We start from the raw sequence: 144,179 nt of genomic DNA, 5'->3' as shown, positions 1-144,179 counted from the left end.
ATCAAGCAAGAAAATGTGTTTTTTCTAAAGGACCTCAACCTCTGAATGTAGGGAAATATATCTAAGGAGCAGGAGCACTGAAAAGGAAGTTGAAAAAAAGAAAATGCATCAGTTTGAAATACTTAGGTGTTTAAGTCAAACTTATGGCTAGGAGTTTAGATTATAACCTGTAAATCCTAAAGCTTCAACTACAGAGCATTCTAACAAATATAATTGGAACGGGACTTTTTTTTTATGCTGGGTATTTAATGCAGTTTATGTACTCTAATCATTCTACAAACATGGAAGAGGGAATCCTCAAAATTAATGCATTAAAATTGGGTGTTTTTTCCAGTACAAGGTCTAACATCACCCAAAACAAAATTAATATGCTAGCAATATCTTTGAGCTCCAGTTATTGGCAAAATTGCCAACAAATTGTGCCTGTGTTTTAAATGTTTTAGTGAAGAAGAACACTTATAAAAACATTGGGCATTTCCCTGTTGCATTAAGGATTCCAACATATCTCAGCTGTCATTTTCTTTCCAGCAGCCCACAATGTCCCTGCTATAATATCGATGAGCTCCATAGGTCTCATATTCCTTTTCACAAGGACACAAGGGCACTGAGGCTACTTTCATTCAGTAAGTGTTTCATTTAACCCTTACTATGTTATTGGAAACCCAAACTCCCCCCCACTCCCTCCCCCACCCACCTTCAAAGGAAGGAAACACCTCTGTAAAAGTTAACAATAATTTTTTTTTCCATAGGGTTGTTTGTTTCAGTTGTACACAGCAAGCTTTCTTGATTCTGCCACCCCAGATCAGAAAGGGCAACATGTTTTGCTTTTCAGTGTGAATGAAAGGGATTTCAAATACTATTAGACATTGAAGCAGTAGAGCCTGATGTAGCCCCAGGAATGTAAGCGTATGCACAAGAAGGATGATGGAATCAATTCAAGTTTTTCCACTCCACTATGTTATTGATCACCTGCTGTAGTGGAAACTGTAGCAGAATATTTTCAGATTCAAATGACTGCTTTATTTTATTACTACTAATTTGACTCTTGATTCATTACATTACATTAAATTCATTAAATTACACATACTGAATTTCATAGGATAGTTTTCTGAAAAGCTCTTTAAGGACACCACCTTCTCTACTTAAAAGTATCTTAGTAATAAAAAGCATTCAGTTTTTCCAAAAATATATATTATACCCTGCATGTTTACGATGTATTCAAATTTCTTAATATTATTCACAGCATCTTTGAATTTATGTGTTTATGACTACTTTGCCCTGTGATCAAGCTTTTGCTGTATTGTAGCCAGATCTCAACATTATTTGCATGAGAAGGGATCTTTACCAATCATCTAGTCCAGGCAATCTGTCATGGGCAGGGACATCTTTCACTAAGTCAGGATGGTCAGCAAACACAATAAAACCAAGAAATCAAGGACCAAATGTAGCCTCCTTAAGCGGATTTTTGACAAGCTATGCTTCATAGGACACAGAATATCCTTTCAGAGGGGAATGTCAGAACAAGTTTTGGCATTAGGTCTGAAAGTTCATCAGACAGTACAATTACATTGCTTGTGGCATCCTACAATGCAGAAAACTAGGTGTCAGCAATGCCTCAGAGCAGACCAAATGCCCTCCCTACCCCAGCAAATGTCCTGCTCCAAAGAGTACCATTTGAAGGTACAATGCTGTTCCAGAAAGCTGGCCAGCTTCATAAAACCCCCTTTTCGGAGGCAGCAGTTGACTAGTTGAAACTAGTCTCTGTTTAAATACAATGGAAGGTTTATCACAGGCAACTTGCAAAACAGGTACTCAATCAAATGCTCTTGTGCTCTTCCCCGTGCTTATGGGTTCCAAAGTGCCAAGTAGCTCTGAAAGCTCTGCTCTTCTGTATCTGGCCCTTTTAAGCACACTTCCCAACCTCCATCAGCATTAGAACACAGTTAGGAAACTTATCACTGCCTGCTCTACAATTCTAAAAAGGTCATTGCTCTTCAGCACCACCAGTCTTTAAAATCCTCTAAGATGCAGCTGCAGAATATTCCCCATCACATTAGGAAAATTTAAGAAAAAGCATGTAATGGAAGCTTTAAAAAAACCCCAAAAAACAAACCCCACAACAATAGAAGAACCACCCCCCAACCAACCAGCTAAAAATTCTTGTATTTAGTAGAGCTGGAAAGAACATAAAGGCAACGTAGCTGTTGCCAGTGGCCTCCTGAGCAGCAGCTTTTAGAGAAAGGGTGGGATGAAATAGGATGAAAGATGGGCCAGGCTTGCATCCACCCCAAAAATTGATCATATGACTTGGCAAGTAAGAGGAAGCATGACACAAACTTTGCAAACAATTTAATGCTTTAATGCAGGAACTACATAGAAGAATTTTGGCTCCTAGGGGCTCCCATTTCCTTGTGATCCTATCATCATTCCTTCCAATACATGAGAACATAGTCCTGCTTCTAATGATATTAAAATTACAACAACAAAGAGATTACCCTAGTATTTTATCTCATTTTCTACATCTCAGGCATTCAGAGAAGATTTTCAAATATTAAAGGTATTGCAATTATCTATTTTTTCTTGGATAATATTATAAAACTTACTATTCCTATTATTTAAATACCTCCACTCTGACATACTGAACTCCTGATGCTACAAACAGAGCTTTTCCAATAAATTTTATTTTTCCTCTTTCCTCTTCAAAATATAAAGGATTATTGAATTCTTTTACACCTTGTTGAGTTTTTTTTCCCAAATATAAAAATCTGTTGGTACCACATTTCATGGATAATGCTACAACAATGGAAAATGCTGGAAAATAAGATATTTAAGAAGGTGCTTCACTACCCTATCATTATGGAGGTTCCAAAAATTCACACTGAAGAATTTAACAATATTAAAGTGTCTTCTGGAAGAGGAATTCAAGATAAATAACTCTATTGCTTAGGAAAAATGAACCTTTTCTACCTCCTGGGTTTCTGCATTAATTCTTTTCTTTCAAAACCAGGCTGCATGAGTACATGCTCTCTAAGATAGTTCTCAGTGGCAAAAGACATGAAATGGCATGAGTTCTGTTCTCTGCCTCATGGAATATAAACCTGCATTAAAAGATCATTTAGTCTGTTCACTCAAAATATAAGGTCTATGACAAAGGATTCAGCTGTCTATCTGGTAAGTGTATTAGATGGTCTCAAATAGGCTCAAAAAGGCCTATTTACCAATGAAGCTGGTTATGAATCTTAGAGTGATAAAATACAGATTCAATCCAAGTTTTAATATCATATTTATTTATTAATTAATAATATATGGCACTGAAAACCTCAAGAATCTTGAACCAAAATTTTAACTTCAGTTTTTCTTTAGTGAAAAAGTATGTGAACTACTTCATATATCCTCAACCTGTTCCCAGATCAAGCTGAAACTATGATCTACAGTTCCATTCTTAATATAATTTTGCTTATTCTTTCCTCTGAAAAAATTATATGATTGAATTTTTAGTCACCTGTACATTTCACTATTGTGAAAGAATAAAGTACACCTTTAGTTTAACCAACACACAAGACAAATCAGAACAGTAATACGGAAAATAAGATTTTTCTTATGCCTAACAGATCTCAACTAATAAGTTCAAAAAACTACAAACACAAATGCTAATAAATGAGTTTTTGCAGATTTTCATACATTACCATGAATGTATACTGAATCCGACCCAAGATGCACCCAAGCCCACTATTTTCCCCAATATTTTAGCAAAAAGGATCGTTTCATTAATCAGTAGTAGTTTGTAACATTTAAGGATTCCAAAGCATGTTGTAATAAATTAATTCGGATTCACAGCTCTCTAGGGAACACACAACATATCACCAATTTTTGATGGGTTAAGAAAATAACAAACCAACAGACATTAAATAGTGTGTTACAACACACAACTAGTTCCTACAACAGCAGAAAATGCACACTTAACCTGTATTTAAAACTTGATTTTCAGAACATAATTCAGACACTTTCAGAAAAGGGTTAGTGGCTGCCACCAGTGCTTATGTAAGCCTTTGTTCAGCAGCTCTGCTGGTCACCAAAAAGGCTTGCCACACAAAGTTGTTTTTTGCCATGTGTCCACAGCTATGGAAGACCAAAGTCCCACATCAAGAAAGAGCTGTCTGTATAAAATGTCTCTGAACAATCACAGTTAATAAATTGCCTCAAACCAATAAGGGCACAGCATGAACGAAAAATGTACAGGTGTGGAACAGATCCTAGCACAGGAGGAGAATCAAACAAGTGGTGAGTGGAATTTTCTCTACATTTGGCAGAATGTTTATAGAGAAAACAGCATGGAAAGCGAGGAAAAAGTCAGAATACTGAATGTATTTTCCAAGTACCTGTGCCAAGAGTAGTAAAAATTTTGATTATTTACTTTATAATGCTTGTCATCTGTATAAGACCGATGGCAGGCCCAAGGAAATCATTATTATGCTGCAAGCATGAAACATTACTCTTTCCTGTTTACTTCAGTCTAATAAAGTAATCTTATCAATATAATAAATGATACTATTTATCATTAAACTATTAATAAAATCATTATATCTATTAGTGGACCTATAAATAATGAATGCATCAATAAATCCCTACATTTAATTATAAATTATGGACATATACACTTGAAATATTTCTTTAATGAATAAGTATAAAGATTTTTTTAACCTGAAAACTAAAAACAAAAGCCAAATATGAATGAATATTTTTGGCTTTACACTTGATCTCATTTGTAAGAGGTGTTGGAAGGGAAGATAGGATGCTGGAGCAATGTCTACACAAGGTAAAACCTTGTGGCTGGACTATGTTTGAAAGTGTTCTATAAAGATAAGATCTACCTCAGCCCTTTAACTAGCAATAAAGAAAAAACCCTGGTTTTCCTTAACTGAAGGAAATTAAATAAAAAATGAAAATAAGCACAAATTATGGGTTATGAGACCTGTCTATTTGCATTGTCTTTAGTCAATAGCTGCCATATGAATAAGAGAGACAGGCCTGGTGATAAAGCCAGAAGAGAAAAATGACTATTTGCCAAAAGACTGGATGTCTATTAGCAAAAGTGATGTGACGTGTGAGATTCTGTAGGAAAATGAGCCCAATACAGTAAAAACTAAATAAAATTCTGCCTGTATCAAGTGACTGACTCTGACTGGCTGATAGAAGACAGTTTTTCATATCTGTATTGCCTACAATTCATTTCTGTAATTCTGCAGATGATGGATTATCAATAGCAAGAGCTATGAAGTAGTGTTGAACCCAGAGATGAACATTAGGTGAGGGAACACCATTTGAGGGAGACAGGGAAGCACAGTTTGCTAGCAGATATCTTGAGTCTCCCAGATGTCTGAAAAGAAAGAATACATCATCAGTCAAAACAAAAGCCAGTTCATGAACTGTTAAACCAGAAACTGAATGTTTTTGACTTCATGCCAGAGAGGATGCAGTTCATCACAGTTCCACATACTTAATCTCTATCATTGCACTCCATACTGTGAAACCTTAGAACAACCCTTCTGCCCCAAGGACTTGATCATTAAAATTAACAAAAAGCAAGTCAGGTAGACAATGAAGTTCAAAAATAACACACCATATTTTATGACATAGATGTATTTAAAAAATTGTAATTTGATATTCAAACTAAGCACTAAATTATCAGGGATCTCAAATCTGCAAAAATGAAGAAGTCTGTGAACTATTAAGATTCTAAATATTCTGTGATGTAGAAATGTGCCAGCAGGCATCTCCAAGGGAGTGATACATGCAATTGCCATTGATTTCAGCTATGCAAGGATAACTCACAGCTGCTTTCAAGATATCCATCCTGTTTCGCTTTTCTAGCTGTGCAAGAAGCCATGATCTTAGTGTACACAGACCTTCTAGAAGCAAGATTCTGTACTTCCCATTTAGAGTGTTACCACTGAAAACTTCACTAGGCCATCCAGTAAGGAGAGAAATTATGTATTATGGCATACTCCCTAAGAGGCAGCCATCCTAAAAATTTCAATGAACAGAAACTGGAACGTACTCTGTGCTATAAATAAGCCCACATTTTCTTGTTCCTTCATCACCTCTTGCTACAAACCCACTGCAGATATACACATTTTAGATGGTTGCTCTTTACAACTCAGACTAGATGACGACACAAGATAGTTTCACAGATGTCAGACCACCAGCTATGAAAGGAAAAATATGGTGGCAATGGTGGGGAAAAAAATATACCTGTAGGCCCTACTTTCCTGACACTAGATTACTTCAACAAGAATTCTAATGCTATTCAGAAATTTTCCTTGAGTGTAAACCATTCGTAACTGCATTCACCCAGCTGCATGCCAGTAAGTTCATAATTTTAAGATGTTTGTAAAAACACACTGCAGCTGGGAACCTTAAAGTATTTATAATGCAGCTGAGAGATGAGAAGTTATGAACAGTTATTTGTAAAGGTGCAGCCTAAGCAGAGCGATGCCAGGCAAATATCCCTCAGTGAGTCCATACTAGCCCAGTGGCAAAAGGAACAATTGTAATGTTCGACATCTGGAAGATAAAAGAGATTATTCTTCTCTTTTGAAAAGACTCATAACTAAAAATTGCTCTGCAGTGATGTCTGGAAGCTTGAAAACATTTAAGGCAACTGTTTTTTAAATTAATTTTTGTTCATGATTTTATTCAAACAAACCTCAAAAAAAAATAATAAAAACGTTGGGGTTTTTTAAAACTTCATTGACTCATACTAGGCCTGAGTTTGGCCAGCAGACTTCAGCAGAGTAGTAAAACAAACATTACAATTGCCTTCACAAGCAACTTCCTGCCATGCGCTGCCTTGCTGGTTCCTAATATAAAATTGTATTGCTTGGAATTGAATTGTGAATGGGACACACTTATGCCCAACAGATACATATTGAATCCCTGGTACTCCAGCAAATCATTTCATATGAGAAGTTACTAAAAAAGGGCACTGAATTACATGGAATCCTAACCACAGTACATCTTAATACTTATTTCTAATAGCCTACCTGTGTGATATGTAATTTCTGACATAAATTACTATAAGCTTTTTCTTCCAATCTTTAGAAAATGGCCCAAAAGCCTGAGCTAGAAAGACAAAAAATGATATCCTGGAAATGGAGAAATCCACAGCAGGTAAAAATACAAGATGATCAGGTTTGACAGGGACTGCCCAACAATACGACATGCTCTGGTAACTCTCCTCCCACACACATCCCCAGTGATTCAGCTCAGCAAGTCCTTTCATTTTTCACTTCCAAGTGCCAAACTACTACAGAATAAATACTACACAGATTTTCAATTTGGCATTTTTTTGTGAAAGAGAGAAAGGTCTATTATGCAGCACATAAATGCCAGAACCTCAAAATAAAATCTCTGAATATTGCCGACATAAAATCAGCGCCTATCAAAACATGAGGCACCCAAAATTCATCAGTTACTCTCAAAAACTTTTCCCACACATGTTCATCAATTGTAAGATGAATCATAACTTATCAACAGAACTGATAAGTAAAAAAACACCAAAACACATTAGACAGTAGCATATTGCAGTGCTAAAATGCGTTTCCTCTTGTTGAACAGTTTGGGACTCTGAATTTATCTGCAGTGGTAACCAAGATACAGACAAGTGTACCACATTTCCTTGTGCCTGCAATTATCAGCTATCAATATATGAAATGACTTCCCAGATGGGCTAATAGTGTCTGGCTGGTATGGTAAATTGTCTTAGACAAATGCAGCTTATTTTTTTGATGAAAACTGCTGTGGACTTTCTATTGAGTAAAATCTCTGGTAGGATAGATATACAGATGCTTGTGGCCCACCTTTTTCTTTTTGTCTTCATTTATGGTATTATGGTAAAAGTAGCAGAGGTGGCTTGTCCAGCATTATTCTTCCCTCAGAATATCTAGGGTTTATCTTTCAATTGTATTTTATTTTTAATAGATATTGAGCTCTCCTCCTTTTACTAAAATCGCTCTTCACAGGACAGAGTTGTCACTTTTCTGATATTCACTAAAAATCTCAGTGCCTGCCAGCTGCAGGACTCCCATGTTGGCTCTACTCCAGATCTGACTGGTCATAGCCCAGAGTTTCTCTCACCAAAAAAGAGGTTTTGGAAGGGATGATGGGAGACAGACTTTGGGGCGACGTCTACACAAGGTCAAACCCAATAGGCTGGGTTATATTTGAGTGTCCTATAAAGATGAGATGTACCTCTGCAAACTGGCATTAAACAAGAAATATACTAAAGAATCTTCAGATACTACATCACAGCAACCTATTAATATGTATTGGTATAGAAAAAATGATCTTTTATGATTATGTTAGCTCTATCAGCTTACCATAACACAATTCAAACATCCTATTAAAAGGCAGGTTACTCAGCGTGGCAGTCGAAACAGTTTTAAATTGTCAGTCTACATTTAACCACACATTTTGATACTGTTAAATTTTATTAGAACAAAGAACTGAAAGAGAAATATTACTTCCAGAAGTAATGTGTCTAAATGCTTGTCCTTAGAGAAGGTGCTTAGAGTGGTACTCTTATAGAAGTTCAGCTAAATTCTTCAGATCATACCAGTGTAACTACCCTAGGTTAATATTTTCATTACAAAATACAAGTATCTGGACATTATCTGAAACATTTTTTAATAAAGCGACATGAATTAGAAAAAAAATAAGAATACATTTAAGGGAGAATAAAAGTATGTGAAAAGAGGCTGTAACATTTAATTGTACTGAAATAAATAAACTGAAAATTTACATGTTGTCTTAGACTGCCGGCCTCTGCTCTCAGTAGGAGTGCTCATACCCTGCAAAAAAATTCTTTCAATCTGTCCCAGTCAGTGGGGTTAGCTGAAGATCTTAATGTAATATATTTCATTACAGTCTTTTACATGGGATTTGTTCTTATGAGTAGTATTAGCTGTGCAAACAAAAGGAATGTAGAAATGGTCATGATTTCTCCCCCACTGCAGTATGAACAGCCATTGTGCAATGAACTTCAGTTGTCTTCCTTAACTCAGTGAGTACTGAATGTTACAGTATTAGTCCACCACTCACTAAGTCCAGCTCAGACAAAACTAAAAACCAGTATTTTTTACTATTCAGTAGAAAAAAGGATACTACCTAAAGCCTACAATGGGCCAGATCATTAACCAATACAGCTGTAGCCTACCTGTGTTTGTTGCATTAGGGTTTTTTTTTTCTAACAGGTGAAAACCTCTTACTGCATCTTTAATATATGATTTAATACACTGCATTTGTGGAGGAGACTTAAGTTCCTGTTAAGCCTAATTAATCTGCACAGCATCTGCACAGCACAACTCTTTGTGACAATGTGCATTTTACTATCAATATTGAAAGCATAGAATGTTCAATGCTTATTAGGTCCTCGTTTGCAACATTTTCATGGACACTCCTCTACTTCATATCAGCCTGGACATCCTCCAGTCACCTCACACTGGTTTGTGTCCCAGCAGGACAGCGACAGGCAGCAGGACAGGCTTTCTGAAGCCCCCTCAGAATTCTCAAACCTGTTTTAAAACAGCTGCAAACTGCCAGAGCCCTCTCATCAAGGCTGCTCATAAAGCAAACAGAGGAAATGCTGCAGGAGTACCCTAAAGGCTCATTACATTATGGCACCCGGATACAAAGGAAATAATTTGGAAATTAAAAATAAAAACAAACCCTCTCAATCTGCCAATACCAGGAGGAAGACAAAAGTCACAAACAGAATTGAGGAGAGACACTTTTTATTGTAGACTTGAAACAAATAACCACAAATGCTACCCACCAGTCCCACCCATGCCCAATGGGTATAATCCACCAGAAGAGAATCCATAATGATCCAGCATTTAACAAACCTATGCTGAATTACAGGGGGAAAAAAACAAACAAAATGTACATTTAGGGATCTCTTAGAACATGGAAAGCAAACACAGGTGGCATAAAAATGCATAGGATTCCTCTGGTGTGAGTAAGAGGAATTAGCCACTCTGGTTCTCACTTTGCTCAGGAATTGGCTCAAAAAATACCATAAAATTATGAAAAAGTGCAGAGACCATTTCTGAAGATCACCAACAGGCAGGCTGGCTTCATCAAAAACTTAGCAAAGCAAATCAGCTTCCTCAAAACCCCACCCAGACTACAGCACTTAGGGCACTAAATCTCTGCTCAGCACCCAAACTAAGCTGCTGCTCTCCTTCACTTCCAATGCAAACCAGCACCCACCTTCCCAGCCCCCAAACTACACAGCCTTCCAGCATGGAGGTTACCTGGGACTGCAAACACAAAAAGTTTAATGAGTTTCAGCTTGTACACGAAGAAACTGTTTGCTCCTGACTTTTTGTTAACTTGTTTTCAAAATGCAATTTCATTATATTTACACATTTAATAGTTAAATATTCTTCAGTTTCGGATTTGAAAAATATTTTGCAAGTATTTAATGCTTAATAAAATTTCAATATTAAAATTGTATATACTTCACTATCTTAATATGTGCAAAAATATTCTTTGAAATATTATAGAATTAATAAGGAGCATATTATGAGTTTAATAAAAAGAGCATTTAATATTGCATAACTATATCCCTGCAGGCAGGTAGAAATATGCAGCACTGACTGCATGGTCCCTCCATTCTGCTTGAGGGATTCTCATGTTACATACAGCATTCCAAAAGCCTTGGCCCTCTTGCCTCTTAACCACTGCTGAATACCTCTTTGTTTTCCATAGCCAGGGAAAGGAGTTTCTTTTTAAAGTAACTAAGCTCTCTAAATTAGGGGATGGGTCTTCATGAGTACAAAGTGTAAGAATGTTTGCATTGCTGTTTTAAAAAGAAACATGCAAATTTTTCAGATATACATTTTTCAAGATAAATAACATTTTCACATATCCACATGTGGAGAGATTTGTAAAGAGCTCCTGTATCCACACGGGCACTCCAGCAAAGCAGCAGGGTTTAAAACAGTAACAGCAGTGCTCCTCACTGCTACTGCATCTCTTCTGCAAAGCACCTCCCTATTATACAGCTTTTCCCTTCATCTGTTACAGATGCTGTTTGGAAACAGAATTTTTTTTCTGCTTCACCTTCTAGTTACATTACAAAGAGCGGCAACCTAGCACAAAGTCTTTAATTTTTGATTAATTATTATGATTCAAGTAGTATGATATCTTAGGATGCCTTACCTATTGTCACAGAAATAATTTCAGATAAGATCCTTATAAATGCTAAACTTAGCAAAACTTAACTATCAATCTTCAATATACTCCGGGAAAGTTAATCGATTAACTCTGTGTGTCATGTTAAAACAAGCACAAAAGGAAACATTCTAATTAAAGAACTTGAATATTTGAATTCGTCATAGATCTTGCAGAAAAGGGGGAAAAACCCCAGCAAAGTTACTGTTCTTGGTTAAGACCCCAAGGACATAAAATAAACAATATTTAACAGAGCTCAATTTTCATTTATCTTTGAAATAATGAATACTAGAATCATAATTAAATGTCATAAAGATTCTATGGTAGCTAGTAAAAGCAATATAATGAATTGCCTAGTAAATTTTGATTCCTTAACTGTAGATATGTTGAATTAAAATAACTATGGTACAGGTCTCATTTTTCTGCTTGCATATCCACCATACTTGTTTGCCATGGTGTTCTGACTAATGGGCCAGAAATTCCGGCCCAAGGATCTGCTGCAGCTCTGCTACCTCAAAATCCTTAGACATTGCCTTAAACTGTGCAGTTTTACTCCATTCTGCAGGTCAGGCCAGTCAATAGATAGATTACTGTGACTCAACAGTGTCAGGATTCCACTTCTTATTTAGACCTACATATTATTGTTTCCTGACACACAATAACAAAATGTAATGAAAGCAGTTGCTTGCTGTTATTGGGCAGAGGGTTGGGAGGCAGACTCCAAACTACAAATTCCTTTCCATACTGGTCTATGCCACTAACAGCAGAAGAAACAGAAATTTAATTAATATTAAATACTTAATATTTCTTTTCTTTGAAGCATCAGTTATTTTACAAATGGCAATTTCAGAACAGATGATATTACATATTCCCTATTAATAAAGATTTACAGCACAAGAGGAGCTGACAAGCCTGCTTGCTGACTTACAAAGCATTCAGGGCAGCACACAAACAGGCAGCAGTCAAACAGAATGAAAGACCTGAGGCCATTCTCATGAAGGAACACTCAAGAAATCAGTGAAAAGACCACTAAGTTTCCATGAGGATTTTCAAGTACATTAGTGAAATGGCATTGTATTTCTGTAGCTTTATTCTCCTTAGATCTCTATCATGAACAATTCTTTGTTCTAAGAAAACTTACAATAGGTGTTATGGTTTAACCCCAGCCAAGCACCACACAGCCTCTTACTCACTGCCCCACCAATGAGATCAGCAGGAGAATCAGAAGGGTAAAAACTAGAAAATGCATGGGTTCAGATAAAGACAGTTTATTAGGGAGAGCAAAAGCTGTGCACACAAACAAAGTAAAACAAGGAATTTATTCACTACTTCCCATAGGCAGGCAGGTGCTCAGCCATTTTCAGGAGAGCAGGGCCCCATTATGAGCAATAGATACTTGGGAAGACAAATGCCATCACCCCAAACATCCCCCCACCCCTTCCTCCTTCTTCCCCCGCTCATACCCTGAGCCTGATGCCATGTGGTCTGGAATGTCCCTTTGGCCATTTTGGGTCACCTGTCCTGCTGTGTCCTCCCACCCCCTCAGGCACCCCCAACTCCCTCACCAGCGTGGCCAAATGAAAAGCAAAGAAGGCCTTGGCTCAGGGCAAGCCTCACTCAGCAGTTACAGAAACACCTCCATGTTGTCAGCCCTGTATTCAGCACTAATCCAAAACACATCCTCATACCAGCCACTGTGAAGAAAATTAACTACCTAAATCCAAAAGAGCACAATAGGATGTCAAAACCTGTGTCGGTGTGGTTACATACGATGTGAGCCTTGTTCCCATTTTATTTGTGTAGAATTTAAGGTGTTTTTTTTTTCTCTCTAAACCGATAGTTATTGCAGGAAAATAAAAACAAAATATGCTGTTGCTGACACTAACCACCTACGGATCTTACAGCAAGAAAATGTTTCAGGTTCTTTTTACCTAAGAACCCTGTGTTTATCAAGAAATGCATCTAGTGGTATTAAATTCTGCCACAAGTTTAAAACAGTAGTAAAAGTAGGAAGAGCTCCCTTTTATGAGGTCACATCTTTTTCAGTTGTTATAACACACAAATGGTCAGAAAGCAAATTTTAAAATATAAAACAAATATTAACATGTGTCAATCCTAAAATTCTAAACAGATATTAGATTTGTGTCCCAAACAGTTCCACTCCCCCAAAGGCGTGAAATAGAATTAAACCTAGTCTCTTCTTTTATTCATTAGATCTATATCCTTCTCCAGTCATCTCGTACACTATAAAGTATTATTACTTAATGGAAAATACACAACTTTGTTTTCAAATTATGAAATAGAATTTTAAATAAGGGAAATAACTGACCTAAATGCAATAATGTACTTTTTAGGATAAATCTCAGCTGATTGAGGAAAATGGAATAAAAGTTACTGTTCAGATGTTACCCGTATGAAATGACTACATCTAATTCTCTAAGCCTATCTTCTGCATCTTTGCAAAGGAATAATGGGAAAGAAGCAACTCCATTCCTTTCCAGTGTTTTTCATTTAATCATAATGCAAATTCCCAGATGGATGAAGAAGCTGTGCATTGCTGGCCTCCTCACTACTGTGTCGTGGCTGTCTCTCTTGGCTCAGAAACCGACAATCCCAATATAACAGAAACAATCCTATTGTCCTCAAGCCATTGTCTTGAACAGATTTATTGCTCTTGGAAGTCAAATAGTGCCAACAGGTTTGTACTAGTGGGATATTCTCAAAAGAGGAAGCACCCTCTTGCCCCCAAAACGCAAAGAAACAAAGCCCTAATGGAATGAAACTGTTCACTAACTGTTTTGGAAGTCAATCAGTGAAGGTATTTTGAAAAATATCCGTACAGAAATAAAAACTGATGTAACAGTAAAATGCCATCTCAGAAAACCTATCTAAAATGATCACATCTTCTATTTCAAGCAGCTCAATTCTAAATGAGTGTAACTTATCATAGCTCTGTGGGAATTCTATTAGATGAAAATTCAGTTATTGAACCATAGAAATTCCTATTTGAGCAGAAGAGACAGACTCAAATTCTATATATGCCTGAGAACACCCGCATACTGGGTAGTAACAGTACTGGTTTTTAATGCTGCCTTTCATCAGTAAAACTATGGAAAAAAAATAAAAAAAAAAAAAAGAATGCTCCATGAAAAATTAGGAGAGAAGTATTTTATAAACCTTTGTTAGTTTAGCTGTTATTAGACTATTGCCTAACTACCCCATACTAATTTTATTGGCTCATAGCAGATATAATTTGAAAGTATTATGTTACCTACATAAACCATGCATATGGCTCAGAATGTCAGCTTAATCTGTCTGTGGGAAGTATAATGTATGGTTCCAGAACAGAGATGGTGTATATAAATTATGCAAGGTATTTTCTAATCCCCACAATATTTCAGTGAATGGGACAGTCATTATGTAACAAATGTCTCCTACACCTTCCTGACAGATGGACGTGAACATTATTGCTTTTCCCTGTTCCTTCAGGGCAGGTCACTCTCTGACTTCACTACAGTAATGTTGCCACTAATTCTAAAGGCTTCATCATTCATTCAGATTTCAGCATTTCATTGTGGAGGAAAAGCTACCATTTTCCATTTTTTTCATATGAAGTTAATTACCTCTTACCACAGGAGTGCCAAAGGAATAAGAAAGTCACCAAGATGAAGTATACAACAGTGCATGTGATGATCAATTTTGTTGGTTATATAAAATGTCTACTTGTTTTTTGTTAAGAATTGCTTTTGAACCACTGTAAAACATTCCAAACATCTTAGTCTCCTATTTAAACGATTTGCAATCAGACCCAGAAGTATAAATACCTGCATCAAGAGTACAACTGCTACAAACTCCCTGTATCACTCTACACAATTTGATTTCCCTGTGCTTCACTCAGCAGCCTGACACCAACATTATTTACTTTCTTTAGAACTCAGTTAAAAGATACAGTTTTTGGATAATAGCTCTTGTGTGTGTGTAACATTTAAATCAAGAATTTCACAATCCAAAACCATGTTTTGGCAGTAAAAACACTGCTTAAAAAAATTGGTATGTCCAGAAGTACAGGCAGGACTATAGACTGAGGTTTTGTAAAGTGTATTAAAAATAATAAAAATAGCATGGCAATTCATATAACACAAAATTCCTATTTTTACCATTACACATCATCATCTCTCTTCTCTCACTCAACCAGTTGCTTTAGTTGGACCAAACCATTTTAGTCATGCTGTATGCATGTGACAGGCTCAGAAGGGAAGACTAAAAGAATCAACGTTTCCAACCTTTGCAGTGACAATTCACACTACAAAATATGAAGCTAAATACAAAGAAAAATCAAAACCTAAGGTCTCTTCTAATATTGTTGGGAAAAAGTCCCTTCCAGACCTTGACCAGTAGCTGAACATTCTACCTCATGTACATGTGCAATGTTCTCTAAACACTGAAGTCACAAACTTCAACATAAATAGCAAAATGCCACTGTGTCTGAAGTTTTGTAGAGACAAGGCTGCATCAGGTGTTACGATTGCATGTCACAGCTGCCAAGATGATGAAAAACCTTTGCATTTTAAGCTCTGTATTTTAGGTTTATTTGGATATGCCTTTATGAAGGCTGAAGGAAAAAAACTTCATCCCATACACGGGTTATTTTTCTGTAATTATAAGACAGGGGAAAATTACTTTACCTTTCATGTTTCTTTTTATCTATTGTTTGTAATTGCGGTTGGAAGGAAATTTAAAAATTAACATAAGAGCAAATTAACATTTGTGAGCACAGCAAGCCATTCTCACTAGCTTCTGAGAACCCAAATACTTTTCAAAATGTCTCTTTTGCTAATACATACACTGTTTTAAAATATGATTTCTGATACAATTAATCCATTTCTTTCTACATGGGATGCAGTTTGGCATTTTTCCTCACCTCCTATATCTTCTAAAAGGAGTAAGAATTCGTCAACTTGTAGTCATCATACTCAGTGATGGAGAAATAATATGCTGTCATTTACTTCCAATTTATACTGCAAAAGTCAGGCTATACTTCTATAAATCATTGTCTTGATTTGATATTGCTTATAATTTGTTGAGTCTTCTGAAATAGCAATAACCATGATAATGCAGTTATGGCATGTGATACAGCTTTGCAAAGTAGATGTAAAAAGGACTGAACACAGTTCATGGTAAAAGGCATTCGCAATCCATGAGTTCAAAGAGTTTAGATCAGCGTATCAGTTAAATTGCAGTGAAACAAAAACACATGCAAGTGTTTAGAGCTCGTGCACACATACCCAGAGAAGAGTGCCAGTTCACTGAAGCATTACAAATCAAAATGCAATCACTTTCTTGTGCTTAAAGTGCTCTACGAGGAACTGAAAGGTTAATGAGCAAGGCTTTAATTGCTTTTTTCTAAATACCTGGCCCATAAAATAAACATACCTGCCTTTAAAAGCTCCATATTCCAAAATTTCTATAGTAAACATTCTCTGTTGGAATTTTCTATTCATGGAATTGGACTATAAATAGGGATATAGTATCTTTAACACATAGCAGACACCATACTCTTTTCAAATACACTGAGTTTGCTAGAGGCTATAATGACAACAGTGAAATATCTTAGATACCACTGGGAGCAATTTGTCAGTGCCATGCACAGGGTCCAGTATTTTCCTATAGGAATTAGCAGCAAGTTCATGCTCACCATTACCTGAAAGTTACTGTAGTAATTCCAGATTCAACCAGATGTCCAGTGACTAGTGGAGAGTGCACGTACACGCGTTTGGATAATGCACCTTCTTAACTTGATCCTCTTAGTCCTTTGCAATTTACTTCATGTTTCCAAAAGTCTTGAACTGGCAGTGTCAGCAACACATTTTTGGCATTACTGAACACAGAAAAGAATTATTTAAGTAATTTTTCCCCATCTCAGATTGAAAAGAAATAAAAATTGTCATATGTAGAAAGCCATAGGACAAAGATAAAATCTTAGAGGGCTTGACATAGATGAGAGGAGGGTGAAGATGAGAATTTTATGTTACTACAATTAACATCATAGGAATCCTTCCTCAGTCACTTGAACAATTTTTTTTTCCACATAATATATTCCTTTCATAGAAATGTATGGTCCTACATATTTGTATGGTCTCCAGAAAATAAGTCCAGTGTTTCTTCTAGGCAGGGATATTGTCCACTACACCTCAGACCAAGATTCATGCCCTACCCAGCTCAATTACAGCCACAGCCACAAATTCAATTACATTCAAAAGACAGCAGTATTAAGTGTGATCCAGATAAAACCTTTCATAGGTTTATTGAACAATGATCACATCAAAACGTTACAGCTGCAGTTTTGCTATTATGAGCCACGGGCTCCACGCTACACTCTTGTGTTCTACACTCTGCTCATTCCTCACAGACGTGTGAAACAGCATGCCAAATTTTGCAGAGAAGTGCACACACCAGCATTTTCTTTTTTCATCCTCATTTTTTCTCTACAAAGCCATACATTTGGTCCTACTAGCCAAAAAACTTTTGGTTGAAATAAAAAAGCACATTTTAGGAACTCAATAAGTCTCTGCAAATAATTGCAAGTAAGCAATGAAAACCATAAAAGGTGTTGATAAATTATTCCATTAACTTGGCAATCTTATTATAGAAAACAGAATCTTTTTTTTAACTGTTTCAAGTTTTCATTTCCTGCTACTGGATCTTATTTGTGCTTTTTGGGTTAAATGATAGTTTGATGTTCTGTTTGCAGGTGGAGGGGATTGTCTCCTTACTGAATTTTTACTAACTTAAAAATAGGGGAAAGTTCTTGGCTGCTTCAGCAGTACTAAGAAATTCCTTCAATTACATTCTAGAAATTATTTTCTGCATTATGGTCATCCTACTGTTCCCTTGATGCATATTATCTTTGAAGTGAAACAGGATTTTGTACACATTTATGAAGAATAAAAGGGAAGGTGTTTTTGCTGCATTAGGGAGAAAGCAAACCTCTTCAAAAAAAGCAAAACACTGGCAAATTGGAGGCGAATTCAGTGCTCAAACTAATTTGAAGCAAATAAGCGATGGGTCAGATTATTTCACTGCTATAATTAAAAAATGCCATCATCTCACTCAAAAGTGTGTAGATCTAGACATTAGTTAAATTATGACATTAGCTTGCGTATCACTCCCAATGCCTGAACATCCCTGCATAGCTGAGAAGACCCTTAGTTTCTTATGTATACTTTATATTTTTGCCCTAAAACCAAAGCTTGAACAATGCAAATTATAAAATACCTGAAGTCAGCGACTTTCACCTCAACATTAAGAATGATGAGTCTGTGAGAGACAACAGTACACAATTTTTTGCCAATAGCACAATGATTTAAAAGCCTTTTCTCCAGGGTATGGCATCTTTTCCCAGGTGAAAGGGCAAGCTTAGGCTATTGCAATGTTAAGCAGCTGATGAATGACCTTGTTGTCACACTCGTTTTAGGGATTGATCATGCACAATTAATTCCTAGAAGAAATCAATCGTTCTTACCTAGCTCATTTACATTAATAAGAAAATATTAATGACTCCCCTGCCTATAAGTATTGGAAAGAGAGGCTGCATTCACATCAGTCTAGTGGTCTTTAAAGAGGATTCATTATCTCCTCCTGTGAGAAAAAAGCGAATACAAATTTTTTTCCCCAGTTATTCAGCATTAAAACCAAGTATTTATCTAGGTGTTTAACTGATAATTTAATCATATAGCAAATAGTCTTGCATTGTTGGATCATTTTTATGGGTGTAATATTTATTATGCATGATAGAAAGCACATGATAATTTTCTTCCATTGCTAACTTTATTTTGAGTGAAGAACTATGCACAAGTACTCAAGACCACAATTATGATTTCCTGTTCTGAGTCCAACACACCATACGAGGAACAATGATACAAATGTGCAGGTAAAAGCAGTACATATTTCATTACTGGAAATTATCCTTAGGAAAACATTCAAACAATCTTTGCGGTGGGATTTAGAACTCATGACAATTGCCAAAAATCTAAATAGCACTTTATCAAATGCTGGGATTAGTGTGTTTGAGAGCTACACACTATGAATAGCCCATGTCTGAGCAATCATTCTGAACGCTCCTCCCGAAGGAAGAAATATAACAGGAAGGTGCAGTTTGAGATAAGATTCAGAATTTGATTGCTACATTTTCTGTTCAGTGCATACTGCTATGATTTCTGGTAAAATGTACTAGTTAAGTGTTACAGTAAATTGATCACATAATGCTATGGAATTTATCATGTAATAGAAAAGGAATTTAAGAGCTGCATACCTAATATTATTAATAAAATGGGCTTGTGGATAGAGACAGAGGATATGGTTTATATTATTACCTGGTTCTAGACTACATTAAAGAGCCAGTAAAATTAGAATTGCAATGACAAAATAAACCTTCAATAGGACTTTTCAATTGAAAACTTCTGACTGGCTAATTTCTGACAACAGTGGGTGTTTACTCCCTGCATCTCTTCTGTTTCTAGAAATGACTCTTGATCTTGGATCCTCCCATTGGATCAGAAGTCCAAGCATATATGTGTAGAGAGGCTCTGCTGCCACCCTCTGTGGTATCTGAGATGAATCAAAATACTAACTGTAAATAAAACACCAACCACTCTAAAGATCTAGGGACACAGACATCTAATTGTGAAAGAACTGACACAATGGAAAATTATTGGCATATAATAAAGTATTAAAAATAATATCAGTAACTCTAAGGTACTGGCACACAAGGAATTAAAGGATAAATTAAATTATCTTTGTAGGCTATCTCTGAGAAATTATCAAAGAGAATGCACCTTAACTATGTGTTTATCTCTCTAGTTCATTGATACAGTCATTTTTTATCCTGGGACTTTTTAGAAAGAAGTACATAGGGGAGAACAAACATGCAATTTTTTCCAGGTTGTCTAGCATCTCTTAATCTGAAATTCAGTAAGGTGCATAATAGATTAATGAAGAAGGATGTGTTTGATTAATTCCTCATGAGACAGGTACAATACTGAGAGCACAAACTGCCTATGAGAAGGATTTATATTAATTATTACCTGATAAAAGGCTAGTTTTCCAGATCATACTTGTGATTATTCAAATCTATTTTATACCAGGGCAGATATAATGCTGTTCCTTTGGCATCACCTCTGTGAGACGAGCCCCTACTTAAATAAACAGTTTCCTACCCTGCACAACATTTCTCATTTACTACCTTAATATTATTGCCAGCTACACCACTGATCAATGTGGTCATTTGGGCACACAGAGGATGAGTGCTTTAGAAGAATAGCCAACATCAAATCAAAACTCTTCTGATTTTTTATCACAAAATTACCAACCTAATGCTGTCTCCAGCAGCAGCAAAGCCATTCAGCTCTGGTGAAGGGGAAATCTACCCTTTCTCAATGGGTCTTCAAAAGCGAGCAGCTTTCCACATTTTCTCCTCACCCTTTCCACTTGCATTTTATTTATTTTTCTGCAATTCTGCCCAACAAATAAATAAGCTGCTCAAGTGCAGGGTGCCTATACTGTTGTATTCTGAATGACGATGATGCAGGACCTTTGCCAGCACTCTGCAATGGGTCATTCATCCAAACTGTTCACAAGGAATAGAATTTAGCTTTAAACCTTCCGTTTTTCAGAAACAGCAGAACTAAAATTAGTCATACAACTTTAACTTTCTAGTTAAACAGTATCTGAAAATGTTACTTCCATGTGATTAAAATATTAGTCTGCCTTCATGACCTAATAAGTATTCTCTAACACATGAAAAGAAAAAAAACAACCATCCTTCATGCTCACTGAAAAGAAGATTAGACCCTTTTTCACATATTTGGGAAAGGGCTTTCCCCACCTACTGGGGAAAGAAACCTTGTGTGCAAAAAAAAAAAAAAATCATGCTAATGCATTGTGACAATCAGGCTTGCATATTCACCTGAATAGTACCAATTTGCTAAAGGTGTTTTCATAAATGTAAAATTTATTCTACATAATTTATCTTTAATCTAGTATCTGCATACATTCTGCAAAGTACTGGAATATATAATTTGCTTTCTTCTAGATTTTACTTAGTACAAGTGAACAGACACTTCACAATAAGAAAAAAGGCAACTTTGTATCTAGACATCTCATAGTATGTTACCTGTGGAGTTACAGTTCTGTTTGTCAAGGGGTAAATTGTTTTTTCTTTCTTGTGAAAAAAAAAATCAAGCATCAACAACAGGAAAATGTCTTAGCTGTTAATTGGGCAAGTAAAATTGTCTTGATGCATTTCACAATCCTTACCAATCTTCTAAAACACAAGCATAGCAGTTTCTTCAATCATCATTTAATAAATAGCAGAGATCTGCTTCTCCTTATTAAGGGAAAAAAAAGGAGGAAGGTGATTGTGGAAGAGGCCTTCGCCTGTCTTGCTTCTTGTGATAGTTGAGATTGTCAAGAGTTTACACACATGAGCTGCAAATATTTAAAAAGAGGAGGTTCCTTTCCTGTTTATACTTTCATTAAAAACGGAATTCCAGAAAAAATTCATCATTCGCACAGCTACCTGGAGAACTCGACAAGCACACTGAAATAATAGGGAATGTGGACCAGTGTATTTGTTCAATGAATGCCATATGGATTTTGGAATTTGGTAATCAGAGATCTGGCCTCTCTTTATAATGTATTTGGGACAGATTGGAGCATTTCTGTGTAATTGCAATAACCAGGTGCTTTTGTCTCACTGAGGTTAAACTACCTGTTGCTATCCCTGTTTCTATAAGGAAGACAAAATTGGAAATCAGTATATATAAGGTTTATACTGGCCTTTCTCTTGCCTGTCCATGCCCATGATTATTTCTTTACTTTCTTAATAAATCCCTGATGGGCATATTACTTCCTAGCTATGCCAGTAAAAGATTCTGTAGTTGCACTCAGGTATTAAAAGGTGTAATAAGCATTACTTGAAAGAAAGACATATGTCTTCATGAACTGAATTTTATAACACAAAGCTTATCAAAAGGAAGATGTGAAATACTGCAAGAAGAAACTCCCTAAAAGGATCTGATTTATTCTAGAAATAGTTAAAACTTAATTTATCGTGAACATTGAGAGAAATTATGAAACATATTTAACCTGACAATGCAAAACTAAGACTCAACCCTCACTGAAATTTGTCCCAGAGACTCAAATACCTGGGAACAGCAGGTTTTAATAGTTGAAGTTTGATTTGATACTACAACATTTCCAAGGTTATTGCAACATTTGTTAATCACCCTTAAAGTATATCTGGGGAGAAGCAAGTAACTTTGTCTAGCATCTTTGCATGTATTATTCAACAGGAATCTCTGATAGCTGAAAGTATTCTAACAGGCAAAAAAAAATTCTTATGCCTGTTAAAAGCGTTAAGAGCAAACTCAAGTGCAGAGTTTCCACACCAAATGCCAAAACTACATAACACAGGGAACTGTGGCTAGACAACATAAATTCAAACTTCATGCTTTACACTTCTAAGCAGTTTTAAACACTGACAGATTTCAGACCGATTTTTAGACAGATTTTTTTTTTTTTGATACCACAGAAATACTGACTCAGTCAGGAGGTCCACTGACATTGGTGTCTTTTAAGACTGACTGCAAGTTCCAGAAGGGGAAACAACTCCATTTAAGACAGAGCAAGAGAATTGCCACAGCTCTAGTTTTAGAATATGTTCATCCACAGATCTCCATAACTTGCCTCACTGATGTAACATAGCAAGGAATGCAAAGAAAAGTTGTATTTTTGATAATTAGTAGCATGTCCTTCTAACTATATAAAGGCTGCTACCCCCAAGTATCTCTTCTGTTTTAGAACAGGTGAAAAAAAAGAACTTATTTACGTCTGTAATTACTTCCATACAAGTTCAAATAAGCATCATTTCTTTCCCCAGATAAACAATATTCAATCCTTGTACTAATTGCTTCCATTTGAAAAACAACAAGATTCTTCCCACTTTAGTTCTGCCATTCAGAAATATCTGCCATAGTTACATACACTATTTCTTGTCATAAGACAGACTACTACTCTAATTAGCTTCAATACAGTTTATACATTTAATAGCTGGTTTGCTTTCTTTAAGCTTATAAGCATAAGTAAACAATCCTCTAACCTCTCCTACAAGACTTTTGCAACAAAAGAAGGAGATGTCTCAATTGATCTTGAAACTGTAGGAATATGGTCTACAGGAACTCTGACACATCCTCCACACAAAAGATTAATGAGTAATTCTTTTGGCAGTAGTTCCATACATTTGCCTCATCTTCCTTGACTATTCTTTTTTTACAGTGCTCACTTTTGGTAATACTAGTTTACAGAGCTGAATATACACACTACTTCTGCATTACAGTACTCATTTTAATGAAAGTGGAAAGGTTGAAACTACCCTGTTCAAGTTTTCCTAACAGAAACAGAAAAGATGTGAAATAACAAAGGGGGTTAAATATTATATATACATTATATATATAATATATATACATATAAAATATATATATCACATATTTTATACATATACAATTATATAATATTTTGTATAAATATACAAAGTTTTATATATATTATACATATTATATATACACGTAGCAAAAAAGTTTGCTGATCACTCACTTTTCTGCTTCAAAAAGCAATTAATAGTGTAATAAATTATGGAAATGGGAAGAAAACCACACAGAACATCCTACATTTTATCTCACTTTTCTTAGGAAATACCTGGATATTATCAAGTAATACAGCAACTAATAAAGACCTTTATTTTAGAACTTTTCATGAAGATTTCCAGTTGGCTTCCTCTCACTTTCTTCACTGACCCTGGGGCTAAGTCAAGTGCAAGAGCTCTAGAAGCATCAACATTGACATGGCCACCAGAGCAGACAGCCCAACGAAGACAATCACTACAAAAGGAACCCTGAATTTGTGTTTTCACATCTGAAACTCCACCCTCCCTTTGAACTTTTGCTCAGCCTCCAACATTTAGAAAAATTACTACCATGACCATATCAGAACTGTCATATTTTCTAAACAGAAAACTACTCCATATTTGAAGCAGAATGGATTTTCTTTATTAGATAATTAATCAGCAAGTACTGAAAAGGAAGAAATTTTCTGTGTTGACCAGAAATGACAGCACAATCACAAGCAAACACCAGGCCTCCCTGAAAGATTTCAGAACCAGATGCAGTCAGAATCATGATCAGCAGTCACAACATTTGATTTTCAACGAAGAGAGGAGTAGTCGTCTTGCCTTTCACACCAAATAAAGTTAACCAGATTTACTTGATTTTGTAAGTTTTCATGTTGCTTTTGTGTTCATGCATTGGTACTTCCATCAGTAAGTCAGTCCACACACTTAGGCCACGCACTTCGAAGTCTCCATCTTGTGTCCTCAGCACTTCCAGAGCAGCTTGGGTCTGTTCTTTAAGCAGTGCAGATCCCTGACAGAGGCAGCTGAAGCGCTCCCTTAATTCCTCCCATGACAATTTAGCTTTGTCAAGGCAACTTTTAACCCACCGTCCCTGCAAGGGGTCATAAACCAAGTGGCTTCCCCAGCCGGTCAAGAGGTCCAAGTAAGATCTGCTTAACTGGGAATAGTGACCAGCTAGGAAAGCAAGATGGGAACATGGGAGGCAAAGGCAGAAGGCAGCAAACCGCTCCTGGTTGCCCAGCAGCCAGGAGAGCAGGAGCCCGGCGGAGCACCCGTCTCCCGCAGCGCTCTCCCGGTACCCGCCTCGCCTGCCGCTCCCATGCCGATCCCTGTCTCCGGCCTGCTCAGCGCCATGCCCCTGCTTGAGCAGAGCCAGCGCCGCCGCCACGACGCCGAAGGCGCGGGGCTGGGGCAGCTGCTCCAGAACACCGCACAGCCAACGCCGCTGCCCCGCGGCCTCCCCGACCTCCTGCGCCTCCGCCCGCAGCCGGCTCAGCAGCAGCTGCGCCTCTGCCTGCAGCTGCGGCTCCGGCCCGGGGGCACGCCGCGGCGGACGGCGGGGCAAGGCCAGCAGGCAGGCAGCGGCCTTGCGGCGGGCGAGCAGCTCCAGGCCGCGGGGATCGCAGCCGGTCCCCGCGCCGGGAGGCTGCAGGAGGCTGCGGAGCAGGCGGCGGCAGGCGGCGGGCGGCAAAGCGCGGTTCTCCAGTAGCGCCAGCCCCAAGAGCTGCGGGCAGCGGCCCAGCGCGGGGAAGCCGAGCAGAGGGTACGGCTGAGACCGGCGCAGCCGCCGCCCGAGGGCCTCCCGGAGCTGGGGACGGGCACGGAACCGGTCATAGAGGTGCTGGAAATAGCGGGCCCACTCTAGAGCCCTATCCAGGGTGAGGGAGTCCCAGTCCCGCACCAGCGCGGAGCGGGACACGGCCAGGAGCGCCGGCAGCTGCTCCACCTGCCCCAGTACAACCTCCATGGGCCAGGCTTGGGGCGGCAGGTTTGAGCGCGGTCCCGCCGGGCCCGGGGCCGGGCCGAGCCCGGAGGATGGCGTTTGTAACTCATTGGCTGAGCGGGACGTCAATCCGTGCGGAGCGAGCTTTCGGTAAAGGAGTCGTCACTCGACTTCCGGCCCATCACCCAACCAGGAGCGGGAAATTGAACCGAATTACAATGATTGAAACCGACCGCGACTTTTTTTTTTTTTTCTTTGTTTTTTCTCTTTTCTTCTTTTTTTCTTCTTTTTCTTCACCATCTTCGTTGCCCTCCTTTGGACGCTCTGCAGTAGCTTTATTTCTTTATTGTATCGTGTCCCCCAAAACCACACCCAGTGTGCGAGGTGAAGCCACACCAGAGCAGAGCAGGATAATCACCTCCCGCCGCCGGCCGGTCTGCTTATGCTAAGAGGCATAGAACGATATGGAGCACAGTATTCCTAACCATCCCCTAAAAAAGAAACCTCCTCAGGAGCAAAGCTCCCCCTGCCCCACCTTTGGGGGTGCTTCCCAATTTCAGCGATAGCTCAGGCTCTGGAAGGAGCCATGCCAAGCTCAGCTGGGAGCAGGGCTGCCCACCGCTACCCAGGGCTGTGTTCTGCCAGGGGCTGGGCTCACCCTTCTGCCCCACTAATTAATGGCTTCATAGCTCATTAGCGATTCCCCACTAACGACTCCTGTACTTCCACCTCTCTGCTACATGGCAAGAAAGTTAGGCATGACTTGATACAGCCTATGTGTTGGAGTGACTGTTCTCAGATGCTTGCCTGTTTTAAAGGAAAATGAAGAATAGGCAATTTTAATAAAAAAATTAAAATAAAAAATTTATTTCGCGACCGTAATACAGTCCCGACAGCCACCAATCAATCGGACAGCGTAACACCCCCGGGAGGTGAGCTGGGTGGACATCAATCTGGCCTCTATCGCACCAAATCCCCCTCGTCCACACCGCCTGTTCCGAGGTCGTGGGTTTTATACGTTTTAATTTGCCCGTGGCAGAGTCCCTTTGTCTCCTTTTTGAGGTCTTCATATTCATGTTGGGTCTTTTCTTCGCTCCAGGCTGCACAAAGCCTTCATCCGGGAATTGATCAATGCGTTTCTCCGATTCCTGATTCCCGGAATCTGGCATTCAGCCGGCAGGTGTTGATGGCTCCGGTTATCTCAGATGTGTATCTCATCCAGGCCGTCATCTCCTGGGTGTCACTGGACACGTGCCTTCGTGAATGCTCTGCTCCTGTGCAGCCGAAGTTCCCTTCGAATGCAAATGTTGTGGTGCCTCCTTGCCCATCTGCCGCGGTTTCGCCATCCTGGGGATTAAATTCCTCCCCCCCTTTTCTTTCCCTGTGGACAAGCAGTTTGTTTTATATATATATATTTTATACATCTTTTATCTCCACAAATTACTAACCATATTTCTAACATTGCCTAATGTCTGCTGCCTCAAGGGCTTCCACTCAGGTGGGTTACAGGTTCTTTCCCTCCATCCTCATCTCCTTGGCAGAGCTACGTTCAGTGTTCCCTCAGTGTGGAAGGGAGCAGGTGGTCTGGGTTCTGGCAGCTTCCACAGATGCACCCTGTGCCCCTGCTCCTTCCTCAGGGTTGCAGCAGTGGCATCCGGGTGCTGGAGCTGGGAGGTTTGGTAGCTGCTGGATATTTCTTTGGAAGTTTGCCAGCCCTTGTCACCCAGCCTGCCAGGACTTGGCCCTGTGTCCAGTCCTGAGGACAACACTGCCAACCTGTCCAAGCAAATCCTTTAGCTTTCTGAAAGGCACTAGCAATACCTGGCACAGTAAGTGAGGTTTGACGGGAATTTACTGTGGGAATCAGCAATAGAAGCCAAACTCTAACACTGTGAGCTACAATACTGTAAACCATAATGCTCTCTGAAAGAGCACTATGCATCCTCATGCAGAATGTATGTTCTCTTCTCTACATCCTAGTGCTGCGAATAGTTTCCTCCAACTTTGTTATTAAACAAATTGCATTTTTGGGTGATGAAGTGTGTAAGGACCCTTGGTAGCTTAGATAGTAAGAGACACAACATTTGTAGCTCTGACTTCAAACTAACATGGGTGAAATACGAGAAAGAGGACAACAACTTGCTTCTACTGCTCTCTTTTCCACTAAGGAAAATTGAAATGTGTGGACAGAGCCACTGAACCCATTAGAATTCTGTGTCTCACTAGGAAGATGCTGAGACTTTGTCGCATGTCCACAGGTCCTTGCCCTAAAAGTAATGTCAAAGCTGTGGGTGACAAGCTCCTCTAATTCACATCAGGCTTTGAAAATAAAGCAAAAGACAGATTAATAAAATTGTAACTAAGGGTTTAGATACTAGGCTACCCTCTCTAGACCCTCTTGTAGACTCCTCTGGATGGTTTGGTAAATGTTTTCTTAAGTACACTCACTAAAACAGATCTCTCATCTGAGTTACTATCCTATTTTCTTATTTCAGTCCTATTTTCTTATTTGCTGTTTTTCTTATTTCTTACTTAGAAAAACATGAAGTTGTAGGCTTGGTGCTCTAGGTCACCTGTAGGTTAAGGGCCTAAAACAGGCATTGGAGTGAAATTCTATGGCCCTTGTTTGTGAGTGAAGGAGTTCATAAAAACCCCTCAATGTCTATGAATATAATGTATCTTAAAGTATCATTCTAAAATACATGTTTTTCCCCTGAAAAATCTCTTTTAATCTCTTTTTAATCTCTTTTTTAATCTCTTTTCTCTATTAGAGAAAAATCTCTCTGTTAGCTATTAAACATAAAATTGGCTACAATATCTCTCACCTAGCAGTTTATTGCATTGTTAACAATAGAATTGCTATTGTAATTAATAACTTCATATTTACCTATCATTTGCCTTACCTGTATATTCCAGTGCATATTATAAAATAATATACAATGAAGAGAAGAAGGAGCGTGCAAACTTTGAAATTACATACAGTTGAGTGTAGCACTTTGGGACGTTACTTTGTGTTTTTCTTAAATGAAAAAGTGACAGAAACTTAGAGTGGTTGGAATATAATTCAACATTATCTATATAGTATGTAATATGTAATATATATACACATGTGTATATATAGGCCTCTCTGGTTTAATATGGCACATCTTGAATGAAGGGTTGTGGCACATAGGAAGAAAACTGTTTCAGTAAATTCATGTTTTATTTTGGTAGATATGTTTTGGAGGTGCATATGCTCCATGTCATAAAGAAGATATTTCCCTTTACATCAGACAACTTTTCACAACAAGTCTTTCACATTAGTGTTCTTTTTCTTTACTGGATAAAACGAATGGGTTTATATTGTGGGAATGTCTCTGTATGTCTCATTTGAAAGAAATCAAATAACCACATTTGCAGCACCAGGAAACTAACAAAAACAGGTTGTGAAAATCTAAGTAGTCTGGGAAAAAACACTGTTATCAGAAATACTCTTACATGTGAAAAGAGATGGTCTGTATGTTCTAGTGAGTCTCTGTAGAGCTGATTGAAAAATTAAATTTCCATTTTACAAAAACTCTGAATATTTCAGCATTTTTTTTAACTTAGGGTGAAAGTTCTAAATATTACCACTTTTCATCAAAAGGGCACAGGTTGGCATCTCTAATAAAATGGTTCATGCAAAAAGATGTTTCTGGATTTCTAGGTATTGCAGCTGCATTTGGAGTCTCCTGTCATGATTGGGATGCATATAATGAAAAATAGAACCTAACGTGAAGAAGCAGCAGAGTTTTGTATTAGACTTTTAGAATGCATTGGAAAATTATTTCAATGAATGAAAAAAGAAGCAAGGTGTCAGTGAGATGGTTATGATTCTGTTGCACTACAATAGCCCATAAAACCCATAATTCTTTCTCTACACTCACCATTAAAGGAACTCCTTTTCTTCTCTGAAGTTTGTGTTATTATTTGAGACCCTGACCATTCTCAGAATGCATTTTAGGATCTTCCATTGCAAGAGTGGGATCTATTTATCAGTTGATTGATCTGCTGGTGGTGGTACCACATAGCAATCAAATTAAATTGAAAAATGTGATCTTTTTCCTTATAGGTGAACTATTTGCATATGAATTTGAGAGCTAGTACTCTCTTTACTATGACCAGTCTTACATCTAGCTAAGTAATATCTTGCATAGCCATTACTTCCTTAGTAATCAGCATTATTACTAATTTGTACTTACTGTCTATCAACTGATACTAAGATTGTTGCTATCTAAGAGTATTGCTGAGTTGTATAGGTATGGTTTAAAAGTACCTGTACAGTGCTGAGTTGGTTTTCTTTCTGAGGAACACCTTCAAACAGTTGGGAAAAACTTGGGAAGTAAGTACTGAGAGACTGAGGAGGTGAGGTAGAGGGTTAGTATTGGGGAGGGGGATAGGAAAGGGAAAGTTCATGTTAGGCTGTCAGGAGATCCAGTGAGAACACAGAGATGGGGCAGATAGAATGGTGAGTGGATTTTCAGATAGCACTGTGTGCAATGTGCTTTCCTGCTTGATTAATTTTCAAAAAAGGACCCAAACGTTTATTTCTAGGCTTCACATAGGTCTTTGGTTGTTTGATATCAACCTGCTTCCTCTACTGATGATGCTTGTAGTACTCTCTCATACTGTTTTATGGTGTGTTTGGATGTGTATTTCATGTTATGTAAACTATAGAGTCTGCCTATATTTACCTAATAAGAAGTGAAACTCACAAGATACCTTAAAATCATACAGGAAAATTATCACTTCATTACACAGTCTGAAAAAATAACCTTTGTTATGACTTATTTAAAAGCAAAGAAGAAAATAGAAGAGAGAACAGCCTATCTTAAATTATAGGCTAGTGCACAGATTTACAGTCACAACATATTGGATTGTTCAGATGTCTGCTGTATACTTCTAAGTAGATGTGATAATATGAACAGGGGTGGCCAGTGTTTCTTGTGTTGTAGGTTTTGTTTCTGTTTTGTTGTTCTGTTTGGTTTTCCTCAATAAAGTCTATTTTGTAATTTTAAAAATTTAATCTCTACAATAAGCATTACAGTAAGTGTTTTGAGGGTATTCGTCTATGGTTGTGTTAAGCTATGTAAATGTTCCTCCATTACAGCTTTTGACTGATAACATACATGGCAAAGAAAGTTGATGAGGAAGTAAGAGAAGTGTCTGTTAGATACAAAAAATCTGGGAAGTCATTTTCACAGCTCCCTGAAAACAAGCCCACTTTTCAGTGAAGCACTGCAAAGCAGTTTCACAAACCTTGTATTTAATATGAATTACTGTGCTGTTTTATCTAAGCTGAGAAGTCAAGTAAAAGATTCATATGAAGTTTTATGGAACTAGTGAGTTTCTTCACTCTGGTTACGGAGCCAGTAAAATTCACCCTGGCAGGAAATATCAGTTTTGAAGCAAAATTGGTCAAGGTAGCCAGAAGTCTGGATTTCATTGCTGTATTTTCCTTCCTCTCAGAAGTCATGCTGGCTATAAAATGGTTATACTATTTCTCCTGAACAGAAATGTAGGACATTGTTTATTCATTCCAGCTGGCATTATAAAACTCCAAAATGGTCTTTCCTTCGATAAGGGGGTGCTATTGTAAATTATAAAAATTAATACATTGAGAGAGAGGTATATAATCATCTTCTACATTTCTGGCACTAATATTCACTTGCTAACTGTAAGGAGATTTGTTTTTCTGCCTCAAATTTTGTATTAGACACAAGTTTGCCATAGTTATTATCTTCCATGTAGTGAAGACTTTAAACTTGTGAATGATTCTTGTAGAATTTCTCTCTATTTCTGCAACAAACTCTGTGGAAAACTGAGGTTATTAGTCAAGCCACTGCCTGGCAGACTATATCACCCCTTCCATATCTTCTGTTGAGGTAATAAAGATTTTTGTGTGTGTGTGTGTCAATGTAATCTCTCAGTATCTCAAAAAGGGGCAAGGCTGTTTTGTGCTTTTGGTATGAGAACAGATCAAATTGCATAATAAAGGTGTTGAACCTACTAATTTGTAGATCAGCATGAGCCTCAGATTGTACAAAAGGCATATCTGTCATCAGGGGGATTTCCCCTGAAACCTCTAAATCCTGCTTGTAGTGTATCATTATATTAGTAGCAATGCCCATTTGTAATGAGTTAGGCTATGAATGTAGTAACTGGTGTCAATGGCCAAGCCTCAGTTTTGAAGTGCACTAGAGTGAAAATTGATTGAAACTCAGCATGTTGAAAGAATGCTATGCATGTCACTGAGATAACCTAAATCTCACTCTAATTTACCTATGTCTGGCTATGCCAAAACTGATTTTTTTTTTGTATAAAAAGACAGATTTTGCTGTCTAGCTCTGTCTCTCATTTTGATACTATGAGTCAGAACCATACTAGCAAAACTGCTAGGCTAGGGCTATAGCTCTTCAGTATCATAGAGATAAACAGAAGTGTAATTGGTTGGCAAATGAAGTCACCTGTTTCTATGTGAATAATCAATTAGAAGTGAAGTTAGTACAGACAAAGTTCCCTTGCACCACGCGAGGCTTGTTAAATGATCATGTATGCACTCCAAAAAACCATTTGCAGTTGTTATGTGTGTATTAGCTATAAGTAGTTTTGCCTGAGGTTGTTTGAGTTAATGCATTTTTAACTTGTATTTGCTATGGGATAAGAGCATGCATTAATGTTGCTCAGCTGATGAATGGTAAAGTATTGAGTTGTGTGCTTTGGTCATTTGCCTTTGTGATGCCCTTTAGGGAGATTTAATTTGCTGCCTGTTGTGGTGGTGGGCTTGGTAGGTCACAGCATGTACTGGTTAGTTTGCCTACATGCCTTCTTTTCCTTTAAGCTAAGAACACTCTTATCTACTTATCTTAAGTACTTTTCTTATAGGATCAGGTGCACAAATTCATCCATTCTTGAACCCAACTCTTCTTTTTTGGGTACCTGTTAAGAACTGTCTTAAAGATCTATCTGTTTTAGAGATCATCTTACCAGAATCCTCTGAAAATAATATTCCATAAAACTTGAGTCATAAAGGCTGGCTATGGCTAAAGGTTTGGAATTTTGCTATGTAACACTTCAGTACTTGTATAAAGTGAAGCATACTTGGACCAAGCTTAGTCTAGCATCACAGGTTTAGATTATGCATTGGAAATATGCACAGATTGTGCATATTTCCAAGGCACTTAAATTGCTGTCATGCACAAGAGTTCAGGGAGATCTCATAACACATTTTCATGTCATATTTGGTTATATTTTTCATTTACATAAAAAGATATATAAAACTCAATGCAAGACAACTATATATAGAGTTATTTATATGTATGTCCATGTTCTAATAACAGAAGTCATTCAGATTATTCACTTTCATTGCCTTAATATCCTGAAAACATCTCAAAATTGTCATATCCCACTCCTTTGCTGCTCTATACATTGTCTTTACAAATAATATGTCTGTGTATTCAGAGGGAGCTACACTGAAACACTTGTATGCACATGCTGGGTAGACATTTATTTTTTTTGAGCATTAAGGCTTTTACGTATCTGTTGTTTCCATTTTCATGTCTCCAAAGCTTTTATGTGAATTTTTCCAGCACATTTCTCATTATTCTCTCAACTTTTACTCTACTGAATGGCTGCGGCTTCCAGACATATAACCTGAAAAGTCCTGGGAGAATTTACATAAAGACAATAAAACCAAGGAAATGGAAACCACAGAATGTATACGTAGGTTTTTTTCAGTCTTTGCTAAGAAGCTCATTGGTTAATATTTACAAACTAATTTGATTTTCCATTTTAACATCCTTTTCACTGTGAAGCAAATGTGGGAGAGTGGGATGGTAAGAAGCATTCTTGAAGTGAGGAGGAGCTTATATGTGAATCTCATTAAGGCTAAAAGATTTTACTTTTCTCCATCCTAGCATATCAAGAACATTCAATTGAAAAAATAATATAAATGTGTGAGCCAAGCAAATGTTAATGCAAAGCTTTGAAGGGATTTTTCTTCCTGTTTAAGAAAATTGTAAGGAGTTTTTTCATTTGTTGGTTTATTTATGTAAACACATACAAAGGAATATTGGATTCTGTTATCCACACTCATATTGTCCTCTAAAAGCAGATCATTAAAACTCATACAGCCACTTCTAGGATCAATAATTCAGTAAAACAGTTTTGATTTCTATTGAGAGCTGCTTGCTAATAGCAAGTTGTGTACCTGTCTCAAAAACACCTCTAGCAGTTAAAGTTTTTTCCTAACTCCAGAGTTTTTAACTTAATGGTGTTCTTTAAGAAGTTTTTCCCCCACTTTTTTACTGAAAACAAAGGTACTTAATTAGTAAAAAGGCCCAGAACCCAAAATGTTTTGGTGTTGTGGTTTCTATAGCAGCTAGGTTGCTGTATTTCATGTCAACTGCATATTATTTTGACTTACTTGATTCCTAGTCCAGTGCACTTAAGGGTACGTGTAATGGCAAAGATTGGAGCTTTCATGTATATCCAAAAAGCACGACAGTGTAGGTAACATGTAGCATTATATGTTAGTTCATAGCTGGTCTTGAAATGCTGCTATTAGCTTTCCCAATCAACAGTGCTCCCTTGTACTTGCAGAAGAGAATAACAATGGGCTAAAAAAAGGCAGCAGAGATGAGACCCAGCACAAAGGATATTTGCATAAAACTAAAAGCCAGCAAAAGAAAATTCTTGTTGGTACCTGTGGATGGGGTGATGGGTGAAGATGAATTCCTAGAACTGAAGGAAAAGTCTAAAAGAAAGGTCTGATTTAGTAAAGGGGTTTTTTTGTTGATTTTTTTTTTTGGAGGGGGGTGGGGGTTGTGTTTTTTGGGGGTCTTTTGGTAAAAAAAAAAGTAGCAGTAGTCCAGTATTAAACCTGGAAATAATAAAATTCGTATTAATTCCATTTGTTATAACAAAAAGAGAAAAAACACTACTCTTAGTAGAAACTACTGTTGAAAATGTCATCATATTTCTTGGTATTACAATAACTTTTTGCATTTTGAGAGAAGTATATTGGTAACTTCATCAAGGAGTAATTACTCTCTCAAAGATGTACTTGAGTTTTATATTCTGTGTGGAGAAAATGACATAAAACAATGAAAAAATATTGTGTCTGATTTTCTCTCCGTAAAATGATGATGCTCATCAGCATTTGAAAGAGCGTGAAGTTCTGTTAACTGACAACTTACAACCCTTGGGGGCTGGAATTGGTTCCCTTGCTTTTTGTAGAAAGAGTTGGATCTAATAGTTCTTAGAAAATGGACAATATGGATCAAATCTTCCAGACAAAACTTGCCGATGATTAACTGCTCCAAACCACCTAAGGGAGTTAGGCACCTTGCCACAAGAGCAAGTCAATGGGAACCAGATGCCTAAGGGTCTTGAGAGCTCTTGAAAATTTCTGTATTAAGAGAGACGATTTTGTCCAAGTTAGGGATCCTCATTAATGTAGTGGAAGCATCCTGTGCATCTGGCAGCAGTCAGGATTTATTTGGGAAACTCCACAGTTTGTAATCTGGGTGTAACTTGCCTAAATACTGCAGTGGATAGATGCTATGAACTATAGTACACAAATGATTTATCCAAGGAAATAGTCCAGAGCATTTCCATGGAAGTAATCTGAGAAATTTTTTAATCTCAGAATACAGTTTGGTTCTATTTTCTTTGGTCTTTGCTATCAAAACAGTGATTTCATTACAAATGAGAGGTTAAAATTTTCTACTACATGAAATTAAAAATTACTTTTAATAATTTACATAAAATCAGTATGGTTTATCTATTATATTCAAAGCTCTTGGGAAAGAAAAAAGGGTCATGTCAGTCCCTGTTTGTCCTGTTGACAAAATTGAGAAACATGTCCTGGTTCAAAACAACCATTTCTCTTGCTGCTGTGCAAAGAACCAGAGAAGACATGGAACTGGAAATGTAGAGACTGCCTGCTAGGATGCAGTGGTTCCTCAGAGAGTAGGCTTAGAGTGGGCTGATATTCAGAATAGAAAATGTTTGTTTCTCCTTTTGCTTACCATATATTCAGGGTGTTCTGTTTATTTTTCTGAATTTTTAATAGCATTTTGTTCTTCCTAGTTTCCAAGTCTTTGCTTTTACAGTTTTTGAAATCACTCCCATGGGAAAACTTTACAATGTGTATATTTAGGCTTCATAGCAAGTACGTAAGGTTCAAATTATACAAAAATTATTGTTTCTAGGTAATTTGTGCTGTGAATAGATGCCTTTTGCCTGACTTGCTACTATAGCCAATGTGTCAGTGTCTAAGGTAACTTGAATTAACCAGTACTTGGGAAGTACTGACAAAGATATTGGTGCAAAATAACAATATGGATCTTACTTAATTTTTATTTTTTTATTTTAAGTGTGGTTTACATTACTAAATTGCAAATAGTAACTTCAGTCCTGTTCCAAGCATGTCTCAGTTATTATATTAATAGACATAAACACAAATTTAATCCACAAGGTTGGGTTATGGATTTCCCACTAATTTTGTCTCCAAAGTGATTCAGCAGCCCAGTTCTTAACACTTCACTGAACATACCCAGTGATTTGTAACTGGTCTGCCACTTTCAGCAAAATTAGTGGAATTGTACCATATCCCAGGGGAGAGTTATGTTCCATTTTGGAAAACTGGGAGACTGTAGCTTTTTATTTAATTTTTAAAATATTTTTTCAAGAAAAGCTATTCCCGACTCTCTTTCTCGAAAATGGACGTGTTGTGGGCCTGGCATTCTTTGTACTTGCTAAGGAGTGCAATTCTTTGTACCTTCACAGAAGTGTAACCTCTTGGTTTCATTCACATTCTTTAATTGGTTATGACCTGCCCCAGAAGACAAGGGTAGCCCAGGTTCTTGTTAATATATCCCTTGTGGTGGATTAGAGCGAAACAACCCTGAATGATCAGGTTTATATATGTGTGTGTGTGTGTGTAGGGTTTATTTTAGAACAATTTGAAAGGAGGTATATAGCTGTTTTGGTTATTATTGTCTGTTGTAATATAGCAATATAAAGATAACACTTCAAAACATATATATAACGTATATAACGTATAACATATAAAGGAAATATATATATATAACATATAACATATAAAGGAAAAAAACCTGAAAGTATAAGAGAAGAAAGATACACAGTCACCACCCGTGGATCAAGCAAGGAGACTTGATTGCTGCAATTTCATCCTCCCTTGATCTAAGTGATCCTCACATTCCTGATCCATTAGGGGTGGGGAGAGCCCATGAAACAAAAGTTCAGTTGGTGAATAGAGGCTCAGATGCAGGCGGGAGATTTACACTGCATGCTGTAACACTGTGGAGCACAGGCACTCTGTGCTAGCTCATGACACCTTCTGGGACATGACAGCTGCCACTCTTATCAGTGTAGTTGAGCCAGTTATGTCCCATCGGGGGATAAATACATGTGAATGTAGCAGTACTTCTTTCAGAGGGCAGTTTTCACAGCTGAACCAATTACGTAAGAGACTGATATGATAAAAAGACTGGCATGATAAAAAGCACTATCCCACCTTGAAGGACCTGCTTCCTATCAGCCTCTTCTCTTCTTTGGCACAAAACCCAGCTTGTAGCTCCCAGCTTGTGCACCTCCTTTGCACCTGGGCAGTTACTTTCTGCATCTCTGCAGAAGCACCTGTTGCTTTTGCAAATGGCTGTTTTTTTGAGTCATTAACTATTACCATTTCAGTCTCACAGCATTTCTTCTGATTTGCCTTTTATAGTATCTCATGGAGGAGTAGACAGTGAACTTAGCCTATTCATAGCATATAAAATATCATTATATATTCTACTAAGGCAACCTATTTATTATTAGGTTAACAATCTAGTTTTTAGTATTAGAGTAATAAAAATTAAAGTAAGCCTAAGAACATTATAATTTTTATCTATGTCCAGGAAGACTTCAGGTATGTTACAACAGATGTGTGTCACCAGTTGTGCCATGGTAGAACACTGCATCATTTTGTTTACCATACGTTTTTTCTACAGGTGAATATTTCGCATCCATAGCTGTGAGGGTGAAAATAGAGGTCCTTATGATGGATTTTGACCCTAGCACCTGTGTATATCGACTGCTTTATTACTGTTTTTAGTAATCAAGATTCAGATTACTCTTTTTCCTGTTGTTGTTGTTGTATGAAGCCTGAGGGCCACAAATCCACAGTACCATATTTGGTAGCAAATTCCATATGGAATTACTAGCATCTCAGAATGTCATATCATTCAGATAACCATTCTAAATATTTAGTCTTAGTTGTTTGGTCTATTTGGTTCCTATTTCTTTTCACTTGTCAGACCTACAATATTTTGTACAAGTAGGTTTTTACATTCGTTGAATTATTAATTTAATTATTTTGTGGGCTCTTTGCATGGAATTGGGCGAGGTGAAGAGATAGAAATGTCCTAAATTTAAAGATCACACAGAATAAGTTTTAATACTGGAATTATGACTCATCTCATTTGTAAGCATGGCTATAATGTTCACAAAGTTAAAAAGCTAGCTTTCTCTCTCTTTCTCTCATCATTGTTGGTTTGGGGCATTTGATTTTGAAGTTCTTCTGCAATTTGATCTCACTAAAAGTTTCTCAATGCATTTCAGCAACATATGTGATTAATGTGGGGAGCTGGGTAACCAGTCCCATCATTGCTTGTAATTCAGCCTATGACAGGCAGCAGGAAAGCAGAACAGTTTCAGCCAACCTCAGTTAGAAAAACATGCCCAAGGCATTTGGCTATAGCATGAAAAGAAATGCATCAGGCTCTCCCAAGAGGAAAACTAAATATGTACACTGTTGAACAAAACCAACTCGTTATTTTGACACTGATATTGTTAACAGAATAAAGAATCATTCCCAGTGAAGGAAAGGATAAACTGGAAAAGGATGATCTGTGGATTGCAGGTGCTGAAGTAACACCCTAACAATATAAACACTAGTCTTTTGGCAGCAACTAGCTATTCCCTTATCATCTTTCAGATTGTAACACCGTGAACTGGGAATTCTCTCCTGAAGGAAAAGTGTCCTTACATGAAGTATAAAGTCATAGAGATGATTCTGCGATTGATCAAAGTCTTCACAACGTGACTGCTTGTAAAAGAGGGAATACACTAAAAAAGAAATATTTTTAATTTGTTGGTGACATCAAAATCTTTAATATTGCCTCACAACCCTCATGAGATATACTTAATAATGTTATGGATTATAACTCTGAAGCGTCTGGAAGATTAAATAATTTTCCCTTAATAACTTAAATACTTTGAGATCACACACAGATTTATTGTTTTGGTATGACAGCAAGTGATAACCAGAGCCAGGATTATTCCCAAACCTCCTTATTTCCCTTCTCTATTAGCATTTTACCAGATATGTGGCTTGCAGGATAAGGAAGAAGAAAAGACAGAGAAGAGAAATAAGTGCAGTGTGGTTCTATAAATCAACTTAATAAATCAAGGCTATCTCTATACAATTTTTGGTGTCCACTGGCATGAACTACTTTATGAGATTATGTTTTATGACTGTCTATTTTACAGATGGGAAAATGAAAATAAAAAGTGGTTTAGCAAAACTGATAGAACAGATACATTTGCAGAGGTGGGAAAAGGAACTGAATCTCCCAACCCCACAAGACAGGAATAACTTATTAAATGAGCTGGCATTCGCCTTGTTTCACTTGGCAGAATAGTATGGTGCAGAGGGAATGGTGTTCTTTCCATTAGGAATGCTTTGATGATGACACTGTAATAGAAGAATGAAAAGGAATGCTGGACCTGAAGCATTCCTTAAGGTATAAGGTGGCCTGCTTGAACTATGAGTTGGAAAAAAGGTCCTGGAAAAAAATAGCAATAGAGGTAGTATCTCAACAATAGCTTCTGAGGAAACTTAATTTGGAATGTTGATGGAGAAAGTGTAGGGTTAAGGGATAAATGCTGAACAGCTGTGTCAGAAGCACCAGGAAAAAGACTGGGAGAACTGTGAAGGCAGCGTGGGAAGAAACTCGGACTGGCAGAAACTTAAGCATGCACCTAATTTTCACCTGTAAGGACCATCCTGTTTCTCTTCCTTTCCATTGCTAGCTAGGCAATGAATTTTTAATTTCCTTGTTACAAAGGCAGGTTTATTAGAAATTGCACATTTTGTGACTGTGCATCATTTTGAGTAGGGTAGAATTTTTTGCTTCATAGACGAAGCAATGTGAGAAAAATAGAACTGAACTTGTGAGATAGCCAAAGTATCTTCTGATTTATGGGGCATTGAAATGGAAACAGGATCCTAAATTGGACTGCAAAATTTGTTCCAGTGACTAGGGTAGTGGAGTTTGATGAAATTGTTTTCACTAGGTAGTCAGTAGGGAAGAAAGACATGTTTGTCTCACATAAAATACCTCTGTATGCCACCTATTTCCTTTGGGATTGACCTTAGCATTTTCATCTAGAGGTATCAGATCAGTACCTCTCCTACTGAAATACATTTTTCCCCATTCAGTAAAATATTACAATTATGTCTCTGACAAGTGTAGACTGAAGTGGTCTGGGAAAATATCAGTGTGGTTATGATGAAGCTAGGAAGACTTTGAATTGAGTCCATATGCTTCTCTGTAAGAAGAGATTTAAAACTATGTCTATAGTTATCTGCAGGTTTGGAATAACTGCTGATAATTTTGTTCTTAGGAACTAGGCTCAAAAAACAATCCTCACCTGATTTTATTAATGGGAGTTTCACTGTAAGGGATAGAATTGGGACCTGGTTAACTATAAACAAAACTCAACAAAATATTTTCATATAAAGCCCAATAACAAAGGGAATAAGTTAAAGGGAAGGAAAATTGAAGCAATGAATCTTAATGATTAAAGGGAAATGTAGATCTGTGTCAAGAGAAGGAAGACATCCAAAACGAAAAGGAAGGAAGGCAGGAATTTGACCAGCCTGGGTGGGGGAAGTGGGAGGGCAGGCATTATTACTCTGTTAAAACATTTTCTATTTAAAATAATTGTTGAGTTCTTGAAAAACTGATTGGTCTTCTGCTATTCTTGGTCTGGAAATTTTGCAAGTTTCAAGAAACTGCAATATGTGCATCAGAACTCTTTGTAAATTGCCTCCCAAGCACAGCATTTATCTGTTAATTCCCATGAAAATTAGTTTATGCATTTTGATTCAGCTACCATAAAAGAAGAAGCTGATAAAATTATTCCAAAACACTTGCAAGAAGACAATGTGGCAGGGATAGTTTAGATCGTCTTTTTCTCACTGCTCTTCTTGTGTTTTCAGCAGTTAAAATCCAGTGTTTCTATGTGACCTCAGATAGCACCCTATTTTAATGATTTGTCCATTCCAAGTAGAGACCAAGCACAAAATCTAGATCTCATGTAAAATATAAGGAACAGGAAGAGAGATCATCATTTAATTTACCTTTGGGCTAGTTCTGACAGATATCTCTGGTTAAGTTGCTGTATGTCTTAATCACTTTCCATTGCTACATTGTCTTGTGAGGAAGATAGTGTAGTATGAGCTGTAGTTAGAAAAGTTAAGATTCTCTATGTGAGGCTATCACTGATTTCACTCCCAGAAGGAAGGAAGGTGTTATGAGGCCTATCCAATATACATAGGGAATTAAATCACCTTTATCAATGTAGTAACTGAGGGTTTAAGAAAAAATTAATAATACCTGTCTGCTTCATTTATGTTTAAGGCACTGTTTGTTTAGGGACAGATTATTGTGCTTTGTCAGACAGAACGTATTTGGCCTGGTAATTATTGTGTAGTTGTGCATGTCAACTGCATGCTCTGCATCCATGGAGAAGTGACACAGACAAATGATACCATTCTATGCAAATCAGAATCACGAGCACTTACTCTATAATATTTGTGCCAGTGATGCACATACTACAGACCTGGATCTTCTGAGCAGTCTGTGTGTGCTGGTGCACAGTACATCAATCCAAGCATCACAGAAATCTTATTTATTGCGTCAAATTTCATCCAGGCGTTTTCTGTGACACTAATGAAGATTCCTCCAAAGGTTAGAAGTAGATATGTTTTAGTAAATATAATGCAGAGGGAACAGTTAACTTGTATTTGGACTTGCAATGATGAAAATTGGCTTCTCTTCGATTACAGCATTCAGTTTCATATTTAAGATTAAAACCGAAGTTTCATTTAAATGGTAATTATTTTTAGTTATATATAATTATATAGATAGAACGTACAATTCCTGCATAGTAAGTTTACAAGATGGAAGGACAAAACACACTACTTTTATGGTAAAATAGCAGTTTGAAGTTTCTTCATAGAGCTTTAACATGAGTGTTTCACTGCAGGTGGATAAAAGTTCAGTTGACTGTGAAGTCACTGTGTGTGTTGAATGGAATTATAAAAGGATGGAATTAACTTACAGCATGTCTTATTTTCATGGTAATGAAAATAGTAAATGATGCATAACTGAAACAATTTTAAATTCTACCCATTTCATTTTTTCCTCTATTCTTAAAATTGCCATACAAAGGACACATTTTAACTGAGATTTTTACATTATATTCCAACTGTTTTAGAAAAAAAATTAAAATAAGGTGTATCTGACACCAGTTAGTGCAATGTATTTCAGCAAGTTCCATAAGGTTGTATTTACTGATCTCAGGCCTGCAAAGCTATTGACCACTTTCCCTTTATTAAAAGTCAAGGAAGACATGGAAATTTGTGGCAAAGTAAGTACTATAATATTGCACAATACTGGATGATTTATGAAACACCTTCTGCACTCATTGTTGCTGCTCATATTCTAACAAACTGACTCAGAATCAGCAATTTTCAGTCACCTCTGAACTCTATTTTTTGAATTTTAACTTCTGTGGCAGGTACTGAAAGAAAGAACAAAGCAATCTATTTCTGCATTGCAAACTTACTTAATTTTCAGTTAAATAATTTAATTATATGGTCCCTTTGATGGCAAAAAAAAGCAAGAAAATGAGCAGGTATGATATTCTCAATTCAATATACATTTTTTGCAGCATTTCTGCAACACAACTCAGTTGTTGTCTCCCATCCCTCTTCTCTTAGTTGACCTAGGTATGTCCTGTTTAATGTATATGCTTTAGGAGGTGATACAGAACTGGGCTTCCAGAGATCAATTTCAATGTATCTGTTATATTTGACTGATTTTTTTCTGGTCAGTTGTGACACTAATTACATGTGGAAGGAGGAGTGTTTGGGAAATTTGGAAAAATATCAGGAAAGTGGGATCAACAGATATGACAATACAGATGCCTGTATCTCTGCCTGCTGAGAACTTCATCCTCCACTCTACACTGTCTTCTCTTGGTCTCTTTTCCTCCTCCCATTCAGTGACTGCTGTGTCAGCCTCCTGGGCATTGAGAAACCTTTGATCTAGGTAATTTTTCTCTCCCATTTGTAAATGACCTGCAAGGTACCTTCATAAGAAAATCCTGATAATGTCACAGCACTCACAGGTCATCAGAGGTGGTGGTTTTAAGAGAGTTTTTAGGAAAGGGCTGACAAATTACACAGATAAAATGGGCCATTGTGGTCATCCTTGCTGACTTCATGCTCCAGAATTTAGTCTCCAAATATCTATGCATCAAGGTTTAGACCTGCTACCAAGTAAATCTTACAGAATCTTTAATCCTGAATTTTTGTCCTAAATCATAAAAAGCTTATGATGTCTTCAGATAGAATTTGTTGCATCTCAGCCACGTATACACATTTATTCTGAGAATTAATTTTAACAGTAGGAAAGGAATATTATCCAGATGACAAGATATAGAACCATTTTGCAGTGGTATTATATTAATATTATTCAGCAATACATGCACATATGACTTCCAAATATGCTTTATCTTTCTCCCTCTCCTTTCCTATGGCTGTCTTCAAATCATTGTTTATTCTCATACCCATTCATCCTCTTATTTGTTTGGAAGTAGACTCTCAAAAGTATTATCAAAACATGTGGACACAGGAGGTTGAAAGTGTGAGGACCTAAGATTAACTGTGTGGAGGACTAATGAAAACGACAGCATTTGACTGGGAAAGCTTTGTGTATTTCCTCTGCAAAGGTAAGCAATGCTGTTATTGAACCTTATGCAGAAAATGTGTTTCTGTTGGGGCTCCAAAGTTACTGCGTCAAATTTGAAAGCCGAATTCTAATGTTAAAGATGGAAGAATTGTGAATCTCAGTTCATTCATAATTGTCATGGTGCTACTGAAACTTCCACAGCATTCACATAATGGACATTTCAGATGCATGCTTGGCACTGTGTTTCCATCCCTTTGGCTAGAGTAAGATTTGCTCTAACCCTCAGGTTTTTGTTTTTCTTAACTTTTGTACTGGATGTTACATATCAATCCTCAATACAAAAAGATACATAAAGTATCTACGAAAGCTCTCATGCTCTTAGATTATCCTTTGGTACAAACTGATATATAAAGGTGCACACAACCAACTTCAGCTTCAAAATCTTACAACTGCTTTTCTAGTCCTTCCTACTGGTACCTATGCAAATGCTCACACAAGATTTACTGCATGGGATCTGGAAAAGCCTCAGCTTAACTCCCTGCGCAGAACTGCTCCCAAACTTAGTAGGAATCTTGTAACTTCAAGAGAATGTGAACCATGAGAAGCTTCTGGTCAAGATGTAACTGTTGCTTAGGAGAATGTTTTTCAACTTCTCTAGACATTAGCAGGATTTTAAGTACAAGGGACATTTTAACAACATTTGTCTTCCCATCTCAAGGTGGTTTTTATATTGAGTTGACATAAATTGGATTTGAATTGCTGCTCCTTATTAAGTAACAAAATCTTTCTCAAGGTCAGGTAAGAAATTGTAAGATAATCAAGTGGATGCAGGAATCTGCTTATCGGCTCACCATCGGTTCCAACCCAGTATTTTTAGGATATATTATTATGGCTTTTTTTCTCCTTTTTGTTTTTCTGAGCAAAAAAAATGGATGAGCCAATGAAAACTGTCATGCCTAGGGGCATTAAAATTTTGCTAACTGGATCAAAACTAGGAGGTAATTTAATTCTGTGCTGTTACTCACATAGTAGATGGCTAGAGCTCACCATAGTTAACTATATCAGCATGCTGATGAATTGCTCTCATTTAAGTAGCACTCATCACAGCAGTTAATAGTCCACCAGAAAAGTATAATAATAGTATAGGAATACAATAAATAACAAGAGTGCATTTGATTGGCCAGGAATGAATATCTGCTATTCAGGGAATAGGAATTTGCTTATACTGCAATTATTGAGAAATAGCCCAGCATTAATTACAAAAATCAAGTTTTCCCAGCAGATCAGTGTACAAAGAAATGAATGTAAATAAAAAATAAGGGTCAGTTTGATGAGTGTTTCAGCAATCAATTTAAAACAATTCTTTCAGTATAATTATACATGTGTTTTAGCTAGAAAAATTTAATTAAATGACCCTACCCTGAAAGAGAAAAATAAGTGCACTGTTCATCTGGAACACTCTTATTGAAAGTGATAGCATGACACCATTAGGAAACTCAACAAGACCATCTACAGTCATGCATTAAGAGAAGAAGTCTGAACATCTGTTTCCCGCTATTGAATTCACAAAAGGAGCTTCGCTGGGCAGGGAATAAGTGAACAAACAATAGTTGGAGAAGGCTATCTCTGACATTTAACAAAATGTTGAAGTATCACAAAAATGACGTAACGTGAGAATGAAATGTCTGAAATAATGGTGTGCTAAAAGTTACCTTGGCAAATGAAGCACACATAACAAGAACAAGCCAAACCTCTACCCATCACTCTTTAAAATGTGTACAATGAATGATCAGTTTATGAACAGCATACTTTTTTATTCAAGGTGGCATGAAATGGTTTTGGAGAAATAAGCAATAAAGAAAGTTCCACCAAATATTTCTCTAGCCATTAAAAAAAAAAAAAAAAAGTGACAAATATAAGGTGTGTCTATAAGTGTTAAAAAATTCCAGACATAATAGTCAAACTAAAGAAAAAACAGAATTTTATCTTGGATGTGACATTTTCTTTTCTTCTTGTCTTTCCACTTCCCCAGCCACGAGTCTTGGAAAGGGAGCAATAATAAAAGATAAATAGAACCAAGAATCAAGTCGCTGCCAAGGGCTGTAATACAACACCTCAGCATTTCAAGGGTAAATCAGTGTGAACTGCGTTTGCCGTCCCTCTGAAAAAACTAAGTATTAAACTTCCGTTCAGTCAATGCGGACTGCTCAAGGGTAGGAAATCGGTGTCAGAGAGGAAAAAAAAAAAAAAAAAAAAAAAAAGGAAGAAAGAAAGAAAGGGGGGGAAAAGGAGGGGGGAGGGGGGAAGTGTAAAAAAAACCCGAAACCCAAACAACAAACCAAAAACAACACCGATCACAAAAAAAAAAAAAAAAAAAAACAAAAAACCCAAAAAAAAAACCCAAAAAAAAACCCCCCAAAAACCAAAAACCAACCAACCAAAACAATAACAACAACAAAACAACAGACAAAACCCCAAACCATCCAAACAAAACCAAAGCCGGGTTTCCCAAAGAGAGCATCGAGCTGAGCGGACAGAAGTATGAGGAGAGGCAGCGCGGCTGCTCCCAGCCCGCCCAGCTGTGCCCGGGGCACGGCGGCGGTGCCGGAGGCGAGAGGGCAGCGAGGGCAGCGCCCGGAGCCCTGCCTGTTCCCCCGGCCGAGGTGGGAGCCCTGCCTGTTCCCCCCAGCCGAGGTGGGAGCCCTGCCTGCCCGCCCGGCCGAGGTGGGAGCCCTGCCTGTTCCCCCCAGCCGAGGTGGGAGCCCTGCCTGTTTCCCCCCAGCCGAGGTGGGAGCCCTGCCTTGCTGCCCGCCCCAGCCAAAGTGGGAGCCCTGCCTGCCTGCTCCCCCCTCCCTGCCAAGGTGGGAACTCTGCCTGCCTTCCTGCCCGCCCTGGCCAAGGTGGGAGCCGTGCCTGCCTCTGCAGCGGGGCTCGCCACGCGGGCTCCTTTAAATTGAGGGCGTTTCGTGTGTCTCGCCGGCTGCTCTCGAGTTTAAAGAGAAAGGGGCCCGAGCGGAGCGGGAAGGTGATCTTTGCCCGGCGGCTCTTCGGTGGGGAGTAGGTGCTTTTGTTTCCTTGCTTCCCTAGTCCTGGGGAGGCCGCGGGGGTACGTCGGGGGAGCAGCAGGGCTCGGCGCGGTTGGGCTCGGCGGCGGGCACCGCGGGGGTGGCTGCTGCCGCTGTCTGGTAGTGGGGGTTCGCGGGGTTTTGGTGTGGATTTTTTTCCTCCCGCTCTCTGACCGTGGGAGTTTGAAAGCATGGCGGAGGCGGAATGAGAATGTGCGTGGGTCTGTGGCGGAGGTCCACGCGTGGTTCTCCCGGGGCTCGCCGCGGTGCGGATGCGGGTTGCTGGCGGGCTGCCCTGGGCATCCCGCGGAGGGTCGGGGGCTGCGGCGGGTTTTCTTGGTCCTGCCCCCGAGGGGCAGACCTGGGAGCAGCGCTTCCAGCACTCATGGCAAAGCCATTAGCTCACTGTGGAGGGGCCCCGAGGAGGACAAACGCATCGGACTCCGCGGCGGGTGAGAGCGGGGCGGGCAAGAAGGGATGGGGGGTGGCTCTTACTCACTGTGCACTCACCCCTGGCCCCAACCTCTGGTTTATCTTTATGGCTTCTCTAGGCAGCCCTGGGGTGCTGGTAGTGCGAGAGGAGGAGGGCGGGTTTGTACGTCCGCAGCGCCCGCGGGAAATGCGATCGGTCCGGCGGCGGGGCTGCGGCAGCGGCGGGCGGGAGGCGGCCGGGCTCCGCTGCAGCCCGGCGCTCCCAGCTCGCCCCTCCGCCGCCCCCCGAGGCAAGAGAACCAGACCCTTCTTGTGCCAAAAGCCGCCCTTGGTTAGCCCAGGACTCTTGGTTTCCTCTTCAGGCTCTAAATTCAAATCTCCGAGGAGGGAGTTTCGCTTTTAAGAAGGCTCTGTTTCTTCACTAACGTTCTACGTGTAAGGAATGAAGGTTGCTGTCCCTGTCTAGGGTTGCTGTGTGCATCCTGGGGCAGTGGTGTCATCTGAGCCTGCTGTCTCTGCACGCTCCTAGGGGAGCTCAGCTCCTGGAACACAGGACGGATGCATTGCAGGCTCCCCGGTGCAGTTTCAACATACTTCTGACATTACTTTGCAATGAAAAATGAACGAATTACTATTGGTTTTCCATGTGCATTATGTGTTTTTTGTTTCATTGCAAATTAGATGCTGTGCCAAGTGTAACAGTTTTGTGAAGGTTTTGTGACATGGATTGTGATTTAATAGGACATTTCTAAATAGGACATTCCTGAATTCATGCTGTACGGTGCCATAAGCCATCTATCAGGATTATACTGCCCTTGTTGGAAGCATGGTCAAAATTATATGAAGGTGGTGAAGTGCTGAAAAGTCAATACTATCCTCAAGTTCTAGCTGCCACTTAATTTATCCTGCTAACTTATTTGGTCACTTTATTTATTCTACCTACAGTCTTATTTAAATTGGCACAATTACTATGCACAGTACCTCTTCAACTCTACTTTACACCTTTCAGTTGAACTTAACACTAATTTCAGGACAGGATTTAGAAATGGAACATCATAATTAAAAGCAAAGCTGATGATACAAAGCTTGTAGTACTGTCTGCATAGTGTCCTTACAGCAAGAGACACTCCTACTCTTTGTGAGATGTGTTATGTCCGTTTAAATATATATTTTATTTGCTAACTTGTGGAGGTTGAAGCTTCTTTTGTACTAATTTTTAATGGCCATTTTGCTTAGACAATCAGAAAAACATACAGTAAGAGCCATGCAAAGAAGAATCAGCTTCAAAGGTTTTGGACAGTGTTGGGAATCAGGCTCAGTTTTCAGAAGGTACAGTTTCATGAGCAAGTAGATATTGAATGTTCCTAAGCAAATCTTTGCTTTAGGAGCATTCAATCTGTCTGTGTGTGAAAGACTTTCTGCTTGCCTTTTGGTAAGGGAGACATTATCAAGGCAATAAAATTGTTTCTACTAGGCATAGTCCTGAAAATGTCTAGGCTTCCGATAATTAGAACAGATTTTTAAGTGCAGTTAACTTTGTTTTGGTCTGGCCTCAGACCAGGGGCCTTACAGGTATGAGGTATCAATAAGCTGTTGTGCCAGGTTCTCCATCAGACCCTCGAAGTACTGCACACACTTGTAATGTGCATAAATAATGTAAAGGACAAAGGCTTCTTGTGATTAAAATGTACTCTATCAGTGTAGATCACATTTTGATGCAAGCCATGAAAAAGTCTAATTGATTAATGAGTTTCAGATGGTGGTTCCCCTTCAGTGCCCCTCCCCCTGCTCCTAATGTACAGTATGTTCCAAGTTAATCTGGGAAAACTCAGAAACTTTGGGCTAAATTGGTTGTGGTATAGTTTATAAGGATAGTAAAATATCTAGAAAAATTAAATTTCCTTATAAAGATATGCTGCTGCATTTGTCAGCTTATGTTTTATCTGCTTGTTTATAGTAGTGAGCAAAGTTAAGATTACATGTAAGTTACCTGTATGATAAAGCACACAAGAATGACCTGTTGTTTCTTATAGAAGGGAAAGCTCTGCAAATAGCTCTTGAAGAAGAAATATACAAGGTAGTAGCAGAATGACTTTAAAAATGATTGTGTTTGTTTTTATGTATGTAAAAGGGCAAAAGGAGAGTGATTACTCTTCTGTAGTAAACAGGAAAATGGAGGTGGTAAAGATTGACTAAGTAACATCTAACAGTGAGTGGCAAGTCTGAGTTTTTTCTTACTGCTTCTTTTAGTCCATTTTTAGCATTTCAAGAAAGGGAGCTTTCACAGTCTCATTTGGGAAAGTCATTCCACTGTCTAGCAGATCTCACCATGGGGAACAGTTTCCTGACATTAAAAAATGAAAAGTTTTTAGTTCTTTTTGTGGCTCTCAAAGGAAGGCATTCATATTTTCCCTCTTTCTGCTTGTATGTGTGTATATTCACCTATGTATATACATGTGGAAAAACAAGAGCAACCTTTAGTCTGTGAACTGATGTTATACTCTCCAAATCTGAAAAATATGTCAACACTGAGACAGGAAAACTGAAGTAAGTTTTAAAATGTGAGTGTATTTATCCTTGGTTCTGCCATGTCTATAAAACTGGCACTTGATGATGTGAAGGTGGTGATTGCAATATGGGTCCCAAATTGTGGGCAGCTTCATTTCTACTTGCACAATTATGCATTTTGTTCTGCAAATTAATCTGTTTACGAACACTGAATCTTAAGCCTTTTTTGCATTCAGCTTGCTGTTACAGTTAGTGAATGGTGCACGCAGTCCACTTAAACTCTAGTAAAATTTCCAAAGTTCTGTTCTTTTCCATCTGCTTGAGGTGATTAGAATTAGCAGGGAGATCCAGCAGAGACCCTTGCCAGATACACTCATGAGCTCCGTTCTGGCGTTTGATCCTCTGTCTCCTCTCCTTCCAGGCTGGCTGCTTTCCAGTAGCATTACCTTCTCTCTAAGACAGCAGGAGATTGTCTGTATTTATAGCTGATACCCCTCTGTCAAAGCCAATGTACAGTCTACTGCTCAAGTTCCAGTTCCTTCAGAGAAAAACTTGCTGATCTTGTCTAAGTTGCTGTCTGTTTCCTCTATCACTGACAGTAAAGCAGTTGCACAGTTGTGTGTATGATGTTTAGTTTCTTCTGCAACTGGTGGCTAATATGCTTCCTCAGTCATGTTACAACAGATTTCATTGCACAAGCTTAAAGCCTGCATATTTAATCCTGATAAGATTTATGAAAGAGAGTCTTTGAACCCAGGGTCCAAGGCAGTGTTATAACATCTTCTGTTCCAGCTTTGTAGAGCAGCTAGGCCACTGAACTGGCATGTGTGCAGATCTTCAGTCCTGGGTAGCTCTGGTTTGGCTGCCAACTGCACAGAGCCAGTCAGTGAACTTGGCCTGGGTGGGCCAAGCATGATGTCTGTGCGCAGTGTCCCTGTCAGATGTTATGATGCAAAGGGCCCATCGTGTAGGACCCTTGCATCAGAGGTGATTTGACTGGTCACTATAGGGAATTCTGCATTTGCTTTGTGATGCTTTTTTCCCCTCCACGGACACTTTTAACTTGTTTTCGTTCTTTTCTAACTGAATGCAAAGAAAAAGGCTTGTTTCACTGGATACTTAACTTCCATGCTAATTCTTAAGTCAAGTCTTGAAGAGCAAGTGACTCAGCAAGACTTCTTCATTCCTGACCTGGAAGGATTGTATGTGGGAGCAAGCTGAAAGAAATGGTTCAAGCCCCTTTTTATTTGAGAATTAATGCACATTTAATTGGGAACCAGGTTGAAGTGACAATGAAACTCATGTGGTACAGAGGGCACTGCACAGCTAGCAGCTACTCACTGTAAGCTGTTATGCATATATGCTGGAACTTGATGGGTAATTTGGAGTAAAAACATGTTGGTTTATATGATTATCTAGCAGGCTGGAGCACATGTATTTTCTTTGTATGTATATCTATGCATACGTGCAAGCTTTTATAGATACTTTTTTTTTCCTCCCTTTTTGTACTTGGTTGAAGAAAATAATCACAATTTTACAGGTAAGGAGGGTGGTTGGAATAGGAAAGGGAATTGAATCTGGGGATCTGCAACTGTAAATGCTTCATTGTGCATCCAGTTTTACTTTCTAGATTAAACAGTCTTTGCCTCCTGTGTGTTTTGAATACAGTGTATCATTCTTGAATCTTTTTCCTACCCATTAACCCCAACAAAAGCCAGTAGAAACAGAAGATCACTTGTTTGATTCTCATTGCTTTCACCTGATGATCACTGATAACAATCATCAGATAGTGTAAGGTTATGCTGCTGGCATAATACAAGCAATGAACTGCAATAAACAGATAACTAAATGCACTACTGTAAAGCAAAATAAGAACTCCACTGTTCAGTAGGAGCAAGCAGAGAGAAATAGGACCTTTTAGTGAAATGAATCTGATACACATTTCTGGGTGTACTGTAAACCATCCCACACTGAATTCTTCATCTAGACAATAAGGCTAAGAATTTGAGACATCATTCTCTTATTGAGAGAGGCTGAAAAAAGGGTCGTGCTACATAAATATGAACTGTAACAAAACAGGATGAAAAGTAGTCAAAGACTGTTCCTCATCTACATTCTGAATAGTAGGGAAGCAGTTGCTTTAAAGCATTTAGAGGTGAGTTTTGAAAATGCTTCTGCATATCACGTCAGCCTCAACAGTTTACAGAGAAGTGTAACATTCTATAAAATATTTGACATGTTTGTGTTGGCTGGTTTTAAACAGCTGTATATATGGTGATTTGATGTTGCTGTTAGAAAGTAGTGAGATTAGGAAACCCAATATTTTTTGGCTACTTCGTTCGTACTTTGTCTGCCAAAAGGAAAGGATGAAATAGTTGTTGGGGCCAGTGACTTGCCTCAGCTGTGGTGATATATCCTTGAAAGCTGCTGTCTACCTCTGCTGCAAGTTAGTCCATTCCTCTGACCACATTCCTCACTGATAAATTGTCAACAAACTTTTCAGTTCACTGAAAAATAAATATATTAAGACATTTTAAGGAAGAGAATTGAAGGTATCTGGGTGATGCAGCAAGGGCCTGGCCTTTACCCCAGGAAGAATCTTCAAACAGAACTTGAAGGAGCTCAATACTCTGTTGCTGTCACCGTCACAGAACTATCACATTTTGGCTTCTTCGTGGATCCCAGCTGCTGTGTGATGAAGTTCTAATAAGTATCTGCTAGTACAACTGGTGAAGTAGATGACTTTTTATTGAAACTTGGGTACTTCAGTACTGAAGTATTGGGAAAGCTTATGTTGAATTTAGCAAGTTCAGTAGTGATCAGTGTTTGCATGAAGGATATTGAAAGTTTCGGATGCTTGCAGTTTGATAACTGACCTCCAGTGTAACTTGTAGAGTTTGTGGCATGAGATACCCTGCTCCTTAAAAGCTGAGTTTTAATCTTTTAAGAATTAATTTTAAAAGTTCAAGGTAGGAATTTTGTGGATTTTACTGAAGTGTAGGGCAGTTTTTCAGAAAAGTAGTGGAGAAGTGAAAAATTTTGGGGTTTTTTTGGGAATGAAATCAAAGAAAATTTACACAGAGGTAAGGTTGGTTTGTATGTGATTTATCTGTGATTTTTCAGGCTCTTCATCAGTATTAACTCTCATTCCTCAGTCCTCACTTTGCATGCCCACTTCATAAATTAGTGCATACATTATTTTCATTCAGAGCTACTATTTCAAGCAGACCTAGTCCCAGTATAGAGATGCATTAATCATTTTCACCTTCTAGAGACTTGTCACCTGTCTGTCTGGTTTTTGTTATCTTTCCAGTTTCTCATTCTGAGGATGTGTCTTATGAAAACTGCCTTAAACTCAGAATACCCTTCTTGTCCCTCTTTTTGCTTCTTACTACCAGAGTTACTAAGAGACTGAAGCACCCTTGCATCCTCCAAAATCTTTGTTCTCCCGCTTTTCTTCTCTGAATGAGTCTCAAAAGTTTCTGGGGACTCAACAGCCTGATTGCTGAGTTGGGTCAGTATGAAATATACTTCAAGACAATGCTGTGTTTTAGAGACAAACTGAAATAACATCCCTATTCCCCCAATTCTCTACTCTGTATTTCCACAGAAACAGGCCTGAAGTGTAAATAGGCTGCAGTGCTTCTTCCACAGACTCTTGTGGAAGCCCAGACTGCTTCCATGTAGCTGTTTAAGAAGCCTTCCTTCTGTTTTGTCTTGTCTTAAAGAAATGTAGCTTCGAGACCATAGAATTCCTTCAGCCCTAGCAGTGTCAGCAGCCTGTATTGTGTTGGATGACTGTCAGCCATATCATAATATTGGTGATTAATTAGCCCACAGAGCACTTCATATACATGGTCTTGGAAGTGATGAAGTAGGGTGACAGAAAAGGGTCTTGCCTGTTGTTTCCTTCTTGACACAACCCAGATCAGGGTGTGTGCACCAATTTTTACCCTTCTAGCAGGCCAGACCCTGCCTAGAGTTTGATGATTAATATAGCTCTGAGCATCCAGGAAATGTAAAATAACAATACATTGAGGTTAGAAGGCACCTCCAAGTGTCATCCAGTCTTCCTCCCTCCACAATGCACGCATGAAATGTGAAATTCTTCCCAGTGAAGAGGTGCAGGGTCTAACTGGTTCCTTTAGTGAAATAGTTCTGCTTTTTCTGTTGTATTTTTCCAATTTGTATGTAAAGAGAAACAAATTGCAGGATTTCAGGATTTTCCCAAATACTTAGATACATACACTCAGGAATAAGAATTTTTTATTTATTTTACCACTATCATTGCAGAGGTAATTCAAGAGAAAAAAAAAAAAAAACAAACTTATTTCACTTCTGGCTCTCACTGTATCAGTGGAGGTTATAGACCCCAGAAAGTGGTCAAAATTATTTCAAGGCTCTTTCTGGAAAGCAAGTATGTGATGGATACTTGATCTTTCCCATATAATCTTTGATGACAGCTGTGTCAGTTATCTGTCTTGCCTCTGTTTCAACCCAAAATGAAGCAGTGATTTGAAAGAGTAATTTATGTGGTTCTGAGTAACTTAGAAAAACTTTAAATATACTGTCATTGAAATTCCTTAGCTGTTGGTAGGTTCTAGTCTGAATCAATCTGTTTTGAGAATGACAGTCCAGATTGATTTTTGCAGAGCTAACAGTCCAAGTCTTCTCCCTCCCCTCCCTTGCAGCCTGCCCTAAATGAGTAGGTATGATTTGGATTTAATTAACCAGGAAGCCATAAATCCAAGCTGATGTTTTTACAAAGTCAGTTTCACAACAGAGCTGTGCATAAGTTAAGTACTTTAGTCTGCTTTAAAAAGAAACTGCCTTCAAAGAAATTTTGATACATAAGGATTTTTTTTTTGTTAGAAAAATGTGAAATCTACTCATAATTCAGAAATATGTGTTTATACAAGAGAATAAATCTTTTTTATGTATGTTTTTGCTTCTCCCCAACTGAAAAAATTTGTCTAATTTCAGTAAGAAGTATATTTGTAGTGAAAGTTGTGCCTTATCTCAAGGGCAAGCTAAACTTCAGGACTTGGGGTGAGGTACTGTCAAAAAGAGCTTATGCAGACCTTTTTGCAAACCTGGAGTTTAGTTACACAGAGTAGGGTAAAAAATGCTGGAGTATTTTAATGCAAGTATTAAGATATCCCAAATACCATTGCATACATTTGGAAAAGTCAGTTACAGCACAATTTTATGGAAAGGATTTTTTTTCTTTTTTACATTTAATAAATATTGTCTTTTTTGACAAAGAAATTTGTTTCAGTGTTTTTGTTTTTCAGGCCATAATGGATAGCATAATAAATTGTTCATTTTTTTTCTGCTGTTGTTTTTAAGGTCACAAATATCTCTTACCTGGTGTGAAAGATATGCAAAGGACAGAGGGAGAGTATTTTCAGATTGCTAAATTGAAGGCAGTTGACATGTTTTACTACAATTGGTGTGGGACAGGCAGTTGAGAATAGACAGAGGACTCTTCCTTAAGGGTCTCACATTCACTGAATGTCTGTATAGTGCCACCAGACCTTGTGTCTGCTGGTTGGTGTGGGCTGCAGCCTACCAGGCAAGGAAGGATTTCAACTCATCGCTACAACTGCTGCAAGATTCTTTCAGAGAGGGAAAAATAACCTTGCACGTTTCTGCCACAGGTGGAGAACTAGCCCTTCAGACACAGAGACAGGTCCAGTGGTTCTGACAGCAGTGGTTCCTGTGACTGACAGCACTTAATACATCATGTGTGCTAAAGATTAGTTGTCTTACCTGAAAAGTTTCAGTAAGTCATCACTGAAGCAGAGGAGAATTTGGGAAGTGGCAAGTGTGAGTGACCAACACTAGCTGTTCTGCTGCTTTGTGAAGCAATAATGCTACTGAGTCAATATATTCAGTGTAGTCTTTTCTTTAATAATTTTGAAGCTGTAGAATACACTGTTTCCATTTGGTTACAGCATTTATTAATTGTTCATAAGTTTGCTGTAGGAGTGTAATTTGATTGTTGCCATGTTTTTCCTGAGCACGATCCAAAAATCTCTGGAGCTCTCCAGTTAGTCTGAATTGCTATTGGGTATGGGGCCATAGTGAGTTGTTAGCTTCGTGCAAAATGTTTATTTTCATTTGATTTTAATAATTCCTTGCAGAACATTTTGTTGTATTGGCAACATGTAGGTTGGTGAGTGCAAATGAAGTTAACATTTATTTGTATGATTTAATCACATAAAAAAATCCATTAACAAAACAAAGTTTTGGTCACTAGTGTGTGCAGCCATGTGTTAGATCCACCTCTGTTTGTCTGATATCTGATTTCTTAGGCACATAATTACTTTGTCATTATTGAATCACAAAATGGTTCAGGTTGGAAAGAACCTTAAAGACATCTCATTCCAGCCCCTTCCTCTACCATGGCAGAGACACCTTCCACTGGAGCAGGGTGCTCAAAGACCTGTCTAACCTGGCCTTGAACACTTCCAGAGATGGGGATTATATTCTGGCTGGGATTATCTTCTACAATTCTGAAAATGGAGCATGTGAGACTTTAATTGGTATAATGAATAACTTTTTTTCTTTTTTTTTTTTTTTTCTTTTTACATAATTTTGTCAACAGGGGACGACAAGATAAGCCATGTGCACTGCCCTGAGCCCGAAGGCACGTGGGCCTGGCCTCTCTGACATGCATCAGTACAGTCAGTGGCTTGCAAGTAGACACGAGGCCAACTTGCTGCCAATGAAGGAGGATTTGGCCCTCTGGCTCACAAACTTACTGGGTAAGGTACAATAAGATGGAATGCAGATACTGGGTAGTGTGAGAACTCTTTACACTGTTAGCTGGGAGTTCAGATTTCTTTGTGTTTCAAAAATAAAGTTATGATTACGTAGCAGCCATCATAAAACACAAATATTAGCAAGGTCAGAAAAGCTAACGAGTAATTTGCCTCCATTATGTTTCTGTGAGTAGCATAACTGAACATTATATATTCTGTGTTTAGTTTTCTTTCAAATTTCCTCGATGTATTTTCTGTACCTATACCACTAAGATGAGTGATACTAATTGCTGCCTTCACCTATGTCTTCCATTTTTATTGAGAGGCCTCCTGAAGAGTATGGTGTAGTAACTGTCTTGATCAGAAGGAACCATTTAATAGCTCTTCTCTGACCAAGCAGTTGGTAATTGATAATTGCTGCCCGAGGCAATGCATGCTGAGACTTGTGGTAGCCTGTGCATAGAGGGGTTTGACCTAGCCTAGCTGGCACCTGGAGATTTGCTGGTGTACATCTCGGCGTGTGAGGACAAAACTTGTTGTTGTCAGGAGAGGATGCAAACCAAAACTGATGAAAAAAATCAGGTACACATAAGAAAGAGCAAATGAGATTGTCCCTGGCAGGAAGGAAAGAGACAATACTTTGAGATGTGCAAATTATTCAAGAAGGTGGAATTTAGGAACTGTGAGCCAGGAAATAGTATGTTGTTTGCTGAGAACACTCAGGGAAAAGTGATCTTTTATGTGATCTCTGTAAATACAGAGGATACTAGATGAAATAGAAATGACTTAGTACCTCATGCTAAGGGAGACATGCCACTAATTCCTCTCACTAAATAAAGAGAAAAAAATATTTCAGAAGTTATGTTTACATGGGACTTTAGTTGATGGGATTTTGGAAGAAAATTTGGTGTGCATGGTTTTGGAGGATTTATTTAATTAAAAAAAATCTGAAAATCTGTTCTGGTGAGACATGGGCAGTGTCTTGTCATGGCAAATGCTGTAGTTAATCCATCTCAGTGATATCATACAGTAACAGAGTATATCCCATGTCTTTCATCAGCACATTCTCTATTGCTCTATTTCCTCTTTTTTAAGAGAAGGAAAAGGAAATATCACTTATGTTATGACAGATGTGGTCAATAAGCACAATGTCAATAGAACACAATATTTTGCAGGTAGACAATACCTATATTTCAGTTGAGTTATGAATCCACAACTGCAAAATTGGCAGCTGTTTTAAATGACTTATTTGTGTGGTACTTCCATTTAAATTAATGTGTTTTGAATATAAAATTGTCTATGCAAAAGCAGAACAAAATTCAGAACTTTTCATTCCACTTATCACAAGACACTAATCCAAGTGACTGTTTTTTGAATTGGAAGCAGCACATTCCATTAAGGATTCAATATATTGTTTAAATGTTTTGAACAATGAAGTTTTAGTGATCCACTCTAAAACAAATAGAGGCTTGCTTGCAGTTTGTAACAGAGTTCTCCCGGTGAAAAGTTTAGGAATGAGGTCACTCTTTGAGCAAGAAAGTAGCAACCAGCAGGAGGTTCCGAAATGCCAACTGTAATTAAATATCTGATTTTTCATATGGACACCTAGTTCTGCACTGCAGAACTCAATGGGCACAACCTTTTTTTAATTAAGCAGCATATACAGTTCATTTGCTTAATGTATTCTCCCACACCTTCTTGCACCAAGCTCTCCTTTTCTCAGAGTTTGTGCTGATGAATTGAAATTATAGTGTTTTGTTAGAGTGCTTTGCATTCCTATGTAGGTATTGTTATTCAAATTAATAATTCAATTAAGTTAAAATTCATATTCAAAATAAATGAAGTGTGAATGAAAATAATTATTATTCATAAGAGTATATTAACTCAGAATTCAAATTTTGTTTAATTACTGCATAATTTGGATAAACTTTAAATAGAGAAGGTATGTGTGAGCATGCTGCTGTACAGTAAAATAGAAATGAATATACACCATGCATTTTTCAGCATCCAAAAGGATAGAAGAATATGGAAGGCTTTCCCATATTCAATTCAAAAATACGTGTTTTGAATTAATGGTCAGTAGATCTTTACATGCATGGATGTGCTAGTAACACAGAGCAGATAATATTGTGTGTATCCACATCCTAGCTTGCTGTGTCCATATCTTGTGTGCCTTCATTGTAAGTGGCCTCATTGCAGATTTCTCAATTTATAAAGGAAATTAATATGCATTTCATTTAACTTTTGAAGTTAAATTAAATTTAATTTAATTTCATTTAACATTTAACTTTCATTTAAAATGCATAACATTTAACTTAATTTAACTCTTTATTTCATTTATATTTTTGTCATTCATCTGTACTAGGACTCAACAAGGACACATAATCTTTTCAAAGAAATACAGATTTAAAAAAAATAGTATTTTAGGCAAATACAGGGCTGAAACTCTTTGATCAAGTGATGTTTTTTTAGGAGATTTTTGTGGAGAGACACTTTTGTCCTATACAGTGTTACTGGAAGTTGGAATGGTGATGGTTTTGCAGCAGCATAGCCTGATGTGGGTTCAAAATCAAATTGGAAAACATCATTGGGATATTGCACTTTATAATATGAATGAAGTGTTTTGATATCAGCTAGAATTTGACCTTACCCAAGGGATAAATTAGAAAAGTGAGATACATGGTGCGGCTGGAAAATAACACTGGAAGAATTTTTAATCCTGAGACTTTCCATATTTAATTTATCACGGGCATTGTTGTGGGGATGTTTGCTTAGTAATCACTGGTACTTTTATGTGCACTTTGCTAATTATTTTTTGGAACCATGTCAGAGAAACTCAGAGCTTCTGAGAGGACAGTTCATCTTTACAGCTCCATTGCTGAATAGATTTTAGCTGTCTATACTCTGGGGGATGGAAAAAAGGACATTGCAGATAAACTCCATGTGTCAGATAGGATTAACTCATATGATATTGTACACTGGAGCATTTTCAAAGTGGGACGTGTCAGTGTTGGGGTTTGTCTGCTGGAAAGGAAGATTGCAGCCATGGATTTTGTGTCTCCTGTCCTTGCTTCTCTCTCTTGAGCTTTGGTGTCTCAGTCAAGAGTGGCAGTGACAAAGCTAACGAGATGTGTTAACCCTTGCCAGTCATGATGATCTCTGAGCCTTGTTTCTATCAGGTATAGAGCTAATGAAGCATTTGGGAATGCTTTCACTTCTGACAAACTCCAAATTTGGTAGAGTGTGTATAAAACTTACTTTAGTAGAATGTTCTTGTGGATACTGAAAAGTTCTATTCCACCCTGAGCAAGCTGCATATGGGAATTAGCATGCTTGGGCCACAGAAATCTTCTAGTAGAGGCAAAATGGAAATTTGAAAGATTTGCTTGTCTGCTTTACTCTCTAGTCTTGTTTTCTTTTGTGTGTCTGCAAAAGCTGACATGAGGAGTGGGCCTCCTTGCCAGCCTATACTTTAGGACAGGTACAGAGAGATGGTTTCTCTGTTTCCTCTTTGGCAGTTTTGTGGACCTCTAATCTTTTTCCCCATTCCCAGAGTTTATTTACAAGCTGCAGAGTGTTATATTGTCTTTTTATTCCATCCAGCTTCATGTAGCACTGACTGGGACTGACTGCACCTCAGGCATATGTTGGGTTCCAAGGTTTCAGTCCTGAGGCCTCTTAACAGAAGAGGATTTCAGAAGCTCATAGCTGAGGGGCCAGGGAGTGCAAGAGGCTGAGAAACTGGACGTGTAAACATTGAATATTGTTTGATGCAGGTAAAAGTTGCTTGGGTGCAAAAGTGAAGGAGGCTTGGAGGAAAGGAGCAGGGGTGTGGATGTTAGGAGAGGCATCGAGTTGAAGACGAGGCTAGGTATTTAAAAGGTTGAAGGAGGTGTACAGTTTGGAGAATGGTGAGTCTTCTGCAAGAAAACTGTCTTTCTTTGATACTGAATTAAATCTTTGTCAGCTTAGTGTTCTTGCTCACCTTGTTGCCTAAGAGCATTATGTACCAGAATGTGTATTTTCAACATCAGTTTGTTCAGATCAATCCAGTGGGAAATATAGATTTTAATTGTCTGAGTATCAAGATATTCACAGTACTGATGCCTCCAGTGATTCTACTGGCACTTTCTTACTTAGTTGAGTTGCTTTATAATTGTCTTTGTTATCAGCATGCCTTTGGAAGTTTTATATGTCCCATTTCAAGTAAGTAATAATGTCTCAGTGCTTCCAAAATGATTTCTCCTACTGTCAGCTATTGTGGGGAGCAGAGTAATCTTCTCAGAAAAGAACCAGTTTTGTATGTGCATAGTCATTGGCCTTGGTTTTCTTTATTTTTATTTTTTATTTATATTTTTCTTTTATTTATATTTTTTGTTTTCTTGCGTTTATATGCCATGTGAATTGAGAGGGTCAGGAGCAATTGTTTTAGTAGTGTCTCAGCATTGTAGGTGTTTCAGAGGTTCACTTGAGTGAAATATTTGTATTTATAAACTACTAGTTTTGTGTTACTACACAAAATATACAATTAAAATAGTCCCTCAGGAAATTGTGAGGCTGGAGTCAGTCGTGCACTGCAGTTATTACACCAAGTGTAATAGAGAATTGATTAGATTTGGGTACCTGGGTCTATCTCTTTAAGTCTGTCTCTTCTTCTGAAGGCTCTGGATGTCTGAGACCTGTAAGGAAAACTTTATCTTCAGCCTCTTGGGCACACACCCGAGGCATGAACTCTCCTCCATTATTTTGTCATGGACCTCCATGTGGGTAGATGGAATATAGGAAAATAGAGATAGTGATGAAGGTAAAGAAGTTACAGCTGCGCTAATTATCAAGAATTAGGAACAGTCCTACCTTTAATAGGCCACAGCTAGATCTAATTAGAATGGGTGTTGTAAAAGAGCAAGTTAGCTGGTTGAGGAGTTAGATGGAGTTTGTTGGCTGTGCTGTGAGGAAGAAGGAGTCCGTGCTGTGAGGAGCTGCGCATAAGAAATCACTGAGAAGGTATGGAGCTTTTGCAGAAAGATAACGACACCTCCAGTCTGGCTTTATTAGGCCTCCCAGGAATGGTGACCTTACAGATAGTTGCTCACAGTTTGCAAGTGGTAGGTGTTCAGGTGCAGCTGTTTGACTTTTTAAGGGGAATCTGGTGGTTGTGGTAAAAGAGAGGATTGGCAGCACTTGAGAGGTATCCGAGAGCCTTCGTATTCCTGCATTTTCTTCTCATACTCTCAGTGTTGTTTTTTTATTATACTTAATGTTATTACCATTCTATAAAAACATTGCAACTGCTTTCTTGTAATTATAGAGGGAGTTGTACATTTTTAATGGAGTTTGATGTTTTTTCCATACAAATACATGGAGCACTTTTTTTCCTCAGGTTATGAACGTTACTCTTACTTGAATCAATACATTTCTACTGTTAAATATGTCAGCGTGTCTGTTTTAGCAAAGAAATGCCACCTTATGAAGCCATAAAATACAGTGAACTGAAAGCTGACACCTAATATACTTTTCATTGGAGACAGATGTTCAATGCAAAACTCATTCTTTCAGATTTCATAAAGGCAAATAGAACTCAAATAATCTAGTTTCGTGTACAGTATGCAGTGACCAAACTGCTAATGCAATTCAGCTCTTAAAATAATATAAATATATTGTTAAGTAGCAGAAGAAGATGACCAATTTTTTTGTATCTTTGTAAAAAGAAAATATCCTTAATAAGTTTTAAGGGCTTTATAACATTCCATTATTATGAAATTATGAATCTATAAATCACAGGACAGAAGAGATATGTAGAACGTGGGGGGTTTTTTGGTTTGTCTTTGTGAAAAAAATTATGTGTTGCAAATCAAAATAAAAAATTTTAGTCTGTTAAAGATACTTGAAATAAATTTTTTAGAAGAGAAGGAGAGTATTATAAAAAGTAATACTCAAGCAGTTCCTGAAGCATAGTTATTTTTAAAATTTAGCTTTCTAAGTGGCTTTAGAGCATTTTATAAAAAATTGATGGGGAAAATATGTAGGCTAGAATGGTGGCAAAGTCTTTTGAGATGCTGAGCTGTTCAGTTTTTTAGTGTCTGGGCTATTATAGTTTCATCCCTGGCTTCATTTAATCTGGAGATATGGCAAAAATATTATCAGTTAGGCATATGCTAACTCTGCATGTCTGCAGTGCTACTGCTGCTCTTTTGCCTGGAGAAGTCATTTATGCCTACAGGAGCTATAAAGTGGGCTACATGGCAAATAGAATTAAGTGGGAATAAAAAAAGGGAAAATCTTCATGTTAAAAAGATATTTGTGAAGTAAAATGTGTTTGAAAAAAAACCAAGTTGAGCTTCAATGAAAAACAGAAGTGTGCTGTATCTGAAGATGCTTTGCTGCAACAATCTTTATCGATTTTATCTGAACTTACCAAACTGAAAAGACTCACATTTTGGATTTTGCCCAAAAGATGCTAAAGTATCTCAAAGTTTTCAGACAAGGGCCTAGAGAAATCAGCTTTCTGATAGCATTTTAAAATCATACTGCTTTATAATGCTGCTATCTTCAGTATTGTGACGTGGAGCATCAGGTTACAACGTATCAGCAAGAAGTTCAGTACCAATGCATATACTTCATTTTTGTTACTTTTGAATGTTATTTTTTCCCCTCTCTTCTTAGCAAAAAGATATGGGTAAGCTTTACTTTTCCTATTTTGTTTGACAAAAAATTGCAATGAACCTGTTCTAAACAGATTAATATTTTCAGTTTCCAGACATCTCATGGAAGCAGGAGTGGACGTGGATGGGATGAGGAACCAGTCTCACTTCAGTTTTTAAATATTCTTCTTTTTTGGCACATTAAACTATTGTTGCTAATGCATGCTGTGTAACAGCCTATGAAAAATGAGTTAGTAGTGTTATTTCCTAAATGGCATATTTAAATACCAGAGGGGAAAAAATGCTGCCATAATTGGAAGAACAAGCATTATTCCTTGATGCTCTCTTGGTATGAGTGGAAGTTAAAAGAGCTGAAAAATACAGTGGCTTGTCAACATAGTGTCCAAAGTAAAGGGAAATTTTTCAGTAGAAATGTGAAAATGATAAACCTTCAATGGGAAATAGGAATATTTTTTACTAAAAATTATGTTAAGATCCTAGAAGTTTAGTCTAGGATGGTAAATAATTCCCTTCCCATCTGGGGTCAGCAGGCAATCTCATCGTGGAGCGTGTGATCTCCTCTTCCAGGGGGATGTAATTACATTGTTATCTGAGGTTGTCTGGCCTGCTGTAGAAGAGAGGACAGTTCCTGGCAGCTGAAGTATTGTCATATAGTGTGATGCAAGAATTGATGTATTTTAAAAGCAGAGTATTTTAGGTTTGTTCTTTTAGTGAGAATTTTGATCTGTGTGGCAAGTGGGTTTATAACATGAAATTTTTCTCTCTGTTATTTTGTTATGTACCTAACTTTACTTCTGAAAAAGAACGTTTGTAGGAGCATGGCAGTCACTGTATTGTCTACTTCTTGCAGGATCAAGACTTAAGAGTCTACTAAAAATATACCACCCTTTCTTTTTGGACATGGTTTTCTACTTCTGTTACAAAATCAACTCTTAGCAATTCATGCTATAACTACACATGCACACTGGTGTAAACCATTTCCCTGCTGTACTCTCTCTTTTAAAACATTATGTTAAAAGCACTGGATCTTCATAAGCAAAGTGAAATACACGGGGTTGGATATGCTAGAACTATTTTTCAAATATCACATGCCTTCCCAAAGAAAGCATGGGATTCTTTTCCTAATTTGCTGTGTATCTACCAGTAAAGTAGTACAGAGGTTATTCATAAAATATTCCAAGTAATGCAAGTTTTTCAGTTAAAGGTTTTTGAGTTTGTTTTTTTTTTTTAATTTCTCTTTTTACACAAATGCAGTCTATACCATTGCATGCTTTCTGCCATGTTAACTTTCTGTTTGATGTTCAGGTAGAGAAATAACAGCAGAAACCTTTATGGAGAAATTGGATAATGGTGCCTTGCTTTGCCGGTTAGCTGAGACCCTGCAGGAGAAATTTAAAGAAAACAGCTTTGATGCAAACAAGCCTGGCAAAGTAAGTGTTGGTCAACACTCTAGCATTTGATATCAGTATCTGATGTATCTGACCATTTTGGTACTGAGGGTTTTTTAAACAGTTAAGAGGTTTTATGTGTGGAGATTCTGCAAATGGATGGGAAGGTAATTGCTCTGTGTAGAAAAATTGCAATATGAAATTGATGGAAATAATGTTTACGCGGTATTTATTTAAGTATCTATATAAAGCAGTTACTCAAAAAGTACTTGTAATATGTGGAGAATAAGAATAAACCAGATCTAGCAGTGGGATGTGGTAGGCAATAGCGAAAATATGATCCTTGTATTTATTTTCAAGGGGAATATTAAGTAGCTGTGGGAGGTGTCTTCTCTAAGAACAGCTCTAGGGAGACCAATAATGAAATTCTATAGTTAGTTTTGGTGCCTTGAGTTTCAAGATCCTGTTGGTGTACTGGGAGGGGTTTCAGTAACGAGTCTAAGGAATTACATGGAAAATGTGAAACTCAGAAGATACTTAGGAGTTTTGGAAGGATCCATTTAAGAATTTGTTTGAACACAACCTTGCTTTAATTTAAACTGTTCGTGTGGGATAATCTTACTGGGAAACTTTCAAGAGTGCAGCAAGTTCATTGGAGAAGTAGAGCTAAGTGGTTGACACATTAAGACATACAGCGTCACACTGTTCTTTTTTTTTCTGGTTGCATTCAGGTACATCTTCCTTGACAGCTAAAACAGGCAAATAAAGATCAGGTAAAAAAGAGGCTAAGAACAGAAATCACATAATGCATTTTGTGCTCTTGATGTTTCATAACCTGTGTGTGGCAGAAATTAGGGCATGGCATAAATTTTATCAGCTGGTCTGAGAACTGACAGTCTTGTGTAAGTTGTTATTTTTGGTTCCAAGTTCATAATTGTTGTTGCAGAAGAAATTTTCTGTCATATTTCCTAGTCTGAATTATAATCAGATCTTCCTTAGTAGAAGTATTGGGTGGCTTTGGAGTACCTCTTCATAATATAGTCCAGCTTGTCTTCACCTAAGTGTCATGGTAGTTTTCAAGTGAGAAAACACATAGGGCAGTCTTCTTGATTGAGCCTAGGAACTAGCTAGGCAGAAGGAAGAGTTACTTGTACTGTTTTTTGTGTTCTAAGTTACATTAGAAGGCAATTAGACATTTGCAGTCCCATATGTGGTCATTATTTAGATTTGTTGGTCTTTATTTATCAGGCTGGTACAACTGACAATGCATTTAAAGGGAAAAAAATCTACCTCATTGCTATTTTCTCAATGTATGTTATATTCAAACTTAGTAAGAATTCAAAGAAATGGCAGAATAACATATTTGTATCGTTGTATACTATTAGGGAGCTGCTCATCCTTTCAGATTTTAATTCCCTGTATAGCACTCTTGGGCAATCTGACTTTGTGGTTTCATTTATGAAGAGATAATACTGTATGAAATTTAGCGCAGAAAGAATTCCACAATCCTCCCCTGAATAATTTTTATGCATTTCATTAATAATATATGTGGAATTTTGAAGCCATTTGACCCTTGCTCTGCACAGGATAACAGAAACATGTTCTTTCACTGAGGTACCCTGATGGCTTTACTGGCAGCTGGGAGAAGCCACTGATTTCTATTGAGTTTTGAGCCTCTGTCAAAACAGATAACAGACTTTGCTGTCCCTATATGCAACTTTGAATTTTTCTAGATAGAAGCAGCTGATATAAAATGAGCCAGAGGGATCAGTGTGCTTGCTGCACCAGCTTGCATCTGAGTGAGGAATTCATGATAAGGATGTGGTTAATGGAGGGAGTGTGTGTCATCTTAACTGAGGCCTTCCACAAGCTTGTAGATCTGGTCTGTTTTCATAAGCAAAGTTTTACCTTCTGTGTGAACTTCTTCCTATGGAAAAGCTTCATATAATATTTTGGGGTTAGTTTTGTCTTAAAGAAAGATGATATATCCTGCTCTGATTGATATGTAGTACTGATCATGAATTCATTGTGAAACTCTTTGGGGCTGCTAGTTTAGAAACAATAGCAACAGATTTAAGAAGAAATTAAAACCTAATATTACATGCACTGACTCATCAGTTTTTTGCCATAATTCCCTAAATTCATATTGCAATACTCTACAAAATAGCAGAGGTTAAATCCTGTTGCTTCTGATTTAATAGCTTGTGCAATAAGTTGCAAGTCAAGGTCAGTTTTGCAGTTTGTTTGTTAACTGAACTGTATCATTCCCTTTCTTATTAGTGAGCATTGACTTTCCTTCAGATTTTAGGAATCCCCTAGGCCAGCATCAGCTATTTTGAGTGTGGAGTAAATGGGGAAAACAGACGTCAAAGAAGTTCCCAAAATATTGTGTTTTCCAAATCTGGAAGGAAGATTGTCATGCTGATATCAACACTTCCTTCTTTTGTCATGTGGAAACACTTGTGGATACTGGGGACATTTTCAAAATACATAGGAAACTACTGGTAATGTGACTTCAGGGATAGAGCTTTAAGAGACTGAAGAGGAGATTAAATGGATTGTGATGAAGAACTAGTCTTCTTTCCTTAAGAGTCAGAGGCAGGCAAAAAAGGCATAACTATTTATGCATGAAGGAAATAATGGAGTTGCTTTTTATGAGTGACTGGTTAGGTTAGGATGCTTGAGTGTAGAAAGGGGGGGGCATGTGATGGAAGTTGCAAAATCAGGAATGGTGTGGTAAATGGTCAGTTTCTATACAAAAACTATGGGACATGGTGGAAGCCAAACAAGGAAAAGGGGGACCTTGCTTACATACAAGTTGGAAAATTCTTGTCAGGGAGTTTTTAAATGGAATAAATTTAAAAGTAAATACTGAATAAGGTATTGGAAGCGAGATCTTTTGGAAGGCTGCATACACAGAAACCCCGCCCAGAAGAGGAAGTCTCTATAGCTGAAAAGTATTAGAACTGGAGAAAGTAGAAGGGTCACTCATAGGTTCTGTTATTGTTTCTTGGGGATGAATACCCTGCTGGTTGTGCCAGTGGACAAAGGGAAAGCAATCACAGGAGTCAAACTTCAAAGAAATTAAAATTATATTTGGATTTTTTTGTTTCTGTGGAGAGCCTTTTTAGGACTGAATCCCTGCGTCTAAAAATACCGCCTGGGCCACACTCCACTTTGATATTTGTTTTTCAGGAGGGTGATGTTGAACCTAGAGTGCAGGAGTTTGGCAGCCTCTGGTGCTGTTTAGGCAGCCTCTGCACGTTGCTATTGTGAGCTTAATGCCATAATAAGCACCTTTGGATATCATAATACTCTGTGCCTTCCATGACTCTAGCTACTTTGCTGTTTGATTGGTTAATATTCAGTAAGAAGATACTAAAAGCATTTCAGCTCCTAAAGAGGAAGCATTTAAAAATTCTTCATTTCAGAAGATGTTAGGTCCCAGGATTCTTTTGCAAATCCCAGAAGACAATGTTCTTCATTGTTAAGCAGCTAAACCATGCTTCAAAACCTGATGATTCTGAAAGCATTGATGTTGTATCTGATCCTTTGCTACAAACAGACAAAATTTTTGAGTCTTAGATTAAAATGGATTTTTTAAACAGAGAGCGTGGTGTAACTATATAAGATATTTTCTAAGTCATTTTTTTCCTCTTTCTGGAGATTTTTAGAGTCCTAAATCTTATAATGTACATTTATAAAATACAAGGAGATGACTAGCAGCAATCTTAATAAATGCTCAAGATTTGTATAATAGTAAGTCGTTGAAACTACCTGTACTGGTGTTAGTGGAGTACTGTCTTGAAACTACAGGCTTATTATTATAGCAGCAGCTATTCCATGAGAGTAATTAAAGTTGCACTATGCCATTTTGCAATTTTCTCCCATTGACTTGCATTTCGTCTCCACGGTCTCCTGTCAGTATTTTACTTTTCCTGACAGATAGTTAATTTGAGAATTTCACAGCTGTACAAATAAATCCAGAGCATCAAGACATGTGCAGTATGCATGAAGCCCACATTTGATTTGGTTTGGCTTAGTTTAGTAAGACCAGTAATAAAGATTTAAAAATAAACATAAATAAACCGTGTTGATTGTTGTTACCATTTTTGTCAGCAGGGCACAGTAGTATGCCCACCAGCCTTGAAGCTGCTGATATATTTACAAACACTCCACTTTAAACAATGTTTTCATGAGGGAGGTTGAAGGCAAATTATCTTTGAGAGTCATGTTATGCATTTTAAGAATTACAATTAAAAGAATCTGTACCAATTATTCAGAATTAGATCTGGAATCTGGATCTTGCTCTTAGACCCCAGATGGCCAAGCTGAAAGTCAGATCTAATCAACATGGTGGTTTTATTTATACTGTAGGCTTCAGTTTCTCAAGATTATCTGTGTCCTGTAGATGGGATGAATAGATGGCATTCTGTAAGTTTGGTGCCTTGAGCCTGTCTGCCCGGTGTAAAGAGACATCAGCTGCATCAGTGATGTCAGGTTCAGGTCCCCTCTGTAAGTCAGAAATCTGACTCTCCAGTTGAGAATTTCATGAATAGGGCTGCATCAATTGTTAGGATATGAACAGATCCTTTATGGTCTGGAGCAGCAATTTGCTTTTCTGCACACTTGTACTTTCTGGACTTATTTTGCAATAAAAGCTCATGGAGCCAACTTCTAATCATATGCATGATAGATATGACTCTCAGTTACTTGGGAGGATTAAAAAAACTACAGCATTGTCTTTTTGTGTATTAATCTTTCTAGCGGCAGACTGATGTGGATGTGAGAGGGAAAGAATGATCTTGCAAAATGATTCACAGTGCTGATCCATCTAGAAGGAATAATTTCCGCAAGACTGTAAAGCTGCTTGTTAGAGAACTCTTTGTATGTTTCTCAGACGTGTCAACAGCTTGCTCGTTCAACTGGGCTGCTGCCAGGTTTCTTGCAGATATTGCAGGATTTGTCTGCAGTAGGTCACATGCACAAACGTTCTGTGCCTCAGCAAATACTCCTACAACTGAAGTTTTTGCTTGCAGGAGGATTGCAGGGTACGATAGATGGTGTTGCCCATCAGACTAGGAAAGCAGATTTCTGAACAATTCCAGGATATTTGTCTGCTTGGCGTGTTCCAGGTGAATACATTGAAGAACAAATTAGAAAGGCTTTAAATGCACTTCAAGCCATGCACTGTGTTGGAAGAAGAGCTGTCCAATCCTTGAGGCAGCACCAAGACATCCTGTGTCTCTGGATTGTTCCTCTCTTTGGTTCTTGTCCTTGGGAAGGCATGGTTTGTTCCCTTGTTTGGCTGAAGAACAGGGTATGTGAACTGGCCCTGCTCTTTTCAGTGGTTCTCCTGCATACCCCTCTCTCTGCTCCTGTTTAACATTGCAGAAATAACAGGAATTTGCATCACAAGCTAATTGTCAGGGAAAAAGCAGGGCAGATTGAACTATTTAACTACATGGTAGCTCCATCTTTGGAAAATATAATGACTCGAACTGCAAATCAGGTCACGAGGACCACATTTTGATTTCTAATAATATAATTTAACAAGAGAACACCGAGGTTTTTTTCAGAGATTTTTAATTAACACTGACTTTGTATGGAATGCTAATACTTAAACACTTCATAAAATATATATTAAACCTGGATGTTTTCATAACATTTTTGCCGTTACTTCAATACATGTATTAAAGATAGGGATGGCATATTTTCTGAGAGACATTTATAAACAGTCATTTTTAGATTTGCCGGATTTTGCCTCTTATATGAAATGCATTTTAATGGTCCTATTACTTATTTTGTTAAGTATTTAAAGCAAACTGTAGACATCTTTGTAGCAGATCTTTCTCTTTGGCTTTTTATTTAGACTGCTAGGAATAGTCTGGAACAGAAATGTAACAGACTTGCATGGAAATTACCTTATAACTTGAAACAAACAACAGAATTTAGACCAACTGTCCTCAGTTTACTGTGCAGTTCTTAGACCTAAGTTTGTGGTAGCAGTTCTCTGGGAGTAATGAACAAGGAAGAACTATAGAATTTGATGCAGTTGCCAATAGTGACTCCTGAACTGAGATAAGCCGAAATTTCTGAAGCAATGGGAATGGTGATCATAAGTAATGACTGCAATGCAGAAGAAGAAAACAAAGTCCCTTTGAGGCATAGACATCAATTTGTAGCTACTATAATTATGTTTAATTTGTTTGTTCAAATAAATATTCAAATTTGTGTTTGTTTATGTAAATCAGCTCCAAATGCTTCAAGTGTGCAGTAAAGCTTTGCTCTTAACTTGAGGCTGATTTAAGGCTGATTTAGAAATTTTGTTGTTTGGATAAACACTCCACCATGTTTTTCAAATCATGAAGTTTGTTAAGTTCTGCACCTGTTTAGAATTCCCTGGGCTCTACCAGTTTCCTTGTGTTTTTTAATTGAAAAACTTACAAAAATTCAGATTCTTTATCATAAAAATGAAGATGCAGTTTTTTCTCAGCAATTAACATCCAGGGCTTTGGAGTGTCAGATTTACCTGCAGTGAGGTACATGCTAAATTCTTCATGAATGTTTTCAGCATTTGCATAAAAAATTCATCTTTGTTAAACATCTGAAAATTCAGAAAGCAAACAGATAAAGCATCTCAAAAAATTCTGTATTTCTTTAGACCGTCTAAATATTTCAGTCTTCCTTGACACTTGTCTCATGGGAAGAAATGCACCATTTGGAACTAATCTTACAGAAGAGGGCTGGAAAACCCTCACCTTGTCTTGCACTTCAGAAGGTCACAAAATGTGAGTTTGCTCATTGGGAGAAAGCCAGGTGGAAGAGGAGGCATAATGGTAATACAGCTGAATATCCACCATTATCAAGGATTTTCAATAGCTACTTACATTTGTTATTTAGACTGACAGTGAAAGGCTATTCACTATAATTCCACAGATCACAGTAATGTGTTATGTGACCACACTGTCAGTGAAATTATGGAAACTTTTTTCGATAAGAAATTTTAGAACCTGTAATGTGTTTTGATGAACAACCATGTCGTTAGAATTTTTTTGAAGCATTTTCCTTAGCTTGGGTTCTTCTGGAATAATTAAGAGGTAAAGTGATTTTGAAGTTCCTATTACTAAAATTAGTTGCTTTTGCCAAAATGTAGTGGTTTTTATGCTTTATTTTGAGAGAATCATGTCCCCTTTAGGAATGTGATGTTTGATAAAACATAATTTGATAATACATAAGATGCTTTAAAAAATATATTCCATGAAAATCCACCCAGATTTCACCATTTATATCTCCTGGAAATACTTTCACACCTCATGGAATAATTGGTGCTTACTGGCGTGTTCATTCACAAGTTGTGCTGTGTGACAATGCCACAAACAAATACAATTCTCCTGTTAATTGCAACCCTCCAATTTTTTTCTCATTGAATTGGAATAAAAATGAGGGAAATTCAGAAACGAGGATTCTTTTGGCTTCTTCAACTAATTCTTTGCTAATTCAACTCTGAGTTCTGAGGTTGTGATGGGGAAAAGCTCAGGGTCATCTACCAAGGATAAGGTGTAATTGCCCTCTGAAGGAGCAGCTGTGAGAATTGCCTCATTCTGTTCTACTTAAATGTTATTGAAGAAGCCCATTATGAAATGCCAATTAAAAAAAATCCCCATCTAAATATGAATTGTGAAACCCAGAGATCTGAGGAAAAAACACAGACCATTTATTGAATGTGAATGAAGGACTGAATCCCTGTTTTCATGGATACTGTAGGGAGGTCTTTGCCATGGCTTACCCTAGTGTCTTTCTCTTATGGTCTCTGTTTATAAAATCTTAATGCACTTAAAAAAAATTTGAAGTCTTTCTCTTGAACGCATTTTATTTTAGTGACTCTATTTAATGCTATCATAGCATTAGAAAAAAACCAAACCACCACTGATTTTTGCATTTGGCCTGCTAGCATTTTCAGACAGTAGCAGTAATGGCTTTTAATTTTTGGTGCACACATGCCTGAAGTCTGCAAATTACTTCTGCAAGGTTTTGAAAGACAATTGATCGACCTCCCCAAGTCTTTGGACTATGGTGACCTAATGCCACCCTCAATTACACGGTGCAGTGGGAGGAAAGTGTCTGACATCTGCTGAGGTGGGCTCTCTGCTGTGATCCTCCAAGAGCTGTGCTCTGCAGTGCAGGACTCCTGGTTCTGGTCCCTGCGTGTTACCCTGGGTCAGCAGCCCCTGAGAGATGGCCTTCTAGCTCTGACGGTGGGATTTTGGCCTCCATGTGTTGAAATGCACATACCCTTAGACTACATTTAAATTGCTTATTAGTCAAATAATGAAATGTGATACAGCTGGTGAATGAAGCTGCTGCCTTGCTGCTTTCTGACATTATTTACTTCTGGATATCACAGTGCATTGTCTGTGGATTGAATAGTCTCTTGTATTCCTTGGCTTTCGGGCACGCTGCTAGAAGTAAAAGCTGCATTGTTCATTACTATCATTGTTCATTGCTATTAACGCTGTCTTTTCTGAATAACCAATCTTTTGCCATGTGATGAGTAAGCTGTGTCTTGGACAGAGAACTTAGAAGAAAAAGGACATGAAAAAATGCTTAATTTAACAATGTAATTTTAAAAGTTAAGTTTATTTTCTATATATTCTTATTCTTAAGAAGCTAACACTAATGACACATGGAAGAATGTGTTCTACTTTGACACTTAATTACATGGCTAAAGCATTAATTTAGTCTTGCAGTTATTTGAATGTTGAAGTCTGTATATTTCTGTAAAGCCTTGATGACGTTAATTATTTTTATTGACATATTGTAAATATGTTGGGGATTCCAAATTATTCACAAATGCTTTCTTAAAATCTGGAAAGTTGATAATGAGTGATTTTTGGCTTTTGATGATCTCTTCGGTTATTATATAGGATAAAAATCTGATCAACACATGATCTGTAAACTTGAAATCCAATCTCCTGTTCCATTAAAATGACATGATATGACAATATAAAAACTGTGTTTCACTGAAGGGAAATGTTTTGCTGCTTGTTAAGTGGATTGCTTAGGGGTGCTTGCTTTGTTGCATGTTCAATATTATTTTTCATCAGTCTAGAAGTTGTTCTTAGTTCTGTGTCTGTGGAAAAGTTTGGCTTTTTTTTTGTGTCTCCTAAGCCTTCAGAACTTCCTTGCTGAGTTTTCATATTCTAATATGCCCTGGGGTTTAACTTCTATTTTGCAGCTTTCTTTAGGAGGGCTGAGGGGTTTGTATTTCTTTTCTTAGTTCGTTTTTTTTTTGTTTTTTTTTTTTTTTTTTTTTTTTTTTTTTTGGGTGGGAAGTGCTTAATTTTAAATTCTATGTATGTATTTCCATATTCTGTTTTACATGTACATTTAGCACATTCTTTTGACCGTTGGTCCAGTTGTTTAAGAACCCTTGAGGAAATGAGGAAAGAATTGAAGGAAGAAAGGGATTGGTACTGGCCACAGAGCTAAGTTAAAAGGCAAATGGCAGAAAGTTTTGAAATAGATACATGTTCTACCTAGCTGATATAATCACATTTCAGTAGGAATTTATGCTCACATAACACTAAATGGCCTAGCAAGACACCACAGCAGTTAGGTACTTCATGGCATAATTTCCCACTCCCACCCCCCATTTTGGTTAATGTAGGTCATCAGGAGATAAAAGCAAATTTTCCCTTTGAGTACCTAGTAACTGTAGCCCTCTTTCATAGCAGACAAATTGCTCATCTTTTTCTTTTTATTCAAGCATAAGTGATAGTTCAAAATGTCCTGAAATCATCTTTTCAAAAAGGGAAATATGATGAACAATCTTCAAAACACAGGTCAAGTCTAAGTCTGCCATAAATAAATGGGCATTTTAACATGTGTTCATGAACTCGTTTTGGAAAAGCAGTACCAAAAATACATTTTTCCATGTGATTTCAGAGCATCGATGTAAGAGAGTCCCTTTTGGATTTAGAAGTGAACCTGACAGCATTTTTCCAGGATTGCATCATATGTTTCACTCGCACTTTCACATCCTGTATTAAACCACATGCATGCACGTCAACAAGACAAGATTGTAAAAGGAGTGTGACTGGGGAATTGTTTTCCTGATACTTGATAGGAGTAATTGCGGCCACTGCTGCTTCAAAGCAACTGTGGTCATACTATACTATGTCAACAAAAGTCAGTTTTGCCATGTGGAAACCTAATTATTTCAGAATGATCTGTTAGAAAGCACTTTTGAAATAGTCAGGCCATTTATACAACTCAGTAAAAAATATTTCTGCATGAAACCTTTCTTGAATAAAAGCTTTCATGTGTTAGAGTTTGAGCAGTACAGTGACAGTTTTGGAAATATTAAAAAAAGTAGACTTCTGTTTAAGAGGTGGTAGGAAAATTTAGTAGGTGATTATAAAATATGAGTATTTCCCTATAATTTGTGTGATAAACCTGGTAGGACTATTACTGAATAGAAAAGAGGGTGGGGCTTTTTGCTGTTCTCTTCAGCAAGACCCTAGTACTAAGGGAAATGGGATGAAACTCTTATGTATTTTAGTAAGATCGTGTGATGTCAGGGATATTTGTCTGTGTAGTGTTTGCTCCAGAAAATGACCCGAAGCTTTTGTGGTCTTTTTGGTTGTTAAATGATGTAGCTGTTGTTCGCAACAATGTCTTGTTTTCACATGTGGTTGTTTGTCACTCCTGAGCTGTTCAGGACATCTGTTAATCAAACATCTTTTCTGTCGCTATGAAACTAAGAATATCACAAATTTGCTTAGTAAAGTGTGATGTTCTGTACCTAGACTCTTACTATTTGCTGTAAGTAGCTCTTACTACCAAAAATGTGCTTTTGAAAGACACTGTAAAGGAATGTTCTAAGTTCCATGAATGTCTAAGCTTCATAGTGAAGCTAGGTTAAACCATGTGTTTAAAAGTCTTAGTTGTCAAGGCACAGAATTGTAATTTATGTGTATGAAATTTCAGGTGATTACTGACACATAAACCATCTGTTCTGAATTGCTCTTCTTGAAAGAAATTCTACGTTCAGTCACTGCAATATACATAAATCAAAAGATACAGAATCAGAGAATCACACAGAATTTCTAGGTTGGAAGGGACCTTTAAGATCAGCCTTGGCCACCTGGGCCCAGTGCTGGCTCATGTTCAGCCGACTGTCAACAAAAATATTTAGAACCAGATTTATTAATGTGTCGTTAGTACTGGGGAGCAACAGCGACCCAAGGGTCACTAGGCGTTTTCAGCATTCCTGCCAGGTGCTGCAATGCCTTCCCAGTGGCTCCTTGGAAGAGAGGCAGTCAGGTTCTCCTAGCCATCTCCTTGGCTGCTCCTGTTCCACTGGAGGCTCTGTGCCGCAGCAGCTCCTGCTCCCTGGGCCCACTGCTGGGGGCTGCTGGGCTCAGGGCCAGGGAGAGCACATGGCTTGTGCCCACGCTGAGCCCGAGTCTCCACCGAGTGCCAGATGGCAGCCACCAGTCACACACGCAAGAATCTTTTTTCTTGTGTCGTTTAGTTTGGGGTTTTTTTTGGGTTTTTGTTTGTTGGGGGTTTTTTTGTTGTTCAAAAGTTCTCAGGTAATCTAAGTGGTTTATTACAGACTTCCAGAACAGTGTTCAGGATCCTCAGCAGGACTTGAAAGAATTTAGGCTATTTATTATGGTTGTCTCAGCACAAAGCAGTTTAAAGGTACAGAACTGTCTAGAGCTGGAGAGCTGTGTGGAAGCAAACAAACCCAGCATGATGTCACTAGCTCTTCTGAGCTGTTCCTGGCATTAGAAACAGAAGTTTCTTTTCTTGGAGAAGACTCACTAGTTTTCTGCAAAGGCAAGCCTGAGAACATGGACACTGTGGAAGAATCCAGAGATGAGAACTGAGAGGTGACATGATTTGACACTGCAGGTCTGCTCTTACACATAAAGTAACTGCATCCTTATCTCCTTTCCATTCTCTCTGAAGTCCTTATGCACAAGTCTGCAAGTGCCAGGAATACTGGAGCTGGCTTCTTGGCATCTTGTTCCTGTCACAGTGCTGTTCATCCCTAGTAGATCATCCAAAATTGGCACTTTTAATTTGATGTAATAAATCAAAAGTTACAAAGAGTATAGTAGTGTCAGATATGGTTTATTTGGTCCCCTGATGTTGACTGCTAACTCAGTTCATTCAACATCTGTGTATCACTTCGGATAATCTGGTCCAAGCAGAGATTATATGGGAAAAGAATTTCATTCTGTTTGATTTTCTTGCTGTTAAACCAATTTAGAGCTGCTGATAATTTGGTTCAGTGAGAATATGGTCAAGTATGGTGTATGTACAGTGGATGTTTTCTGTAAGTGGATTGATAGAGTGCTATGATATGACACCTCTTTGTACCTACTGACAAAATGGAGTTAATTATAAAGTACTGAGTATTTCTGATTCCGCTGAAACACTAAAAACCACAGATTAATTGTCAAGACTTGAGGGAATCAAATATAATTGTGACCAGCCTCCCCTGGGACCCTGACCTGCACTCTCTGCCCATGGCCCAGAACATCCCTTTTACCTCAAGCCCTCTTCTTGTCAGAGCTGTGTTGTGAGCAGACCATCTCCAGCCTGGCTGCCTGATTGCTCCATATCTAGAGCCCCTTGAAAGAATTCATGTTGTATAGGTTTTTTTAATTTATTCTGGATTAGAGAAGAGCTGTTTTTACTTCCCTGCTTCCTTGCTTTCCCCTCCTTGTTCCAGGTTTCATGGCTAGGTCTGCTGCAGCCCTGAGTTCTGCCTTGTCTTCTGCTGTTTCTGACTTGCCTTCCCTGGACACACTAGACCTGACTTGGCTCTTCCTCCTCTGATAGAACAATTGTCTAAAGCTCTTATGTTCCCAGAATTGCCTTATGTGGTTGCTCTGGGACTGCACCGTTGCCAGTGAGGGCTGCCACTGCCTGTGCTGGGGTCACCCTTTGGCCCTGGATTATCTTCCCTCGTGGAGCAGCCCAGCTCTTGCTGCGCTCTGCCTTTTCCCATTTTGCTTTGTGCCAGTCCAGTATCCCTGCCCACTTTGCTTGTTCCTCTTTTACGCTGCAAGAGGTATGGTTGGGTTGGATCTTCTCTGGGAAATAATTTTGAAGAAGGGACTTCTTTAGGGTTTCTGCAATGTTTTAGTGCAAAATCATGGAGTGGAAGTCCTGTTTTGACAGCTTTCCTCTGCAGCCTGCACTAGCTGACCTTTTTCCAGCAGGCTGCCAGAGACTTGTGTGACTGCTTTCAAAAGAAGTCGATGTCCTTTTAACAGTAATGTAGTTAGAGACTATATTAGATTTGTCCAGTTAAAATCTCCTGGGAAAGGGTAGGGAGAGACAGAGATGGACAAATGCTGCATTTCTTCTTCCCAAGGTCTAAGTCACTGAGAGGAAATGCAACGGGAGAAACTGTCTGTAGAGTATAAGTATTTGTCTCAGAAGAGATACTCATTGTTTCTTTGAAGAAATTAGTGTAATATGAAAAGAATGCTAGCCTAAAAAATGTGTCTAGTGCTAACAGCTTTTTATTAACTTTTTTTTTAAGAAAAGAAAAAAAATCAGATATGTAAAGAGCTGAGCATTTATTTCCACTTTTTTTTTCTTTTTTTTCTCCCTCCAGAAGAATAGAAAGGGGCAGAAATAATGTTTTAAAACTTCATTGTGGTCTGATCTGTAAGATTGCCCCATATCTAGAGCCCCTTGAAAGAATTCATGTTGTATAGTTTTTTTTATTTATTCTGGATTAGAGAAGAGCTGTTTTTACTTCCTTGCTTCCTTCTTGCTTTCCCCTCCTTCTTCCAGGATGGTCCAGGAGGTGATATGGTATCTGTGGCATAAGATGAGATTTTTTTGTTTAAAATATAATGCAAAATTTGTTGGTGTTTTATATAAATTATAGAAAAATAATATTGCCTTGCAATTAACTTGAATCATAAGCTAATTTTTCCAAAACAATGAAATGTAAATTGAGTAATTGGAGTCATGGAATCATGGGGGAATCAAAGCTAGATGGTGATTTGAGGAATAGATTTAATTGCATAAATCTCTGAGACATATTTATATATCTAAGACAATCTGTTTAGTCCCCATTGACATACAGGTAAGTACAATAGTGATTATGCCTGCAGTTGTTCTATTTTGAGTTTATTTGGCTTATTGGGTAGGTAGCAGTGAGTATCTCAGTGCATGTAATCTGCCATTACATTGCTGCTGTGATGTGTGTAATATGTATAATATTTAAACTCTTTCTAAGCTGTGTTTAATACTGACATTATTATACTGCTAGAAGCTGTTAGAAGGGGAAGCCTACTCCTGTGTCACTCTCCCCATTTTCCAGTAATTTTAACTAGGAATGAGCAGAGACACCATATGTGCCATTTTCTACCTCTTAGCTCACTTTTCATTGAGTAACTACTGACTCCAGACAGAAGTAAAAATTTCATAAATCAGCATTGGAAAAACAGTGCATTCAAATCAACATAAGGTCTGAATTCCTCCATGATTTAGAGATCCCTAAAGTTTACATATCAACAATGTTTCATTTTCTGTCTTCACTTGGCTATTTTTCATAGCCAAGTAGTACAGCTATTTTTCATTTGAGGAAAAGAAGCCTTAAGTGAAACTAAATGCTAAGGACTTCTTTTCTGTGTGTCTCAGTAAATGTAGGCAGGCAGCAGGTTTGCTATGGTAATTACTCTGTTTGGTACAGATGTGGATGCTGTATCAGCAGCATCCTTTCTGATATTGAAATCATGTAAAGGAACTACTCTGGTACAGTGAGAACCTGTCTCTGTAGACCTTGACTTTGTACCTACTAGATTTACAGTCCTGTGTTGTGCACTGGAGACTTCTGGGTGTTGTTAAACAGGAGACAGGGACCTTTCTGAAGTGTTTGAAGTCATTGGGCCTCAAGACCCGTGCCTTTACACTGTGATTACCTCCTAACATTGAACTGAAAGTAATTCACCCTTAATTGTGAGGAAGTTCAGTTCCTAGTTTAAATTCTGTCTATTCTATATATATATTTTTTATTTTTTTTTTAATTCAGTGAACTGGACCAAAGACTAAATACAAAGCCTATAGTTATTAATATTCCTAAGTAGCTATAGTTGGTTCAGCTCTCAACTTCATTGTGTGGCCTTTTGGAAAGACTTTTTGGTTGAGAACTGCATGCTGTTAAATTCACTTCTCATGCTTCTTTGCTTGGAATTCTTTAATGGCCCAGGAAATAATTTGGTGGGAGTTACCCATCTATGCAAAACTTGCATAGTGATTTCATAATACTTAAGTATTATGATAGTATGTATAATTTAGCTAAATAAATAATTCCTGTTTTTCAGACCTTACCAGTTCGGAAAATTCCATGCAAAGCCAATGCTCCTTCAGGGTCTTTTTTTGCACGGGACAACACAGCAAATTTCTTATCCTGGTGCAGAGGTGTAGGTGTGGATGATACCTGCCTGTTTGAATCAGAAGGTTTGGGTATGTATTTCTTTATTCTTCATGTAGTAGTTGGTAATTTAAGATAACTTTTCCTTTGTGTTTCACCTTGAAAGACAGAAAGGCTTTTAATAGGTCCTGACACTAATTCTGAACTTTGTTTGTGTTAATTCTGCTGCTTGTCCATAGAATGAACAATTAAAGTACACATCACATACTACTCATTTAAGCCAGTTTTAAGAGGAGCTTAAATGAGAGAAAACTTTTGCTATGTTTTCTTGCACACAAATGATTTTTCACCCTACACATAGTTTTCTGAGCATGGTTCCTTAGTTTAATAAGATTTTTCTGTTTTGGGAAAGTAGGATACAAGTGCATGCACAGTTCTGTCTGCAGACATTTGGCTAGTTGTGGAGATTTAATGAATTGCACAGGAGAAGATACAAAATTTTTCTGTTTCCCATGCTGACCATTTTTCCCAGCTAGATTCCTTGTGCAGTTCTGGACAAAAATGATCCAATACTACTGCTTCATGGTGTTTCATGAAAAGAATTGTACTGCTCAGGAAAATACTACATAGTCTTCGTTGTTTTAACTCTTCTTTCTTCAAAGGAAATCTTACGAATCTTGACTTCACAGTTTTTCAGCCAAATCTCATGAAATGAAGAGTCCAGTGTTTGCTATCTGAAATCAGATAAAGCAGTCATGGTGACAGATCAATTTCTATGGAAGACAAAGGAACACACTGAAAAGCTGAAGCTTCTTTGTTCTGTTGCTCAAAAGCCTTTGCCCTGTTGAAGCTCTTACATGTGTTGTGACTGATCTATTTCCATTCTTTTACAGTCTCGTTCTGCTTCTGTAGTCTAGCACAGATATTTCTGAGAGAGTTTTTCTTTTTCATTTGTCTGTTCTTTTATCCTGGGAAGTTTTTTAATTCCATTATTTTCTATGTCTGGGAGAAAATGCTTGGCAGAGGGCAGCTTACTGTCTCAAAGGTGACAAATAGTGAGTTGAATATATGTATTGACTCTGTTTTGTTAATTAAATCTTTAAGATTAAATTCTTATTTGATATGTAAATCACATAGAAGATGAACAAAAACTGTAGTTTCAATGATTTGAAATGGTGAAGAAGTTGAACACTTACCTAGGACCAAGAAGCTTGTAAACAGCAGGAGATGCAGACCTCCAATGCCTGACACAGGCAGAAGAACCTCTGGTTAATGGAATACTTCAAGGTATTTGAAGTTTGTATTGTTATGGTAAGCCCAGCCGTTTGCCATTGTTCCACAAATCTGTTGTGCATTTTTAAGAAACTAGATCTTGTTTAGAGTTGGAATTGACATAGCTGGAATACTGACATTTCCTGATAATTAATTTTCACGCATACACAGTGCCTTGCCTGCCATAGTGAAACAGAGTGCAAATAGACCTGAAAAGGTGTGTTCCAGAGGATTTCCTCACTCAGAAAACTGAAGTGAAATACAACTGAGTGTGCAAACCTGTACTCGATTTTGTTTGATTAGTGACTGATTTTCTTCATTGATTAAAAACTAGGTTCTGTGGTTTTTCCCCTTATTGTATAATGTACTCACAGAAAAGATTTATGTTGCTTGAAATAGGATTAGGACTTGATAGCATTTTTGACCCATTTTTCTGAACTTGAGAAGGAGGTGGTAATCATGCCTTTAAAAAAAAAAAAAAAAGACAAAACTAGTAGCTATTATTCTGCTTCAGTTTAATAATTAACTCAAAGTTTTGCTTTTTTGAGATTTTCCTAATGCATTAGAAATAATGATAAGTCTTAACAGTTGCCAATCTAAAGCTTTTATGTTCCTCTCTCTCCCACAAATCACTTCACCAATGCGTAGGAAGCAAAAATTCAGCAAAGGTAAGTAATATCAAAGGTTCTTTTCAAAGCAGTGAGAAATGTGTGTGAATGACATCTGTCTTTGCACTGCCTCACTGAATTCTGCTTTTTTTTTTTTTTTTTGTTATTAATTGTGGTGAAATTATGGTTACAGAGGTAACTGTTTTTTGTGTTTTCTTCTGTTTTTCCCCATGGCTCATAAACTCAGTAAATTGGTGTGTAAATTGATAGTGATAAAGCATCTTTTTTCTGTCTGTATTAGAGAACCTTATTGTAGCAATGTTCTCAACTGAGTGGATTTTTATCCTCATTGTTTTACTCTTATTCTGTGTGCTTTATGGTATGTAAATACTGTGTAATTTAATTAAAGGCACATAGGAATATTTTCATCGTGCTACTGTATCATATAAAACATCCCTGAGGTCTTTTTCTGGCAAATATGTACTCTAGAATGATAAGAGTGATTTTGAAGATCTAGTGCCCTGAAATACTTGAATGATGGATTTATGCCACTGATTTTAAAACAAAAAAAGTACCAAGTATATTAGAGAACAGCAAAACAAAGTCTATAGTGGTTAAGAAACTGTTAATTGCTATTATTTCTCATTACTTAAAAATACTATCTCATTGTTATAAGTTCTGAAGAAGTCTTTGAGTCATGCAAGTATAACTGCACACAAATGCATCATCCATCACTGCTAATTTTTAGCACTGAGACTCAAGTGGTACAAAGGTATTCCTGACTGGAATGGAGCTGTCTCAAACAGAGACTAGAGCAGATAGATAGATTGATAGATACCTGACGAGCATGCAGGTAGGTGATGTCAATGGCAATCTTGAGTATTGTTAGAGGCTTCCTTCTGCAGAGGGTTGACATTTCAGGGCTGAGCCACACAAGCGGGTGAGCAGACCTGATCGTGTCGCTTTACTCTTGCCCTTCACTTGTGGACTAATTTAAGCAATTAATGTAATTATTTTAAGTTAAGCACAGTTTCAAATGCTGTGTTGGATTTGGGCTGTTCTGCCGAGCTAAACAAGGAAACAACATCGAAGTCTTCAAAATAAATAGAAGGAAAAGTAAATAGAACGAAAAATAGAGGTGCTTGACATACCAGTAGATACAATTATGCTGTCTAATCACTAGTTACTTTAGATATCATTGGAAGAGAATGGTAGAGAGCTCAAAAATTTGAAGATTTGTACTGCTAATTTGTTAGTAGTCTACAATATGATGTAGTTTGTCTTGCTGAATGTTATAATGCTTTCACATAGGTTAAAATGCAAACAAATTGGAAACACAGTTTCCTGTTAAGATTTGTAACACAGCCAGAGCTGACTGGTAGCAATTTATCTCTAAGTGCAGAGACATGGCAGGAAAGGCTCCGAGTTAATGGCTTTGTGAAGAAAAGGTGGCTGGGGCAGCCGATGTAAGAGCTACAGCTCACACATGAACATCTGTAAAAATTATAGCAACACAGTACATAGGGATAATCTTGAGTGCTGCAAAATAGAGGGACACCATGTGTGCTCCCTGCACTCATTGCCAAATGTAGCATGTTTGTCATATTCTTTACTTTTAAAGTTTGTGCATTTAAAGGAGAGGGAATTAGCTTTGTTAATACCAAAAATTATGATCCAAAATCCAAGTTTTGATCATCTGTGCAAATCTTGAGGTACAGTGTCATTAAATGGTCTTAGATGTATCAGCCTATGTGGGACCCTGAACATGATGTGTTAACTCTCTCGTGCAGTGTAATACTGCCTTTAACTCCTCTGTGCCCATAAATATACTTTGTAAATTCCCCTGTAGGGCTTTAGGGCAGCAGATCCCCACAGCTCTGGTAATTTTCTTCATGGAAGCATTCTAGGTGGAGATACTTGTAATTTTGCTCATGCCTGAAGAGTAAAATACTCAAAGGAAACTCTTCTTGGACAAATAAGAATGGTAAGATTTTCTGTGATTGTTTTAGTGAACATAAAACATAAGTTCTGAACTCTTTGTGGTAATGCAGTGTTGTTGGATGATTATAGGATTTGGAACCAATGAATATTCTGCATCTCTTCCGTGATAAAGTCTACCCAGTAAGAAAAGGGTTTGCCACTGAGTGTGCCAGCATGCTGATATGTAATCACTTTTGGGAGTTGTTGGATGCTGTTGATGATTAATGTTTTGTGGTTGTATATTCCGTGCACCTGCACACACAGTATGTGACATGGACTTCTTTTGATGCAACTGATTGATTTGAGTTTCATGGACAGGTTTCCTAAATAAATGCATTGAGTGTTTTAGTGGAAATAGTAAACTGAAACACAAGCACCTCTGATCGCTCTTCTAACATTGTTGGTTTAAAGGTTATTTTAAAAAATACTCAGATGTTGCTTGCTTAAAAATATTTTGTACACGGGGAAGATTATTTTTTAAATTATAACTGTAGTTTATCTGATTTCAAGATGCAAGGTTTTTCTGTTCTTTTATATTGAAAGTCTACATATTGTAACACTATGTTAAAATTTACTTGAAGTTGCATCAGAATAAGATTTTGTCCCATCTTTCACAACTCTTTACTAAACTACTCATAATATTACTGAATATGTCTCATTTTGAGGACTATAGAAGCATCCTAGACTCTTTGTTGTTACCACTGGATTTGCATGTTAAACTAATGAATTTCAGTAAATTGGTGGTGTTCGGATGATCTCTATATCCCTTCTACATTAATTCTTTACTATCCTTAGATCTAGTATGTTTGACTCCTTAATTGTTTTGAGATTTCCATAAGTGATTGAGCTGAAATGGGGCAGGGAGTATAGGGGAAGCACAAGCGTGTCATAGCATAACTCTGATGCAGAAACAAGGGTAAGTTTGTTATAAGTTAACAGAGTGTTTACAAAACAATATTGGAGGTTTTTTTTAGGAACCAAAAGCCTTCTGTAGGATCAGAGTAAAAATTAAAGGAAAATGTGAGAGACAATAGGAAAAAGGATCAAAGGGCCATCCTTTTGGAAAACTTACCCTAAACTAGTGTGAGTTCTGATGGCAATTGGAAGCCTGTGATAATAAATACTAAGGCACTTGGTAAAACTCTCTGCTTCTAGTGGGATAAGGAATGCATTACAAACAGAAATCATATTTACTTTTTATTATTCAGCTATGCCTGATATCTTAATCTTTAAAACAAACAAACAAAAAAGTCAGAAGGAAGATGACTTCATTAAAAATGGTTTATAAAAGTGTTAGGAGCCAAGATTTGAAACTTGGCAGGAAGTTGTGAGAAGTTTATTTCTGTATTGTGATTGAATATTCCACTAATTTAAAACAAATACAAAACCACAAACAAAACAAAAGCCCTGAATGTTGTTGTGAACTTTCAGTTTCAACCTGTTCAGTAAACACATGGACTCCATGTGTGTTCTGTCTCCTCAGAGTCACAGGTTGTAATAATGCTGAAAGCAGAGGCTGCTCCTCCTCTGCTTCGCCTGGTAGCTTCCAGGCACTGAGATAAGGGGCTCTGGGGAAGCACAAAGGTTGAGTGAAAAAAGAGGAATACCTGTAAAAAGAGAATGGGACAGCAACAAGATGTGAAGAAATGGTATTGCCAGAGAGAAGCAAAGATAAAAACTTCCAGGAACTGAAAAGGAATTACTGTTAACAAAGAGTGGCTGGAGGTAGCATGAGAAGATGCAGGCAGCGAGGACAGCAAATAAGAAGCATTTAGAGATAAGATGAAAAGCAAAAAGGCAGGACACCTAAAATAAGCCAGACTTGTTCACACTGTTTCTCTGTCTTCCCATTGCGTTCTTGTCAAGCAAATGCCAGCGGTGAGATTCTCTAGAAAGAGGGATATTTCCATTCATTTTATGCAGGGGATCTGCATAAAATAACATTTATTGGTCTCTGAAGTCCCCAGATACATGTGCTGTATAGTCCTCAGGAATGCTATTATTTTCTCCTTGGAAGCACTGTCCTATGAGCTGAACTGATGTTTGTTTTTGTGGTTGGTTATTGCCTGCACACGTCTTCATCCTCTAACAATGATGTCACTGTGCCACATTGTTCAGTGTGAAATGCATGAAATGTGTCTAGGTTGTGTTGAGTCAGACTTGCCAAAGGTCTATGAATTTTGTTTGAGTAGAAAATTTTTTTACTTTTTTAATCAAATTTTCTTCTGGCTATATTTATGGATCTTTCTGCAAATAGTGGTAGTTGAACCTCTCTTTTTCATCCATTCCAAAGTCATTCAGATGTACATATGTATGAATTTCAATTTACTTGGTTTGACTATTCCAAACCCAGTTTATTTATATTTTGGGGTATGCCTTACTTCTTAAAATCAAGTTTTATTTTGGGGCTGTCATAACTGGTTTAAAACCAAAATAGCAGAATATACTTCTAGGGTCATGAATGTAACACTTTAAAAATACTGATTTACTGCTAAAGGTAAATATTTAATGTAATTACTATGCTGTGGGAAGGAGGAATATTGAAAATAGCTGAATGTCCAAGTGTTCATCATTTATATTTTAGTAACAGATGGCTGAAGAATAAATATATTTTTCCTAGTGCAGTGCCTGTTTAGTTTTCATGCTTTGCAGTTTTACTTCTGTAAATATATCTGGATGAGATTAGAGGACAAATGCATACCTCTCAAAGGGCTGCACAGACACTGGGAAAAGATACTGGGATGAGCATTAACTCACAGCACTTACATTTTTCATGTCAGTGGAGCTGCAAGTTGGAGTCACAGAGGCTGGAGGTCTTCCTCAGGGCATTATTACCTAGAGATGTTCAAGCCTGTGGGGTCTCCTTCTGGGTCTCATACATACATAGAACAAAGTAATTGCTTTCAGAGCTTTAACTAGACATTGACATATCTTTTTCAGGTATGGTATTTTTGCTTCATGCATTTGTGTTAGGTGAGTCTTTAGATTACCAAAAGTTTATATGGCTGATGTCTTGACCTTAACTCATTAAAAGCAAATTTATTTTTATGCCATTCAGGTTTTTTCTGATTAATACAAAGAGTCACACAATTACTTTTTGGTCTCAATTCAATCTGAGATGTAAGATGCAAATATTTTTAATATTGTGGAAATTTTATAAACCTGATTTTTTCACTCACAACAGCATAAGAGCTTTAATAGGTGTTTCTGAAGAGTAGATTACAATATACTCATAATTACTTTTTTCTCTTTTCTTGTACTTTTCCTTTGTTCTTCTTAAAGTTTTGGGGAGTTGATTATGCAAACAGCCACTGACCTTTCTTGATTTATTGATTTTGGATTTTGCTTATATGCTTTGCTGAACTTCTTTACAGATCATTACCTATTCTCAATTGTGGAGGGGAAAAAAAAACCCTATTGGTTTATGTTGGTATTTCATAATTGTTATAACTTGCCCCTGAAGGCAAGGGTAACTGAGCTTCTTGCTAGTAGATTCCTTTGGGCAGGTGAGAGTGAAACCACACTGAGTGACTAGTGTTTATATGTATATATATATGGCAGGTTTATTTTAGATCAGTTTGGTTGCAATGGAAAGGAGGTATGTAGCCATTTTGGCTATTATCATCTGTAAAAGTGCCGCAAAGTATGAAGATACCACTTAAGAAAATACAGAGGGAAAAGAGAGAAAGGATAAGAACAGAAAGTGAAGTGAGACCTAATTGTGGCAATTTCAATGTCTCTTGTTTAAAGTGATGGTCACAGTTTTGATCTGTTGAGGGTAGGGTAAGCCCATGAAACTCCAGGTTCAGTGGGTTTAAATACAGTCAGGTTCAGGTGACAGCATCCAGGGTACCACTCCTGAGGCGAGGGTGTTGCAGTGTTCCAGCACTGTGGATCAGATGCAGTCCTCTGGTGGGAAGCCTCAGAAATGAGTCTGGGCACACTTTGGGGGACCTGGCTGGTCTGTGACACCTAAAGCATGCCAGATGCCTGTCGCAGCAGTGTGGCTGAGCAGTTGTGTGTCAATGTGTCTGCGGGTCCCAGGACAAGGGAAGAGATGCATCTGAATCCATATTTCTTAGAAGGCTGATTTATTAGATATGATATTATGTTATATTTAAAAAGCTGTTCTAAAGCTATACTAAAAGGAATAGAGAAAGGAATACATCAGAAGGCTAGGAAAGGAATGAATAATAAAAACTCATGACTGCTCAGAGCCTTGACACAGCTGGACCATGACTGGTGATCAAGTAAAAACAATTCACCTGAGACCAATCAAAAGATGCACCTGTTGGTAAACCATCTCCAGACCACATTCCACAGCCATCAGATAGTTATTGTTTACATTTCTTTTCTGAGGTTTCTCAGCTTCTCAGGAGAAAGTCCTACCGAAAGGATTTTCATAAAATATCACAGTAACAGTTGTGCCCCATCAGAAGGGATGTATGCCTTCAGGCCCATGTGAGTGTCCCTTCCATGAAGGGGAGTTTTACACTGAGCCAGTTATGTAAGGGAGGACATTGCCATGATAAAAAGCACTATTCCACTTTGCAGAATCTGTTTCTTATGAGTCTTTTCCCTTATTTGGCTCAAAACCCAGCTTGTTGCCAAACAGAAGTCTGTTTTGGTCATCCTCTGCTGGTGGGTGCACACCACCTCTGTGCCTGGGCTGCTCTTACACAGTTATTTCACCATCACACACCCAAAAACCCTCCCCCTCTCTTTGCAGTAAGGAATGCAAACCTGGCCTCAGCAAAGCACCTGCTCCTTTTGCAAATGGGTGGTTGGGACGTTAACCCCTAACATTTCAATCTCTCACAAAAATTAGAAGATCATGCTGTGTCACAGCTACTTCTGAATCACAAAAAACCTATTCTGTGTGGAATCCAGGCATGCAGATTTGCATTATATGTATGTATGCATAAAGAAGAAAACTCTTTTTTTGTCTGTTTGGGGTTTTTATACTGTGGAGAGCTGATTCCTAAAGCATTCTAGTCTCATATTTAATTTAAGAGTAGATGTGAAAAAAAATTCAGGACCAAATTTATAGTGAGGTATGTCTTTGTTAATGCAACTTTGTTATTTTTTAAAATTAAATTGGCTAGGAAAAATAGTGATCTAAAGGATATGAATTGTCTTAGTTTGTAGAAAGAAAAGTATCAATCTAATGTTATTATTTTTTACTTTCTACTAATTAAAGTGTTGTGCCAGATATCTTGATTATTTTTAAAAAGTTATGAACTGCTTGCAGGTTACCAGTTACCCCAAATAATTATTCAGTGATTTAGGTAATTAAATGGAGTTTCTGAAGTGTCTGAGCTCTGAGAACCGTTCATCAATCCCATCCTTTTTATTCCAATAAAACTCTACTGAAAGCCAAAGAACACAAACGTGTATCGGAGTCAAGAGTAACAGATGTTGATGACTAGGTTCCATTCCATCACTAAGATCATTAAAATAGCCTTTATTTATCAATGTTTTCCATCTTCATTTTGCTTTTCTAGTACTCCACAAGCAGCCAAGAGAAGTGTGCCTTTGTTTGCTGGAACTTGGAAGAATTGCAGCAAGGTAGGTGAAAATATTCTAAGACTGTTGAAATATTTGCATTCTTGACAGCAGGGGCTATTGACCGACATATTAAATCAGCACATCTCAAGCTAACTTTCGTGCTCATTAGGTTCAAATAGAATGTTTGATGTCACTCTTGAGGATGTCACTCACTGGATGTCACTCTTGAGGGCAGTTGTTAGCAAATATTACAAAATACCTGTATGTCAGTGAAGATATTTGTAGGCTATCCTTCTATTAGGAGAGGAAGAGTTTGAGAAACTTTTTTTTCCCATAAAGCTTTGAGCCATTTCTCCTTCTAAAGTTAGATCTCTCTATAAAAAACTGCAATTTAATGAAGTTTTCTGGTAATAAGGTGATCTTCACTTGATCAAAATCTGACCAAGATGATTTTAGCTGTGCTGGACCTTCAGTACATTGTCATGTTCTCTTTGACATAAAGACACAGACTTTTGCTAAGCAATCAAAATTACAGCAACTGGAATGTGATTTTCCCCCCTTTTTGCAGATGTAGATTTAACCAGCATAGTGCATAAGATTTACTGAAAAATGCATTAGTAGCAGCACTGCTGCCCAGTCTTGCATGTAAATTGCAGTTGCATTCATTGATGTGTGTAAAGTTGAAGTACCTTGCTATTCAGGTAGTTTCATTAATTTCAGAAGAATTCCTTGTGGTAACAATCAAGGTGAGGGAGACCCCTGTTTATTCCTATTTTAAGAACTAGTATTGGCTGTTTTAAAATTGCATGATGTGTATTCATATTTTGTGAATGAACTCACATGGAAAACTAGAAATTTGTCTCATGGTCAAGTTCCAGAAAAACCCTTGCTGTCAACGGAAGCTTGCATAGGAACAGCAATGATCAAAAAATAGTGATTTCAGGTTTTCAGTTATTTTGTTATCTCTACAACTTGTGTTCAAATGGCAAATTGTTTTAACTTCCCACAAAGCAGAAAGTATTTTGATCTGCAGGTGCATAATGAAATTAATTTTAATGAATCTTAATTTACCTGTGCAAACAAAGTGCTTTCAAGACCAGCTTGGAGACAGACCTACCAGCACCCAAAGCCCCTGTGCCTGGGGCATAGCTGTCAGGGTGTCTGCCCCAGTTAGTTCCTTTATAGGATCCAACTTCCTCAGGTAATGCATGCTTGTGGTTAGACAGTGTTGGATTCTGCTAAAGTGGGTTGAGTTAGATTCATCTCATTTTGCAGTGAGATTTGGTGTCTCAATAGATCTACAAGGGAATGAAAACAGAACCTTATGCTTTAAATTTGTCTTAAGCTTCCACGTCTCGGATGCTTTCTGTTCCAGAAATGAAAAGAAGTACGGAACAAATAAATAAGCCATGCTTTCATTTATGATGCATATCTATCCCTTTACCCTTAAAATATTTGTAGTCTATTTTTTATTTATAATGTATGAATATTACCATATATCATTAATGATTCTTTTATATATTGTGTTTCCATTTCTGTATTTATGTTTCTTTATTTTAATTATATTTGTAGCTTAGGGGTCAAATAATATGTTTGTCTACTTTTCCCTGCTCTAGTATCTCTTCAAAAACAAACAAATCCCCATTTATAATCTTGTATGCTTCCAAGGCACACAAAAACTGAACTGTCAGGTTAATACAATTGCAAACCAAATATGTGATGCCTGTTTTGCCTGAGCTGTGGTAAACCAGAACTGTATGGGAAATGAGAATTGATAATTGCCTTCTTTGAGGGTGGGGAAGGAGCCCAGTAAAGTGAGGTTGCTGGGCTGCTTTAAACAGGAGGGAAGTCAGATGTGTGCTTTGTCAAGCAAACTGGGTCTGTTGGCAGTCTTAGGGATCTGTTTTCCAGAACAGGAGCTGTAGAGATCTTTGAAAAAACGCCTCAATCTGTATTTAAAGAACAAAAAGTGTCAGAGACACTGAGTAATTGTAGAAGCAGAAAGATATGTCCAAAGTGGCTTACTCATCACAAGGACTCAGCTTTGGGCACACTTTGCCCAGCTAGATTACTCTTAGTTTTCAGGTCTGTAACTCCTGAAAGTCAACCTGAACTTTTTTATTTAATGCAAATGAACTTGTGGTTGAGGTACAAGTGAGGAAGAATGAGGATTGCTTGAGGAGGAGTTAAACTGAGCTCTGTTCTGCTCGACTTGTATTCAACAGATACTCTCTGGAGGAGGGGAGACAGGTGATAATTTACCTTTGCTTTAGGAATGCTTTTAGCATGTTATCACATAGTATCCTCTTAGACAAATCAGGGACATGTGGTCTTGATGGATGGAGTGCACAGTGAGCGGGAAACTGGTGTGACCACTTGGCTCAAAAAGTGGCAGTTCAAAGATATTAATAAAAATACAATTGCCTGATAAATTATCTTGAATTTCAGCTTTTTATGAAAACAAAGTTCTGAGATCGTCTGCAAAACTTCAATAGTTAAAATGAGGCCTTGTGTCACTGGCAGATGTTATGTCAATACAGTGAGATTTATGAGAGAGGGAAGTGTCCTACAGGGTGGAATTGACCTCTGAAAATGCACAGGACTGTTGCAGTGGGTTGCACAGGTCCAACATTCTCCTAAGTATTTGAAAGTCAGAGATTATACAATGGAAAGCAGATAAATTATTTTTTTCTGCACAAAGGATGAAGTTCTTGGGTTACTGTTAAACTCTGCAGGGTTAAGCAACCCTCACAGGTCTTTTGGAATTACTATTGGAAAATTTCAAGGTCTTTCTGCTATTGTGTTCAATTTTACCTTGATAAAAACAGAAAGTGGTGCTCTAAAAAGTCTAACAGAGATCATGTTACAGTCCATTGCTGCTTCACGTGTAGTTGTGAGAAGCCAGGCTAGAAAGAAGCAGAAAAGGAAATGCTCAGCATACCTTCCCAGAATTTGCACCTCTACCCCTCTCAGAAAAGATGTGGCTTTTTACAGTTTCAGTTTTCCAGCAACATTGCTTTGGGCTCGTACAGCATATGGGGGAAAAAAGTGTGTGTGTTTGTTTGATCGTTGATCTTATTTTTCAGCTGTTCATCAGAGAAATTCAGAATACTGGAAGTAGAGGAAACTTTAAAAATCTGTCACAAAGATGAAATTTAGAAACTATGAAAAGTAGTAGAAGCAAAAAAGCAACATTTCTTACCGCGGAAGAGTTTTATTTGATGAGTAAGGCTGTATGCAGAAGTAGGCTTAGAGCCCAGTGGGAATTACATGATTTACAGCCTGTCAGCATCTGCAGACAGACAGGAAGTAAATCGATTGTATATAAGTGCTTGCTTCAATGTTGGCTGGCTTTTCATTACGCAGACTGCACCAGTTAGAAGCCAATACAAGCACAGATTTGGTTCCTGGTTTGCTTTCTATTAATTTACTAGGCAGTAGTATGACTAAATTAAACATTATCAGGAAAATGCAAAAGCTAGTATGTGGGCTTATATCTTTTCTCTGTACACTTCTAAGATCATTATGGTATTTAGCTTTAATTTTCATTATATGTATTTCTTACTGCTCCATATTTTAGGGTCCAGGTCTCTACCTAGATAAGTCACTATAGTTCTCATCTGGACCATGGACTTCTCTGCTGCAGAAAAAAAAAATATAATTTCATTTGTGCGAGTAGTTTGCTATGACAAGTCTACCTGGCATGATAACTTTTCCAAGGTGAAGTCATTCTCTGAAAAAGGAACTCTGGGTGTTTTTCTGGGGTTCATGCAGTGCTGGCAGGTAAAAAAAAAACCCAAAAACCAGAAGGGGATTATCGGTAATTAGGAAAATGGGATGCGCTTTTAGACTTTTGACTTCTGTCCAAGCTCTGCTGCTTGCTGTGAGATACTGACTCAACCACTTGCCATAAAGCTTTCAGAAGATCTTTCAAAAAGAACCTTGCTCTTCAGGTGCTCTGGTTTGAGTTTATCCATGATGAAGTTGCATGTATTTTATTCTAGCTGGAGCTACAAGTGTGTTGCCACTGTAAACAGAGATCTGAAGACTCTCTGTCAAAAATCAATTAGTAGAAACACTAACCACTTCTGAATAGTAATGGCCATTTTTATTTCTTCAGAAAATACTAATACAAAATATAAGTTGCTAAGTAATTTGAAAAGATTCTGTTTGGAAAGAAAGAAAATACAATAGAAAAAAGTGCAAATGTACTGAACTTGACCTGTCCTGCATGATATTGCAATTTCTGAGGTCCATTGTTCATAAATTATTCACCAACATTTATGATATCAGACAGAGAAGCTGAAAAAGTACCTGTATTTCCTGTCAATTTGATTAACTGAGAGACTGCATCTAAATTTTTTTTCTATTAATTTGGAATTATGGCAGTATGGCTTGGTGTATTTTAAACATGTTTATTAATGTGTATCATTCTGTTATTGCACACAAAGTAGAAATTCTTTCCACTGTTTTGTTTTAAAATACATAATACTTTCTATGGACTAGTAATTTATATTTGCATGTTTCCAAAAGGTGTGGGGTAGAACCTCCTGGATTAATAAAACTGGAAAAAGAGATTGAACAAGAGGAAACACTTTCAGCTCCCCTTCCATCTCCTTCACCATCACCCACAAAGTCTCCTGGGAAAAAGAGTACAGGGAAACTCTTGGATGATGCTGTAAGTTGTGGGAGGAAGCTTCTTCCTATCTTATTGATTCTGATATGCACTTACTTGCAAAACACACACAAGCCTGAGTTTAACATCTCACTCTATTTTAAACATTTGTCAATTTATAGAGTTATTTGGTTTTTGACCACAATTATTTATGTCTGAAGTTTAGGGGAAAAAAAGTCAGACTGTGTAGGAGCTCTGCAGCTTAGCCTAGCTTGGTGCTTAGGGCCACATTCTCTTCTTATTACTCTTTTACTCCTTATTCACCAACTCCCACTTGGTGCTTTGTCTGAGGAAGGACTGAATCAGGACAAGATTTGGCTCATACTGACTTGTACTGAATGTTAACAAACACTTCTGAGATATTTCAGCCTAATTTTTTGCTGTTCTGCATGATTCTCACATAGTAAAGAAACAAGCATTGTTTTCCTCATTGTTAGAATCTTGCTTTGAATTTCATTAAACTTGTTGCAGCATATTGAGTGTTCATGTTTCTGGTGCAAACCCACAGGGGTTCATTTGAAATAGCTGGAATCAGATGAAAAGGACACATTTTGAGACCATGAAGAGGTTAAACTGGAAAAGTACAAATCTAGCCTGTAAAAAGAAGCAGTTACCATAGTAACTACTACATTGCAAGGTAGATGTGCCACCTGGGAGTTACAAAGCACTTCTTGAAAAATCCATGTGCCACTTTCCTGTTACAAAGAGCAGATGGAATATAATGTTCCTTCATTTTATTGAAACACTTTTTTTTTTATTTGATGACTATAATTACATTTAAAATTTTCTGGTTTGTATTTGTTCCTTAACTTTGCAAAAGCACTTGTGTTTCAACAGAACTGAGAAAGAACAGTTATGTGTAGAAGGAGGCTGGTGACTGCATATCATGTAGAAATTGAACAGAGAGAATGTAGGTTTTCTCTAACCACCTCCTTTAATTTAGAAAGCAGTATGGATAGAAACAGAATGGAATTCATCCAGCTAGAGTCCTGACCTGCACTGCCCCAGACACTCACACCATAAAATAGCAGCAGTTTCTCATATAGTCCAGACTTCAAATAAAATAGAATATAATTCCTCCCTCTGCTTCCTTATTTGATTTCCAAATTCCACTCAATGCTTCTGTGTCCTTTGGGACAGTAAGGCAATGGAACCCACAACAGCAGGATCAGCAGTGAAGATCTTACTATCCTCTGCTTTACATCAGAATAGATCTGTTGGCTTTCATTCTCCACAGGCAGAAGATGGGTCTATTTTGCTTACACAGTTCAAAACAGCCTTGAACTTGTTTAGGCCCAGTTACTCTGGGGTTTTGATTCCTTATATGAACTCTGGTGGACGAAGCATTAAGTTCCTACTACCCATTTTCAGCTGTCAGGGTGATAATGCCATAGGATATTATATCAGGAATCCCTCATTATTGAACAGTATTCAGAGGGCCATTGCCAAAAAGCTCCCTAAGCATGATGAGTCTTGGTAGCACCTTCCAAGAAAGACAGGAATACACCTTTTTCATCCTCAGCAATCTGCACTTGGATTTAAGTAATCAGCCACTGATTTCATGTAAGTTATTCCTATTGTACATTAACTGTCTAAATAGTTTATTCAGCAGAAATGGAGGCTAAGTCTCATCCATGTTGATAAAAATAATTTGAGTAACTGATGTTAAAATTCAAAACTTGATACGTTCAAACTGAAGGATAACTAATCTGATACTTGAGAAATACTTTATATGTGTAAAATACATGTAGAGCTCCTCTGTTAAGTCTTATTTTAGTTATTTTTTCATAAAAATATTATTCCCTGATTAAAAATAAATAAGTCTTAAGAATACTTATAAAAACCCCTCCACAATTAAGTAATGATGTTATTCAAATAAAGGCATTGAACCATTTCAGAAATATTTGGAAAGCCTTTAAATCACTCAACAGAGCTAGTTTCAAAAGTATAGAAACAATAATTGGTTGCCTTATAAGCTCTTCTGGCTTATTTAACATACTGTAACGTAATTCTTAAAGCAGATCTGAAAAACATTTGTACATCAGAAGCCTTATCTATTCATGATAAACAAAACACTCATTAGAGTGCTACAGCTTTGGCCAAGCATTTTTTCTTTTTATGAAAAAATATAAGACTTTAATTTGTTAGCTATTCTGAAAATATCCTTTCCTGGGCCTCAGACCATTTTTCCAGGCTTTGGTTTACAAGCTGGATATGAAAATGTCTTTGGAATATTGTTTGAAGTGGACAAACATCTACAGGTTCCTCTGGCATTTTGCATTGTTTGATGCTGACATACTAGGTAGGTATTTTGTCCAAGAAAACCACAGTGTATGAAAATGCTGCACTTATTCTGGCTGTTCCTATGCAGAAGTGCAATTTGAATACCAAAGAAGAGTTTCACAGCCAGACCTGCTCTTTTGATATTGATGCCTTTGCTACTTTCTCATCACTGAAGAGTACAAAATGTACTTTTACTAAGCATCACTGTCTGTGGTAGCACATGCCAGAGCAAGGAGGCCAAAGTCAAGCTGGTGCAGCTAATAACATGCAGGACAGTGGTTTTCATCTGTTTTTTCTCAGCCCTTATTTTTTGGGGTTATGTAGTTAGGTTTGGCAATGATAGTGTTCTTGAGGTCCCTTAAATTAGCTTGGATTTAGCTAACCCTAACAAGGAGATCATCAAATAGCAGTTGAAACTACTGGGGAGTGTCTTGGCATTAATTTTTAATCATGTCACAATATTTTCTGTATGCTTTTTTCCTAAGGGGTTTGAGCACAATTTTAAAGAGGCAGAGCCTCTTAATGGTAAGGAAGATACCTCTATATTTATATATATTTAGAAGGCAGGATGCATCTTGTGTCACCTTCATTTTGCCTGTTTAACTGTATTAGCACTTTGAGCTGATTCATCATAAAATACTGAGAGTACAGGTACAGAAGTTTGGTGCTGGACTCCGTGTAACAAACTGCTTGACTTCAGATAAAGAGTGCAAACTTGATGCTGAACTGTGCAACATTTTTAACTCAGCTGCTAAATCATTGCTATTGGAAGCACCATAGGGTGCTTTCTGGGGTTACAGAAATGTTAACCAAAACCAAGAAAAATATCATCAATTCATACTTAAATTAAATGATACATTATGACAAGTGTCTTATTGAATGTTTTGCTATCCATGCTATTTTAAACAGTTCCTATTAATGACTTCTTTTTTATAGGTTAAACACATTTCTGAAGATCCACCTTGTAAATGCCCTAATAAGTTCTGTGTGGAGCGTCTTTCACAGGGAAGATACAGAGTTGGAGAGAAGATCCTTTTTATTAGGGTAAAGATTTTATTTTCACTTTTTCATTTTTACTTTCTTTTTACTTTACTGCTACCTTCCACTTTGAAAATTACATCACTGATTAACAGGAAAAAATATTTCTGGTTAACCAGCACTGACTCATTTTTATGACACAGTTGGAGAATAAATAACCTATGATGTGTTAACTGGCCCAAGGAATTATTAGTATGTGATAAATATCCTTCTGACTTTAGGTCATTGAATTTGCTCTCTCTTTAATCAATTGCAACCAAAAGAAAAGTATTCAGAAATAGAGCTGGTGACTTCTGAGTTTGGCTTGAAAGAATATCCACTGCATTAAAACAGCCTTTCTCCCACTCTGTTTTGACTGATACTATTTAACAGGTCGGGAAACAGATCAAAGGCTTCAGGATCATTGAATTGCCAAGTCATGACTAAGATATATTGCTAAAGCAGCGTGAGCAAACCATTAAAATCCATAGCATGTCATTTGATTGACAGATATTTCCAAAGCCAGAGCTGTATTTCAGACTTTGTGTGTAGATTATTAACTCCCATAGCACAAAGTTAATCAGTATCAATACTTGCTAGCATTATTGTATGGCTGAATTCAGCACATCTATACTTTCAAAGATTAATTCACCTGATCCACTTAATCTTCTCTGTATATGGCTATGGTAATAATAATTGAAAACATGCTAATCTTGTTATTCTGTAGTTGTATGTTAAGAATCTGATTCATACTCAACTTCCCATCTTCCTCTCTGCATGCACTATTCTTGAGTCATGACTTGACAAAATGATAGGTCTTGCTCCCAAATAACTCTTATCCCTATTTTGCTAAAGGCTCATAACTGTGACCTGATAAAACTGAGCATTTGTAACCAGAAGAAGTCAGAGGGATCCCTTCTTATCTGCAGAAGTCAAGTTCCTGGTTCAACAAAATACCAGAGCGCTTATTCAGCCACAAACTCCTGCTTCACATAACTTGCAGTGAAGTCAGTGGAGGCAGATGAGGGTTTGGGTTTTCTCGGGAGTGTGAAGTTGGGAACATGTATAAGTACTGTGCTGAACAAGTACTGAGAACTCCTAATGAATTCAGTAATAGGTCATAAAGAAGAAGAAATAAGGGATTTGTGAAATCTCACAGATATTTGAGTATAAAGGATTAATAGCTTTTCTGGTTTGTAGCTAGTAAGGGACTTTTTTAAAATTCTGCAGTATATTTAGGTAATAGCTTTATTACTAGTTTCAAACCACTTTGAGGAAGGTAATGATTATTAACTAAAGACCTCAGTAATCTGGCACAGTTTAACATTTACATTTTCTTCCTTTTGGTTTTCATTTTAAAAACAGTATCAAAGTATTTTTAATATTTTTGTTTTGAGAAACTTGAGTTCTGCCAGAATGGTGAGTGTCAAATTCCCTTTTGCTGACTTCTTTATTATGCAATCTAGTCCAAGCCAGATTTCATTCCAAATTTGCAAACAAAAATCCCTTTTCATATCACACTACTGCATTCCAAGTTGAATTGTGCAAAAAAATAACAGTAGTATAGATTAGGTATTAAATAGCAGTATTAAAGATCATTCCTGCAAAACTTATATCAATGGAAACTTGATGGAAAATGGAAACATTTCAGTGGGAACAAGTTCATTTTCCTAGGTTTTAAAAGTCAGTTGTCTTTTGGTTCTGGTTGGTTTGAACTTCACTGGATCACAGTAAGTTTTTACTCTTCACTCTACATGTTCTTGAGTACATAACTAGACATATTAGCCTTTCTTTGGAATCCTTTGGACAGTTGTGAAAAAGCAGATTTAGGGTGTGTAGCTGATTTTTAATTGTGTTGGTATTTGGCACCGAATTTGATGCCACTGAGGTAGTTCCTCCTAGGCTGTATGTTTTTTACACAGCTTGTAAAGACACAGCCAAATAAATGCCATTTGTTTACAACCCAATGCGTTCTAGTTAAATTGAGATCAGCAGTTTCATTGTTTGAAGATGGCTTAGTATATCCACTACTGTATTAGCCTATCAGCTTTTCTCAGTAACCTTTATAGAATTTAAAACCTCTGTCATGTCAGGAATGCTACAAGTATGCCATGTGGTAGGAGTTAACTCCTATTAACTGATGACTAAGATTATTTTTTCAGAAATTATTTAATAGTATTTCTAATTTTTTTATTCTAATGCTGCAAGTTCTGTTAGGAAAAAAACCCAAAAACAGCATTCAAACCAGAAGAGAAAGTGTCCCAAGTTCCTTTTTTTATTAATTTATATTATATATGGAATAAGTGAACAAGGAATAGCAAAGCAAAATAAAACATGGCAGAGTATAGATTTCAAGGAAAAAAATCACGGAAACAAAGTACATGTGTCAATTTAAAGTAATTCTAAGGAAAGGAAATAATTTGGAATATGTAGCAAAAAGTGTCCCATTAAAATTAGAGTAATTTTTTTCTTTTAACGTGGGAAAATATTTAATTTCCTAATAGAAGTTTTAAATCCATGAATTAAGGGAAATTACGAAACTTCATAAAAGCATTATGCTTGAATCTCCTGATAAAATTGCATGCCCCAAAAGCAGTTTTTTATGCATGAAGTGTTTCCATAAGGCATAAACTGAATATTATTAAAATAACGCTGTGGTGGCTTAGATCCCAAAAATGTATTTTCAATAAAAATTTACCTGCTTGTAGATTCTTCTTCCTTCCAAGTAGGAACGATTCTAAATTCCACTTCCACAGAAAAGATGGAAGACGTGTTTTAAATTAATGGATTATATTAATAAGTTAAATGATAAATAACCATCTTATTTAAAATCGAAACACTGGTTCATAATTAGCAGGATCTCTGCATGTGTGCAACATACAATTAATCATTTGCTTTTTCACTCTCCTACCATCCTACCATAATGCCTTAAACTTTCAGAATGGAACTGAATGAAGAAACCTATTTTTAAAAATAAAGAATAACAAGTCATGAAAACTTGTACAAATGTTTGGCTTATAAATTGGGAGAGAGTCACAGAGTTTGAAGTTCTTGCTTCTTGCAGAAGGCAGCAGAGAGTTTTATAGTAAGAAATGTCAGTCATGCCTTTACAAAAATACTTCTTTAACATTTTCAGTGACAAGAATTCTGTTTTCAGGTTACCTCACGTTGCATTGTATATGCATTAGTCTGAAATTTTCCCACAAACTAACCAGCTTCTCTCAGAAAGATCTGTCATTTTGGTCCATACCTATGATGACATTCAAATTGTTGGGAAATTATCTTTAGTGCAACTGGAGTCACATTAGATGATGTAATGGGTCCTGGATTTAAAGCTTCTGATTTTTCCTGTGACATAGAGATGTTCTCTGTCTCACAGACCAGTTGATAAGTATGTGATTGCTCTTAAATATTTGACCTTGTATTCTTAATAATTAAGATCATGTAACATTATTTTACTATAGTAATAATAAAATGCTTATTTAATACTTTCTTCTTCTAAATCCCAGGAAAGGAAAGGTGTTATTTACCTGCTATAGTACCTGTGTAGAAACATTATTTTCAGATTGACTGACATAATATATGTGTAATATATATGTTTTTATAAATATATATAGAAAAATCCCTCTGCAGACAGTCTAGTATGCACCATTGCCTTTTCCTGGTGGGAAAGATGTACTTGTGTATAAATATGGAAGTACATTTTACTCAAAACCATCCAGCTAGGGATGATGTATCATATAGCATATAAGAACTGGAAAGAAGGAGAAATAGAAAGCAGATTGATTATATGGATCACAAGACTGAAATGCTTTGCTCTGCCTTTCCAATTCAAATGCATAAGTTGTACTCATAGCTTTTGTATGGTGTGTTTCTGTCTTTTGTTTTTCCTTCAGCATAATTTTCCTAGCTTTTTTTTTTTTTTGTCTTTATTCCAAAGATTGTCACAGTTGTTCTGCTTTTCCCAGGCCTATTCACTTCCAATATTTCAATACCTTCATTTTCAATACCTTCACTCCAAGTTTATGTTTTTAGCAGTGAAAATCCTTTCCTAAGCTTTATCCATAAGAAATAACTTTCCAGGGTGTTTAAAATGTCAAAACCATGGGCACATCAGGAGTTTTAAATTACCCTAACTCCAAAGGAGGTACAGTGGGATGCCTGGGATCTTGTGAGTGAATTCTGAAAACACATCTTGGCCCCAGGACCACAACAGTCATTGGTCTCTTTGGGCTTCTAATCTCAGTCTTCTTTGTGTTTGTAGACAACTACAGTAATTCTCAACTCAAGACTGCAAAAGACAAGGGGAAAGGCATGTCTGAAGTCCAGCCCTAGTTTATGCCCAATACAAGGTGGTTTTGGAGACCTTTCAGCTGGGCACTTCTTTACTCTGTGCCAATTCCTCTCCAACAGCTTTACAATCACAGAAAAGATTTCAGTCTCACTTGTGCTACTGAAGGTGGAATTCTTCTCAACCTTCTCAGGTTTCATGTATTGCTTAAAAAGAAAAAGATCCTTAAAGGGCCAGTAAAATTCACTCCACAGGACTCAAAAGCTCTTGGACAAACAGTGATACTGAAGGTGTCAGTGGGATGGCTGGAATTGAGTGCTGCCTATAGAACTGTCAGGAAATCCATTTTGTTCTATACTCTACCATTAATCTTTTGACATTAGGCAGAACCCTGCCCTGCTCCAGCTTAAGTTGCACCTTGCTTGTTCTTTTAGTTACCCTTTCTCTCCTGCCTCTCCCTTTATTCTTTATTTTTTTTCCCCTTCCTGCCTGCAGCTTTTCTTATTTAGGCGTAGGTGCCTCCATGGAGACAGAAGCCCGTGGACATCTCTCTCTTCACTTTGTGCCTGATGATGCTGGTTTTGCACTCAATAAAAAAGCAGCTACAGCTCCACTATCTGGTCCTTTGAAGAACTGACATTTCTAGTTAAATAGTTGACTAACTTTCACTGAGTATAAAGTATGAGAAATTTAATACATATTTTTTGCCCCTCTTGATTTAATTTTCTACCTTTTTTCACTGATGTACTGCATTTGTGCAGCCAATCACGTTAATTTAATGTCTAGAACTTTGAAAGGGTTCATCAGAAACTTCTTTACAAAAAAAACCCTTTGTAAGTCAAATGATTAGCTCCTAATTTAATGGAAAAATGTTGAAGTTACTCCTTTTTACTTTCACCCGATGAAGTTCTTGTTAGACTTGGTGGAAATTTTTTTACAGAATATATCTTTGATGCAATATTCAGATTCAGTGGAACTGACAGGCTGTGCAATAGCTCTGCAATTTTTCTCACTAGCTTGACTTGTTTGCCTCAGTGACCTCCTTCTGTGGACAATCAAATACCGTGTTTTCTTTAATTCCAAGTGTCTCCCTCTATTCATTATTGCACAATGAAAACTCCATTTGGAGACAAGAAAAATTTTGGGCAAATCATATTGTGCTTTTTTAGGGTGTAATGCATCTTCAAGAAGAGTAACATTCTAGTTCTTGGAAAATTACCTGTGGTAATTTTCTGCCTTAGTATTTATAATTTAGGCTTCTAGAACTGAAGTTATAACAATATTACATTACCTGAAATTAGTAGAAAGAGAATTCTTCTCAAGAGGAGGCTAGGATAGAGTATTCTGAAGCTTTGTGTCTGAAAGTATCACGCTAAAATTCAGCTGATTTCCTTAGCAAGAGCTAAAGATGGCAAAGCAAGACATTCCCCAGGTGTAATGGGGAGTTTCCTTTTCTGGCAAGAATAAACTAGGGTAAAGTTAGCCTGCACAACAGCACCAGAAGTATTTTCTGTGTGGTAATTAATTATACAAAAAAAAATTGTCAATACTTTAAAGGTAAATAAAGATGAATAACAAAGCTAGAAAAATACGTAGTATTGATCTCATTATTTTAGACTTTTTTTTTCCCCTCAATACCGCGAATACAAAAATAGGCCAAATTATATAACTTCCCTCTTCTTTTTTTGCTTCTCTTACTCCTTTTACGTTACAGGTAATGGACCAGCATCTCCACAGCTAAGAACCCATGTAGACTGCTAATCAAGTTCACCACTAATCTACAGACAAGAATTTTCAAAACAAAAAGACCTTTATTTATAGCGTATTGTTGAGAACTAAGGATTCATCCTATACGTTTTTACTGAAAATGTTAGTGGGGAAAAGTATTTCCTTTCTCTCAGTTATTACTTTGTGTTTCTGTTGACTAGATTAATCATTTTATAAGAATCCATTTGACATTTACTAGACAAGACTATATTCTGCATTAGTGATGGGACAGCAGCATGTGCTCGCGGTTTAGAAAACAGTAAAACTGATGCTTTGGAAATGGAGAAGCTGCTATTTGCAGTGTTGCTTTTAAAGGTAGCACTGAGCTTTACATTTCTTTAAGCTTCTTCTTTGGTGAGTTGACTAGGTATGACACTAATGGAAATACTTTTAACAGAGTCAAGGTAAGTATATCTGTCTTTTATAGAAGAATGCTAAAATATTTTTATGGTGAATTTAAGTTAATATTCTTCACTGTAGGTTTAGATGATTACTATACAATGCTAATTGAAAAGGAAAAAAATCCCACCTGATTCTTTATGATATACAGTGTGTACAGTATACTTTCCTACTGTAAACGTAACTCCTGCTGCCATCTGGAGAGAAGAAAAATGTGGCTTATGTGGTGGCATCTGTTAACCAAAGCTGCTGCACTGTTCATAAGGGATTGTCATTGGAGGTTTAGGATTCAGGCATGGAAATGCATTGATTACCTATTGCTATATTCCTTAGCTTTAGTGTAATACTCTTAGAGAAATCTTAGCCTACATGGGAATTTCCCATTGGCTTTATATCTTGACTCAGGAATGATGGTTCTGCCTAGAAATGGGCTGGCCATGATTTAACAAAAAGTGGTATGTAGGCTTTTAAAATATTTAATCCATTGTGGTTTTACCTTTCTATTCCTAAAAAAACATGAGGAAGTTAGAGTGCGTTCTTAGAAATATTTTATTTCTGTGTCATTCTCTTGTCAGTGTGAAAGCAAGTTTTTTCCTCTCGTTATATTCAGTTACACTTTGTAAGTATTCATGTTGTTCACCAAAAACTATATCTGCTATATTTCATTTTTAAACTCCACCTCTGGCAATATGCATATAAAGTACTTTTTGCAATATATCAACACAGCAGGATTTTATCCCACGTGTTTATTGATGACTTTATCCTCTCTGACGCCTTCTAGTTCTGACCAGAGGAAAAGTAATAAATATTTCCAAATCCTTTCTCAAGTTGAAATACAGAACGTTGTATTTTAATGAGAATAGTGGTGATTTGCATGGCAGAGAGTTTATCAACTGTTCCAGTAGGATTTTGTCTTTGCTAGCAGAAGCTGTCACATACCCATTCTTTCTAGGGAGATAGGAGAAGTCGAATTTTTATTTTTGGTTTTTGTTCTCTTAAAAGGCTTTGGTGGCTTTTTTTTTTTTTTTTTTTTTTTTTTTTTTTTTTTTTTTTTTTTTTTTTTTTGGGGTGGGGGGGGGAGAGTCAGAGGGATGCCTTCATCTCATCTTCAGGGTTCTTTCAGTGGAGAGGAACAAGAAATTCCTCTCTATTTTCTATGATGGTTAATGGAATTGATAATCAAACTACAGAGTTACATAGCATTTTATATTATTTATCTTTCAGATTAAAAATGTAAAAATTAAACTGTCAATTGGATATATTTTTGTTATGAATTTTGGGGATGCTTTTTACATTGATTTATTTACATTCTATTTTGAGATGTTATGCTACAACTTTAAAAGAAAAGAAACCCAAACATTAGCTGCATCTGCGTCAGTCAGTGGGAATAGATTTATCTTTCAAAAAATAAAAAGAATTATTTAACAAGAAACTCTTATGGTAGCAAAGGAATAAAATAATGAGACCTTTATCTACAACAGTTATGTCCTTTAATTATTTATTAGTCTAGACTATTTCAAAGACTATGAAACAGTCATGATAAATTCAGTGTATCTCTCTTATATTGCAATAACATAGAAATAATACTCTTAGGATATATTGAATAATGCTTTTTCAGTGCAGATTTTTAGATTTTTATCTAACTACAACATATAAAAAAATTCCTTTCAAATATAATTTTCTTCTAACAATTTAGGATAGTATTAATAGCTATTTTTACTTCATATTTTAAATTCCACTTGTTAATGTAAATAATTTAAAGTGACTTGCAAATATTGTTGCCTACATTAAGGTAGAATTAAGGAAAGAGATTTTAAGGTTAAGTGCACTCAAATTTTATATATGTTATTCTAATATAATGACAACTTGCCCTTCAAGCTATTTGTGCTGAACTGTATAAAATTTAGTTCATGATCAAAATACATGAACAGATTAAAATACAGGTTTTAGTAGTTCCACAAGTCTGTGATCTGTAAGATCCTAGACTTGTGAGTGTGAGTTACTGTTTCTCTTCTTGAGCTGGTCACCTCCTTGTATATCACAAATGGAAATAGCTGTATCAAGTGGCTGTGCCAGTTCACGTGGGACCAGAATTGTGCTTCCATGGCACCTCTGTCAGCAGAAATCACAAATGCCCAACAAAGGTCACCATTTGATCCTGACTTTATTTTCTTTGGTTTTGTTTATTTTCTTCTCTACATTAGAAGTTTGAGTCCAAGACCACTTGCATGCTTTGTGCATCAAAAAATGAATTTTCACTGAAGTTTGCTGTGTAGTTTCTCTCCTTTAGCAACAGAACATTAAGGAAAATGTAATTACTTCATTTTTGTCTTGATTAAAAGTTTCTTAATTATCACATGAATGCTACAAAATAAGTACTAACTTAGAGATGGGTTCAAGTTGTTAGAAATACCCTGAAGTCAGTGGTAGCCCACACAAACCAAGGGGTAAAACTTCTATCTTAATGTGGAATTTGGAGTTAAAACTGAATATGCAGTTGCCATTATTTATCTCCTTCTGAAAACAATATAGTTCAATATGTCTTCTAGTAATGAACTATTTCATTGAGGGTTAGCTGTACACAAAAACAAACTTTCCCCTATATTTTGATTTTTAAAATGGTGAATGCTCACATTTCTAACACTTTTTAAATACTTTTTTTAAAACAATTTGTTTTACAAATCTCGTTGAGATCTAAAAGATCTTTTACTCTTTTTGTTGTCACTGATTTTTGAAACTCCGAACAAAACAAGAATATGTTGCTATAACGAAGCTTTAAACACAGAAAACATTTTCTTTGCCAAAGATTAGTAAACTTGGGAGATCCCAGAGTTAACAGTTAAGTGTATTTACCAAAAACCAGCAACTACTAAACTGAAGACCAGCTATAGATTACTCATGAAAATTGGATTTACCTAAAGGTTTAAAATACAACTCAAGTTCCCCCCTCCACTTCCCCCCCATAAAATTCCACATACCAGGTCATTAAAATTGTCTTATTTTATTAAGATATTATTTCAATCATGGCAACAGATGCTGAAGTGCTTTAGTTATAAACACTCTATTTAGATGCATATTTGCTGTGGAATTTATTAGATATTTTGCTAGATATTTTAGGTTTTGCAGTCTTAAGAATATACCTCTTCTCTAATCAACGAGATGCAGCTCGCTCTGAAGCTTTTACTATTCAGAAGAGGGCCAGAACTGTTACCCAAAACATGGCATTTGTGTTACTTACTAGGTTGTGATTGCTTTTGTAAATAATACTGAAATGAAGTTAAGTAATTTTTAAATTTGCATTAATAAATAGAATCATATAATGGTTTGGTTTGGTAGGGAGCCTTAGATGTCATCTAGTCTAACCTCCTCCTATAAGCCGAGTTTTCTTCAACTAGACCAGCTTGCTCACCCATCCATCCTGGCCTTGAATGTTTCCAGGGATGGGACATACACGATCTCTCTGGGAAACCTGTGCCATGGCCTCACCACCCTCGTTGTAAAACACTTATTCCTTATATCTAATCTAAATCAACTCTCCCTTCAGTTTAAAACCATTACCCCTTATCACAACACAGCATAAGGAAAATTGCTGCTTCCTCTGCTGTGTTTACTGACTGGGACAATCTTGCTTTTCTCAACCTTTAGCATGATACCACGGTAGCTTAACATGAACTTTAATGTATTTAAGGGTAATTATTTATTCATAAGGAGATATATTTATAATAGTCTGGCAAATCCATAACCATGATAATTTTCTGTCTCATTTGAAGTAAGTTTTAATAATGTCAATGACTTTTTAAATATGAAGGAAATGGGTTTCTGCCTCTGTGTCAAAGTTTCTCATGTGTTAGACTACCTGTAAAGGTTTCTACCTCATCTGTGTTCTGCCCCTGCAACCCCCCATCTTAAATCCTTCCTTTTCCTGAATTCTTAATTTTTATTTTTCCTCTTGAATGAAGATGTCAAGGAATATTTGATCTCTACACACTGAATTTCGATCTGGAGTCCAGACACAATTTTGAATCTTTCCATTGGAATAACGATGGATCTGGGCTGGTGCAAGTGGTTCTGGTGTGGCAGGGAGATTCAAAGACAGGAGTAGCCAGGGCCTTTTGGCTTGGCAACCAACTGATGGCTTCCTGGCCCTGTTCTTCTAGCGTGATTTTACATGGAGCATATCAATAGGTCACTTAAAGGCGGCCCAGCTAAGTCACAAAATTAGTTTCTATTTGAATTTTTTTGTTTTTAACTGACACAGATATTTAACCTTTTGATACCATTTTGCTCTTGGTAACATTTAGCATGTTGCTTTCCCTAGAAGATATCTGAGCTCAACTAAACTGGTATTGCTTTAGGTTCCAAAATACCTCCTGGTTTCCATCAAGGGAACACATAAAAAATTGTTGAAGCAGTTGTTCTTTTTGTAGCTCAGGTTTTGCTTCCCATATCAGACGTGAGAAACATGTTGCCATTAGCTAGCCTATTGTAAGCCCAGTTAAACTAATATAGCTCACTTATTTTCAGACACTGTCATTGAAGATAATACTTAAATACTGTTTTGAACAATAAATTGAATTCTTTATATAATAGGGTTTAAAAATTCCTAACCTAAAACATTTCTCAGTCAAAATGTATATGTTTTAAATGTATTTTAGATATTTTGAATTTTTATTTTAATTTTTCTTTTTACGTGTATTTCTGTTGTGTCTAAGGTGTAGAACCATGGTAGTATTCAGAATTCTGTGTAGAACCTTCAAACCCAACTCACATAAATCAAGTAAAATGCTAGGCTGCAAAAAACTCAGTTTTTCAGAAATTTCAGTGGTGTTCTTGCCTCCCTCCTTCTCTTTAGTCTTTGCTAGAGTGGTGGAATTTTTTTTTTCTGTTTTGTTTTTAAATTTAATATAGTGTTTGCAAAAGATACTATAGAAAGTCCTACTTAACAATTCTTAGCAATTCTGGACATAAACCCAGATTTTGAAGGAGGCCATGAAAACCTGGTTGGCATGTATTGATAATTGTGTATAATTTTGTTAGATTCAGCTATAATATAGCTAATTTACTCAGGGTTACAGTCTTACTGGCCTAATTTTAAAACACATTTCCAGCTTAGGAAAAGAAATAGCAAAGGAGATGTGGTTTTGTTCAGGGTTTTTTTTAATTAGCTATTACCATTTTAGTATTCAGTCTTGACCTAGCCCTGAGTCCCTTTCAAACAGCACCAAAAAAATTAAATCTCTGAGAAGTAAAGGTGGTTCTCAGTGCTTCAGGAAATCCCATCAGTACAAAAAAAGTATTGAGGACAAATAAGCAAACAGTGCTTTTGGAGTATCTCAGTATATACAGAATAGTAAGGCAAAGGCTTTTTCTTAAATGTGCAAGGCATCCACATCCCTTCTTTCAGACTGGTGAAAAGCAATATGTCTGTAACACACTGACAAGGCTTGTGATGGTGCTTCTCTCACTCTGTCTGTTCTCTACTCTTGTTTCCATTTAGTCCAAAAACTGGCCTGAGGTTTGAGCCAGAGGAGATGCCTTGAAGCTCAAAGCTTTGTGCTATATACCATGGTGGCTGTGGCATGAAATCTTTGCTGTAGGAAATACGGAGATCATGTGTTTGATGCAGGTCTGGCAGTGTGTATATATGTATATCTAAAAGGTTCCTCAATGAGTATTTTTTGAAGCCAGGACTCTGGCTGTATTTGACTTCAAGCCATCAAGTAATTTTTTGCAGATTCTAGTGAATATGAATGTATCAACATTTAATACTTCAGGAATTTTTATGTAATATTCCCTTTTTGCTAATATTGAAGTAAAGAGTCCAGTTCAAAAACTAAGAGTATCCTGATGATGAAAGATTATATTGATGTGAAAATAGGCATAATTACATTTTACACTGTGATCTTCACATTCATGTTTCTTTAACTGTTCAAAATTCATAATAACTGCTCAGGAGGTACTTTGAGAGGAAAGTTACCTGGAAAGAATTTCTCAGCACTGGTGCTTAGCATTGGCAAAGCATGTCTAAGGGAAAGATCTCTGTAGCTTTATCTCTGTTTACAGCTACTGCTTGGGGCTATCCATGATGCAATTAGAACTAAAAGTCTTGTCCTAACAATTAGTTTTCACTTTCAAGATTAACATAATAACAAAAACTGTTTAAAAACTAAAGCCTTTTGAGAACAAAAGCTAATACTAACTTAATAGTTTCTGCAGTCTGAAGAAGCTTTGTTTTACAAGAGACAATCATTTTGCTTTATTCATAGCACAGAAGTGGAAAAAATGTTATGAAGATCTATTATGATCTACCAACTAAGCACATATGTTTGCATTTAGGAGCTCTTGTGTGCTTTACACCCCATCTTACCTGTGCACAGGGTACCTCATGTATTTTATGTGAGTGTGTTTGTGTGTGCACACAGTTACACATGGGTGTGCACAAAGGCACATGTGCCATACTACTATCTGTGAAACCTAGTCTTTTGACTAAAAATTTAAAAATTTAGGTGATGTCAACTCAAAATACATCAAGGAGAGTTAATATGTTAACTGGGTAGTTTTTAGACATCCAAGTGAATTAAAAGCGAGAACTGTACCTTTTAAGTATGGCAAATGCAAGAAGGAAATGTTGATTTAACCTTCTCTATTTCGGCCCTGAGTTTGAAATATTTATGTCTGCATGCTAATTTTTAATCTAGTCAAACTGTTTTGCAGAACAAATGCGCTATAATGGAAAGTGTCTATTAAACTGCATATAGGGAGAGACACTGTGAAGACAAAGATCAGTGCACAAAGATTCTGTAGAAATTACTTTCCTCAGTGCCAGTTGGGAAACTGGTTCCTCAATAAAAATTGAATAAAGCTTAAAGATTTAACAGACCTGTAGACAGTCAACTGAAATTTTTAGAAACTGCAACAGTGGTTCCTAGTCAGGTCTGTGTTTAGAATATGAAGTAGGTAAAATTTTGGACGCACAAGGTTTGTTAAATGTTCAGATGGAGCATGCAGCCTCCTCTGTGATAACCTGAAAACAGGAGGAGAGGTAAGGTTAAAAAAGAAATCTTGCCTTCTCATGGATTAAGATATGGCCAGGGCACATCATGCAGGTGTGGAACAGAGGAAGCACTGTCTAGTGCACAGTTCAGATGTAGCAGCAATGAACAACAGACAAGATTTGAGAAGGCATTTCAGTCAAGAATGTTTCCATTGCTTTTTCAGGCTTACCAAAGCATCGCCTGATCACCTTATCAAAGGAAAAATCTATTATTCTGGCAAGAATTAAAAAGTACATCTCTGAAAGAAGTGAAATCTAAGGATGAAGTATTGAAGGATGCAAGAATACTTGCATATTTGATTCATACATACTGGATTTGTCTAAACGTAGCTCTTCTTTTTGTTACATTTTTAAAAATGAGTTTTACATAATTCTTGCTATTGCAGTCATGATTTAAAAGCATACATGCAATAGAAGTACTGCTTCTGTTCCTATTATGTGTGCTCACTCTGCCTTCCTGTCCTGAAGTACAGGACTAAATGTTATAAAATTTATTCATGCTTCTGAGTAAGTGAAAAGTGGTTTGTGTTCTCTAAGATGAGAGTCAACATAGAGCCTAGCTATGCACAAATGAGCACTGAGGAAAACACCTTTGCCAGGAATCAGTTCTAAATCAGAAACAAGTTTACATATTAAAAGGGAAAGGATAGAAACTCTGGGCTACTCTGTTAGAGTAATCAGTGTCTTTTTGGCAACTAGCACATTTTCCCTTTCCAAGATCTTTGCCAGAACCTAGAACGATGTTTCTTCTGGTATTTGCAGAAAGATATAAAACTGATGAGTGCAAAGAGATCCAGCATGCTAGAATATATACAACAGGGAATTTCCATGTGACTGAATTGAAGTGCTGTCAGGTTACAGCTAGCAGCTATCAAAACTAAACTGAATTACTAATACTAACTTTAAATAATTCATTCCTGTGTCAAGAGAGTTACCAGAGTCCTAAAATTATTAAATACCCCACAGAAAAATAGCACAATATGAAAAATCTGTGCATTCTTTGAGTCTGATTCTCCTTTTAACCCCATCAATTTTTTATCTTTAAAATGTCATGCCAAGGAAGTGTGGTTTTTTGGTAACATTTAGTGCACTTTAAATGGATTTCAGGGCTTGGCACCTGGTCAGCCCCTCACAAGTGTCATGAAAGTACAGTAAACTCCTGGAAAGCATTCCAAAGATAAACTTGGAATTATACAGAACAAAAGTGATAGTATTACCATGATTTTTCCTGGATCTGTCTTGTGGAAAAGTGAGGATTATGAACAAAGTTAGTATCAAATGTGCTGTCAAAGTAGGGCTGTCGGGAACAAGAACATCAATATTTTGTCTTTTATTGCCCAAATTTGCCTAACTGGCAGTTTTGTGTCCATGTGAAATATCTTGTCTTGTGTCAAAGCAGTTAAAAATTCAACATTAACACACCAAACTACATGAGACTGATTTCAGCTGAAATTTATTTACAGTTTAAGCAGTTTAGAATAAAAGCCTGAATAAAAAAAAGTTCTGAATTGATTTATATGTGTACAGTTTAGGGCATAAGTAAGATTTATTAATGTGTCTGAGAAATAAAATAGTTCTAATTTGTATGTTATGTTCAGTATTAATGGAGTATAGTGTAAGGATATACACATGGATCTGGTAAGGAGATTCAAAAAATGGGTGTAATGACTGTGGCAAAATAGGGATGTGTATGAAATGAAACAGTGAACTTCAATATGTGAAAGTCATACATTTTTTAAGCTGAAATGCCAATCCTTAATTTCTCTGTGGCAATACAATTACAGAGCAAACCCATTTTAAGTTCAAATATATTAGAAATTTGCTTCAAGATGATGGCAAGTGCTAATCTGGGCCCATAAAGGAAAGAAAAAGATGTAGCAAGAAAAGTTGGTATCAGTGAAATATCATGCAGCCATGTTGTCATATGTTAACTTCTGCTCATGCTTGCCTCATAAATGCAACTAATTCACCTCTGACTTGCATTTGGATGGCTATTTTTAGAAGCTGGGAGAATGACCAGTTGTGGATTTCCTGCTTTCACATTGCAGCAAGGGTAAATTGTGTCCACTTAGTATGCTAGTTTAAATTTTCCAGCCATTTGTACTCTTCTCCAATTGATGTACTTGGTATCTAATTCCCAGTATTATTTATACTCTGGTCAAGTTTGGCCCAAAGACTTCCATGCTAGTCAAGTCACTTGAGATATGGTAGATTTGAAATATGTAAAATACTACACATGGCATTGGATTAGATTTGACTACCTAGCCAAATATATATGTGTATTTGGATCTGTAGTCAAAACCAATGACTGCAGTCTTGGATAAATAGTTTGCGATCTGCAATATCTTAATTTTATTTAAAGTTTTTCATTCCATTCAGATGATTTTCACTTTTTAAAAACACATTAGTATAGCTTTGGTTCATTACTGACAATGCTGGTTTCATAGATTTGCAGTGACATAATTTCATTCCAACTCTGTAACATCATGCCCCATAGACTCACACTGACATCATTTTGAAAACTTTGAGAGAATGCTTTGTACTATTTAAAGAAAATTAAGCCTAAGGATAAACATTATTGAAATTATGCCACCCTTTTCTCCCTTCATAACCCAGTGTAAATTAGAAGGCATTTTAATGAAATCCATGGAGTTAAATAAATTTATTGCAGACCTACTAATTTAAAAGAATAACCTCTAGTCTAAATTCAAGCAAGATCTAATAAAACAATCTGCCTCTAGATACTTTCCAAATGTAATTTTCTTGCTTATGCATGCAGCTCTGTTGATTTAAAAACCAGGGGATGGAGGTAGGAGACAGTTTCCAGATTTCTGTGTAACTGTTTTCATCATTTTGGTGTTGCCCTTAACTGTTCGTATATAAGACTGGAAAACATACCTTGAGACTTTTCTGTTCTTTGCCTGTTCAATTTTATCTAAAAGCACATGGACTAAGGTTTCCAGCATAACTAGGAATCATAAAACAGAAGGAGTCTGAGGCACTCTGTAGGCAGCCAACCAGAATCATGGGTTATCTGTGCTTTGCATAGGTCTTCTGAAGTACCTTACAGAGTCCTGACAGTTCTCATGAATACAATTGGTATTGTTTGAAGGAATATTACCGGAATATTGCCAGCTCACTGATATTTTTCTCTGAAAAAATTTCCCAGTTTTCCAAAATAATTTTCCCATGAAAGCTGCTCCTCTTCCAGTGATAGGTCAATGGAAGCAGTGATACTGCAGGCTAGAGTTGGCTGGCAGTGTACTCACTTCTTGGGACCTTGGGTTTCTCAGATATTTTCTTCAATTCACATGAAACTATAAAGATTGCTTCCATTTGTAATGTACCCTATATGTAAAGGCAAATTGAGCTGGAAGTTTGCCACAGTGGGAACATAGTGCTATTAAAAGATATAAGGATAAATTAATTTTTTTTGTTTTGTTTTTGTTTTTTGGGGTTTTTTTTTGGTTTTTTTTTGGTGAATTGACATTAGAGTGAGGCCAAAGGACAATGTTAGCAGAGACTGCTGGCACTCAGAGCTGTGGTGAGGAGAAAATGGGACAAAGAGTGAAATATAATATACGAGTGATGCGTTTTTCAAAGATAACTGTTCTACAAGTAAAAAGAAATGTTAATTTTTCTCTGTTCACGAGACATACAACAAATAACAGAGCATATACAGACTTATACTCTTTATTACCTTTAATCTTAATTGTTGGTCAGCTCATGTTTTTAACCTTACCATGGTCCACCTACAGGCTTATGAAAGTACAGGGTTACGAATCTAGGAGAGCATTTTCCAAAAGAAGGACATCAAGTTGAATGAAGCTGTAGAAGTGGAATTGTATAAATATGGGGGGGGGCAGGAGGGAGGGGGAATATTTTTCTTTTCTGAAGTCTTCTGCCCATGATTTGTTCTTCTGTCCACGTACTCTTCCTTCTTTAACAGTATACATTTTATAGTCCAGGATGAAGAAAGAGTGGCATTGGTCCAGCATCCAGAGTTCCTTACTGCTTGTTGTACATAGGAAGGGTGGTAGGTGCAACTCATCAAGGGAAGGAGGTGGAGTCTGGAGTGGTGGAAACCTAGGAACTCAGAACAGTCTTAGTGGGAGGAGATGGGATTACAGCTACTGCTGCACCTACACAATGAGCAGAAGCAACTGAAGGCTAAGCCCTCACACCATGGTCCAGAACTTATTGGAAGAGAGTCAGACTGGAAAATCTCTTTCAGTCTAATGGGAATTAATTTGCATTTCTGTAGAAATAGACTGTAACTTAGGTTTTTGGGCAAATTTACCAAATTACTTTTAGGAATGTGGATTAGCAGCTACTGCTACTCCACAACAAATGTTCATATGCAGTGTTTCATCTTAATGTAAATGTTAAGCAATAGCTTTGACTGGACTGATACTAAACTGATACTAAAATTGTACTGCACCTCTTTGAGGAATATTCTGGCCTCAGAATACAAGACAGCTAGGAGATTGGAACAGGAACAGCTCCCTGTTTTCTCCTTGCCATTCTGGAGTACTGGATTGCCATGGGGCACTTGTAAAAATAAGGTTTGCACTCCTCTCTGTTTCGATGCTCGTTCCTTTGTGCTTCTATTCCTTAGGTTTTAATTTTCTCTCACCTGTAATCCAGGGAGCAGACTTCCATGAAGCTTGTGGGTTAGGTTATGGAAAGTACAGGAAATAAACACCCTGTAGAGGAAAGATGGAGGAAGAGTAGGTGGATTAAATTACTGAAGTATAACCCATGCTTGAAAACAGTAGATTTATCTCAATTTATTTATTAATTGGTGATGCTATTAGAAGAGAGTCTTGTAAGCAATATCCTCAGTATAGCCACATTTTAATGAGTCTTTTTGTAGAGGATAGTATAAATAATAGTTTCCTTCTGAAGGACCATATTGTTAAATATATTTACGATGATTAGACAATAGAATGTGATTTTGAATTAGTCAGAAATAAAGGCTGGATGAATTTATTTACATGTCTCTTCTAGGATTGCTAAGCAACCAAGGACAAATGGCTTTATGTCTGGCTAGTATATTGTATTGCTTTAAAAAGCTATTTAAAAGAACATTCATTCTTTGGCGCAGGGATAAACTGATTGTAAGCATATTATAGCTTCTCCTGGATAACTTCTGGATTTTATGACATGATCTCCACAGGCCAGTGTAGTCATATGAATGAAACTTCCCCAGTTTTACAGACTCACTTTAATTTAAACTTCATAACTACCATCATTGCCATGCATCATGTTGGTGGTGTTCTTTTATGTTTGTTTCTTTATTTTTATATGTTTATTTTAATAAACTGCAGTCACAGTAAGGCAAGAGCTAGTGCACATTGAAACTGTGTACTATAAATTCTTCATCTTCAGGAACATATAGACAGCTCTATATTTTGAGTGTGGACCAATTTCATCTGCAAACATTCAGTGAGGAGTTATGTTATGCATATGCTAAATCTTAAAAACTCCTAATTTCAAATATAGCTACCCTCTGACTGGTTTTATCTCAATTATCAGAAACTGTACTTTTTAATGTTGATATTTTATCCACATATATTCACAGTTCCTACCTTTGACTAGCCAGCAAGCCTGTACACAGATGAACTGGAACAAATAAGTCTTGTTATGCCAAGCCTAGAGACTTGAAGTATAGAATTACAATATATTTACTTGCTGAAGGACATGTGAAAATATGTCTTTAGAGCTTATAATTAAACCTACATCTCATAAATTTCAGGAAGTGAAATAGTGTTATAGTCATTACACATTATTTTCTATTATGGTTTGGATCAGACACCTCAGCACTTGCCATTCCTGAAAGTGATACCATGAAGAAGTAAAAAGCCTGAGTAGTAAAGGCATTATTGAATTTTTTTGTGCAAAAATATGTAGGCAGTTTCTGCATCTGAAAGTGTCCAGAAAATGTCCAGAAAAATTCAAATCTTTCTGGTATTCTTTTGTTAGGACCCTCAGTTTAAAACTATTGAATTTTCTTTTGCTTGCTTGACAGTGCCAAACCAAATGAGGGAGCTGCTAATCCTGAATAAATTCACAGAAGGCAGAAAACCATCTAAAAGTCAAAGTATTTGTGACACTGACTAGTCATGCAGAAGATCCCCTACAGTGTCATATATTTTTTAGTTCTTCCCAAAGATAAATCTGCAAGCATAAAATACATGGTATTCAGTTCTTTGTTAAGGTATCCAGAAATGTTTCATTTTTATTAGTTTTTATTGCATGAGGAAATGAAAAAGTGCTACCTATCCTTTTTGAGATCTTCATTTCTCTGGAGTATACATTTTAATTCCTATTTCTCATGCTTGTAATTGATTGTGATGTTTGCCTGCCTCCTTGTGATTTTCCTTATTACTGCAGTCCTGACTTGACGTGTTTGATGGTTTTGGCTTTGTGGAGGTTTTTTGATTTTTTTTTTGGTTAGTTAGTTTAGTTTGGGGTTGGGTTTTTTATACACTATACTAAGCTACTGAATTGAATTGTGATGACTCTAGACATGCCATTTGTTTATTATTTATTTGCTTGTTTGGTTTTGTTTGTTTTTTTTTTTATTTGGACTTCACACGTTAAACTGAAATTCTATGGTCAATTTGAGGATGTTGGGTAAATCGAAATACCTTAAACATAATTTTAAAGTTTACGGGTCATGATTTTAACCACTAAACGACTGGCAGAGTCTTTATTTCAACAGGGGGCAAAAGTCGGTGATCTGGGGAAAATGGCCAACAATCACTTTTGTGACAAATATTACAAAGATCACAACTACAGGGAAGGTGTCATTGGGTTTGCTGTACTGGTATCCCAGAGGATGGGAATGCATAATAAAAGAAGCAAGTAAGCATTTTAACTCCAGTTACTGCATTAATCTTGCATACACTTGAAAGTAGCTGTTTGAAGCAATTTGGAAGGTTAAAAAAAAAAAATCAATCCAGACAGGGAAATACATAGATTGCTGTGGTTGGATGTATGTGGTAACTGAAATCAGTCTGTGCTGGACTTAAAACACCTGCCACTTACCACAGGCACGTCGCTTCCAGAGGCATTCAGTGAGAAGAATGCTGCAGATGAAGATGGGCAGTTTTTTGTTTAGTTGCAGGAGGTACTTTCTTTTATTTGGCTGTTTTGAGGCAGAAAATTAGAAGAGACAGAATGAGTCTTGATAAAATAGCTAGAGAACAGATGGCACTTCAGGATTCATAAGAACATTTTCACGTACTTCTGCAATCCTGTAACATGAGCGTGTTCACATGCAACCCACGCACATTTGCATGATGAAACCCTAGATTAGCTGAATTCAGTGGCAAAATCTAAATAGATGATCACTCTGCATGAATACACTCTGTAAGTGACTCAACAGCCTTAAAGGAATATAACTTAGGAGAATCTTGATAGTCTGGGTAAAATTAATTCCTTTCTGTATTCAGTGGGGTTTCTAATTTAAATTTGTGAACAGTTTATAGATAGAACTCATATTTTTATTTTCTATTAAATTCTGCCTCTAACTTATTCTGAATAGTACCTTACTGTTCTAAAACATTATATTAGAGGTATTTCTTGAGGGCTAAAAACTTAGTTGACTTTAGTGAGAAAGTGAGAGAGAATTGTCTCTAGCTATTTGGGTTTCTTTAAGAGAAACTTTTCGGGGCCCCAAATGCTAATAGAAAGATTAATCATTGCAATTAAGAAAATTAGTTGTTTGTTTGGGTTTTTGTTCAAAGGTAAGAGTAAAGTCTTTTTCTTCTTATTAAGAAATCTGTCATAAATTTATTTTAGCAGCCTCATGCTAATGTTTTTTAATTTTTTTTTCTTAAATACAGTCTTCCCCTACCCCTATTATTTGATTTTAGTACATATGGTTTTCCATAACTCCATCCAGACATACCATTTGCAAGTTGACACTTTCACTTACTCTCATAAACTCTGTCTGATTTCTTTTTATGTATTTCATCTGTTTGCCATATCATCTCTTCTGCTGAGTGTTGCATAAAATATTTCTTATGAGTCAGTGTTGCAGCTAAGAACAACTAGATTTCTGCTCAATATCACACATTTCAGTTGATAGGGACAAGGTCCTCCTTGTGGTTGGCCCAGACATATGTGTCTAGAGAGTAAGAAACAAAAAAGTGTCACCTTAATTGCCCTCATAGCTCAATGCACCACATGTCACCCAAAGTGCTTGGAAGTGCACAGTCCCTTTACTTGCAAATACCATTCTGAACATGAATCCCATGTCTAAATAATTTTCCTTGACACTATTAATTTTTGTCCAAGGCATAAATGCCTTCACTTGTCATAAATACACTTGTTCTTAATGAACAGGAATTGTGCTTATTTCTGCATCTGTGTTATTTCTTGCACACAGAGTGCTCACCTATGCCGGATGCTGTTTTCAAACAGTAAAGCAAGATCTAGTGGTAGACATGAAACATATGCTATTTCCAAATTCTATAAAATAGTTTCAGACAGAAGCCAAATGTAAGGTTTGAGGGAAAATTAAATCAAGAATAAGAATTTCAAATGTCCAAACTGTCGTGTTATTTTTATCAGTACAAAAATGTATCTCAGTTTCAGTTAGTTAGGCAGGAATACTTGGAATAATTATTTCAATGAGCCTGCTATTGTCTGGAAACAGAAATAAGCAGTTTCATTAAGTGCAGTATCTTTGCTGTAGTCAGTCCCAATGCCTTCCCTTTGTAGAACTGTTAATTCCAGAGGTCAATAGCTGTCTGTGTCAGGATTTACCTGGCTGTGGTTTCAACCTCTAAAACAATTCCTGGCTGCTTCAGGTATACAAATAGCTGAACTCCTGTGCATTAGTGGTTTATTTGCCATTATACCAAGCATACTGACTTCATCTCTTGCCATACACAAATAGATGAAGGATGTTGAGTTTTTGCAATATGAAAAGGGAAAAAATTCCATTTCCTCACTTGCCTTGCAGAAGGTAAGATGTTATTTTATGGCTTCTAAGTATTTTTGATGATACATAGAATGACTGCAAAAATGCTCACCGTCAAACTGGGACTTTTACACTAATCAAAGGATTGTTCTTCAATGTCTCAGGCTTCATGAAGTCTTTCCATTCACTTCACTGTGCAAGTGGATCTTTCTTTGTTCCTATCCTATTCCTGTAAATTTCTCAGTTTCTCAGGCACAGCTTTCCATATGGGTCTTTCCAAATACCTCAGGTCCTGTGGTCAGGTATCACGTGCAATTTTCTTTATCACTGAAACTATGGAACAATCTCTACTATCTCTTCAGCAGACTGTGTATCAACTAAAAATCACCGCTGTGCTGGATCCCATACTTTATGAGACAATGTTGACAGTCCCACTTCCAGTTTATCCTTTCAGTCTTTTAAGTTGTAATTACTGTGAGTTGCCCTGAGATTTCCCTCTCTAGCCTTCATTATCCCATGTGCTACATCAGTTCAGGATTTCAGTGGACTGCTAGATTCTTGCTTACTCTTAGATGCCTGCTGGAAAGAAACTTTCTTTCCCTTGTCTCTTGGTCTGAGACAATTTAATGGAGAACATTCTGGAATGAGTTGTCTCCCTTTAAGAGTTCATACAATCCCTTTCCATTAATAAGGCATGAATATGAGTAGAACGAAGTGAAAAAAACCCACAAAAATTTATTAACAAACAGAATGCAGCAGGCAGGAGATGGGGAAAAAAAAAAAAAAAAGTAAGCAACTGCTAGTTACTAACCTGCTAGACCTCACAACATCGTGAGAACAAAGAGAGGCCCAAAATGCCATTCCCAAAATGGCACCCACCAGCAGCGGCCGCGCGGCTGAAGGACATGGCGGGGGATGACATCACACCTTTCACTTCTAAAATGGCGCCTCCCAAGCGACCGTGTGCCCCAGGAACAAAAGACCGGATGGTGACAGCCCCTTCTGGGAAGGCAGGAGCCACAGGGCAGCTCTAGAGGCAGATGGAGGCTGGCCGGCTCATGTGGGCCCACGCGCTGCTGCTGCTCCATCGCAGTGCTGGGGCGGCAGCAGGAGGACCAGGCCGCTGGGGGACACGGCCTGGCCTGGCCCCCGCGCCTCAATTGTTGTTTTCTTTCACTGCTGGCAGAGTTTGCAAAGTTCCCTTCGAAACAGTTTCTACCTGTGGAATGCGCTTTATACAAATGGCTACAGTTGGAAACCCCAAGCTGCCACAAAAGAGCGAGAGCTCTGCTCCCATCTTCTCTCCTGGAGCAGGGTCGCCAGCAGGGACGTGCGGAACTGCCGCAAAGGAAGCTCAAACCCAATAACTACACTCTCTCCAAGCCAAAGGGAAAAAAAAAAAAAGGAAAAAACCAAAACCTTTCCCTGAGCAAAGACCAAGCAGCCCATGAGCAAACACCACATGGCGAAAACCAGCAAACTACCTGGGCAGGGAGATTTTGAAAACGCCCACGATCACAACCCCACATACACAAGGGTCCCAGATGCAGGGTGATACCTTAAGTTTTAGCTTTCCTATTTTTCAGATTCTGTGCTGCCTAGCTGCGTAGTTCTGAGCTTCATATTAAGTGTTAGCAAGTTCTCTTCACAGGGTAGGCAGACAAAATAATTCCTTTTAGCCTGGGGCCGAGGACAACTGTTACAAGTTTCAGGCCCAAGAACAGAGAAAGAGAGATAACGAGGATGGGACTTCATAACCTGAATTGGACAATTAACTCCAATATGCTAACGGACCAAACCTTACAGAAGTGTGAGACCTGGTGACCAGTTGTCCATTTTGTGACCATTTTGGGTTCATCTGGGGTGTAGCCCTGGCCAGGCTCTTGTACTGCCCAAGGTGTTATCCATTAAGGCCTTTTAACAAACACCTACTTTACTCTTTAACTCTGTCCAGCCTCTGTTCTAGGTCAGCCTTCTCAAGGCATCAGGGTTTGAAAGAGACAGTAACAGTTTTTTGGCACAGATAGATAGAGAATACAATAACAGTATGAATCACGCCAGGACACCTTGGCTCTCAAATACTCCTGTCTCTAACATCCCAGTGGGTACTTCTAGGCCACCTGTTTGTTATCATTTTGCTCATCCCCACATCCTGTTTTCTACTTTCTTATTGTCTCACAACCCTGCTGTTGACGTTCTTCTTACATCCCACAACTGGCTGATCTTCTGTGATACCCTGTTAGATTTATCAGAGTACTGTTTTCAGCAATTGTTGTTGTCCCTTTAGGGAGGCTGTGGTGCTGTCCTAGTATGATGTTCTGCTGATACATCAAATAGAAGATTTTTCTGGTACATTGTTCCTGATACCACTGCCAACATGCCTTTTACCTGCTCTCTGCTATAAATGAAGGCTTGTGAAACTACTTACTTCTCTTAGATCACATAGGACTTTAATAATTTAGCATCCTATTCATTTTTAGACACACTGTGTCTTCATGATATGTGTTTCCTAGCTTCTTTCAGATCTTTATAAACTCAGATGTAAGTAAGCCATCAGCTTTTCCACATCTGCACCTCTTCTGGGGAACTCTTTAGGAACAATTTACAAACTTTTTCCCGTGGTATTGGGTTTCTGACCTGATTACATGCTAGTTTCCTGAGCTGTGGCTAAATCTAAGTCAGTTTTTGTTTTCATTTCATATTGCCATGAGGCTTGGTGGAGATTTGCTTTCTGCACAAACTGAAAGAGTGGAGCAGGATTTAGCTCTGTGTAATGGTGAAAGGCACGGGGTTGAGATACTTGGGAGCACTGTTCCCAGATTTTTAAACTGTTTTACAGGTTCCACTTGCCTTCCTGCTAGGAGTAATTTGCAATAATGTATGAATTATAAGTTGCTTAAGCATGTTTTAACATAACAAAGGTCATACCAACAAGGTATAGTAATATATGAAGTGTTTGTTTTTGAGCTACGGCAGTCTGATTTCAGTGGAATCACTAGCCACTTACTTTTCTGCCTGTCTTCAGCACAGATGTTTTCTATTCCCAGTTGTGTTACCAGCGCTGCACCGAAAACATGACATCTTATATTAGCATTCTATAAGCACTGTAAAAAACAAGATTTTTGACTGATAAGGTAGTTTAACAGCTTGGGTAATTATTGCAAAAACAAATTGGAAAGTCATGGGGTAGAAATCTCAAAGGAGGTCCTAATCTCTAAAGCACTTACAAATGGAATATAAAAGGCTTGAAAGGAAACTGAGTCCCAAAAGAAAAAGGCAGTCCAATTTTAACTCCACTTTACTTACCCTTGTTTGCTTAAGTTTTTCAAAGAAAGGAGTGGTTTTGAAAATGGAGGTAGTTGCCAAATGGACAGTAATACCAGTTTAGAAAAAGGAGAAATCAACACACAAGCAAAATGACTAATCAATTAAGTAAAGATGAGTTAGGTGGAAGCAGTTCACTTCCTATTCTAAATGACAACAGCTCTCTGCTATGTGTTTTAGTGAAATAAAACAGTTGATGTTGTTATACATCTTTTCATAGAAATATCTGTGAGATGAAAAGGAGAACAAGAAGGCTGAAAGGAGTGGATTTAATTAACAAAGGATAAAGTGGTTAGGGTTTTAAAGCCTTTATTCTAGGGGCCTTTTCATAACAGAAAAAAAAATCTTACTTATTTTAGCAAAAGGGTTTGGCTCAGATTTCCAAAAAACATGACCCAAAATACATTTTGAAGGATTGGACTGCCCATTGACTTCAGTAGGAAGGAATTGCATCACTCATTTCTTGAAAACGTGTAACTGGTTTCACTTAGAAAAGAAGTGCACCTGTTACTGAGTGAGCGTCCAGCAGCAAGGAGTAGATCTTCACTTTATTTATATATTTAAACATTTCCATCTCTATTTCAAAATGTACTACTAGGTTAAACTGTGAAACAATAGGTAATATCTATTTAATAATATAATACAATATTATATTACACTAACAAGTCATAGTACCTAATATTGTATTTTATAATGATACTTTAAGCTATCTCTTTACAAATCCTGAAGACTCAACTATGTAGCAGAAAAAATGACAAAAATATGGGTAGGGAAGAAAATATAATGAAAACACATTCATAATTAAAAAATTCTGTCCTAGAATAGTGAGTGTTAGGGGTGTCAGTTGCCCATTAATTTTATGAGTCCCTCATTATGTCTTAATTGAAGAGAGATGGCTTTTTTTGAAGAGTAAATCTTCTTTGAAGATACAGTGGTATCTGTGATAGATCACAACAATAGTACTATCTCATTCTTAACTGCTGAAAAAAACCCTCCTCACTATTTATGTGTCTGAAGCAGTTTGGAGTTGAATATGGAAAAAATGGTACAAAAATATGAAATTGAACCCTAAATTCTTCATTGGGCAGGTGAGGGATCTTGCCATATATTAACTTAAAGATGCCACTATATATAATATACTGCTCTACTGCCATTCCTTCTTTTATATTTGGTACTCTTATTATCATAATAGTTTTTGCCTAGGAGGATTACATGACATTTAGTACTCAGTACAGTTTTGCACAAAACCTCACTTACTTTTAACTTCAAAAGGATAAGGGTTTTCTTAAAACCACCATCTTCACTGTAGTTGACCTCCTTAATGTCCTACATGCAGAGAGATGTCTGCAGTCCTCTTTGAAGAATTTTGTTTGCACAGTGAAGTGACAGCTAAATTTTGAAAATAAGAAAAGTGGATAATTACACCTGCCATTTTCTGTTTAATACTTTTAATGTTTAAATAGCCCTTTGGGTATTTACATATCTGAATGATTATTTAGACACCTTTTGTGTTTGTATAAACAAAGTCTGTTTGTTCTTTTGATCTGAAACAAAGGTTGTTTCAATTAATTAAGTGGATACCTGTTGATGTGTTTGATACAGCCCAAGATGTAACATTAAAATAAAATTCTCTATAATTCAGAAAGTATGTTAATTCTAAAACCAAATTGTAGCATAGCTAGAAATATTGTGACAAGCAATTAACATATGTTCTTGACATATTTTTTTTCAGTCCGAGCTTTTTTATGACATTTTTTCCAACTAAGAGAGATTTGTTTAGTGTGATTTACAACTATAACTCCACAAAAACGAGAGGGAGATGTTAATCCAGAGAGCCATCTATTTTTCATGTCATTATCGTGGTGTCTGAAGAGAGAGGAAGTGCAGGGTGTGTTATTGGGGTGTTGGAATGACAACACAGAAAGTCAGAGCTGGTCCTTAAACAAATCCATATGTAATGGCTGAGGTCGCATCATCTGGAACTTTTAAAACTAGAAGACATTTTTATACAAAGCATTTTTTTATAAATCTATATAAAGAGGGGAGCTAGGCAAAATGTGACTTAATGAGGGATGACAAGGGAAGATGAGGAGTGCATATTTCCTGGTTTTCAGGTGGAGAAAGACTTATTTTTACATTTTTTTAGAATAATTTAGGTTGGAAGGGACTAATAAATTATCATCTGCCAAAATATATATGAATAGACTGCAAATAGATTACTTCAATATGGATGAATAATTAGTACCTGGAATTGGCTACATAATTTGCACTTTTTCAGATTTGTAGAGGTGAGGTTTAGTTTTAATCCCTTAGATATGCACTCAGGCACATAAATGACTCCTTAAAAGTCTAAAATAAGCTTTATTGCTTTATTAGACTAAAACATTTCTCTAAGAAGACACAAATTCTATGACAAAAGGGAAATGAAAGCCAAGAGAGAGAGTAGTTGGAGGGAAGCTTTCTAGCTTTCCCACTGGAAGCTGATTTTCTTCCATATTCTGTTAGGAATTACTCCCATGATTCCTTGTGTGTAAGGGAGTCCTCTGTGTTTAAGAGCAGTACTGCTTTTTATAATATTTATGCTACAGTGTCTATAAACTTTTAAAAATAGGACTGTATGTAAATAGAACCTGGCTGATGATTAAATCAGGTCATACTTCAGGATTTTGCTATAAATTTTATGAGGAATTCTAGTGATGAAGTTGCATAATCTTTGCTAACGAGATATTTTTAATGTCTACATTTGGCTTTCAAGCAAATAATCAGGAGCCTGTTACACACTCCAGTGTTTTCAGGTCACTGAATTCTCAGAGAAGTAGAAAAACTCCATGTAGCAACAGTTACCTCTAAATTTCTGAAAATTCGCATCTCTGTTTGAATGAATTTAGAAAACTTCTAGTTTTGTATAGTTTTAGTATAAATTACTTCTGTCACCTACTGTGGTGGTGTCCCCTTCTTGGCCAGCCCCCAGTCATCCTGTTTGAATGGACTGTTAGCAAGAACTTTTGCATGTTTTGGTGACTGTCAGGGATGTTGAGCCACTGTCATCAGAGTGTCTGGGAAAGCATACAGCTGGACAGACTTCTCTTCACACTTCTGCACACAGACTTTTCTGCCAGTCTTCCAGAGTCTTTCTCAGGGCTTCACCAAGCTAGACCTGTTTCCACATTAAGTGATAAATGTGAGAATTTTCAGTGGCCACTTTCAAGAAGACCTGGGTAACTGCCAAGCATTGGAACTTCTGGGAATTTTGATTTTTAACTTTGCTGGCCCTGTTTCCTGAAGCAGTAGTGTCTCAAGTCTGCAGATAATACTTTTTCATCTTCCATATAGATATGTGCATCAAATTCCAAGACTTCACCATTTGCCAGCGCCAAACATCACTTCTTCTCACAACTGGGAAGAGAAAGACTACAGTCTCTTATATGGAAGAGATGTCCTACTCCATGAAAATGTCCACATGAGCAGAATTATCCCTGCAGAATAATTTGTCATTACTTGACAATAACATATTCTAGATACAGGCCCAGAGACTCGCTGGGGCAGGTTAAAAGCCTAGATCTGAGTCCCATTCCTGGTCTGAGATTTGTATCCTGCTCTCACTTTGGTTTTTTGACTAAGAATGGTTAGTGAATGCTCAATACTGCTGAGATTTGAGAAAGTAATTTATTTTTCATAGACAGGAGGGTAGATCATCAAAAGTGGTATGGACAAGCTGGAGCAAAATGATTCCTAAATAACATCAGTGGGGGTTGCAGCAGAATCATCAGGTAGAGGTACCATATCTGAGGGTGTCTTGTATGTGGGTGGGTGGGTGTACCTCTCAGTGGAGGCAGCAAAGCCTTCAAGCTTGCTGTGGGCAGCAGTCTGATACAGTAATGCACATAACTCTTCAGAACAGTGGTATTTCCTTAGGGTTGACCTGTGACCTTTCTGCGGATAATGTGAAATGCATTGATGTAGAAGCCCATTTCGTGATGTTGTTCTGAACACCACTCAAAGAAGGATCCTTAAGTCCTAAGATACAAGCACCAAGATACATCTACTGATGACAATAAGTCTAAGAAGTCTAAGTGGCTTATATTCAGCAAAATTTAATTTCTCATTAGCAATCTCATTAATATTTCACTTTTTTGAGTGTGAATTTTTTTTTGCACGGCCACTGGTGTGATGTTCTGCATTATTTTGCCAAACACCTTCAAATTTTATAGTCAATATTCTCTCAGTGTGTAGCCTACACTGTTTCTGAAGATGGTCTAAAGTCATACCAACTAACTCTGTTTGCCTTAGGTCACTGCATTTAGCTTCCAGAGCCCAGCCCAAGTTCCTTTTGAGTCAGCAGGGTTTTTGTGTTGGCTTTTGTAGTACTTGGATCAGATCTATAGTGTGTAATTCCTCCTTCTTCTTCCTCTCACCTTCTGAAATATTCTGTAAGAAAGTTATGATCTGAAGGGTGTCACCATTGAGTCAGTAACAGAAATGAAGGTGACACACTCCATGCATTTTCAGAAGGCATAAAAGCTACTTTATTACAAAACTTCACATTTTTATAAGCAACATCGTTCACCCAGAACCTGATTGGTTCTTAATAACACCTGTCACCCCAGTGGTTAATTAGGAACAACACCTCTTTGTAAATATCTTTCCATAACATCATGTATAACATGTTCCACAAGTTCACAAACACCAGCTGCAGAGACTTAAGATAAGAATTGTTTTCATTCTTTCTCTGAGCTTTCTCACAACTTCCCCAGGACAATGCCTGTAAAAGTTATCTGTTTCTTTTTCTGACTAAACTGTCAGCATCCACAGAAGTGTAACTATATTGGGCCAGATTGGGCCAGATTTTTAGTTCCTATAAAACAGAATAGGAATTTTTCAAGTCAGTTAAACGCTGCTTATTTAGATGAACTTATTGTCTTTACATACACCTAATATCTCTTTAATAAGGCATCAAACTCACCAAACTTAGGGTATGTGAAAACCATAACTGCCTAGACTATATTTTATACTGAAGCCAAAGTCCCGTGCAATGACAGCTCAGTGTCACCTAACTTCTGTTAACTCTTTCCCTTGTTATCTCTGGATACAGCCTTGGTGCCTACCAAAACAGATCTATCATTTCTTCCTCTGTAATGCTATTTTCTGGTCCTCTGGTTTCTTATATCTGTTTGGTTCGCTGTAGATTCAGTGACAGATTCAAGAGAGAAGAGCTTTAGTGACAGCCCTATTTCAGACACAACTGAAATAATGGAATTTATGGCAATCATAAACATATGTTGGATTTTATTTTCAGAAAGGATTTTCTTAGTTTTAGTTGGCTGGAGAGCAGTGTGAAAATACATGTACGCCATGAATGTATTTAAATTGTTACTAATAAACTTTATTATTGCAGAATCCAACTTTTTTCTTCTCAGAGATCTCATGCAATTGAAAAGGTGAATTGGATGGAATATGAAATCTCAAAAGTTTCATCTCCAGCTGAAGTAATTTGGGGAGAAAACTGCTTTTTCAGTTAGAAAGTAGAGCAAGTTGTTGGTGTTTTTTCCCATGCTAAGAAGTCTTTCATACTTCTGTGGAGCTAGAACAATTCTAAAACTAGCAGAATTATTTTGGATTCATGCTGATGTTACTAACATCAAAATATGACTGTAGGAGTAAAATGGTGCATTTGTGACACAGCACATGTCTCTTTAGGATGTCGGAAAACTCTGCCTGTAGAAATCAAGCACTCAATGATTTTTATAATAGTAATAACACAAAAGATAAAGATCAAAGAGGGGAAAGACAAAAGATGTGCATTTAACCTAAGCATCAGGAAATAGTGTGTTTAGAGTGTGTTTGCACAGTAGTCAGCAAGGGAAATTGAACCAAATACACTTCTTGCTAACCTTGCATCTTAATCAAAAGCCCAGCTCCCACCTCTTCTTGGAACGTGAATGCCCCTATGATAACATAGGGAAGCTGAAATTCAGGCACAATCAACCCCTCCCCACCCCATGTTGTATTGCACCAGTTTGGCTTGTTTTAATGTTAAAAGTTTTTGGGGCACTTCTCAAAAGCTTTGTAAGGCATTCAAAGAGAAGAAAGTTGCTAAATAAAATTCCCTAGACTCTCTTAAGGATCTGTCTCCATTTGAACTTCAATTTTCAAACTTGATGCAAAACCCATTTGCTTCTTTCATGATACATTGTCCAGACTAAAGGCATGATTCAGATCTCACATCCTTGTCAGCTCAAATCAAAGTCTTGAAACTAAAATACAAACCTTGAGAGAAAAAGTCTGATTCTGTTCTGACTCCCATGAATCTAGAGCAAAACCTCATTCGTGTACAGGAATTGTAAAACGAAAACTCACACAATCCAGAGCAACAGCGCAGACTCAACAGCTGGGAGATACTCATTGGACTGAGGGTGCTTGAGCACCTCTTCGCGATGGATCAGAAGCAACTTTATTTTTCAGTATCCATAATTGATTGCACATTGTGTTTTACATAAAAACATTTTGGTTTTTATGTAAACACTTCCTTGTGCAGCAGTGTTTTAAATGAAAACTGTCAAATGAGAATCCGTCTGCAGCTGATTATTCTAATGAAGAGTTCTATTCCTTACGAATCTAACCTGATTTTCAAACTTCAGTAAGTTGTACAGCTGGCCATGCTTTCTTCACTCCAGGTGAATCTGTCTCCTTATGTCACAGAATTCAAATAGGTTGAGGTGAGGGGTTTTTTTTTTTTGTTTTTTTTTTTTTTTTTTTAAGTTAATTTTTTGCCTTCTATTATGTGTGATTTTGTTTGATTGAGGATGTTTGCTGTTTTGTTGGCTATGCTGTGTTACAAAAGGTTTACATGCCATCTAAGTCTCAACTGCAAATACTGCCAGCCCTCCAGGGAGTTTTGGACATGTTGATACAGGCATCACTGCCACACATCCAAATTCAAAAACCCAGACTGTGTCAAAGGTCTTATTATGACATATTTTACCAGACCAGTTTTTAATTTCTGGTATTACAGCTAAATGTTGTTTACCATTTCATGAGATACCCTGATCAAAGCATTTTTCAATGTGGTATTCACGTTGGTTATAAAATATCCCAATAAAATAAAGAATGTGCTGCTTTATGATACCTCACCAGTATTTATTTTGCTGTTCTGTATGGAGAAAAAAAAGGGAGAAATTACTAAAATCACCAACTTGGGATCACCAAGGGTAGGCAAGGGAGAAGATACACTGGCACTTGCAGAAAAATTTTATTTGAATTTAGTCAGAAAATTCAGGTGTTTCCAAACCCAGATAAATTACTTCTGATGTACCTCATTGGATTATTTTAATTACAGCATTAAACTATTTTATTAGAATGTATTGTCAACAAGACTTAATTGTTAAAATAAATGGAACTTCATTTTCTTAAATATTTTTTTTCTCTTAAATTTTTCAGAGATAGAGGAAATTGTTTTGGTTGTTTTCCCGTCGCTACTCCTGTAAAGAAAACCAGTTCCAATTCAATATAAAATGGTGTCTTTACTAATATATTTTTAAAAAGTAGTCTTTAAGTATTCATGTTACCTGACATATTTCTACTAAACACATGAAGAACAGAAAGACTCCGTGCTATAGGACTAGAAGAACATGTAGCATTTATTTACATAAAATATGAAAATCTTTAGTTTAAAATACCAGCTCATTTTCTTACAGTTTTTTTTAAAATTTACTTTTAAAATACAAATAAAAACACTCTACTATTTCTTTTCATTTCCTTTCCTTTTATGTACTACCATCACATGTTTTTTGGCTTTCAATTAAAGTAAGCAGGTTTTTACAGCAAAAAAAGTATGATTTCTTTGTGAACGGTTGCCTCTCAAGAGTGTTTTTGTTTTTTCCCGCCTATGTAATTTCAGATGCTGCACAACAAACACGTGATGGTTCGTGTTGGAGGAGGCTGGGAGACTTTTGCAGGTTACTTACTGAAGCACGACCCATGCCGAATGCTTCAGATCTCCCGAGTAGATGGGAAAACATCTCCAATCCAGAGCAAGTCTCCAAACATCAGGGACATGAATCCAGACAATTATCTGGTTGTTTCTGCCCATTACAAAACCAAGAAGGAAATTAAGTGAAATAAGCTTCTCATGTGAGTGGGACTTGGTGTATGTAGGTCCAAATTATTCTCTCAAGTGTAGTGAATTTAGTTAATGCTTTAAAAGGACTTTGGAAAATTTAACACAGACTGGAAATGACACCCCATTTTGAAGATCTTTGAATTTAGAACTATTTATTTCTAGTACTGTATCTTTCATAGCAACTTACCCTTGATAGGCAAATTACTACAATCGGATAATAAACAGACATATCTTTTTAGCCAAATTATTACTCTTTATTATGTGAATGTATACTTAGAGCTACATAAAGGAGTGGATCCTGTTAATGGAAGAAAATACACAATGAAATATATTTGTACCAAAATCTTACTACTTTGAACCCCTGACTGTTAGTCTAGTTGAAATATATATATGCAGGTGGAAAATGGGTATTTGGAGAAATTATTTGGTAATGTCTCTTGAAATGAAATAAAAATTGACTATTTGTATGTTTTGCAATCTTTTCTTAATTAGTAGAATATAATGGCTTATTGCATGCCAAACAACTTCTCAAAGCCATTACTTAAAAGAAAAAGCCCAAGAAACCCCTTGACAGCATTTTACTGTTTAGAGCTGAAGACAACACTGAGTGTTCGATCTGTGTGTAGATCCTTTCTGTTTTTCACCAAGCTGCCCGGTATGGAAGCATGGGGACGTGGGGAGAGTGTCCCTTGCTGTGTCACACAGCAGAGCTGCCTGGTCACACCCGGTGATGTTCTGCAGCCCACAAGGGAAGCACTCATAGTGCACAGCCCTCAACCCAGGGAGGAGCTTCAGAAAATGCAGGTCCCTCTGGAGTGAAAAAACACGGCTCTGTTCTTGGATATGAGCTTTTCCTTCCCCTTCTTTTTAATGTTGTTGGTTATTGTTAAATGTGAAATATTCATTACGCTGTAAATAGAGTGATTCACATTCTCATAAATCATTCACACACCTCTAATATAGCTAAAGGTGTATGTGGGCTTAGTTCATTATTTTGGCTACTTTTCTATGTTTATATTTGGTAATTTATGTGCCTTATAACATCCTAGAAAAATCATTTTATAGGATTGTTTCGCTGACTGTATAAATTTTAAAATGAAATAAAATTTTTAAAATACTCATACATTTTGAATTTCTTATTATTTGTAATCATTCATCTCTACTTTGCTGCTACTGACTGGATGCCTACAATGCACAACACTACTTGCTGCCCTAATAATGAGCTGCACAAAGAAAGGGGCAAACAGATATCACAGAAATACTCATATTTTCTGAAAATAAATTTTTCTTTGCAGGGAAAAAAATTCAAAAGCATCCTGGAAATATTTTTTTTAGTCCTGACTAGCATTTTTCTCTATTTTCTGATGATAGCTTTTTTTTTTTTACATGGCTTATGATCTGCTCCTGTGGTCTTTAACAGAAAAATAAATGTCTATGGTTAGAAAGGATCAAGACCATCTTTCATGTTCCATGCCTTATTAAAATCAGCACGTTGTATCTCACTTCTATGAAAAAGGCCTGCCTCACCATCTAAAAAAACCTGCTGAATACAAACAGTTCACAATTGCTGCGTGCAGCAGACCATGTAGCAGGACATAATTTCAAGACCATGTAGCAGGACATAATTTCAAAGTTACAGCATTTTAATCTTATTTTAAAACACTGTGTAGGAAGATTAAACACCTATTCAGCAATAAATCTTTTGAAAAGCCATAGGAAGTCTCAATTGTCATAGAAGTTGTCATATGTCCTCCTAAGGGAGCAGAAAGCAGACCACAAATAACATAATTTCATAAAAAATGTAGCATAGCTGAAAAAAAATCATGATTTTAATATAAGCACTGAGAGATCTGTTTTCAAATGAAAAGGGAAGGAAAAAAATCACTCATGAAAATGTAAGATGTTTATTTAGAAATAATGGCTAGGTTTTTAAACATAATTAGTTGGATTTCATAGAATCATTGAGGTTGAAAAGACTTCCAAGATCTTCAACCTTTATGTCCATCATCCAAGACTAAGGTTGTGTTGTTATTATGATGTTGATTTTTTAAATATTTGAAGTTGTTTGCATATTAATAAATCAGAGCAGACAATTATAAAAAATGTATTTGTAAGGTTATTTTAATAGTAGACTTCAACAGTCCCAGTAAATCCAAATCAAGATTTTAAACTAAGCATGAATCCCTTTATGTGCTTGGACTGTACCTGTCAAAATACCTTTTTTTTTTTGGGGGGGGGGGGGGGGGGGGTACTCAAATGTCTTTAAAAAAATCACATTAAAACACTTCCTGACTTAAAACTTCAACTTTGCCAGTTCCAGAATGGGAGACTATAGGATTTTATTTTAAGGTACTGGCAGTACCACCTGATGTAAAAAACATCGAGGTGGAACTTACTGCTTTTGACTGCATTGATGTGGGTGTGAATAACAGAGGAGGAAATGAGAGCATCAATAAAACAAACAACCACAGAAATGCAGTAAGCTGGTTAGTCTGGAAGAGGGGGTTGGAGGTAAGTGTTGCTAATCTGATAAATAGTATTTTCATAGTGTATTAGGTCCTGTAGCAATGTAGGAATTGGAAAACTTATTAGGAACCTATGGCTCAATTTATAAAGCTAAAGCTGAGCAGCAGAATCTTGCTCAAATGTGTACAGCCCTTGTTGCTTGTTGCAGTGATAGGGGCAGAACAAATTTAGGTCATTTTCCATGATGCAGTGATTTTAACTATCTTCCTGTGTAAGTTAGCTGGATGTGAATATTGAGGAGGCTGAGTCCTAAAAACTTCAAGCAATAGGAGCTACAATGAAGCCTTTTCTCAAAGACCTCATAGGCCAAATTCCATGGGAGATGCCTGTGAATAAACTGTGCTTAACCTCAAAATGGATAAATTATGTAAAATTATTTACAAAAAACCATTATTATTGTATAATGTCAGATATGACTCATCGTGGTGGAAGCCATTCAAAACTAGTTTGGAAATGTAACTGATACCTATTACTGCTCTTTATAGGAAGTGCATTCTGTCATCTCGCTATTCATACATTACCTGGAGATTTTTTTCTAAGCAGGATTATTTACATCTCTGATTGAGGATAGGGGTTTTTCACAACTTTATTACAAGGAATAATTGCTCCTTCCTTCGCAGTACCACCTTTTTTTCCAACAGCAATTTAGAGAAGATATGGAAAATCTATGGCAGCTAGTTAAAGGATTGTTGGTGGGGATGAGTGAAATGAGAAGGCAATATATGTGTGGGAAGGTACAGCAAGTTTCTTGTAACTGAAGACTCAATCCTGAACTAATTACACATGTTCACTTTAGAAGACGAGCTGTTTGCCACACCACAGAGTTACAGAAGCATTTCCTAGAGATGCTGACAAGGGCTGGGTTCTTTTTGGGCTTACACATTGTACTGCCTCATTGGCAGCAGCCTGAGAGTACCTGATAAGGGAAGGAGGCACAGTGCTGCTTCTTTGCTCTGTCTCTGACTTTCTTAGCCTGTGGTGTGTCAACTAAGGTAAGGTGGAACAGACAGGTGGGATCACACAAATGTTGATGGGGCTGGACAGGCTCTCCCAGACTCCGGAAAAACTGCTGGCACTGCTTATGCCTGATGAGCTGCATCTCAAGTACTTAGTCTTGTCACTGTGCCAAATCCACATGCTGAAGTCATCTGTGTTCCTCAGGGCCCACTGTGATGCTGCCCATCCTTGTGGAGACACAGCTTCTGTGCCTTCCCCAGTTTCAGGACATCTGCTACAAACACTTTCTCTCTAGGATAATCTTTGAATTGTAACGCTGTGGAGTGGCAAATGGTTTCACTTTGTTTCTGCAACAAAGATGGGAGAGTCAGCTTTTCAGTCCAGTTCACCAGCACTGGGCTTGGGCCTGCCAGTTTTTCAAGTACAAGACTGCGCTTTCAGAAGATGAAGGAAAAAAAAAGTTGTACTGATGTAAACAAAATATCAACCATCTAGATAATCTATGTGAAAAGGTGCATTTTAACAGCCTCTGAGGTGAAGTAAACATCCAGGAGTGAGAGAAATAAGGACAAAACTCCTGTTGTGGTTCACATAAAGCTACTGCTGCACTAAGCAATCAGAAAGACAGGGAAGACACCTGTAAGGAGAGAGCAGCTCTCATCTACACGGCTCTCAGCCTTACTGTTTAGTGCTACATGTCAGGTTGCTATCAGCTGTACACTACTGATCTGCAGTAATTTCTGCTTTCACTGTCAACTGAAACAAAAGTTAAACCAACAGTTAGTGGTTTTATTTACTCAAATAATTCCCAGTCAAACCTGGCCATTTGGATAATTGGATACGTATGGTATAGGAACATCTTTTGAAACAGCTTTGTAGGTGATTCTTAATCTGGATTAAGATTCTCTGATGCGGTTCCTTAGCCATAGAATAAATCCAACATTCAAAACTAGGTCTCTTAAGAAGCAAAGACAGCTATAGTTTTTACATAAAGGATGGAGAGAGAGAATGTGATTGCTTTCCCTAGGTTCTTTCAATGGCTTTAAATGCAAGTGTTCATGGCACTAATGCAAGCAGAGGCTTGGATGACAAGAGACATGGTTATTTGCTCCCCTGGCAGTTTCAGGGGAGCATATGACAGAGAATAAAGAAAAATGTTTAAAGTTTTAAATAACCCAAGTGACCAACTAGGTGTAAGTGCTGCTTAAGTGTCTTGTAGGACACCTACTGTGATGCTAGACTGAAATTCTCATTTCAAATTAATGTCTGAGATACCTTTTTGAGATACCATAACTTGAGATACCATAACTCAATGCATTTTCACTAGACTTTAAAAAAATTATTACAAGCAATTGCCAGCAATCAAAGGAAACTGAAGGCAGTCTTCAGCCAAAGATACATGCTTTTTTCAGCCCAAACACCATTATGCTAATATTGAAAGTTCTCCCTTCTCAGCTCAGTTCTGAAGGCTAAGCCAGGAAACTGTGTCAAGACTGCACTCTCAGGACAACACTGGGCAGTACTGAGATGTGAAAGAAAATACATAGTTCAAGGGGTGAAAAAAAAAGCCTCTATATCTTGACTAGGTCAGAAATGCAGCAATTGCAGTACTGGTCCCATGCATAATGTGCATAATGCTCTCTGGGAAAAATAAAACATTTTTGCACTGTAAGTAGTCCACCTAATTAGATAACACAGAAACTTTTGGAAATGAACCGGCAAAGTGATGACACAGTAACTGTTTTCCTGTTTGTTTTTCAAAATCCTGAGAAGGTTAGCATTGCCCTCTTGTGGTAATAAATGAATACAACTAATAAAAAGGATTTTTAATTTCATGTTTAACTTTCAGTATTCATTATAAATACTTACAGACTCAAAAGAAACTCACATGAGAAAACGAGAACAATTATTACACGCATAATAAAACTGCATTCTTGATCTAAGTACACAGACTTTATAAAGGCTTCTATTTTTTCTTTTACTAGTCACAAAATTATTCCATTTGTAAGGACCTGCCATGACTACTTTTCTTTTTTCAAAAAGGCACTAAATTCCTAAGCAGTGCAAGAGTCATTAGGAAACAGAAAAGAAATGCTGTCATCTGCATATTCAAATACATACATATATGAAAAACTTTCTACATGAGGACTTGGTTTAATTGTAGAGCTTGAAATAAGCATCAAAACCACCATGTGGGCACCTGAGCTCGCACAGGTCAGTCATGTGCAGACACAACTGACCAGATGGTATACACATATTGGCTGACTACACATAAGGAGGCCACTTCCAGCTGACAGGAAGTCTTGACAGGGAAGCAATAAAACATGCATGGAAAACAAACAAACAAAATTGGCAAAACCATAGTGTTCAGAATTAGTTCTTAAATTTCTTTGTGAATGTTTCCACATCCATTGTCCCACAATGGCAAAGTACTGCTGAGTCTTCAGAGGTAAACAGCAAAAGCCACATGATGAGTAAGTGCCACTTGGCTGCAGAAACTGACAAGTTACTGGCAGTAAACATTAATCATCTTCTCTTCAGAAGTCATGTGTTATCCAACCTGCCACTAAAGAAACAAACAAAACACACCACAGGTTTGTATGAAGATAAGGAAAAGAAAGGAAAAAATCCCAAAGCAAACAAACACTGTAAGGTTGTTAAACTACAGTAAATTCTCCGTTCACCTTTAAATTCTCAGTTAATCTTTTATTCCAGCAAGTGATGGACATACAGTATCAGTGGCAACTTATACAAACTCCTGCCTCCTGAATCATTTATGGTGATAAGGACAAAAGATGAAGGCTTACAAAACCTGAGTTCAATTATCAGATACACCTATTGTTTTGGAGAGATTGTAATTCTTCATGAACCCTCTGCCTGCCCTTCTGAGGTAAAGTCCACATTAGAATAGCAATAGTACTAATTTTTTGCCAACACTGTATGTTTCTTTCATAATGAGAGACACATAAACCCCAAACCATTGCCCTACTCAGTTCAAATGTTTTCTATAAGCTCTGAAGGAAGAGAGACCATCTCAACTGGCACTGAAAAGGGACACTAAGTACAGGATAACACAGTGATGAGGTCCCCAGTGCTAAGAGACCTGTAAAACTGATGTATCATGTATGTAGAAACTGGGAAGAGGGGGGAAAAAAAAGCTCTCTACCATCACTGCTGTCTTTGCTGTCTTTCTGGCCTAGTGACAAAGTCTCATTAAGAACACTGCATGACAATGACACATGCTTCCATTTCTATTCCATTTCCCTTCCTCTTGCTTTTTTCTCAAGTTATTCAATCTTCTACATGACAAAACAGATTTTCACAGTGAATATATAGATAGTTGAATCACACTGTTTCTTTTTTAAACTTACTCTCAGTCCTCCTTCTCCAGGACGTGAAGCTGCCATTCTTCTTTCTATTTCTTCCTGTTTCTTTTTCTTCTGCTCTACAGAGTAAACATTCTTAATACCACGAGAGGAAGCCTGGGAGAAAACACATTTGAGTAAGACCAGGTTAGCTATTTTTCTGGAGAGAAACCAAACTGCAAGTGTTGGCAACATTATTTTATGAACTGTGGTTTGCATAAAAAGACTGAAGCACTTAGTAATGCTACCGTTACATCAAGGTAGCCCTTTCAGGGTATTTCCTCATTCTGCGAACTCCTGGTCCCATAGGTAAGTGAGGTGTTTTTGTTTCCCTTTGTTATTACATACAGGTAAAGATATTTAATCCTCGGATGAATCTTCCCTTCCCAAAAGACCACAAATTTTTAGTCTCTTTTTTTCAGTGTCAGGGCCTACTTTTACCCTCATGAACAGGGGAGAAAAAGAGCTGTGTTAGTAGTGCTAGCCCAGGCTGTGAAGAAGTTCAACTTTTCAGCTGTGATCTGAGAGCAGTCCACCCTTCAAAATGTCACAGGGCGTGTGGGTAGCAGGAGTACCAAATGAAAAATCTGTTGTGAACTGCCTGCTTCGTATCCTTGTGGAACTGTTTCATGGCAATCTAGACTAGATGGCAGGAGCATCAGAATTACAGTTAACACCATGAAATAGAAAAAAAAAAAAAACAACAAAAAAAAAGAAAATGTTTTAAAAACTGATTCTTATCTAAGTTTAGGTTATAATAATATAGCAGAAGTTATACAAAAGATGCTAAAATCTACCAAGGCAAACCAGCAATGTTCTCACCTGAATTTCAAGGTCCTGACAACAAGCTCAATTCTCAGTGGGGTACCAAGACAAATCTTACCACCAAATAACAACCTACTTAGACCATATGTTCTCTGCCTCTTAGGAAACTGGCGTTCCAAGTGAGTCAGGTACCCAAACTGTCTGCAGCACCCCAAAAGGAAGAACAGCTCATATGATGTCAAGAGGGATAAAGAGCAGCTAAGAAGCATGTACAAGAAACACAAAGCAGAAAAGGAAGGACATCTGATCTACTCTCTTGTCCCCTCACAAGGGTGAAACTAAGTATGGACATCTCCATTACCCAACATTCAGAGGCTAAAATGACCTCAAGTATAGTCCTGAAAAATCTCAGTAGATACTTTTTATCTCTTTATCTTCCAAGAAAACAAAAAGTAACAGAGTGATACTTCCATTTTTCTTTGTCAGCAGAATGGGTCCCACAAAGATTCAAGGACATCCACAACCCTAACTGCTTCATTTCTCCTTCCTCTCAGGAAAGCTTTTTAGCCAGTTAAGAGCTAGCTATTTCCTACAGTTATGCTTAAAAAATCTCTTTGTGACTGAAACCCATTTGTGGTTGAAAACAACATGTGGATTGCTTTTAGTACATAGAATGACATAAAATCAAGTGTTTTAAGGAGTCTCATGCATCACTCAGCTGTTGCTCCAATTATTTACTAAACTCCCTTCAAACCAAGTCAACATGGCTCCCATGCATAATGGCCAATTCCTAATTCAATATGTATATTAAATATATCATATATCATATAACATATATAACAATCCTTTCTCTTCACAGTTCAGCTGTGGTCTTTAAGACACACCTTTCAAAATCTACAGTAAGAATATATGCTATAAGTCTTTCTAGAGGTATGTAAGGAAAAAAAACAGGTTGGCTGTTCTGCTAGAACATTTGTATCCTACCTCTTCTAACTTTAAAGATATACAAGCAGCTAAAGCTTGGCCACCTTAAAAAGACAAAAGACTAATACTACATCTTTGCTGGAATCTGAGCTGATGTTCAACATGTTCAAATTGTTGCCTTGTTGATAAAGGTGCATGCAACCTGCATTTTTCAGAAAAGTGCAAGTGCACTACAACTTGAAATTGCCATTGAAACAATTGTTTGACTACTCTGGTTTGAATACTTCTCCATCTCTTGTTTTCAAGTCTGAGAACAAGATAAAAATAACGCTGAAGTTGCTCTTCCAGTTCTTAGGTTGTTTTATAAACTACTGTAAACTATCTCCCATACAAACAAGCTCAGTTACTTTGTAATGGTCTTAGAGCACCTACCTGTGAAATTCTTAATATATATAAAAAAGGTATAAATGTACAACATTAATAATACCAGGAAAGTACTTAACAACAATTCCCACAACCCAAACATGATACCCAGTGTCACCAGAGAAGCCAAAGCCATTCTTCCCATAAACCAGTTATCTAAAAGTAATTTCAACAAATGACATTTTATCAGACTTTACCTCCATCTGCCTCTTTTCAGCAGCTTCTGCTAGTTGTCTTCTTTTTATTTCCTAGGTAAAATGTTAAAGACAGTGAAATTCTACTTCAACATAGTCTTTGCATTCTTTTTAAAGTCTTAATTTTTAAGTACGACTCAAATCTGTGATACTAACTCCCACAAAATGACACCTTCAAGTCAATTAGCATCATCTTTCCCTGCACTGTCAGCCTGCAAGAACGAAGTGTTTTTAGTGACTAATATGCCACAAGAGCAGCTGCTGACATATATACAGTCAAACCCCACCAGAAATCACTATTCAGCTGTTCTGCACCTTCACTAAAAAAATCCAGACTGGGGTGAAATGGCATGCAGTGTATGAAACATCCTTTCAAAGTCTGGAAAGGGGAATGCTTGCTCTCCCAGGCAAAACGGGCTTCTTTCCTTCTCCCCTATGAAATCCTCAGATGAGGGGTACAAACCACAGAGATGGGCTCTTACTCACCTAGGAAAAATGTCATGCAGTGGAGGCTAGTTAGAAGCGAGCATCACTATTCACAGGGAAAAAAAGCACAGCTTTTCTTTCTATTTCTTGTAAAAATGGGGGTCATGCTGGCCACAATTATGCACCAACCCGTCTCACGCGAAACCCCCGGTCCCCACACAACCACAGTGCCCCCGCGGATCCGTGCGGCACAGCAGCAGCAGGCTCTGGGGCGCCAGGCCCCAAGTGTGGGGTGCCCCGGGTGGCCTCGGCCCAAGAGCTCCCCCCAGCCCGGGCCGGGGGCCGAAGGACGGACTCCCTGTCCCCGGCACCGCCGCTGCCTCCCGGGGCGCTGCAAGCGCCCCGCGGCCTGGCCTCCATGTTGAGCAAGGAAGGTCACCGCCCCCCGCGCTCGCCCTCATCGCGGCGACGCCAGGCGTCACTGTAAACAACGGGGCAAGGAGGGCGCAGCGCCGCCGCCGTCCCACACTCACCGGGTCGGGCGTCTCCACCACGTCCTTGACGGCGCCTCCCATGCAGGGCAGGCACTGCCCCATGGCGCTCCCGACCACCCGCAAGCCCCGCGGAGGAAGCGCCGGCAGTGCCCGCACCGGCCTGCGACCGTCGGGGGCGGGCGGGGCCGGGGCGGAGGCTGGAACGGGGACGCGCGAGTGCCGCCGGTAGTGGATTCAATGGAAGGTGTTCTGTGACGGCACAGGGAGAATAGTGCGATTGGTTTCCCGGCCGGTGCCGGCTCAGGGCCCGCTGGCGGCGTGCTCCGCCGGCATTTCCGGTGCCGCGCCCCGCCCGGCGCGGCCGGAGCTCCGCTGCTGAGGCCGGCGCAGATCTGTCTCGGCTCGGCTGATTGAAGGTGTCGCTTGCTGGCTCTTCTGCTGTTTCTTCCAATTTTTCTTAAGAGAAAAGGAAGAAACCTTCTTTTCCAGTTATTTGTAGTAGATTCCAGCATTACCGTATTCAACAACATTTCCTGCATTTTTGTGTTGGTGCATACATCAATCCCCAAGGATTATGTGAGGAGTATAAAATGTATTCTTAATAAACGATCATGCAACATCTGCCAAGCTTCTTGTCTACGTCGGTAATTTTGGACAAGGTTTATCTTTTTTGTTCTTGCCCTAGCATTTATTTCATGAGCTTGTGATGTCATACATTGTTGTGAAGTACAAATTTACGTTTTTGTGTTTGTTCCATCCATCTGTAATCAGGCATAGAATCATGTGACGGTAGAATCATAGAGTGGGATAGGTTGGAAGGGATCTTAATGACCCCTGTCTTGGTTTGAAAAGGCAGGTGTCCACTAAGGAAGGCAGGAGCCTCCCTTGAAATGGAAAATGCAAACTCCCTCCAAATTATTATAATTTTAAAATTAAGGGGCTCTCAGGCAAAGATGTGGGAGTAGGAATAACAGTTCTTTATTAGGAAAAAATAGAAAAAAAATGCAGAAATACAAAACAACACTGACAGTGTCAGAATAAGACCTGACCCCCTGTGGGTCAGGGTGGTGGCACAGTCCCATCCCATGGGGGCTCAGCCCTCCTGCAGTGCCAGCTGTGCTTCTGCTGGAGCAGGGATCCTGCACAAGGCTGGAGTTTTCCTCTGAAGCTCCAGGGCTGCTGGAGATGGGCCTGCTCTTCCTCTGGGAATGCAGTGGAAAAGAAAGCTGCTTCTCTGGGAATCTAGTGGGAAAAGGTTGCCTGTAGTTGTCTAAATCTCAGATCATATCCAGGTAGGAATGCTTGGTTGCTCTTCCTGGGCAGCGCATCTCCCAATGGGATGATGTAATTGTATCAGTCATGCGGTGAGAGACTCCATGACCCATGAACAGAAGATATTTTCTGGAGAGAGGATTGGTTGTGGAAGAGATAAAGAAAACTGTCCCATCTGTTTTTAACAGGTGGCCTAATTAACAAAAGATAACTGCCCCACCTCTAACAGATGGCAATAGAATACACACCCCCAGCCACATGCTGCATTTCCAACCTAAGACAACCCCCTAGCTCCAAACCCTCTACCATGGTCAGCGATACCTTGCACTGGACCAGGTTGCTCCAAGAACCATCCAGCCTGGCTTGGACATATCAGGGCTGGGGCACCCACAGCTTCTCTGGGCAACCTCTGCCACTGCCTCATTATTGTCACAGTAAAGAAGTTCCTCTTAATGCCTAAGCTAAATCTACGCTCCTTCAGTGTTCCCTCTTTGAAGGCAGTCTTACAATTACACATTCTTGTAAACCTCTTCATCTCTCTTGTATGTGTGTATGTACAGGAAAGGGTTTTCAGGTCTCTCTGGGGTCTTCTCTTGGTTGAACAAGCCCAACTCTCTCTGTATTCGAGTTGCTTCAGCTCTCTCAGGGTCTTCCCGGCTCCCCTGGACTTCCTGGCTCCCCATGGACTCCCCCATGGACAAAGAGGTCCATGTCCTCCTTATGTTGGGGGCCCCAGAGCTGTACACAGTGCTCCTCTGGGGTCTCACAAGAGCAGAGTGAAGGGACAGTCACCTCCCTCGACCTGCTCCTCACACTGCTTTTCATGCAGCCCAGGATGTAGTTGGCTGTGTGGGCTGCAGGTGCACATTGCTGGATCATGTTGAGCTTCTCACACCCATGGCCTTCTCCTGAGGACTCCACTCAATCCATTCTTTGTCCAGCTTGTATTTGTGCTTGGGATTGCCCTGACCCGTATGCAGCACCTTGCACTTGGCTTTGAACTTCATGGAGTTCATACAGACCCACTTCTCAAGCCTGTTAGGTCATCAGAGGGGGTTACTGGGTTGCTGAACTAAGTACTTAACACAAGTCTCACCATGGTCCTGGACTTTCTGAACTGGCCATCAAAAGTCTTACTGTCATAATGAGAGACTGATGAGGTGCATTGGAAGGTGGAGAAAAGGCAGCTCACCTGCTGGCCTTACTGGAGAGTCTGAGATTGAACGCAGGAGAGCTTTGTTGTGTTCCTGGGAGCTGCAGTGGAGGTACTGAAACTTTCCTGCTGCATGGTGTAGAGTGTTAGGAGTTAATTTTCTGCTTTTTAATAAAAACAAATTTTTTTTTTTTTTGAGTATGAATGTGCTATTGTTTTGTGGATTAAGTGTTCAGTATTTGTCAGGCTTTAGATTAGAGCTGAGAGGATCTCCATTGCATGCAGTTGCCTTTTGGATCCCTCAGATGATAATCCCTGAAGGTAACTAAAATAGATTTTGCTGCAAATCTGTTAAGATTTAGAGGAAGACTGAAGTGTGCTTGGACAGAGCTCTTCCTGGAGAAAGAGAGCACAGCTTTCTGAAGGAAGTGTGACCTGGTATAAAATGTGTTGCAGTGAGAATAGCTGCTAACAAAGTCCAGGGTAAGGAAGCAAAAAGG

At 37.6% G+C, this 144,179-nt stretch overlaps 3 protein-coding genes across 8 annotated transcripts; 1 reads left to right on the top strand and 2 right to left on the bottom strand.

The window, feature by feature from the left end:
• Positions 1-23,977: 23,977 nt before the first annotated feature.
• On the bottom strand, positions 23,978-25,738 carry FANCF (FA complementation group F). The gene has a single exon (XM_041463261.1). The coding sequence runs from the start codon at positions 25,665-25,667 to the stop codon at positions 24,549-24,551; it is 1,119 nt and encodes a 372-aa protein (XP_041319195.1). The 5' UTR covers positions 25,668-25,738; the 3' UTR covers positions 23,978-24,548.
• A 20,907-nt stretch (positions 25,739-46,645) lies between these two features.
• Positions 46,646-132,725, top strand: GAS2 (growth arrest specific 2). Of its 6 annotated transcripts, none has more exons than XM_041463264.1 (8): positions 46,646-46,768; positions 56,327-56,486; positions 64,451-64,575; positions 79,899-80,040; positions 89,313-89,376; positions 93,850-93,994; positions 97,211-97,318; positions 130,959-132,725. In XM_041463264.1, the coding sequence occupies exons 2-8, from the start codon at positions 56,345-56,347 to the stop codon at positions 131,175-131,177; spliced, it is 945 nt and encodes a 314-aa protein (XP_041319198.1). In that variant the 5' UTR covers positions 46,646-46,768; positions 56,327-56,344; the 3' UTR covers positions 131,178-132,725. The 6 variants fall into 6 exon arrangements, with proteins under 6 accessions (XP_041319198.1, XP_041319201.1, XP_041319203.1 ...); XM_041463267.1 differs by having other exon boundaries at positions 46,646-46,772; XM_041463269.1 differs by lacking the exon at positions 130,959-132,725 and adding an exon at positions 103,297-103,338.
• Positions 132,726-136,481: 3,756 nt separating this feature from the next.
• Positions 136,482-141,578, bottom strand: LOC121351270 (small VCP interacting protein). The gene is made up of 4 exons (XM_041463270.1): positions 141,294-141,578; positions 140,338-140,388; positions 138,035-138,145; positions 136,482-137,229 (listed from the first exon to the last, which is right to left on the bottom strand). Exons 1-4 carry the CDS (start codon positions 141,354-141,356, stop codon positions 137,215-137,217), a joined length of 240 nt encoding a protein of 79 aa, XP_041319204.1. The 5' UTR covers positions 141,357-141,578; the 3' UTR covers positions 136,482-137,214.
• Positions 141,579-144,179: the final 2,601 nt, after the last annotated feature.

This window comes from Pyrgilauda ruficollis, unplaced genomic scaffold (genome assembly GCF_017590135.1).
Source record: "Pyrgilauda ruficollis isolate IOZ18807 unplaced genomic scaffold, ASM1759013v1 scaffold163, whole genome shotgun sequence".
NCBI lineage: Eukaryota > Metazoa > Chordata > Aves > Passeriformes > Passeridae > Pyrgilauda > Pyrgilauda ruficollis.
This window is presented reverse-complemented; position numbering and strand designations above follow the sequence as displayed.

Excerpts from the sequence above, each read along its gene's own strand:
- FANCF (XM_041463261.1), bottom strand. The coding sequence starts at position 25,667 with ATGGAGGTTGTACTGGGGCAGGTGGAGCAGCTGCCGGCGCTCCTGGCC.
- GAS2 (XM_041463264.1), top strand. The coding sequence starts at position 56,345 with ATGTGCACTGCCCTGAGCCCGAAGGCACGTGGGCCTGGCCTCTCTGAC. Across the intron at positions 80,041-89,312 it reads GTTTGAATCAGAAGGTTTGG|TACTCCACAAGCAGCCAAGA; the intron begins GTATGTATTTCT and ends TTGCTTTTCTAG. Across the intron at positions 93,995-97,210 it reads GGAAACTCTTGGATGATGCT|GTTAAACACATTTCTGAAGA; the intron begins GTAAGTTGTGGG and ends TCTTTTTTATAG.
- LOC121351270 (XM_041463270.1), bottom strand. The coding sequence starts at position 141,356 with ATGGGGCAGTGCCTGCCCTGCATGGGAGGCGCCGTCAAGGACGTGGTG. Across the intron at positions 140,389-141,293 it reads TGGTGGAGACGCCCGACCCG|GAAATAAAAAGAAGACAACT; the intron begins GTGAGTGTGGGA and ends CATTTTACCTAG. Across the intron at positions 138,146-140,337 it reads CTGAAAAGAGGCAGATGGAG|GCTTCCTCTCGTGGTATTAA; the intron begins GTAAAGTCTGAT and ends GTTTTCTCCCAG.